General features: G+C 37.7%; 2 protein-coding genes across 3 annotated transcripts; one reads left to right on the top strand and one right to left on the bottom strand.

Annotated features, from left to right (window-relative positions):
• The first annotated feature begins 6,745 nt into the window (after window positions 1-6,745).
• Window positions 6,746-50,749, top strand: DECR1 (2,4-dienoyl-CoA reductase 1). Its single transcript, XM_049854508.1, has 10 exons — window positions 6,746-6,859; window positions 27,838-28,040; window positions 29,647-29,704; window positions 29,825-29,911; window positions 31,067-31,214; window positions 42,393-42,492; window positions 47,139-47,211; window positions 49,830-49,976; window positions 50,407-50,469; window positions 50,576-50,749. Exons 1-10 carry the CDS (start codon window positions 6,791-6,793, stop codon window positions 50,633-50,635), a joined length of 1,008 nt encoding a protein of 335 aa, XP_049710465.1. The 5' UTR covers window positions 6,746-6,790; the 3' UTR covers window positions 50,636-50,749.
• A 6,902-nt stretch (window positions 50,750-57,651) lies between these two features.
• Window positions 57,652-79,545, bottom strand: CALB1 (calbindin 1). 2 transcript variants are annotated; one of them, XM_049854517.1, is made up of 11 exons: window positions 79,467-79,545; window positions 78,862-78,938; window positions 75,014-75,088; window positions 65,355-65,438; window positions 65,184-65,240; window positions 61,882-61,959; window positions 59,467-59,522; window positions 59,339-59,378; window positions 59,166-59,219; window positions 58,356-58,427; window positions 57,652-57,833 (listed from the first exon to the last, which is right to left on the bottom strand). In XM_049854517.1, exons 1-11 carry the CDS (start codon window positions 79,543-79,545, stop codon window positions 57,720-57,722), a joined length of 786 nt encoding a protein of 261 aa, XP_049710474.1. In that variant the 3' UTR covers window positions 57,652-57,719. The 2 variants fall into 2 exon arrangements, with proteins under 2 accessions (XP_049710474.1, XP_049710475.1); XM_049854518.1 differs by lacking the exon at window positions 75,014-75,088.
• Between the last annotated feature and the right edge of the window lie 32,725 nt (window positions 79,546-112,270).

Here is a 112,270-nt window from a genome sequence, read left to right as displayed (position 1 = left end):
GCTGTGTCAGTCCATCTCATTGAGGGTTTTCCTCTTTTTCGCTGACCCTCTACCAAGCATACTTTCCTTCCCCAGGGACTGGTGCCTCCTGATAACATGACCAAAGTACATGAGATGAAGTCTCACCATCCTCCTTCTAAGGAGTATTCTGGCTATACTTCTTTTGAGACAGATTTACTCATTCTTCTGGCAGTCCATGATATATTCAATACTTTTTGCTAACACCATAATTCAAATGCATCAATTCTTCTTCCATCTTCCTTATTTACTGCCCAGCTTCTGCATGCATATGAGGTTATTAGAAATACCATGGCTTGGGTCAGGCACACTTTAGTCTTCAAAGTGACAGCTTTGCTTTTTAACACTTTAATACCTTGCAGTATTATTGTTTGGATTAAATGAGATACTTACATGATACGTAAAACCAAACCAAACGCTTTGCTGTTGAGTCGATTCCAACTCATAGCAGCCCTATAGGACAAAGGAGAACTGCCTCATAGGTTTTCCAACGAGTGCCTGGTGGATTTGAACTGCCAACCTTTTGGTCAGCAGCCAAGCTCTTAACCACTGGGCCACCAGGGCTCTGCAGGATACATGGTAGATGTTAAACCAATACCAGTTTCCTTTCCTTCCTCTCTAGTTCCTTGAGGGCAGGGCCTTTGTGTAAGTCATTTTTGTGTCCCTACTGTCTGAATCACTTTTGTATCTCTGTGGTGCAATGAGTTGCTCTTCTATGGCCTTTCTAGCCTTGGTCTTGTAACTCCTATGAAATGATTGGCCGGGATTATCCAAATAAGATGTGGAAAACTCTTGCAAGATTATGCAAATGAAGTGACTATGGCCTACCAAGGGGATTGGTCAGTTATGCCATCCTGCTAGGCTTTAAAAGGCTAATCCCACAGAGGTTCACTGGGACCTCACTACCATCAAGAAAAAGAATCTGGAGCAGAGCATGTCCTTCGGACCAAGGGTCCGGGGTCCCTGCACTGAGAACCTCCTAGACCCAGAAGAAAAAATGAATACTGAAGATGGTAAGAGACAGCAGCTACGAGCCTGCTCAGCCCAAGAAGCCAGAACTGTGTGCCTTTCGCAGGAAGCTTCCTGCTGGAGCTAAAAGAGTTGTAACACATGCCCGTGCAGGGCAAGAAGCACGAGTGTGCCCAGTGCAGGGGTTTCACGCCTCTCCCCTTGGGCAGCAAGGGCCTGGATATCGTGTCAGCAAGAGAGCCCTGGGTAGCATGGCTGGAGCCTGGAGCAGAGGCTTAGAAGGGCCCAGTGGCAGAGGCTAGAGAGATCCTGTGCAGGGGTCTTCTAGCTGACAGAGAAGCCCATTGAGGCCCAGAGACAGAGCAGAAATCATGGGAGCTGTGGGGGCCCTCTCTGAGCAGTGTGGTAGCAGGTGGAGGCAGCTGTGATGTGACCATAACATCTGACCTGAACCCCGGCACCCCTGCCCAGTGACATAAGAACAAACATAGGCCATCTAAGATAAAACTACTGGTCTCTACTCATATGGAGCAAAAGAGAATGAAAGTAATCAAAGGCTCAAAGAAGAAACTAGTCCGTGGGACTAATAGCCCACATGAATTGGAGACTTAACTGGAGACCAGAAGAACTAGATGGTGCCCAGCTACCACTACCCACTGTTCTGACCATGGACTCCACAGAAGGTCCCAGACAGGATGGGAGAAAAATGTAGAACAAAACCCAAATTCCTGAAAAAGCCCAGACTTAATGTACCAATAGAAACTAGAGGAACCCCTGAGAAATTACCCTAAGATAACTTTTGAACTTAAATTTTAAGCAATTTCTGTAGGTCACCTTTCAGCCAAATAATAGATTGGCTTATAAAATAAACAATATCATCCATGAGTAATGTGTTCCCTTGAACAACTAACTATATGAGACCAGACGGTAAACCCTTACCCAAAAGCAAAGATGAGAAGGGAAGGAAGGGAAAGGAAGCTAAATCAACAGAAACAGAACAAACAGAATGGAAATAATGAGAATGCTGGCACATTAAAAAAATTATAAGCAATGGCACAGAACAATTTGTATAAAAATTGTTAAAGGGGAACCTAATGTGCTGTGTAAACTTTCACCTAAAACACAATAAAATATGATTAAAAATGAAAGAATGGACATGGGTAATTTGGGGCAGGGTAAATGGTTCACCTTTGGGAATATGTTGTTATTGTTTACTGTTCGCTTTCTGTAAATAATAATAAAGGTTTTCACTTTGCCAACACGGTATAAGTGTCTCGGATGTCCAGCTCCATCACAGATGAACACAGCACCCACGGAAGGGTTGATGCCAGTGGGTGTAAGTGCCTCAGTCCTAGCAATGTAATGGCTGCCTGAAAGTTTGAGGCACACAGCCTGTCTGCATGTGCAATGCAGATAGACAGCCATGTACAATCTCCAATATTTACCACAACGATAAACACATGGCAGTCATATAATAAGTGTTTGTTGAACTTAGCTACTCTTTGAACATCTTTGGCACCTCTTTGCAACCTTTGCTTGTATTGGAGTTGTGAAGGTGGTATGAGGTATGGGGGGATGAGAAGCATGGAGGGCTGCTGCATGCTTGTGGCTCTGAAGATTACCTGAGAGCCAAGAATGGTGAGTTCTCTTTTTGTGACCCTACCCTAATTCATTATTTTCCTGGAATAAATTATTGAACTTCTATGTATGTCGTAATTGTTTTATCTTTATATGGGTATAACACTATACATAAGGCCAATAGGGGCATAATTAGTAGAATCTATTGAAGCGTTGGCATAGTGCTTAAGTGCTACGGCTGCTTACCAAGAGGTTGGCAGTTTGAATTCGCCAGGTACTCCTTGGAAACTCCATGGTGCAGTTCCACTCTGTCCCTTAGGGTTGCTATGAGTCAGAATTGACTCAATGGCAGTGGGTTTGGGTTTGGGTATTGAAGCATCAGGTTTAACTTGAATTGAATTGTTTGGCCATAGTTTATTAAAAAAAAAAAAAAATGGAACATAAAAGAATGTAAGACCCCCAAATTCCAAAGTGTAAGACTTGACTTTATGAAATTAGAACAAATTAGACTATGTAATGCGGGCATGAGTTAGTTAGCCTCCCCTCCAGGAGGCATTCAAGAAGCTAATTAATGTTTGCAAAGCACTTTGAAAATCTAAAGTTTAATAATCATCTAAGATGTGTAAATTAGATGAAGTATTCAAACACCAGAAGTATATAAGAGCTAATATTCTAAGGAAAGACATATCTGTCAGTTATGCTATCTTAACAGCATTTCACAATGACCTCCTTAGTACCACACCAGGCGGCCTATAATAACACTGCCAAATCTAGTTTATTTGTAAAAGCACAGATTTTTAGAACTACAAGTGATCTTAGAGATAATTTACACCAACGTGCTAATTTTATGGATGAGGAAAATAAAGCTGATAAAAGGTTTTTTTTTGCCCAGTAGCAGAAATCAACTTTGTAGCACAAAAGTATATAATCAGGCCTTCTCCTTCTCAATGTAGCTGTCTTTGGATCCCTTCAGCCTCAGGGTGGACACAGTTCCTAGAGTACTACTCTTTAGCATAAATCATTTAGCATAAACCCTGTGACTTGCAGCCTGAGAAGTGAACTCCAGATCAAACACCAGACTGTCTCAGACTCAAACCTGAACCTTTAAGGATGTTGCTGACCATCTTTCTAGTAGTAAGCAGGACTCCCTGCTTTAGGTTTGGCCTTATTTCTCTTCTTCAGCAGAGAGATGGAAACCAGTCTGGAAGCTCCACTGAAACCTGTTCAGAGTCATAGCAGGACGCAAGCCTCCACTGACAGAGTGGTGGTTGCCTTTGCTAGGACTCTTAGCTGGGTCTCCTGCATAGAGGGAAGAATTCTACCACTGAACTATTGCTGTCCTAGTAGAGAGTTGAATACTCAAGGGGACTATCCTTGAGAAAATGACATCAAAGGTGATCCCTGATGATAGGGGTAAGAGGCAGCCACATTAGGATGGTGGTGGTGGGGAGGAGGTGTGAGCATCCGTCATTGGTCATTGCAGTGTAGGTGTCTGCCAAATGCTGAGAGAAGAGGTGTTTGGTATTTTGTGGGTGGCAGAGTGACCTTGGTTTTGCCTATGCTTAGGTAAAATTATGAAGTAGCCTTGCTTTGTTTCATTTTATCATGGTCTCAGAGTAAACTGGTCTGGGGTTGGTATTCTATGAGACGGTTTATGTCTAATAAGAGACAAACAAAACAAACAAACAAAAAACCCCAAACTCTTTGCTGTTCAGTCAATTGTGACTCATATCTATCTATAGAACAGAGTAGAACTTCCCCATAGGATGTCCAAGGAGTGGCTGGTGGATTTGAAAGACTGACCTTCTGGTTAGCAGCCATAGCTCTTAGCCGCTGTGCCATCAGGGCTCCAATAGGAGAATAACATTGCCTAACTGTGAGTGCTAAGGAGCCCTGGTGGCCCAGGGGTTAGGTGCTTGGCTGCTGAAAGGTAGGCACCTCAAACCCACCAGCTGCTCTTCAGGAGGAAGATGTGGTGATCTGCTTCTGTAAAGATTACAGCCTTGGAAACTCTGTGGGGCAGTTCTCCTCTGTCCTATAGGGTTGCTATGAGTCAGAATCAACTGGATGGCAACGGATAACTGTGAGTGCCAGGCCAGGTCCTGAATGTCAGGGACTGCTATCCTTTGGAAGTGCCAGGCACATAGTAAACTCTTAATGTCACCTGCTATCAGCACTGAGTTTGGGGCTTCACATGCTTCCTCTTTTCAACTTCACAATAATCCTGAGGTAGGTATGATTATTCACATTCTATAAATGATGAAAGAAATGTGACCTGAGCTGATGAGCATGCCAATAGATGTATAATACTGAGATGGGCAATGCAATATGAAGGGCCTGCATTTGCCCAACCAACCAACCAACCAACCAACCAACCAACCAACCAACCAACCAACCAACCAACCAACCAACCAACCAACCAACCAACCAACCAACCAACCAACCAACCAACCAACCAACCAACCAACCAACCAACCAACCAACCAACCAACCAACCAACCAACCAACCAACCAACCAACCAACCAACCAACCAACCAACCAACCAACCAACCAACCAACCAACCAACCAACCAACCAACCAACCAACCAACCAACCAACCAACCAACCAACCAACCAACCAACCAACCAACCAACCAACCAACCAACCAACCAACCAACCAACCAACCAACCAACCGCTGTGTGTTGACTCCAGCTCATGGAGACTCCATGTACATCAGAGTAGAGCTGTGCTCCATAGGGTTTTCACTGGCTGATTTTTCATCAGAAGATTCCCAGGCCTTTCTTCTGAGGTGCCTGTGCATGGACTCAAACCTCCAACCTTTCAGTTTGCAGCCCAGTCACTTAACCATTTGCACCACCCAACAGCATTGCTGTTAAAGTGTGTATTCATTCCTTTGAAAGAAAAAACCAAACCCATGGCTGTTGTGTCAATTACCACTCACAGCGACCCTATAGGACAGAGCAGAACTGCCCCATAGGCTTTCCAAGCCTATAATCTTTACACGAGGCCGACTTCCACGTCTGTCTTCTGCGGATTGGCTAGCGGAATCTTTTGGCTTTAACCACTGCGAAGCCCAAAGGATGGCTGGAGCCACGATGCATCTGGGAGATAGGGGGCACTGTTTCCTGCGAAAAGACTCAGCCACCCGAAATCTGCAGCTTTTACTCAATTTCAGCTACTTTGCCTCAAGAAAAGTGAGGCTGTGTTTTAAACCTGTTGTGAGGGAAAAAGACCCCAGACTCAAATTTAATCAAAAGAGATTTTTATTAAGCCAGGACAGACAATCATTCGAATGAGGGAGACCGTCAACATGTACAGAGAAAGAGGCAGGCGGTCATGGGGTCATGATGTGTATTACATACTACAGAGGACAAAGAAAATCATCCCAAGATCATGACTGGTAGCAGATCAATTCATCACTGTCGTAGGTGGGACTACAGAAGTAGAGAAGGGACCATGACTTGGATACTTACATAATTACGGGCTAAAAAGGCTACAGGATTGGTTCTGGGGTTTTGATTACCTTGCTGCGTGGTGGCTGGGGTCGACTCATGATCATGGGATTCTGAGTCATAGTCACAAGGTTGTTATAAGACAATACCAGGATTCAAGCCTTTCATTTAAATCAGGTAACATGCGTCATGGACCATTTCCTTCTTTGTTTTACTTAGGTACACTTACTTATCAATCGGAAGAGAAATCTGTTGTGCCAATTTTTCTATCACATAACTAGGGCAAAGGGAAATTGGACCTATCCTAGCTTTCCTTACTATGGCCAAGCCCTAAAAGATTTAGGTCTCCAGTCTCCAAATCAAACCCAATACATTATTATTCTGATAATATGTAGTTCATCGCCACACTAGCCACGAATTTAACACATATTTAAGGAATGAATATAAATAACAGGGCAGTGTGTGTATTTCGCGCGTTCATGTAATCCATAAACCCCTTTATACGGTTCGTTCTGCTACACAAGGACACTGAAACCGCCTTACAAAAAACTCCGGAAAGACAGAGGGGAAAGAGAGCACGAGTAAGCACGGGCGAGGCTGCAGGAGGCAGTGTCCTCAGGCTCGAGCCCAGGGCTCGCGGAGCTCGGGCGTCGCCGCTCCAGGGCCTCCGGCATCGCCCTCCCTCCAGCCCAGACAGCGGCGCTATTTGTTAATGCAGACCCGCCCCCCGCTCCCGGCGAGTTTCCGGCCTAAGTTCGGAAGGCTCAACATGGCGCTGCTGAAGCGGGCTCGTTTTTCTTGGGGTGTCCCGCTGCCTTGCAGTCTCGATCCTCGGCGGGTAAGGCGGCACTGGAGGGGCCAAAGGCGAGGGTGCCGCCGGTGCTGGTCTCTGGATTGGCGGCCGAGGCGCGGGGCCAGGGACCTAGGCCAGGGGTCCCAGGACGTGACAAAAGATGGTTCTGGGCTCCGGGGTGGGAGGACCTGAGGTTCCGGGGAGCAAGGAGCGAGGACAGGGGGTCCTAGGGCTCGGGGGAGCAAGGAGCGGGAGCCCAGAGGTGGCTGAGTCACAGCCTGGGGTTAAACCAGGGGCCATGGAGTCGCAGGCTGGGGAGAGGAGGGGGAAAAGGCACATTGCACTGTGAGAGGAAGCCCTGGGGTGTGTGTAGGAAGTGGAGAGGGCACTTGGTTTTCCAAGTTTTCACGTTCCTGGAAGTTTCAAAGTTGTGTCTAAATAGGGTGAAGAGGTCTGAAGGCAGCAGACAGGCCTATAGAATGAATAACACCAGTGAGGAATGTATACTGCAGAACAATCAACTATAGGAGACCTAACGGCAGCATTTGCCCAAAAGCAAAGTTCAGGAGGAAGGTTTAAAAAAAGAAAAAAACACTACAGCCATCCAAATCATTCCAACTCATAGCGACCCTATAGGACAGAGTAGAAATGCCCTATAGGGTTTCCGAGACTGTGAATCTTTCGGGAAACAGACTGCCACATCTTTCTCCAGAGGAGCAGCTCTTGGGTTCGAACTGCGTACCTGTTGGTTAGCAGCAGGAAGGTAGGGGGAGAAAAGCTGGGCGAATGGACACAGGGAACCGGAGAGGAAAGGGGCAGAGTGCTGGCACATTCAGGGCTTGCCACCAGTGTCACAGAACAGGCTGTATAGATTGTTGATTGGAAAGCCGATTTACTCTGTAAACTTTAACCTAAACCACAATAAAAAGTTCAAAAAAGAAAATAAATAGAGGTATGGTAGAATACGGCACACACCGGGCGGCAGAGTAGGGAGCGGGCCCCAACAGGAACATCGGCTTTATCTGCAGTCCTCATTTTTTTGTGAGTAAAATCGATTCATGAGTTTGTTGTGTAATTAAACACTACAACTAATACAGATAAATTCACATAAAAAGAAAAAAGCAGTCTCTAAATTCCCTTTCAAGAGGCAGTGTTGGGGGAGGTACACCTGAGCACTGGCTGCCACCTCTAGCTCCACTTCCGCATAATTTTGTTGTTTGGTTTTGTTCTGTCAGCAGCTCTCCATTGGACCCATAATCGAAATTAAGTGTGCAAGTTAAGGCAGCTCAGGAGGAGGTCAAGAGAAAGAAGATGGAAAAGAACTGATTATCTAAGACAGCATCCCCCCACCACTAAATTTAAAAGATCTTTTCTTCATAAATATAAATTAAACTAAAGCAAAATTTCTTTAGCCAGTTGAAAAATTAATCTGCCAACTGTAGAAAACTTTTCAGTTTCATAGAATGGGCAGCCATGGGTTTTTTTTGTTGTTGTTGTTGTTGAAAAAGATGAGCAGTAGTTCCAAATGTGAAGTAAGGAACTGGTAAGTCTGAAGTTAAGAGGACTTTTGTGTGTGTGTGTGTGTGTGTGTGATTTGTTCATGGCTAGGGTTTTGTGGATATTATTTTCTTTCTCTAAAGATGAGGTGGTTATCATTGTAAAAGAAGACTGTATTTTCTGATCCCTTCTCAAAGAACCTTCTCATTTGAATCCTGCAACAGCTCTGTGAGGTAGAAAAGTCTTCAGAGTTTTTTTTTTTAACAAATCATTAGCATTATAGTAATAAGATCGCACAGGTCTTATTCCAGCTCTTCTGGCACCATTAGCCAATACATTTGAGAGGGAGAAAATGAACTCATTTAAAAATTAATTGTAACCTGACCATGTTGAAATGCCCCTGCTTAAGAAAAATGAAAGTTCAGAGGGTTAGGGTTTGGGGGGCAAGAGTCACCTGTTAGTATGGTTTGTCCCCTTCCTGGCACGTGGAGGCTGGGATTTGAATTCCTGGGAGAAGAAAAGTCTTCACATTTGTCAAGTGGGAGGTTGTTCCAGGGAACATCATGTTTTTGTGGACAAATACAAGTTGTTACAATTAATATTTGTAATTTGAATATTTTTACTACCAAGAACAAAGAGAAATGTTATAAAACCTATTTATGAAGTACTGTATTAAACTGTGTTAGCTGGTAGACCTCAACAAATATTTGAGTACTGGCTCTGTGCCTGGCTCGGTGCTGTGTATGCCCTTGGGATGCAAAGGTTAAAAAAATACGAACTTTGCTCTCGTAGTAGCCTGAGTCGGTTTCAGTTCTATTGAGAATATCCAGTCATTCTGTTTATCAGATGTCTTAGTCATTTAGTGCTGTTATAACAGAAATACTACAAGTGGATGGCTTAAACGAAGAGAAATTTATTTTCTTACAATTTAGTAGGCTAGAAGTCCAAATTCAGGGCATCAGCTCCAGAGGAAGGCTTTCTCTCTTTGTCAGCTCTGGAGGAATATCCTTGTTATCCACAGAGTGGCTGGTGGATTGGAACCACTGACCTTTTGGTTAGCAGCCCAGTGCTTAACTACTACGCCACCAGGGCTCTTTTAAACGGAGATGAAGGAGACCATGTTAATTCTGTCTGGAGTGTTAGGGGAGGCATCAGATCTCTTGGAGCTTAATGATGAATGTTGTGTTGTGGCAGGGATCAATTCGTGTAAAGACAGGGAGGTAGAAAACAATTTGTGCTTGGGGATCCCTGAGTACTTTTTTTTCCTGAGTGTAAGTTTCAAGGCAGGAAGCCAAGAGAGAGAAGGCTGGAGAGATTGGCAAGAACCAAGCCCTGAAGACTTGGTGTTCTCTGTGAAGCTAATGGATCCAGACTTTGTGTAGACACCAGGAGCCATCAAAGAATCTTAAGGAGAGAAGGTTTTCAGTGCTTAGAAGAGCAGTGTCACAGATGGGCTAGGGTGAGGAGAGACTGGAGGCAGAAGACTAGTTCAGGGATGACACCGAGTAGGCCCTTGGAAGTCAGGCAGTGGATGTAGAGGAAAGATACATGGGATTGAAAATGAGCTGGGCATATCAGGTGAAGAGAAGGAGGAGACAAGGGAGTTGCTGCAGGGGCCACAGGGCCTAGATGGATGGATGGCCTCAGAGATCATGCACACAAATTTCAAAACCAACTCCCTCCTGAAACTATGAAGCTAACTTTGTAATATTAAAAAACAGTCTGAAAAAAAAAAACAGTCTGGACTTCAGCTTATTCCCCCCCCCAAAAAAAAAAAAAAAATTGTCCCCAAAGGTTATGATAAACAAACACATGAAACCAAAAAACCAAACCTGTTGCTGTCGAGTCGATTCTGACTCATAGCGACCTTATAGGACAGAATAGAACTGCCCCGTAGTGTTTCCAAGGAGCAGCTGGTGGATTTGAACTACCGACCTTTTGGTTAGCAGCCATAGCTCTCAACCACTATGCCACCAGGGTTTCCAAACACATGAAAGAGGAGGGTAATTCCAAAGTTAACCAGGATTTTCTATAGACATCTATTGGTTTTAGTAGACATTCTGTTGATATTTGGCAATCTTTAGTTTTTAAAGAAAATTCCAGGTGGAAAATTATCAGCAACCTCAACAGTCCTATGTTCTCTTCCTAAGGTGATGACTCACTTTGAGATCAGAAACGCATGGGTCAATATAAGTAGGTTGAGAATAAAGGGACACCTGCATTTTGATCGCTTCCAGCCTGGGGACACCCCCGCGCTGCACTGAGTCATAAAAAGCAGTGGTAGAACCGTAGGCTTTAGTAATTGTTGAGATTATGAAATTACGTTGCTATCCTTCACCTTTAGCCCCAATTTATCATCTGTGCCTCAAAATTGTATTTCCAACTGCAAATCACTGCCTGAATATTCCACAGACTTCCCAGGCGTGCCATTTCTAATATAGAACTCGTTTTCTTCCATCCTCCAACTTGAGCCTTCTCATGTCACCTCAGCCACCTCAGTTGTGGCATCACTTTGCCTGCAAACATTTAAACTAGAGAACCCTGTCATTGTCAGCTCCTCCTCCTCTCACTCATTACTTCCAGCTGGCTGGCTCTGAGCTCAGGCTAATCTACATGCTAAATGTCTGGAATGGGCTGTCTCTATTTCTGGCTGTCCTCTGTATCTTGCACCTAGCCTAATGCCTCCTGTGTGAGTGGTCTCCATCCTTCCTTCTAACTCACAGGTAAATCTTCATCTTTCCAAAACACAAAGGCAATGCAAAAATAAGAGCAATGTTGAGGTGAAGGTAAGAGAGGCAGAAGAAACTCTCTCAGGTAAATGGCTTTTATCTTTTCAGTAAAGCAGGTCCTTTTTATCTGCCTTTAGTGAAATAGGTCAAAGTGTGATGGAATTGGGCTTGAAGCAGGAATAATTGGACCAGGCAGTATTAGGGACGATGGTAATTTAATACATCCTCATTTTCTGGGACTGTCTCACCTGCAAGTAATTTTATTTGCTAAGTTTCTATCACTTTTGATGATAGCAACTTGGTCTAAGCCAGCATTATCTATCGCCTGACCTTCTACAAAAGCGTCCCAACTAGTCTCGCTGTTTCCAACCTTGCCCTCTACAGTATTCTCAACATAGCAGCCAGAACTGTCGTCTAAAACCTTAAGGCAGATTATGGCAACCCTCTGCTCAAAACCTTGCAGTTGTTTCCCACGCAGCTCAGAGTAAAAGCTTAAGTTCACACAGTGGCTGATTCAGTCCCTGTATCTTATTGACCTCATTCCCTGCCACTCCTTCCTCCTACCACTGCCACACTGGCCTCCTGACTTTTCTCAGACACACAGGCATGCTCCCTCCCCAAGGCCTGTGCTCTTACTCCTCCCTCTGCCTGGAACAACCCTTGACTCCTTCCCTTACCTCTTTTAGTCTTGGCTCAAGTGTTACCTTCCCAGTAAAGCCTTTGCTGATCATGCAATTAAAAATAACAACTTTTTACCCTTCTGAGGGCAGTGGTTGCTCAGTGGCAGAATTCTCGCCTTCCATACAGGAGACCTGGGTTCAATTCCTGGCCGATGCACCTCAAGCACAGCCATCGCCCGTGTGTCACTGGAGGTTTGCATACTGCTGTGATGCTAAACAGGTTTCAGTGGAGCTTTCAGACTAAGGCAGTCTAGGAAGAACAGCCTGGCTATCTACGTCTAAAAATGAGGACCTTGTGGATCACAACAGTTTGATCTTGTTGTTCATGGGGTCATCATGAGTCACGGGCTGGCTCAGTGGCAGCTAACAACAGTCTTTCTTCTATGCAGTGTTTTTCCCGTAGCATATATCAACTTTTAATATACTATATATCCATTGCCGTCAAGTCAATTCCAACTCATAGTGACCCTGTAGGACATAGTAGAACTGCCCCATAGGGTTTCCAAGGCTTTCGTCTTTATGGAAGCAGACTGCCACATCTTTCTCCTTGGAATGGCTGGTGGGTTTGAACCTCTGACCTTTTGGTTAGCAGCAGAGCGCTTAACCACTATGCCAAGGCTCTTACTATACTGTATATTTCACTTATATCTACTCCGAAGGTAGAATACTGTATCTTTTTTGTTCACCGCTATATTCTGAATATCTAAAAAAGTGCCTGGGACTACAGAAGCCCAATAAAAACTCCGGAAAAAATAAACTAATAAATGAACTCTATGCTTAATTATAATATTATGTTTATACCTAACACTGTTACATATGAACAAATCTCCAAGTCAAAATGAAACCTTTGCAAGAGCAGGGGTTCTGATTTTGGGTTCATAAAAGATGGTCATATTTAGTTTTGATTAATGTGACAGAGAATCAATAAGAGATAGCTCCAAGGAGAGACAAGCAGGAGTGAAGGCACCAGTTAGAATTTCAAATTGTATGCTCATTGATTTCTCTGATTGCCCCCTTTTCATTGTATAGCGTTGGTGAAGCATCTGTTTTGTCAGACAGATAAGATAAGACCGTTAATAAAATTGGAAAATACAGCACAGAGCAACTACTTTTTCAAGGACTCATGTTCAGCCCCATAAGATGTATCATTACTCAAAAATGTAATTTCTTTCTTGCTACTGGCAACTGCATGATTTAGCCAGGCCACTGGAGCTTGGAGTCCAGCTAAGCACTGGGTTTTCTGTTTGCTCAAACTTACCTTCAAGTTGCTGTGGCAACAAGATCTGTGCTGTGCAGAAGATTAGAATATCAGCAGCCCCTGCAGTGCTCTGCTTTAAGTTAAGGGATGGGTGGAAGTGCTCAAGGGATCCACACAGGCACAGAGCATGGGCTTGACCCTGCTGTGACAGGCCATGCATGTGGATTGAGCTTAGATACTTCAATTCTTTTAAAATTGACAGGATCGCTATTGGCGTCTGGGGTGGGGCAGTTCTTCACTGTGTAGAACTAACCTTTTCCGGACTGGATCATCCAGCTGAGCAATCTGCCTAGCTACCCTGGGTATCTCCGGATGCCTCCAGTTGAGAACTGCTTATACCATGCTCTAGTGGCAGTGGTCTGGGTGTTGAAAATAATGTATATGTGGACAGACACGTGCCTTCTAGCACCTGGACAAAACAAATTGGGAAGTAGTTCTTGATGGCTATGTGCAGGGGCATTGTGAAGTACTTTGGGAATGCAATGATGTGCAATTTTCCAAAGTTTTCCCTTTGAAAATCTCATTGTTTACTGAGCTGACATTTTATACCACAGTTATGCCCAATTGCAAATCCCTTCTCATGTGAATTTGAGTCAGAATTTGATCTAAAAAAAAAAAAAAGTAATTTTGGCCTAAATCAACAGGCACTTAGAAATCTTAAAAAATAGATATGATAATATTTCATTATCTTTATAAACATAGCTTACACTTAAGTGTTGAATATAGAGTACTTATACTTCAAATTTCCTGGTATCTATGCTTCTAAAATAAGGCATAGATTTTTATCATGAAACTGATTCTGTGCTAGTTGTCTTTTTTTGTTATAACATTGTTTTCCTCTATACTCTTCCTTTATTATATATTTGCATATATGATTCGATTTTGTGTTAACTATTTTTATTTATTTATTTATTGTGCTTTAGGTGAAAGTTTACAAATCAAGTCAGTCTCTCATACACACCCTGCCATGCATTCCCAGCTGCTCTTCCCTTAATGAGACAGCACATTCCTCCTCTCCACCCTGTATTCCCTGTGTCCATTCAGTCAGCTCTTGTCCCCCTCTTCCTTCTCATCTCACCACCAAACAGGAGTCGCCCACATAATCTCGTGTGTCTCCTTGAGCCACGCATTTCATTCCTCACCAGCATCATTGTCTATCTTAGAGTCCAGGCAGTCCCTGTCTGTAGAGTTGGTTTCGGGAATGGTTGCAATCTTGGGCAATCAGAGGGTCGGGGGACCATGATTGTCAGGGTCCTTCAGGTCTCAGTCAGACCATTAAGTCTGGTCTTTTTTACGAGAATTTAAGATCCGCATCCCACTGTTCTGCTGCTCCATCAGGGATTCTCTGTTGTGTTCCCTGTCAAGGCAGTGATTATGTTAACTATTCTTAATGAAATAATAATTCATGGACATGTTGAATATTTAAGAAGTATGAAGGAATATGCAGTGACAACGTGCTAAGTCCCTCTTCTACCGCATCGCCTTCCCCAGAGTTTATTATTATTATTAACATTTCTTGTGGCTCCTTCAAGCAATTTTTGTGCATATGTCAACACTTGTATGAAGATATCGTCATTGGAAGAACAAATGGGAACATAATGTTATTTCTCTACCTTGGATGTTTCACTCAACACATAATGCCTCACGTTGTTGGCATTTAATGAATATTTGTTGAGTAACTGAATTAACAGTATAACTTGGGCAAAGTTTGTATTCAGTGTATAGGTTCTAGCTCATTCTTTTAATAGATAGACAGAACTTTGTTGTATGGATGTGCCCTAATCGATTGGGTATGTCTCATGGAAGATTATATAGACTATTTCTAGTCTTTTCTGTTACAAGCAATGCTATAATGAATATATTTTGCTTTTCTGGGTATCTTGCATTTCCATATGAATTTTAGGATCAGCTTGTCAGTTTCTGCAAAAAAGGCAACTGGGATTTTCATAGGGATCACATTAGATCTGTAGATAAATTTGGGGAGTATTGTCATTTTAACAGTATCCAATCCATGAACACAGGATGTCTTTCCATTTATTTAGGTCTTTAGTTTCTTTTTTTTTTTTAATTGCGCTTTAAGTGAAAGTTTACAATTCAAGTCAGTTTCTCATACAAAAACTTATACACGCATTGTTATGTGACCCTAGTTGCTCTCCCTGTAATGTGATAGCACACTCTCCCTCTCTGCTCTGTATTTCCTGTGTCCATTCAGCCAGCTCCTGTCCCCCTCTGCCTTCTTATCTCACCTCCAGACAGGTGCTGCCCTAGGTCTTTAATTTCTTTCAACAATGTTTAGTGATTTTCAGTATACAAGTCTAGGACTTCTTTCGTTAAATTTATTCCTAAGTATTTATTATTTGATTCTATTATAAATGGAATTTCCTTAATTTCATTTTTGTAATTAGTATCTTTGAACATAGCTTATAAGAGTGACTTTAATAAGCTATTTCCTATGTTATGTATGTCTTAGTCATCTAGTGCTGCTATAACAGAAATACCACAAGTGAATGGGTTTAACAAAGAGAAGTTTTTTCTCTCACAGCCTATGAGGCTAGAAGTCCAAATTCAGGGTGCCAGCTCCAGGGGAAGGATTTCTGTCTCTGTTGTCTCTGGGGGAAGGTCCTTGTCATCAATCTTGCCCAGTCGAGGAGCTTCTCAGTGCAAGTACTCCGTGTCCAAAGGATGTGCTTTGCTCCCAGTGTTGCCTTCTTGGTGGTATGAAGTCCCCATGTCTTTCTTCTTGCTTCTCTCTTTTATATCTCAAAAGAGATTGATTTAACATATAGCCTAATCTTGTGGATTGAGTACTGCCTCATTAACATAACTGCTGATAATCCCACCTTATTAACATCGTAGAGATAGGATTTACAACATACATGAAAATCACGTCAGATGACAAAATGCTGCACAATCACAGAATACTGGGAATCATGGCACAGCCAAGTTGACACATATTTTTGGGGGACATGATTCAATCCATGACAATGTATTAACAAAATTTTTATATTTACCTATCTGGTAATAGAAAAATCACACTCCCCATTGTTTCAATATGCTTTTATTTAATTATAAGTATGGTCGTATATATTTTGTCAATCATATATTCCTTTTACCATGGACCATATGCTTAAGCCCTTTACCCATTTTTTTTTTTTTTTCTGGTGACAAATGACTCATTAATACTTATACCTCAGTAGGGTATTGGTCTCTTTCAGTTTTTTCCCCCTTTGGCTTATAAACTAGCTTGGAAGAGTCTACAATTTAGGGTTGTTAGAAATGACTAACTTTTTCAACAAGTGGCAAAGAGCTGGATTTTTATTGTGTGTCTGTGGAAGGCTCTATATGTCTGCATCCATGTCCTTTCCAGTAGAATTGGGACCTGGCCAACTAGTGTTGTATCTAATACAACAAGCATTTGTTGAATGTCTGATTGGTGCCAGAAACTCTATTATTGTGGTAATAAGATACTGTTCCTGCTTTTCTGGGTGCTCACAGTCTAGTGTGGGAGCCAAGGAGCATGGTGGATGGAGGGATTTATTCTGTCTGTTTTTATCTGTTAAAAAGTGTCAACAGAGCTGTGACTGTTTTGTTGGCTTTGAAGGTTGATTCTGCTAGGTTGGGAAAGAAGAGGGGTCAATTCAGGCTGAAGAGAAAGCATGGGCAAGAATCAGAAGGTCAAAGTGCATGTCAGTTTCGGGAATGTTGAGTTTGAGAGAGTAGTTAGAAGTGGTAGGAAGTGGGGCTAGGAAGGCAGTTTGAGGCCATATTATACAAAAGCTTGAATACCTTGCTAAAGAGTTTCAATTTTTTTTTTTTTTAATTGTGCTTTAGGTGAAAGTTTACTGAGCAAATTAGTTTTTCATTAAACAGTTAATACATTGTTTTGTGACATTGGTTGCCAACTCCGTGATGTGTCAAAACTCTCCACTTCTCTGCCTTGGGTTCCCTTTTTGCATTTGTCCAGTTTTCCTGTCCCTTCCTGCCTTCTTGTCTTTGCTTTTGGGCTGGTGTTCCCAGTGGTCTTCTATACATGAATTGAACTATGAAGCACACTCCTCACATAGGTTATTGTTGGCCTTACAGACCTGACTAATCTGTGACCAAAGGGTAAACCTTAAGAGTAACTTTGTACTGAGTTAAAAGGGTGTCAAAGGGCCATACTTTCAGGGTTTCTCCAGTCTCTGTCAGACCTGCAAACCTGGTCGTTTTTTTTTCTTTTTGTATATTGGAATTCCACTGTACACTTTTCTCCTTCTCTGTCTGGGATCCCTGACAGAGCAGTCAGTGTGGTAACCGAGTACCATTTAGTTGTTCTGGTCTCAGTCTGGTGAGGTTATAGTAGTTGCGGTCAATTAGTCCTTTGGACTACTCTTCCCCTTGTATCTTTGGTGTTTTTCATCCTCCTTTGTTTCAGCCGAGACATGACCGGTATGTATATCTCAGATGGCTGCTCGCAGGATTTTAAGACCCCAGACGCTACTCACCAGAGTCGGATGTAGAACATTTTCTTTGTCGACTATGTTACACCAATGGAGCTAAACGTTCCCCAAGACCATGGTCACCAGTCCTCAGCCTAGTAGCTTGGTCTCTCAGGGTGTTTGGATGTATCTGTGAAGCTTCTGTGACTTTGCTCTGGTCCAGTTGTGCTGACTTCCCCAGTATCGTGCACTGCCTTACCCTTCGTGAAAGTTACCACTTATTTACTATCTAGTTTGTATTTTTCCCTCCCCACCCCTCCCCTTCCTTTTAACCATCAAAGATTGTTTCTTTCTGTGTGAAAACATTTTCATGTGTTTTTATAATAGCGGTCTTATACAGAATTTGTCTTTTCGTGATTGACTTCTTTCGCTCAGCATAATGCCCTCCAGATTCATCCATTTTGTGAAATGTTTCACAGATTTATCATTGTTCTTTATAGTTGCGGAGTATTCCATTGTGTGTATGTACCATAGCTTGTTTATCCATTCTTCTGTTGATAGACACTCATGTTGTTTTCATCTTTTTGCTATTGTGAATAATGCTGCAGTGAACATGGGTATGCATATGTCTACTCATGTGACTGCTTTTATGTCTACACATGTGACTGCTTTTATTTCTCTAGGATATATTCCTAGGACTGGGATTGCTGGATCATATGGTTTTTCTATTTCCAGCTTTTTAAGAAAGCCCCATATTATTTTTCAAAATGGCTGTATCATTTTGCATTCCCACTGGCAGTGCATAGTATTCCAATCTCCCTGCAACCTCTCCAACGTTTGTTATGTTCTGTTTTTTTGATCTGTGCCAGTATAATGTTGGGGTTAGATGGTATCTGTAGTTTTGATTTGCATTTCTCTAATAGCTAGTGATTGAGAGCATTTCCTCATGTGTCTGTTAGCCACCTGAATATCTTCTTTGATGAAGTGTGTTTTCATATCCTTTGCCCATTTTTAATAGGATTATTTGTCTTTTTATTGTAGAGGTGTTGTATTTTCCTATAGGTTTTAGAGATTATACCTTTGTTAAACATGTCATAGCCAAAATTTTTTTTCTAGTCTGTATTTTCTCTTTTTATTCTTTTAGTGGAGTCTTTTGATGAGCATAAGTAGTTTAATTTTTAGAAGATTATCTTCTGGTGTTTGTGTATTGTTAATTATGGTTTGTATCCTCTTTATGCTGTATATTAGAGCCTCTAGTGTTGACTCTATTTTTTCTTCCATGATCTTTATAGTTTTTGGTTTTATATTCAGGTGTTTGATCATTTTTGAATTAATTTTTGTGTATGGTATGAGGTATGGGTCCTGTTTCATTTTTTTTTACAGATGGATATCCAGTTTTGCCAGCACCATTTGTGAAAAGACTGTCTTTTCCCCATTTAATGGACTTTGGGCTGAATTTCGACTTTCTGACTTTGGAAGGCATCAGTGGTTTTGAGGGATAGGATATATATATATTTTTTTATTTTATTGTGAGTTAGGTAAGAGTTTACAGCACAAGTTAACTTCTCATACAAAAATTTATACGCATATTGTTATGTGACCTGTTGCAATCCCTGTAATGTGACAGCACAATCCCCCTTTCCACCCCACATTTATCTTGTCCATTCATCCAACGTCTATCCCTTTCTGCCTTCTCATCCCACCTCAGAACAGGAGCTGCCCATTTAGTCTTATGTATCTACTTGAACTAAGAAGCAAACTCTTCACGGGTATTATTTTATCTTTTATAGTCCAGTCTATGTCTGAAGAGTTGGTTTTGGGAATGTTGGTTTTGGGAATGGTTATAGTTACGGGTTAACAGAGAGCCTGGGGGCCATATCTTCTGGACCTCGAGGGATAGGATTTTAATGTGGAGGCCTAATCAATAGTAATAATGACAGTGTAGTGATAGCTAAGCCAAGCGCTAGTTAGATATCAACTTAGCCTTACAACTTCCATGTGAGGCTCTATTATTATTTGATTTTTACAGATTTGAAACTGAATTTTCTTAACGTGCTTAGCATGTTGTTGTTGTTCTTGTTGTTAGGTGCCGTTGAGTTGGCTGCGACTCAAAGCGACCCCATGTACAATAGAACGAAACACTGCCCAGTCCTGCGCCGTCCTTACAATTGTTGTTATGCTTGAGCTCATTGTTGCAGCCATTGTGTCACTCCACCTTGTTGAGGGTCTTCCTCGTTTCTGCTGACCCTGTACTCTGCCAAACATGATGTCCTTCTCCAGGGACTGATCCCTCCTGACAACATGTCCAAAGTATGTAAGACACAGTCTCGCCATCCTTGCTTCTAAGGAGCATTCTGGCTGTACTTCTAAGACAGATTTGTTCATTCTTTTGGCAGTCCATGGTGTATTCAATATTCTTCACCAACACCACAATTCAAAGGCGTCAATTCTTCTTTGGTCTTCCTTACTCATTGTCCAGCTTTCACACGCATGTGATGCGATTGAAAATACCATGGCTCGGGTCAGGCGCACCTTAGTCTTCAAGGTGACATCTTTGCTTTTCAACACTTTAAAGAGGTCCTTTGCACCAGATTTGCCCAATACAATGTGTCTTTTGATTTCTTGACTGCTGCTTCCATGGCTGTTGATTGTGGATCCAAGTAAAATGAAATCCTTGACCACTTCAATCTTTTCTCCATTTATCATGATGTTGCTCATTGGTCCAGTTGTGAGGATTTTTGTTTGCTTTATGTTGAGGTGTAATCCATACTGAAGGCTGTGGTCTTTGATCTTCATTAGTAAGTGTTTCAAGTCCTCTTCACTTTCAGCAAGCAAGGTTGTGTCATCTGCATAACGCAGGTTGTTAATGAATCTTCCTCCAATCCTGATGCCCCATTCTTTTTCATATAATCCAGCTTCTCGGATTATTTGCTCAGCATACAGATTCAATAGGCATGGTGAAAGAATACAACCCTGACGCACACCTTTCCTGACTTTAAAACAGTCAGTATCCCCTTGTTCTGTCCGAACAACTGCCTCTTGATCTATGTAAAGGTTCCTCGTGAGCACAGTTAAAGTGTTCTGGATTTCCCATTCTTCGCAGTGTTATCCATAGTTTGTTATGATCCACACAGTTGAATGCCTTTGCATAGTCAATAAAACACAGGTAAACATCCTTCTGGTTTTCTCTGCTTTCAGCCAGGATCCAACTAACATCAGCAATGACATCCCTGATTCCATGTCCTCTTCTGAAACTGGCCTGAATTTTTGGCAGTTCCCTGTTGATATACTGCTACAGCCGTTTTTGAATGTTCTTCAGCAAAATTTTGCTTGCACATGATATTAATGATACTGTTTTATAATTTCCACGTTCTGTTGGATCACCTTTCTTGGGAATGGGCATAAATATGGATCTCTTCCAGTCAGTTGGCCAGGAAGCTGTCTTCCATATTTCTTGGCATAGATGAGTGAGCACCTCCAGCGCTGCCTCTGTTTCTTGAAACATCTCAATTGATATTCCCTCAATTCCTGGAGCTTTGTTTTTCGCCAATGCCTTCAGAGCAGCTTGGACTCCTTCCTTCAGTACCATCGGTTCCTGATCATATGCCACCTCTTGAAATGGTTGAACATCGACTAATTCTTTTTGGTGTAATGACTGTGTGTATTCCTTCCATCTTCTTTTAATGCTTCCTGCATCATTTAATATTTTCCCTGTAGAATCCTTCACTATTGCAACTCGAGGCTTGAATTTCTCCTTTAGTTCTTTTAGCCTGAGAAACGCCGAGAGCGTTCTTCCCTTTTGGTTTTCTATCTCCAGCTCTTTGCATGTGTCATTAGCTAGTGAAAACCTTATGAATAGCAGTGGAACATTGTCTGATATAGTGCTGGAAGATGAGCCCCCCAGGTCGGAAGGCACTCAAAAGATGACTGGGGAAGAGAGCTGCCTCCTCAAAGTAGAGTTGACCTTAATGACATGGATGGAGTAAAGCTTTTGGGACCTTCATTTGCTGATGTGGCATGACTCAAAAATGAGAAGAAACAGCTGCAAACATCCATTAATAATCGGAACCTGAAATGTACGAAGTATGAATCTAGGAAAATTGGAAATCATCAAAAATGAAATGGGACACATAAACATTGATATCCTAGGCATTAGTGAGCTGAAATGGACTGGTATTGGCCATTTTGAATTGGACAATCATATAATCAACTATGCTGGGAATGACAACTCCAAGGGGAATAGTGTTGCATTCATCGTCAAAAAGAAAGTTTCAAGATGTGTCCTGAAGTACAACGCTGTCAGTGACAGGATAATATCCATACGCCTACAAGGAAGACCAGTTAATACAACTCTTATTCAAATTTATGCACCAACCACTAGGGCCAAAGATGAAGAAATAGAAGATTTTTATCTGCTATTGCAGTCTGAAATTGATCGAACATGCAATCAAGATGCACTGATAATTACTGGTGATTGGAATGCGAAAGTTGGAAACAAAGAAGGATTCCACCCAGTGCCGTTGAGTTGGAAAATATGGCCTTGGTGATTGAAACAATGCCGGAGATCGAATGATAGGATTTTGCAAGACCAACAACTTCTTCATTGCATATACCTTCTTTCACCAACATAAACGGCAACTATATACATGGACCTCACTGGATAGAACACACAGAAATCAAATTGACTATATCTGTGGAAAGAGACTATGGAAAAGCTCAATATCATCAGTCAGAACAAGGCCAGGGCCCAACTGTGGAACAGACCGTCAATTGCTCATAAGCAAGTTCAAGCTGAAACCGAAGAAAATCAGAGCAAGTCCACGAGAGCCCAAATATGACCTTGAGTATATCCCACTTGAATTAGAGACCATCTGAAGAATAGATTTGATGCATTGATCACTAGTGGCCGAAGACCAGACGAGTTGTGGAATGGCATCAAGGGCATCATAAATGAAGAAAGCAAGAAGTCACTGAAAAGACAGGAAAGAAAGACAAGACCAAGATGGATGTCAGAGGAGACTATGAAACTTGCTCTCGAATGGTGAGCAGCTAAAGGAAAAGGAAGAATTGATGAAGTAAAAGAACTGAACAGATTTCAAAGGGCGTCTCGAGAAGACAAAGTATTATAATGACATGTGTACTTAGCATATGAAGAAGTTATTTTTACAGAAAATTTTTTCCATGAAACTTCAGAAACTCATCTATTATGCAAAAAAAAAAAAAAAAGGCCTTTTTCTTTTTCCTTTTTTAAAATTGGTTTCTTGTGTTTTGTTTATATAGGGGTCACACATTCCAATGCCCTGTGAATGAAATGCCACCTGGTTGAAAGCACTCATTTTGCCTGTGTGGGTGACAGCTGGGCAGAGCTCAGGCTTTGTCTTAGGGACAGTCAAGACTGTTCTCAGCATAGACCATGTCCCATGTAGGAATGCAGACTCTGTGTTGGTAGAGCTTCTGATTTTTATGTGAATTCTCCCAATTTCTAAATGTTGACTTAAGTTTTTTAAAATATTAGTCAGACCTAACATATTTGACCAGGATCATCAACCTACCTCTACTTAGATGTTTTCTCTAGACATTTTAGACTGGCTGAAATACTTAAATAATATAGGTATAAATCCCATCGATACACTGTCACTTTAGGGAAGGGACGAGTCACGTCTCTTTCAGAATTGCCATTTTGAGGATTAGAAGTATAATCACTTCTCATTAGTTTAGATGCTGTAATTCAAGAGTACATGAAAGAGGAAGATATTGTTTATATGATGTGGAAGAATGATAAGTATGAAGAGGGAAAAAGATACCTTTTTGGGGGGGGAGGTATTTAGAGCTTCTGACACACAAAACGGGGCAGTTCTACTCTGTCCTGTAGGGTCGCTATGAGTCGGAATCGACTCGACGGCACTGGGTTTTTGGGTAACACACAAAAAGGAATCTACATTGCCAAAATTGGAAGACTTTAGAATTTTAAGGATTTTAGGTCCCTAAAGATCTCCATTTTAGGTCCCTAAAGATCAAAAGATGCATTGCATTGGGCGAATCTGCTGCAAAGGACCTCTTTAAAGGGTCAAAGAGCAAAGATGTCACCCTGAAGACTAAGGTGCGCCTGACCCAAGCCATTGTATTTTCAATCTCATCATATGCATGTGAAAGCTAGACAATGAATAAGGAAGACCAAAGAAGAAATGACGTCTTTGAATTGTGGTGTTGGCGAAGAATATTGAATATCCCATGGACTGCCAAAAGAATGAACAAATCTGTCTTAGAAGGACAGCCAGAATACTCCTTAGAGGCAAGGATGGCAAGGCTGCATCTTACATACTTTGGACATGTTGTCAGGAGGGATCAGTCCCTGGCAGAGTACAGGGTCAGCGGAAAAGAGGAAGACCCTCAATGAGGTGGGTTGGTACAGTGGCTGCAACAATGAGCTCAAGCATAACAACGATTGACAGGATGGCTCAGGACCGGGCAGTGTTTTGTTCTGTTATGCATAGGGTCGCTATGAATCGGAACCCACTCAATGGTCCCTAACAACAATAACAGCAAAGATCTCCAGAGAAAACAATCCTGATATGAAAGGTATAATTTCCATTTTCAAAAAACAAGCCATTTTTAGAAAAACCACAAAGCAAGGTTTGAAAATCTTTAAAAGCCTGTAGTGTCTGCTTTTTATGATTCAGAAAGAAATGGCCAAATTGCTATTTTAGTTTATTTAGGATGCTTGTTTGTAGAAATAGGGGATAGAATACAGTATAATCCTGTGAGATCTCTTCATCTCTAAAGGTCTAAATGTTGAAACGAACAACTTGGTTTTAGGCAAGCAGATGGCTTGAATTTAATATTCAATAGTGTGCACACTTTGAATAATCAGAGGGTGATATGAATTACAACGGCACATCAATTTCCTCACTTGTGGTCTGGTGGGGAAGGGAAGTTGTAAAATCAGTATTGATCAGATCAAATAAGGTAGAACATATGAGACTGTAATGTAATAAGCTGCTACATTATTTACGTTTATTAAGAATTGTTATTAGCAAGTGTGACATTTTATTTTGTTTCCTCTACACGCTAGGAGGTAGAGAAAATGTTTAACATTAAAAAAAAAAGTTTGTATAGAAATTTCTTGCTTAATTTTCCTATTTTTATAAAGCACCACATCAACTTCTCTATACAAATTAACACTAAATAGGTAAAAATTCATGTTAGAGCTTTTGGCAATTTACTAGAATACAGTTTTTCCGTTATTATGAGGTAATGATGAACTTACCAGCCTACTTGCAAAAACCCCCTGCTTCATCATCTCCACGTTCTGGAGGCGTTGGCAGCCTTAAGTAAAACTGCCATTTATGTAGATAGAGATTATTGTACGTTGCTTCCGTTGTGCTTTGGTGAAAGGATTAAAAAAAACAAAACAAAATAAAACTTTGTCATCATGAAGCTAAAAGAAATATAATGACCAGCATAGAACATTACCAGATTTGCAAATTCATCTCCACCAATATTTTTATATGTGCTCAACATTTTGTTTTTCAGTAACATTTGTTTTCCCGGTTATACAAGCAAATCTTAACTTATTGGACACATTTTGAAAATGCTGAAAAATAAACAAAAAGCAAAGAATTATCCTTAATCCTACCTACTAGAGATAATAAGTAAAGTAGTGGATGGACTCTGAGGTCAGACAGATCTTGAATTTGAGTCAAGTTTTTACTAATTATTTGGCTTTATGTAATGTTTTTGTGCCTCAGTTTTCTCATCTATAAAATGGGGATAATAATAGAATTTACCTTATAGGGTTGTTGTGAGGTAATGCATTGGAAGTGGTTAGTAGTACTTGGCACATGGTAAATATAGAATACACTACTTAATGTTGTTATTTTCTTTCAGCCTTTGTTCTAATCATACATTTTTAATAGTTATGATCATACCGTATATTTCTTGTCTCACTTAACACTACATCATAAGTGTTTCTTGTGCTATGTCCAGGTGATAAGTAGCCTTACCCTAAATCATTGACCACATTTCTAATTATTTCCTTAGGATAAATTTCTAGATATCCCTCTTCGAACGGATGCCAGCCCATTTAGCTTCCAGGCATAATCTGGCAGGAAGAGATAAATTCTAGATTTTTAATCTTGCGACCATGCCCTGACGAGGAATGTCACATACTTCACTGGTATCAGTTAAGTACTCAGCTACTAACTGAAAGGTTAGTGGTTTGAATCCATCCAGAGGTGCCTCGGAAGAAAAGCCTGGCAATCTACATCCAAAATAATCATAGCCATTGAAAACCCTATAGAGCACAGTTCTACTCTGAAACACATGGTGTCACCATGACTCAGAATAGACTCGATGGCAGCTGGTTTGGTTTGGTTTTTTAGGAGTTCAATGAATCCAGAGAGACAGTATGCAAGGTAGTTACGAGGGATGGTATTGTTCAGCCTATGTTTGAATCTTGGTTCTGCAACTTGGGCAATGTATTTAACCTTTCTGGGCCCCTTCTAAGGAGCCCTGGTGGCACAGTGGTTAAGTACTTGGCTGCTAACCAGAAGGCTGGCGATTCAAACCCACCAGCAGCTTCGCTGAAGAAAGATGCACAGTCTGCTTCCATAAACATTACAGCCTTGGAAACCCTATGAGCAGTTCTACTGTGTCCTATAGCATCGCTATGAGTCATAATCGACTTGATGGCGATGGGTTTTTTTCAGGGCCCCTTCTATACAATGGGGTAAAAATAGTACCTATTTCATGGGGTGGTTGCGAAGATTAGATATTTTGATGTTTAATCCTGGCACATGGTAAGCACTTAATGTTAGCTCTTACGGTTTTGTTTTTTATGTTCACGTTTAAAGTTTGTTTTCATAATTAAATATGAGAATTGCAGTGACTTTTCACAAGACATAGAGAAGTGTAAGCTGTAAAACATAATGTAAGATAGGGCAATACAAATAATTTTTAGTTCAGAATAGTTTGATTTTTTTCCTATTTTAAATGTGACAGAAACATTTAATTTGTTATAAATTTATTGGGCAGAAAACAACATGGAAGAGGTATTTGATTTAATAAATCCTTATAAACAACTTTTTATAATTTATTTATCTTCAGTGACTCAAAGGTGGAATGTTATTTTTATCCAGATTACTGGGAAAAGACAGAAATGCTTTATTTATCTTTTTTAAAGTTAACTTAAGGCAAAACACCTGCAAATAATAATGCTAACATTTATAGAGTGCTTACTGTGTGCTACACACTACTCAAGATATTTTTCTTATATTAGTTCATTTAATCCTCACAACATCCAATGAAAAGGTTCTATTGTTCCCATTTTATAGGTGAAGAAATGGAGATACAGAGAGGTTAAATAACTTGCTGAAGGGTATACAACTAGGGAGAAGATTCCATCCTATGTAGTCTGACCTGAAAGCCCATGCTTTTAACCGTTCCACTCTGTTACTTAACATTTAGTTAGAAAGAGAGTAATAACTGATTAAATATAATACCAGTATGTTTACAGTGAGTTTGTAGTAATCTAAAAATTTATTATATTATGGAGCTTTTTTTTTTAAATTGTGCTTTAAGTGAAAGTTTACAATTCAAGTCAGTTTCTCATACAAAAACTTGTACACACATTGTTATGTGACCCTAGTTGCTTTCCCTACCCTGTGACAGGATACTCTTCCTCTCTCCACCCTGTATTTCCTGTGTCCATTCAGCCAGCTCCTGTCCCCTTCTGCCTTCTAATCTCGCCTCCGGACAGGAGCTGCCTATTTAGTCTCATGTATCTACTTGAGCCAAGAAGCACACTCTTTACCAGTATCATTTTATGTCTACTTGAGCCAAGAAGCACACTCTTTACCAGTATCATTATAGTCCAGTCTAATCTTTGTCTAAAGAGTTAGCTTCAGGAGTGGTTTTAGTTCCGGGCTAACAGAGAGTCTGGGGGTCCCTCCAGTCTTAGTCAGACTATTAAGTCTGGTCTTTTTACTAGAATTTGAGTTCTGCACCTGACTTTTCTCACACTCCATCAGAGACCGTTGTGTTCCCTGTCAAGGTGGTCATTGGTGGTAGCTGGGCACCATCTATCTAGTTCTTCTGGTCTCAGGCTGATGGAGTCTCTGGTTTATGTGACCTTTTCTGTCTCTTGGGCTCATATTTTCTTTATGTCTTTGGTGTTCTTCATTTGCCTTTGCTCCAGGTGGGTTGGGACCAATTGATGCATCTTAGATGGCTGTATGGTAGCTTTTAAGACCCCAGATGCCACTCACCAAAGTGGGGTACAGAATATTTTCTTAATACACTTTGTTATACCAATTGACCTAGACATCTCCTGAACCTGTGGTCCCCAGACCCCCGCCCCTGCTACCCAGAGTAAGGTTTTAAAAACTTAATTCTTTTGTGGAAATACATATGTCCAACATTTCATTTTTTTTTTTTCATTTAGTTTTTCAGTTATGGAACAAAAATACTATATCAAAACACTGAAGCTTCAAGGTCTGAATTCTTCCCACCCCTTCAAAAAGCGATGCTGCCACCTAACAGTTTTCAAGGAAAGGTGGCGTTCATCACTGGGGGAGGGACTGGCCTTGGTAAAGGAATGACAACTGTTCTGTCCAGCCTCGGTGCCCAGTGTGTCATCGCTAGCCGGTAAGTCTTCTCAGCAAGTTGCAAGCGAGTCCTTTGAAGAAACAGTTCTGCTGCCACAGTATTGAAAGCAGTTTGCCAAAGTGGTTTGATTTGCATCTTAATCTTATGTACAATATCCTTGTGGATGTTAGTTGCCTCGGAGTTGATTCCTACTCGTGGTGACCTTTTGTGTGCAGACTGGAACTACTACTCCGTAGGGTTTTTAAGGCCGTGACCTTTCAGAAGCAGATTGCCAGGCATGTCCTCTGAGGTGCCTCTGGGTAGCTTCACATCGCCAACCTTACAGATTAGTAATTGAGCACTTAACCGTTTGCGCTACCCAGGGACTTAAAATACCCTTGGATGACTTAAATAAATTTCTTTGGAAAAAGTCGGATATAATTTGAGATGATAGAAATGATGATGATTATGGAACTGATGATATGTGTATTTTCCAAATTCAGGGATAGAATATTTTTTCTGTGCATGAAGATGAAGTTCAAAAGTACTACACTCTGCTTTGTTTTCAGTGGGAGTGACTATGATTACTGTTTGAATAGATAATTAACCTTGAGGAGAATGGATATAATCCTTCCATTTTTCTATAAGATGAACAGATATTTCAGAGCATCTTTGTTTTTTTTTTTTTTTGTTGTTGTTGTGATGAATGTAGGAAGACTAAGACATGTGGGAGAAGTTTCTTCTTATTTTGGCATATTCTGGTACTCTACGCTGATGTAAGGAGCCCTGGGTGGTGGAATGGTTAAGTGCTTGGCTGCTAACTGAAATGTTAGTTGTTTGAGCCCACCCAGTGGCTGTACAGGAGAAAGACCTGGTTATCTGCTTCTGTAAAGATTGCAGCCAGGAAAATCCTATGAGACAGTTCCACTCTGTCACATGGGGTTGCTATAAATCGGAATCAACTAGGCAGTGCCCAGCAACAACAACAACATGCCATTGTAAGCCTGGAACTTTGGAGACTGGTAAAAAAAAATCCAATTTTGAATGGTGTAAAATTTTTAGGTAGGCCAAATAGGACAGTCACTATGTCACTCACAAAGGGCCACAAGAATTTTTTTCAGTTGTTTTTCTTTAATGTAAATTGGCTAGAACATTTTTTTTTAATGTTATAATGTTTTTAAGAATTTTAAAATACTGTTTTCAATGTACTCATGGTTTATTTTTCATGTTTCTCTCAAGGACATGTGACTATGAATGCATACAGGTTGTCCAGACCCACAGATTTGGTCTAAAACTTACTAACATTATGCCATCATGTATTTTCCTTCAAAAGCTGGTTTGAGCCAAGGAACAATTACAAATGATTGCAATTAAGGAAATGATTTAACATCTATGGTAGATAATACTAAGGTAACTGATTTAAAATTGAGGAATTCAATAACAGCATTAGATATATAAAAATTATTTGACTTTAACCTTTGGAAATTGAATTCATTCCTATTAATTTGTCTGTAGATAAAACTTTTGTATGTCCTCAAGAACACTTCTCCGTATTTATGCTGTAGATTTTCAGTGTTCTCTTATTTTTGGAGTTAAAAAGAAAAAAAAATATGGAATCTAAAGTCATTTTCAAAACTCCTGCAAAGTACTGTGTGTCTCTTTCTAGGAATATTGATGTTCTGAAAGCTACCGCAGAAGAAATTTCTTCTCAAACTGGAAATAAGGTACATTAAAACAGATAATTTAAATTTAGGAGTTATAGGATGTTTAAATAATTTACTTGTGTTTTTGGTTTAGGAAATCTGACAAATGTAAGATTCCTTTTTCTCTTTGTTATTTTGCAGGTTCATGCAATTCAGTGTGATGTGAGGGATCCCGGTATGGTTCAGAACACGGTGTCAGAGCTGATCAAAGTCGCAGGACATCCTGATGTAAGTGTGATGGTGATGAGGCCAAAGTATGAGGCATATGATGTTGAGAACACCCACCAGGATGTACTAAGGAAATAAAATACTAATGTGAGAAAGTGCTGTGTTGAGAAGCCCCTATTTTCTGTCGCTAAGAAATTGTACTTTCAGATGCCAACTCTGCTTGAAGCAGGATACAGATTAGGTGGAATGTTATGCCACTTCCTGTCAGGAGTGCTTAAAAAATGCATTTGCAATCATATAGAACAAACTTGATTTCACTTTATTTAACAAGATTATGAAATAACAAGAACAGTTACCGAAGGACACAATATCCAGTGTAGATGATTCATACCCCTTGCTTTTCCAAATAACTTTTGATTATTTCAGTCAGTGGAGAACAACACAAACAAGGAAAACTACAGGAAACTCTGAGTTTCTCCTTGTAAGATGTCAGATATGTGTGGGTATTTTGCTGTTGTTTGGTTCACATATTAGAAAGTGTTTCCTCTAATAGCCTCAAAGAGAACACTTTTCTATGTTGAAGATATTTTCAAACGGACCAATAATATGGAATCTGCTATAGAACTAAGCAGAATCTTTACCGATAATGAAGAAAGAGGTTACCAGCCACCCAGTTTTGTTGGAGCAAGTTAAGCCAAAATGACTGCCGGTGAACCAGTTGCCTTTGAGTCGATTCTGTCTCCTGGTGACCCCCTGTGTGTCAGAGTAGAACTGTCCAATGTTGATTTTTGGGAAGTAGATTGCTAGACCTTTCTTTTGAGACACCTCTTAGTGGATTCGAACCGCCTGCCTTTCCGTGTGAACCATTTGCACTATCCAGGAAGTGCAAACCAAAATAACACCAGAAATTAAAAGGTATTGCTTGAGATTCCTTGAAATAAAGTGTAGTCATGTGGTTGTTGTTTGTTGGTGTTAGTTGCATTGAGTCGTTCCCGACTCAGGGTGACCTGGTGTGTGTAGGGTAGAACTGCTCCACAGAATTTTCCAGGCTGTGACCTTTCAGAAGGAGATCACCAGGCCTGTCTCATGGTGTTGTTTCTTAGTTGACTGTGAACTTCAGCTTTGTTGTATTATTTGGATTAATAAATTTCAGAAATAACAGCCCTTGAGGGAAAATGTTCTTCTTCATCCGGTAATTTCTGTAACTTGCCTTAGGTCGTGATAAACAATGCAGCAGCGAATTTTATTTCTCCCACTGAAAGGCTCTCTCCTAATGCTTGGAAGACCATAACTGACATCGTTCTAAATGGCACTGCCTTTGTGACGCTAGAAATTGGAAAGCAACTAATTAAAGCACAGAAGAGTAAGTTTATTTATCCGTCACACATGTATTAGGCCCCTACTGTGCATGCCTTGTGCTAAGTTCTAGAATATCTACAATAGTCAATGAGACAGCACCTGTACTTAGATAACTCTCAATCTAATGGAGAAAAAAGATACCTAAATAATTGCTGTACATTGTAATACAGTCTATGCAAAATATATGTTTCGAGTGCCATAGAAACCTGAAGAGAGGAATGACTAACTCTGGTTAGGGTTGGTGAGCAGGATGAAGAAGAAGATGCAATTTCAGCTGGATTGTCAAAGATCTGCAGGCGGAGAAGGGAGAGGGGAAGGTAGTGTGAATGTCCATCAATGGGGGCCCGGTGGAAGGGAGAAGGGAAGAGTTTAGGGAATGATGAGAAATTTGATGTGATTAGAGATGAGGAGGGAGAGTGGTGGGAAATAATTTGCGGAAGGTGGGTTGGAGTCTAATTGGAGAAGTTCTCAATGCCAAGAGAAGGAATTTGATGTTAATGTTGAAGGAAATGGGGAGCTATGTTTTTTATGAATTTTCCCTAGAAGGCGTTTCATGAAGAATGTGATTTGATTGGAAAGATTACCGGGAACAGTATGGGGGATGGAGAAGATTAGAGAGACCCATTCAGGAAGGTTTGATTTTTCTTTTGGCACGTAGATAAGACGGTAAGAGGGATAAATTAGGAAATATTTAAAAGATAAGATCATCAGGATCTACTAATTAAATAAGAGAGTTTTTGTTGTTAGCTGCCATAAACCCCATACACAACAGGGTCTGACCATTGTGGTCCATAGGGTTTTCATTGATTCATTTTCAGAAGTATGCCAGGCCTTTCTTCCTAGCCTACATTTTTTTTTTTTCTACATTAGTTTGGAAGCTCCGCTGGAACCCGTTCAGTATCGTAGCAACATGAAAGCCTCCACGGACAGATGGGTGGTGGCTGTGCATGAGATGCACTGGCCAGGAATCGAACCTGGGTCTCCTGCATGGATGGAGAGAATTCTACCACTGAACCACCAACGTTCTCAAGAGAGTTTTTAGCTGGGTGGTTTGGGTGGTGGTTATTACTGAGTTTGAGAACACTGCAGGGAGCACAGATTTAGAGGGAAGTTACTGGGAGAACACTTTAGTACTATGAACAAACTTCTTTATAAACGTTCATGCATATATAAATAGAGAATATATGTGTAATATTTGTATGTGTGTATATAGTGGTTATGTGCTACAGCTGCTAACCAAAGGGTCGGCAGTTTGAATCCACCAGGCGCTCCTTGGAAACTCTATGGGGCAGTTCTACTCTGTCCTATAGGGTCGCTATGAGTCGGAATTGACTCGACAGCACTGGGTGGGTTATATACATACATGCCAAGAACCTTTGTATATTTATTCATTTAATAGACACTTACTGATGACTTTTATGTACTAGCCCTTTGCTGCCTGCCAGGGCACAGAGGTGGCCAGGACTCTGTCCTGGAATAAGTTAGGGTTGGGACTTGAGAGATGAGGGTATTTTCTCAGAGAGAGTGGAGAGTATTCTCAGCAAGGATAAGGAGAAACAGTTCTTGCGCTTCTCAAAGAATGTCCTTTGAGGTTGAGGGGAGGGAAGGAAGGCATGGAGCCACCCAGGTTTCTTCCTTTTGTCGCAAAGCCCCTGCCTCACTAGGTTCAATTTCTTCTTCTGTACAGCGTGGATAGTCCTCAAAGCAGCTTGAGAAAGAATGTGGGTGCAGGCAGAGGGGTGCTAGAGAGGCACTAGCTTTTTTTGCACTAAGAGCTTCTATCCTTTTTCCATGCAAATTGAAATCCCAGCTACAGCTAAGTGGGTGTCATTTAAATTTGGAATTTTTTTTTAAATTTAATTTTTTTCAGAAGGGGTGGATGATTGGAAAGAGAGACAGGAAAGAGTGTGGGTTGACTCCTCTTTCTTCCCCTGCTCTGTCTGGGGAAAACAAGGCCTTGATCTCTCCATCTCTCCTCCCATTCTCTGCTTCAGTTTGACTCTCTCTCCCCATCTTTTAGCCATCTCTCTGTTTCTTTCTCTGTCTCTCTGTCAGCACTTCCCTTTTGGTTCTTTATTTCTCTCTTCTTCTGGGTTTCTTTCATCACTGTGGCTTTCTTTGCCTCCTTGCCTTATTTATTTCTTCCCCTGCCCACCTCTGTGACCCTTGATTTCTACATTTCCCTTCTTTTGTCATAATTGTCTTTCATTCTAACATAGGCTTTGATCTATTTTTATTCATCATACTGGATTAAAATTCTATGGGCTTCGTTAAAAATGTATTAGATAAGTCTTTAAAAGATGGAAGCCAGTTTTTATTCTTCCAAAATTCCTGTCAGTTATTGATGATGTAACCTGACAGAGTTTTAAGGACTTGGACCACTAGGGTAAGAGAGTACTGGTACCAGATCTATTCTGGTATTAGGTCAACAGTCAGGGAATTCAGGAGCTCATGATCTTTAAAGTACGTCAAAGTGTATAAGCCTGGAAGTCAGTTCAGAGGGCAACAATCCTGGTAATCTGTGGTCAGAAGTACGTTCCATTACCAAAAACAAACTGTTGCCATAGAGTTGATTCCGACTTATAGCCAACTGCCCCATAGAGTTTCCAAGGAGCACCTGGTGGATTTGAACTGCCGACCTTTTGGTTAGCAACCATAGCACTTAACCACTACATCCACCAGGGTTTCCAGAAGTATGTTAGGTGGTCTAATATCTTAAAAGTCAATAAAAATAAGATATCTGGGAAGTCAGACTAGAGAAGGTAACAGCACCAGCAACCGAGAGATAGAAGCTCGCTTGTCAGGGGCAGGATTGGTGACAATGTGCCTTTAGGGAGTGGGCAGCAGACGTCGGAAGATCAAGAGAATTGTAGTAGCTTAGCAGAGGCAGAGAGACTAGAATTAGAGGAATGTTGTTAAAATATGTTTTTAACAGCATTAATGCAAAACTAATAATTATGAACAAATTAAAGATTTAGGGAATTTCTAAAGACTTTAGCCCAGTGTTGTCTTTTAGCTACAAAGGTCAATAAATAATGGTTGATCCTTATTGGAAAGGACATTGACAATATCATAGCTAAGTTCATTCTTCACTAGAAAATCACATATAAATGTAAAAATATAAAAATAATATGGAAAAGAGTACCTAATTTTATTAAGAGAGTGAGAGAATTTGCAATGAAGAAATATTAAAAGAGAGGTTAATTTAGGGTTTTATTAAGAATTTAGTCACAAAGGTGTGGATAGGGTAAATACGGATTTTTTCCATCAAATCCTGGATTGTTAGAAATACTAGTTACTTCCGGAAACTAATAAGAGGTAATTTTAGGATATATAATAATAAGTATTTTGTTGAAGTAGCATTGATAATATTTTGTACCTCTGTGCAAAAAAAAATACCTGCTGCTGAGTCGATTCTGACTCATAGCAGCCCCACAGGACACAGTGGAGCTGTACCATAGTTTCCAAGTAGCAGCTGGTGGATTTGAACTGCCGTTTTGGCTAGTTTCCTGATCTCTTAACCACTGCGCCACTATGGCTCTGTACCCCTGCAGGACTCTGGTAGTGTAGTGGTTAAGAGATGGGCTGCTAACCAAAAGGTCAGCAGTTCAAATCCACCAGCCACACCAGTTCTAACCTGTCCTCTAGGTCACTATGAGTTGGAATTGACTCGATGGCAATGGGTTTGTACCCCATTGGACTTGATATTTTACAGAGCACTTTTGCATACCAGTGTGGAATCACTATGAAACTCAAGAAACAGATACAAATAAGCTGAAATACAGACAGATTCAAGAAAAGATTAAATCAGTGAGTAATATAGCTCTAATACGTTATTCTTATTTGTTAAAATTGAACTAAAATTTGTATGCAGTGAAATGCCTAGATCTTATATGTACAAATTGGTAAGTTTTAATAAATGTATATACTTACATAACTATTACCCTAATTAAGACACAGGTCATTTCCATAGCCTCCAAAAGTTCCCTCTTGCCACCTTCAAATCAGTTCTCACCATCTGTTTAAACCCTTAGCCCATTTTTTATTGGTTTATTTGACTTATTACTATTGATATATAGAAATTCCTTATATAATCTGGACTGATTACTTTGTCAGATATATGTATTAATATTTCCTTCCAGTATGTGACTTTTTCATTTTTTTAATAGTGTCTTTTGATGAGCAGAAGAAATTTAAATTTAGATGACTCTGCCAAACTATTTTCCAGACAGGTTCAGCCATATTACTTTGGCAGCAATTTACAAGTTGCAGTTGTTCCAGACCTTTGCCAAAACTTGCCATTGTCAATCTGTTTCAAATTTTAGTCATTTTTTGCATAGTGGTTTTTCATTTGTGGTTTTATTTTACATTTCCCTAAAGACTAATGATGTTGAGCATCTTTTCATGTGCTTATTCATTATTTGTACATATTCTTTGATGAGTGCCTATGCAAATCTTTTGTCCATTTTTAAACTGGATTGTTTGTATTCTTGGTATTAAATTGAAAGAGTTTTAAAAGAAATACATTCTGAATACAAGTCCCTTATCAATTATATGTTTTGAAAATATTTTCTGTCCATCTTTTTTTGTATTAGCAGTGTCTTCTGAAAAGAAAAGGTTTTTAATTTTGATGTGCCCAACTTAAGTAATTCTGCATGCGTTTTGAGTTCTGTGTGAGAAATCTTTGCCTAGCCCAAGGCCACAAATAATTTCTCTCATTTTTTTTTCTTTAAGTTTTATAATTTTAGTCCTACATTTAGGTCAGTGATCCATTTTGAGTTAATGTTTGTATATGATATGAGGTTTTGGGCTACTTTCCACTTCCTACTAATGCCTGACCTGAGCTTTTTTGCATGTGGCTATCCATTCATTCCCCACTAAATTACCTTGGTACTTTTGTCAAAAGTTGAACTAAGTAAAATAGTTCATACTGTTTTTGCTGCTAAGTTAAAATAAATGATCAGAAAACACAAGGTGTTTAACTATCCTGCTGTTCTCCAAGATTACATAGCATGTCAACTGTAAACATAAAAAATATATTTCAAAGTATTCTTATTTCCAGACCCATAGATACTGTATCTGGCCAGTTACCCTTCCCTCATTGTCCATAATCTCACTCTCTCAGCCTGTCCAGGCTCACGTCCTTCCAGAATAGTCCCTTGTTTGGTTGTTCCTGTACATATCTTCTAACTAGAATCATCCTTTCCCTATCCAAGCTGTACAGAATACTCATGCCCAGCTCTAGTCCCGTTCCCCTATGAAGCAGACTGTGATGCACAGTTTAGCATTTCAGTCATGCTCCATGTTGTTATGATTTTAAGCTTGTAAGTCTCCTTTTCCTATCCATCAGGATTGGAAATGCTCTCACCTCTCAGAATACACTCTTTCCTCACCTCTGCACCACCATTCCCTAAGCCAACACTAAGCACAAAGACGGTGCTTTGTTTTCAGAAGGAAGCGTATTTTTAAGTCCCACAAAAAGAAGATGAGTTGAGGAAATCGTTAACGCTCCTTTCGATAATGCCCTTTAGCTTTACCGTTATGGGGAAAGATCGTGATGAGTCATTTGACATGATCAACTGGAATGGAAACACATGCACCGTCTTTCAGAACCAGGAAGAGTAGATGGGAAGAAGAATAAGGCTTTTCATATGTGTCAGTAGCATGAGTTCAAGTTGTATACTGTTTAGATTTTAAAGTCTGTAAGAACCATATCGGTACATTTCTTTGTATATGTCCAATGCTTCCTTTGAACAGTGGGTACATTAAAGAATATCTAAAAACATATTTGTAGTAATCAGACTTTATTAGGGCACTTTAGAACCAAAAATCCCAAACCAGTTGCTGTCAGGTTGACTGTGACTCGTGGTGACCCCATGCATGTCAGACCAGAACTGTGCTCCACAGAGTTTTTAATAGCTGATTTTCTGGAACTAGATCCCAGGCCTTTCTTCTGAGGCACCTCTGGGTGAACTCAAACTTCAAACCTTTCTTCAGTATCCTTTTAAAATCACTTAAAAATTTTTTTTTGCTATAGTGATCTTGCTAGTTTGATGAAACATTTTACTGCATCTATTACTTTTGTGTTTTGTTTAGATAAGGTAAAGGGAAGGTGATTTAGGAATTTTGAAAATAAATTTTTTTTTTTTTTTTTCTTTTTAACTGTGTAATTGGAAATTTCCTGGAGAAGGAGTTTTACATAGTTAAGAGTATATACTCTAAAGCCAAACTGGCCTGCTTCCAATCCTGGTTACACCACTTATTAGTCATGTAAACTTGGGCAAGTTGCCATCTGTGCCTCAGTCACTTCTGTAAAATGGGGATAATAATAATACCTCTATCCTAGGGTTGCTGCGATGATTAAATGAGGCAGTGTCTGTAAAGCGTTAAGAATAGTACCTAGTCCAGACGAGTGTTCAGTCAGTGTCAGCTGTTAAAGAAAATGTTAGGCTTCTCCAAGATAAGTGTATTTTTACTGCTTCTTTTACAAGGAGACCGTCAAGTATCTGAAATTTAGACTATGACTCAAAATAGATTAAAAAAACTAGAGCCCTGACACCACTTATTGTAATTAAACCTGCAAGTTTCAGGTTACATGAGGGATGCATTTATATTAAAGGTTTGAATGAGAAGTGTCTTTACTTAGTAGATAATACTCTTTTAAAAAGATAGTTACTCTGGTTTTTTTTTTACATTAGTCTTCTTTATTTATTTTACTTTACAATTTTTTTTATTGTACTTTAGATGAAGGTTTACTGAACAAACTAGCTTCTCATCAAACAATTAGTACATGTACTGTTTTGTAATATTGGTTGCCAATCCCACAACATGTCCATACACTCCCTTTCTCGTCGTTGGGTTCCCTATTGCCAGCTTTCGTGTCCCCTCCTGCCTTCTAGTCCTTGCCCCTGTGCTGGTATGCCCCTTTAATCTTGTTTCCTATTATGGGCCTGTCTAATCTTTGGCTGAAGGGTGAACCTCAGGAGTGACTTCATTGCTGAGATAAAAGGGTGTCTGGGGGTCATACTCTTGGGGTTTCTCCAGTCTCTGTCAGGCCAGTAATTCTGGCCTTTTTTTTTTTTTGTGAGTTAGAATTTTATTCTACATTTTTCTCCTGTTCTGTCCCGGACCTTCTATTATGATCCCTGTCAGAGCAGTCAGTGGTGTTAGCCAGGTACCATCCAGTTGTGCTGGACTCAGACTGGTGGAGGCTGTGGTAGTTATGGTCCATTAGTGACAGCAGCAGTTTTTTTAATTGAAAAAAGATTTTAAAGCTTCCTAGTCTTTTTTTGAAATTGGAACATAATCTTGTACATAGTTTATCTTTTTTAATAGACAGTGTTTCTTTGTTACTGTTTTTTAAATTTTGAAAGAATGAAGGATGGTTATCACAATATTTATTTCATTTATTGCTCCTTTTGTCCATGGTCTTGACCTTACGAAATGACATAGATTAATTTCTGTTGTCTGCACTGGGCTGTTAGAAACTTGCCATTTCCAATCCTCTTCTATGGATAATTATTCTAGTTGAAATAATTGACCTTCCTTCAAAAAGAAGAATATATCTCTGACTAACCCTTTTTTTTTTTTTTTTTTAACCCTGGGATTCTGGGAATTCTGTACTTTGAGTTTTTAGTACCACTGGGTTTTCATATTTTGAAGTTCAATTGCTAATTGTTTTGCTATGCAGCATGCATCCTATTGGAACAGTTCAATTTAAAATTTTTACCCCCCTTTCACAGGCACTAAAAGCAGCAATATATTATTCTAAGGAGGGGGCTACTCAAATCTGCTAGGCTGAGAAAATAAGACGTATAAGGAGAAAGAGAGGAGGGCAGTAGCTTCCATTTTTAGTATCTAGGCTCTACAATAATGGCTTAACTCCTCCTCTCCTACATTACAAGAAACATTGCCGTTGAATCTTAATCAGAAGATAGTACACTTGGTATTGGGACATTTGCTTAGTGTAAGTAATTGCCACTTTTTAAAGTAGCTTTTGTAATTTTGCTGTAAGAATGATGCAGTTGACATCTGCTGCCAGTGTGCTGTAATGGATACACTGATGTTCCACATCTCTCTTCTTTTACAGAGTAAGATTTTGAAAGCTAAGTGATTTTCAGAAATTTGAAAGGCTCAGTTTGTTATAAAAAAGGGAGTTACATGAATGACTAACATAACCATTCTTATTTCTCATATCCTCAAAATGGTACTCCTGCCCCCTTCTCCCGCCCCCGCCTGGTGCAAGATGTGCTGAGTTTTGTTTCTACTCTGGAAAATGCGGAGGGAAAGAGAAATTAAATATGCAAAGAGAAAAACTTATTTGAATATTCTCCAAATTATTTCCCTTTTAGTTCTTCACGTTTAAATTTCCTGAAGTATGCAGTATTTTGTAAAGTATATAAATATATTTTGATCCATTTGCAAATATCAGATGTAGAATACTGTCTTATCCAGTGTGGATAAATAAAAACTAGAAAGTGACTGATTTCTCAGGAGCCAAAGGTTACACTTTTACACTTTAATTCATTCAGTCAGTTTATTAAGAACCTACTATGTGCCAGGCATTGTAGATCATGGTATGTATAGTGTCACTTTTTAGTTTAGCTTTATAAACTCAATTGTTTTTGAAAGATATTTAAGAAAATAAGAAAACATGTTTTATATTTATCTATGTTTACTGTTTCTGACATCATTCCTTCTGAAAACCTGAGTTTTTATTTAGTATCATTTTTCTTTAGCCTGGAGAACTTCCTTCAACATGTCTTTTTTTTTTTTAATTAACTGTGAAAAATATATATAGCAAAACATTTGCTAATGAAACATTTTTTTACACGTGCAATTTGGCGACATTGATTACGTTCATCATGTCCTTTAACATTTCTTGTAATGCAGGTTTACTGGCAAGAAATTCTCTCAACTTTTGTCAGGAAAATATCACTTTCAGTTTTGAAGGCTCTGTTCACTGAGCATGGAATTCAGGGTTGACAAGTTTTCTCTTTCAGCACTTTAATGATGTCATTCCATTGTCTTCTAGCTTGCAAATTGTTTCTGATGAGAACTTACTGAATTTTTTTATGTTTTGTTCCCCATGTATATTATTTTTCCTTCTGACTGCTATTAAGATTTTCTCTTTATCACTGGTTTTGAGAAATTCAACTATGATATGCCTTGGTGTGGTTTTCTTTGTGTTTATACTCCTTGAAATTTGTTTAACTCCATGGATCTTTAGGTTATTGTTTTAACCAAATTTAGAAAAATTTCAGCCTTTATTTCTCTAAGAAATTTTTCTGTCCTCTTCTTTCTGGGGCTCCAGTTATACATGTTTCAGAACACTTGATACTATTTTGCATTGCTGAGATTTCCATCTTTGTCTTCAGCTTTTTTTCTCTGTCTTTCGTTTTGGATAGTTTTTAATAAAAAACACAGCAATAAAGCTGTGTCTAAGTTCATGAATTTTTTTTCCTACAGATAAGCCCATTCATTTAATATTTTATTTTAGATATTATTTTTTCAGCTTGAGAAGTTTTATTTAGTTCTCATTTTATATTTTCCCTTTCTCTCCTTATTATATTCATGTGTTCCTTGAAATCTTTGAACATATTTATAATAGCATTTTTAAGGTTTCTGTCTGCAGATTCTGTCTTCTCTGTCATTTTGGGGACTGTATTAACTGATTTTTCTGGTTATGTTTCTGTTTCATGTGTGGCAATTTTTTATTGCAAACCTTGAATGTTAGGTTGTTAAATGTCTTTAATTTTTTTTTTTCTTTGAAGTGTGTTGAGTTTTATTTTTTTCAAGCACTTAAGTTACTTGTGCATCAGCTTGATCATTTCAAGGCTCACTTTTAAGTTTTATTTGAGTAAATCTGGAGTAGCTTTTACTTTTGGGCTACTTTAGACCTCCTACTAATGCTTGGCCTTCCTGAACTCTACTGAAAGCACTGGGTGTTCAGCAAAGCTGCCTGGAACTCAGATTTCTTTCAGTTCTGTGTGAGCTCTGGTAGTTGTTCAGCTTACAGATACCCAGCAGTTTTCTTTGTCTGACTTCATGGAATTTGACCCTAACATGCACAGCTTGGTATTTGGTCAAAGACTCAAGTGGACTCTGTGCCAATTTATGGAGTTCACATACTTTCCTTCTTGGAGGACCCACAAATTGCAGTTTCCTCACCCTCCCCAAACTCTGATCTCTGTCTTCTCAACTCAGTGAGAAAACCAAGTGTTCCTTTGGTTCTCTTTTCTTGTGCCACAGTCTATATATAGCACCTCCAGGCAACAATCTGGAGTGATCTTAGGGCTTATTTCGTCATGAAATTCCTTCTTTTAGGGATCACTGTTCTTTGCTCTCTGTTGTATCGAAAAAACCCAAACATATTGTTGTCAAGTAGATTCTGACTCATAGCGACCCTATAGGACAGAGTGGAACTGCTCCGTAGCGTTCCCAAGGAGTGGCTGGCGGATTTGAACTGCTGACCTTTTGGTTAGCAGCCAAACTCTTAACCACTATGCCACCAGGGCTCCCTCTGTTGTACAGCATCTGGAAATAGTTGTGTCTTGTTCTTTACAGCAGGAATGCAAGCACATCATGGCTGGAGGTAGAAGTTCCTATTTATTTAGTTTTGATTCTAATCTATTCTTATTTAAATGAATGGTTAGTTAATGAAAATCCTGCCCAGCTAATTTATACAAGGTGTTATAGTATCATAGGAGCCCTGGTGATGCAGTAGTTAAGCACTCGCCTGCTAACCGAAAGATCAGCAGTTCGACCCCATCAGCCACTTTGTGGGAAAATATGTGACAGTCTACTTCCATAAAGATTACAGTCTTGGAAACCCTGTGGGGCAGTTCTGCTCTGTCCTGTAGAGTCACTAGGAGTCAAAATTGACTCTGTGGTAACAGGTTATAGTGTCATACCCCTGAGATTTGGGCTATGCTATTGACTCACCTGGTATAGACTTCCAACCTGTGGGTTGGGTCATTGTGAATGACAGCAAGATTAGTAGCAAGATATAGCAATTTTATTAGATTAAAATTTCCTCTTAATTTAGGACTAGTCAAGTTTTCAAAAATGCGTGTTTTTGTTATACCTTCGTGAATCAGATCCCATTCTCGTGAGCCATTTTTTCCTGATGAGTATTGATACAGCTGTATTATAAATCAACTCTATCCTTTTAAAATTTCAGGAGCAGCATTTCTTGCTATTACAACCATCTATGCTGAGACCGGAACAGGTTTTGTAGTACCAAGTGCTTCTGCCAAAGCGGGTATAGAAGCCATGTGCAAGTGAGTAGCCCTCCATCAGTCCTGCTGCTGATGATGCAAAATTGGCTGTGATAGCTGATGGAACCACGGTCCTGCTTTCTTGTCTCTGCCGAGAGAAAAGTGAAATAAAGACTAATGCAGATGCACCAGGAAATAGTCTGTCTCCTCGATGAGTTCTATTTGTCTATAGCAGCACTGTCCACAACTTTCTGAAGTGATAGAAATGTCCTATAAATCTGTGCTCTCCAAGAGCCACATGCAGCCATTGGACCCTTGAAACGTGACCACTGTGACTGAGACACTGAGTTTTAAATTTTATTTAATTTTAAATTCGGGTAGTCAATATGTAGTTTTTTTTTTTTTTTTGAAGGTCAGATGATAATACAATGCAGAAGTATAGCTTTTTCTATTTTTTTCTCTACCTTGTATCATTATTTGTGCTACCTCTGACCTCTTGTAAACAGCGCGTTATGCTTTTTTTTGTACGCATTGTACGAGATTAATAGGACTAACACAGATCAGTGACCACTTGCCAGGTCTAGTGGCCTTTTCTTAGCAGTGCATGATTGCCTTTTGAATCTCTTGCCCACTGGCCTTTTCCATTGTCTTTGCCATGATACAGATTTTCATCATTGCTTGCCTGGCTTATTGTGATAAAACTGTGTTCCTCTGCTATCAGTCTCTCCCTTCTTTATTTTTATTCACATTCCCACCAGAATTATCCTTCTAAAAGTATATATCTGATTATGATACTCTCTAGCTAAAAACCTTGGATTATTTTCCGTTATTCTCTGGAATCAAAGCCAAAACATCAATATGATGTTCTAAACAGGCCTGTTGCTGCCTTTCTTTTTAGTCATTTGTTTACATTAATCCATTTAATAGATAAACATTTGTTAAGTGTATTATATGTGCCTAGCACTGTACTAGGTACCAGGGATATAAGAGTGAAGTAAATAGAGCAGTCCTCAGCCTCACCAGGGCTCAAGGTCGTATACCTTTCTGTCCATTAATCCTGTGCCTTAATTCCCATCGAACTACTCCGTGTGTCCTTAACATGCCACATAATTTCATCTCTCTATTCCTGGTTGGTGCCCTGGTGGCACAGTGGTTAAAAGCTACAGTGAGCTGTGGCTGCTACCAAAAGGCCGGTAGTTCGAATCCATCAGCCGCTCCTGTAGGATCACTATGAGTTGGAATCGACTCGACAGCAGTGGGTTATTCCTGGGTTATGCTAGTGTTAGAATTTGCTTGTGATATTTTGCCCACCCTCAAGGCTCTCATCATATCACCTCTTCTTGGATGTTTTTTCTCATTTCATGAGACATAATTAATCATTCCTTACTCTGTGCACCCTTAAAGATTTGCTTAATTCAATCCAGTGAGAATGCAAGCACACTAATAAATGAATGTCATCCAATGTTGAAGATTCTAAATTGAACGCAGCGTGCCATTACAGCAGGGACACAGAGAAGGGCATGATAGAATTCTGTGGAACATATCATTAAAGCAAGCTCATGCACCTGACTTCTCTGTTAGAATGTCTCATTTATCTTTGTGTCCCCATTGCTCAGTGGGATCTGGTACAGAGCTGGTGCTCAATGTGTGTTGAATTGCAGTATTGTTAAATAAAAGATTTTGTCTAGTACTTTTAACATTTAAATGAATAACACACATTTGCTTGAGATAGAAAGAAGTGTTATATTGAAAAGTTGAATCTTAGTCTGAATAGAGATAATTACTTGTTTTGAAGGTGAGATATAAATTGGAGATAAGGGATTAGAACTTGATTATTTGGCCCCATTTGTACAATATCAATCTTTGTTTGGTGGGATGCTTGACTCTTGTTAGAGTTTTAAGTTTCATGTCCTTTAAGGACTATGATCCTGCACAGCTCTTTGTACCTCTGCATTGCACGTTGCACATAGTAGGTGCTCAATAAACGTATGTCTGCCTCTCCAGCCTGAACTCCCATCAGCTCTCTTCTCCTACTTTATGGTGCACAGTCACACTGAATAAGCTCTTGTAGATTCCCAAATACTGCCTGTTGTTTGTGCCTTTGTCCTTTATTCTTTACTCGTACTGGCCCGTATGCCTAGGCTGTTCTCCTGTCTCTATCCCACCCTGTGTAACCCCCCATCCCCCTCTAGCAAACTTCTAATCCTTCTTTAAATGTCAGCTCAAATATCACCTCCTCAAGAAAGCCTTCTCTTATTCCTAGTAGACTTAGCTGCTTCTTCCTTCAAGCAGCTGTGGCACACATCTCACAATTCCCGGTATAGTAACTAGTTTATTAAACAACCAAGTTGACCTCTTTTGAGAGCAGGGACTGACTTTATTTGAGGGTGATCAACACTTACAGAGTGTTGGCATGTATTAAGTACATAAAAAACATGACTGAAAAGAGCAGCAATAATGGCTAACACATATTGAGTATATTGTGGTAGCATTTAAACATGCAGACTGTATGAGATGCATTCTTTATTGTATTATAGTTCTTCAGATTACAAAATGGTTTAAGAAGAGCTAGTAGACCATGCTAGCATTGCAACAAATTCATCCGGTGTACCTCCAGGCAGTTTTTCTTAGTAGGGGGCTCAGTTTTTTCACAGGATAATGTGAACTTCACTTATCTCAGTGATTTGGTTAAGACAAGAGGTTAATACTTCCCTGGCAATTCACAGTAGAAGCACTGTAAGTATATGCTTGGGGTAAGTATGGTGATGAATTCTGTCAAAAACATCACTCAGAGAAGCAATTTTTTATGAAGGCGTTGCCTTAAAGAGTTGCAGCCTACCCATTTCTCTAAAATGCATGCCAGAATTATGTCAGGTTCACAGATAGTACCTGGACTCCAAAAGACCTCTTTAAAGTTCTGAAAAGGAAAGCCGTCACTGTGATGACTAAGATGCACCTGACACAAGCCAGTTTTCAGTTGCCTCACATGCATATGAAAGCTGGACAATGAAGAAAGAAGACAGAAGAAAAATTGTTGCATTTGAATTTTGATGTTGGCAAAGAATATTGAATATATCGTCTGGGTTGCCAGAAGAACAAACAAGTCAGTCTTAGAAGAAATACAACTAGAATGCTTCTTAGAAACCAGGATAGCGACACTTCATCTTGCTTACTTTGGACACGTTATCAGGAAAGACTAGTCGGTAGAGAACGACATCATGTTTCGTAAAGTAGAGGTTCAGTGAAAAAAAGGAAAACCCTCAATGAGATGAATTGACACAATAGCCTCAACAGTGGGCTGAAACATATAAAAGATCATGGTGATGGTGCAAGACCAGGCACTGTTTTGCTGTTTTGTTCTGCTATAACATAAGGTCTCCATCATCTGGAGCTGAGTTGATGACAACTAACAACAACATCATTCTTACCCCCTACTTACCCTTTAGAATTGCTTTTACCGAATTGGCCATGTTAATGGATATCTTACAGTTGTATAAAATGTGTCCCATTTATCTGTTGTAAGAATACAGTATCTTAACCACATTACTGTATTATACGATTTCTCTCTTAAAAGTCTTCTAGAAAGAAATATTTTTCTGACTTTTGTATCAGAAACAGTTGTGCTTTTCCTGAGTAATTAGTTTACTTATTTTTTTATGGACATTGTGAATTGTGTAACTGATTAGTCTTCCCTTTTTTGCATAAGATCGTGGGAAGGATACAAATTTGTGATCCACCTGTTGTAATTATATGGAGCTTCACAGTACATTTAGTATTAGGTTTATTAGTGGCTTTGTTATATTTCCTTAGCCTCGTTTCTTTTTCTCTCTCTTTCAAATTTGCATTATATGCTTTCTTTTAAGCTACTTCAAGTCATTTTTTGGAACTAGATGAAGAATATGTAGATATATATATACATGCCAATATAAATTCCTAAGATAAGTTTAGATAATAAAAATTAAAAATACCAATCAAGGACTCAGACATTCCAATGATCTTGAAGATGGCCCAGGACTTGGCAACATTTTGTTCTGTTATACATAAGGGTGCCCTGAGCCGGAGCCAACGCAATGGAAACTAGCAACAAAAACACCATCAGGCATTTAAGACAGGTTGATTCAAGGCTCCATGTTTATATTTTGCATCCGTGTGTTTAACAAGATTTTATTAGATTCCTCTTTCCTTTCAAGCTCAGCTCAACAATTGCATTAAAGTCTAGTTTAACATGGATGTGGTTAATATTTTAAATCTCTGCAATCTGTCTCTTTAGTTAAAGCGCTTGTGATGTTGCAGACCTTTAATCCAACGAGCAAGGCTATAAGTAAAGTTATATCGGATTTTACAAATGCAGGACTGAAAACATGGGCGGAGGGGCATGAATCTCTCACCTTTTATGTTAATTAATAAATACTCTAAAAATGTATGATATTGGGTTTTGTGGTCCTAAAATGTAAATGGCAGGTCGTATAACATAGTGGTTAAGGGGACAAATGCTGAATCTAGACCCCTTGAGTTTAACTCTGTATCCACGTGACCCTGAACAAATGATTTAACCTCTGTGCACCTCCCTTTCTTTATATGTAAGAGGGAATAATAATAGTACCTACATGTTGGAGTTGTAGTCTCTGGCATGTAGTAAGTACACAGTGACTGTAAGTATTTTTAACGTATGGTATAATATTTTTGAATCTGTTTTCTTTACCTTTTAGATCTCTTGCGTCTGAATGGGGTATATATGGAATGCGATTCAACGTAATTCAACCGGGGACTATAAAAACCAAAGTAAGTTTTACCTAGCTTATTATCACATTGTGAATGATTAAAAAACCAAACCAAACCCACTGCCATCGAGTCGATTCTGACTCATAGTGACTGTATGGGACAGAGTAGAACTGCCCCATAGAGTCTCCAAGGAGCGCATGGAGGATTCAAACTGCTGACCTCTTGGTTAGCAGCCCTAGCACTTTAACCACCACGCCACCAGGGTTTCTGTGAAGATTAAAGAATGCGATATTAATAGATGTATTCTGATTGTTTTATGAGGGACTTTTCTGGAATATCTGGGTTTGGAGCCCTGGTGGTGGGGAAGAGGGTTTTATCATTATTTCATATAAGAAACAAAGTTGTAGGCAGGACTGTGGCAGCCATGCAACTTCTTTTTTTTTTTTTTTTTTATTAAACTTTCGATAAAGGTTTACAGAACAAACTAGTTTCTCATCAAACAGTTAGTACACACATTGTTCCATGACACTGGTTAACAACCCCACAGCATGTCAGCACTCTCCCTTCTCAACCCTGGGTTCCCTATTACCCGCGCAACTTCCTACTAAGGTCAATTTCAGCATCTTAATTTTCTGGGATCCTTAATGCCATCAGTGTTGACATTTTGTCCAATTTGCTTCAATGATCTGTTATTGTCTTGTATTTCTTAATTTTGATCGTACTTTAAAGACTTTGACTGGCAGTCTTTTTTTTAAATCATGGAAATGTAATTCTATTTTTAGCTTAAGAGATATTCTGGAAATTTATACAGGTTTGGTCTTGTTATAGGTGGATTTTCTTTAGCTCACGTCTGTGCCTTTTCACTTTCAAACACGCAATTATGCATGTCATCTAACTCCCACATCTCGCGATTAAAAACCCTTCTGATGGTGGCATGTGTTTCCCTCTAATAGGTAATCTTTATGGATACTCATTGCAACTCATAATTATCACCAACACTCTTGGAGGTATTGCTCAGCATGTCCACAGGTTCTCTGTTCTCTCACATTGCCCCCAAACAACTTTATTCTCATGCTTCTTTTGTTTTCATGTAAAGCAAGAATTTATAATCCAAACTGGGATCAGCTTTGAAGGCCCAGGTCAAGTTAGATAACTAAGGAACATTTGGGTTTTGGGTATTAAATATTACCTGGCGTATTATATATTAACAGGGAAATGGCTGTATTAGTTTATTTAGCAGTTTAGAGGGGTGGAAAATGGAAAGAAAAATTACTCGAATGAGTGAAATTTGCTTGAATATCTTATTTGTCTGATACGTCAATAGTATAACCAATTAGAGTCTAATAAAATTAGTGAAAAATAACTGACAAACATGTATTCATGATTTAGGGTGGCACTGTGCTAAAACTATCTGAAAAGAAGTCCATAGTCATAGACGCTCCTTTCTAGGACCTTAATATCTAGGAGGGAGTCCCTGGGTGGTTCTAATGGTAAACGCACTCAGCTGCTAACCATGGGTTTGGGGGTTTGAGTCTACGCAGAGGTGGTGACTCAGAAGAAAGTCCTGCTGATTTACTTCTAAAAAATCAGCTACTGAAAACCCTGTGGAGCACAGTTCTACTCTGACTCACATGGGGTTTTCATGAGTTGAAATCAACTTGATGGCAGTTGGTTTTCTGGTGACATCTAGGAAGGATCATCACTTAACTAGTGTGCTCAAAGATACTGAGAAAGATACAAAAACATTTGAGACAAAGTGCTTGTCATCAAGGAGCTTATGGCCTAGTAGTAGAGATATGACTTGTACACAAATAACTAATAAGTGGTTTTAGTGAAATTAAAAACAAAAACAAAAACAAAAACAGAAGCACAGAGGCTCTCTAGCAAGTACTGATACAATCAAGATTGGGGGCGGTTGTTACCCTTTGTCTCTGTTGCTTTATACTTGTTCAGGGAGAATGGGAAGTCTCACGAGGGGCCTCCTGAGTGCTTGCTCTATCTCAATTCTGTGTTCCTGAGAAAAATTGTCACCTAGACTTCAAGGCACTACTATAGAAAAGGCCAATCACTTTTATTAATCAGTATACATCCATTCTTCATCTGGGTTTGTTCCTTCACATCATGAAGATGAAAATTGTGTGGTAAATTTTAGGTATGGTTTTTCTGTCTCTAGGAGTTACTTGAATTTGATATTTTACATGTTTTCTTCCTTTCCCATTATTTTTGGAGAAAGGAGAAGGAAAAGAACCCTCTCCTAAATTTTCCTTTTTAGTCATTTTTTTTGGTTTACTAAATGAATTAACAACAGCACCACTACCTCCACCACCTTGAACATGTACGTATTTCAGAGTACTTTCACATGACTTTTTTTGTTTGATGACTACAACAATTTTGTGAGCTCAGACAGATATCTTCATTTTATGGATGAAGAAACTAAGATAAAAATGTAACATTTTTTCCAGCTTTTTTTTTTTAAGTCAAAGTTAGGTAAAATGACTTCTTTTGGGCTAAAGCAAATGGAAGAATTTGGGAAAATTCTGTTACTTACAAGGCCTAAAGTATGAACAGACTACCATGGTATTATTTCAGTTTTCGTAAATTCATTTCTTAAGTAAGAGAGGGGTTGCGTTAAAAAAATACAAACTTACTCTTTTTTTCTCATTTTCTTAATTTCTAAGGGTGCCTTTAGCCGTCTTGACCCAACTGGAGCCTTCGAGAAAAAAGTGATTGACAACATTCCCTGTGGTCGGCTAGGAACTCCGGAGGAAATGGCAAACCTTGCTGCTTTCCTTTGTAGTGATTATGCTTCTTGGATAAATGGAGCAGTAAGCATTGTTGTTTTTCTTGACTTTTTGAGGGGCGCAGGCTGGGGGCCAGGGACATATTGTTGAACTAGTCCTGACAATGCTGAATGAAAGTATAATTTAAAATATTTATTTAACTGTAAATAATATAAAAATATTATATATATTGTTTAGCCTGTGAAATTAATTCATTGACAAATTAATTTTATTGCGTGCAGATTGCCACGGTAGACATGCCTTTAAGTTGGTCTTAAAGATTGGGTGGAATGAGAGTGTGTGGAGATGGTGGAAAGAATTCTAAACAAAAGTAAATCAATTTAGGTTTAATCATCAGTTTTGTCTTTTAAATTTGGGCTTTGATTGAAAGTGCAAGGAGATATCCCATCGTTAGGATGGGAGAATGGCAAATGGTTTATTTCAGAGTCTTTAATATATATATGTATATTTTCAGGTTATTAGATTTGATGGTGGAGAGGCAGCGCTTATTTCTGGGCAACAGAACCATCTGAGGGCGGTAACACCATTTTGTGTATATAACATAATGTTGGCAGCCAGGATACTAAGCTTTAAAAACATGTGAGAACCACATTAAATAGACTTTTTTTGTGTGTGTGTGTTAGGTCACCAAGGAGCAGTGGGACACAATAGAAGGACTGATCAGGAAGACAAAAGGATCGTAGGACCACCCTGGTGTTCATTCTCGGTTTGAAAAGAAGTCGGTGAATAGAAACGATCCAAACGGTCTCTAATCTTTTAAGTTTTTTCAAGTCTAATAAATTGTCAATTAACAAACATATATTGAGTGTGCATTATGTGCCAGGCCCAGTCGTAGACATTGTGTATTCAGAGATAAAGATGGGATATTGCCCCTTTAAGGAATTTGAAAAAGAGAGAGGATGGATGAGGGTTTTGATAGAGGTAAAAATGTTTGGAAGCATAGATAAGGGAAGAGATATTTGGGAAAATCAGGAGAAATTTCATGGAAGAAGTAGCATTTGAGTTACGTATTAAACCATGCTTATGGTTGTGGGACCAAAAAGAAATAAATCAGTGAATCTCCACTAAATTTATGGACTCTCCCTTTCCAGTTTATTTCTTTTTCATTGAGCTTGTGAGTGATCTTTGGCTAGCTCAATATTAATATCAATATTAATTCAAACATAAAATATTTACCAGTACCTATTTTGTAGCTAGGTATTTTATTTGGTACTGAGGATAAAAAATAATAATCTCTTGGCTTTGCCCTCTTAAAACTCATTATCTAGCAGGATAGACAGACCTATAGATAATTATTTATGATACAGTGCGATAAATATTACCTTAGTGGTGTTGAGTGTAGAAGAGGAAGTAATTCATTCTGTCTCTAGAGTTAGGGAAAGTGATTCCTGGGCGATAGCATTTCATCTCCGCATTAAAAACATAGAGAAGAGGAATATAGCTTATAAGATATTTTTATGTATAATTTAATTCCATTTCATATTTGCTCTTACTAATTCATCGTCCTGAGAATCAAATCATAAGAAAACCAAACTCTCAAGTCTACATAACTTTAATTTTGAGCCTATATTAAAAAAAAAAAAAAAACAAAAAGCCTGATTTGCTTTTGTCAAAATCACTCATCACATGCTCACTGGACTATCTCTATTATCCAAATTATCAAGAGAGGTGACTGGCTTCCATCTTACCTCCTCTGAGCTGACCTTCAAGGGAATACAGTTTTCTTATTTGAATTTATGTACTATAAGCCCCATAGGGAAACCCTTATTTATGTTGACAGGCAATTGTGTATATAAATAACATTTATTACATTTAATTGTACACATAAATGGGTAAAGTTAAATTTTTGGAATAAGTAACCTTGTCATTTCCAATTATACTGGCTTTCATTGGACATTTTATGTTATATCCACATTATCTTAGTGCAGGTACCCAGTCTCCGTTTTACCTGTTAACACCAGCCCTCACTTCCTCTCACTCAGCTATGCCTTTTTTTTTTTTAGTTATTAATATCTCATGGCATAAAGAAAAAATGCCTGTAGTTGTATGACCCTGGACAAGTGCCATCCTTTCAGGGTTATAGTATCTGGCTCGCCTGATTTTTATGAGGATTAGGTAGGCCCTGGGTGGCACAAACAGTTAACACACTGGGCTGCTAACTGAAAGATCGGAGGTTTGCTTCCACCCAGAGGTACCTTGAAAGAAAGGCCTGAAAAATCAACCACTGAAAACTCTATGGAGCACAGTTCTACTCTGACACACATGAGGTCACCGTGAGTTGGAGTCATCGGCAGCTATCAATAACAAAATAAGCAAGATGAAACAAGGAAACACTTCATAAAATGGAAAACATACAAATGAAAGATGGAGCCCTCCTGTCTTTTTTCTACTCCTTCATTTTTAAGACATGGCTATCGAGGAAAAACGTGAGAATACAAAAGAACAGGAAAAAAACAATGAACTAACCCCCCAAAGACCACTTCTGTTAACACTTCGATATATTTCAACTTTCGATTTTGTTATTTTTAGTGAGTTGTATGCATAATTTGCATAACAAGTACTACTGCCGTGAAGCTCTGAAGCTCACTTCCCACAGCAACTGTTTTCAACTATTTTTCTTCTGGTATTAATGCTTCTGTTTTTAAAAACAACATACTTATTTTGCTGTTTCTTTGATTATATTCAATTTTAGAAGCTTTGTTGACTTCCTTCCATGAATGATAAAGGTTTAGCTCTTCTGTTCCATTTGTATTCTCACTTTCCACCTCCCACCAAACCTACGTGGACAATATACACTCTTTTTTTTTTTTTTAATTCTACCAGTATAAGTGTATTTCTATTTTTAGTTAAATTAATACACAATATTTACATTTTGATAACTTCATAAATATTATTTTTTCCTGATGTTTTCTCAACCTCTCCACTCCCAGTTTTTTAATCATAAAAAAACAGTCGAGATTATATTAGAAATCAGATCCTGTTTTTTATAAATATGATTTTTAGTATTCCATTATTTATATGCATCCTAACTTATTTAAATCTTTATTCTAGGCATTAAAAAAAAAAAAGGCATTAGACTGTTTTTATTTCTCAGTGTTATAAATAAAACTGATGAACAATGTTCAGAAAACATTTTTAGTATTTGTTATCTTTTCCTCATGATAAATTTATGGACGTTGTATTGTTAATCAAAGGCAATGAGGCTTGGTATACATTTCCAAATTGTTGTTCAAAAGAATTGTATGGGTTTAAACTCCCGTGAGCAGTGTGTGGCAGTGCCAATTTCAACAAGTACCTGCTAACACAGGGTGTTCTCATTTAAAAACTATTTATCAACTGTATAACAAATGATGACTTTTCCAACAATGTTTATTTGATTATTAGTTAGATTGAATTTGCAATTTTCCTGCTTGTCTTTTTACATACTGATGTCTTAATGGGATATTAAAAAAAAAAAAAGGATTGGTAAGTTTAAATATAATTTTTTTTCCTGTTAATCATTGTTTAGAGTTTGTTTCCTTACTGTATGTTTTTATGAATGATGTATGAGGAAGCAAAGCATGCAATCATGGCAAAAAGGATCAAAAAAGAGAAATTATGGGGATAACAACGGATAGAAAAATCATCCGGAGTCTGAGAGATAAACAAGCATTATTGATAGATAATCGCTATACTTTATGACAAACCACCTTTGGGCTGTAACCACATTAATGTTTTACCTTAAGAATTATTATGCTGTTACTCTACTTGTTGTTATTAGGTGCTGTTGAGTTGGTTCCTAATCGTAGCCACCCTGTGTACAACAGAATGAAACACCGCCGGCCCCGTGCCAGCCTCACAATCATTGTTATGTTTGAGCCCATTATTGCAGCCACTGTGTCAGTCCATCTCTGTTTAGTACCTCCTTTAAGTCCTGCATTTCTTGCACTAATGGAAGAGTTAATACTCAGTTAAATTAAGGTAAGGGTTATTGGTAACAGTGTCACTAATATTACAATTAATATGTAAAAATGCAACACCTCCAGGAAATGTCTTAGGTGTGGAGCAGCAGCTGTTTCCTTATTCTTGCGGCAAACGAAAGCAGCAAGAATTTAACTGACTTTAAGTAGCAGAATTTTAGAGCCGGGAAAGCCTTAAGCCAGTAGAACTCTTTTCCAGCAGGCTTTCAATGGCTGATTTTTAGAAGTAAATCACCAGGCCTTCTGCAGTACCTTTGGGTGGACTTGAACGTCCAAACTTTCAGTTACCAGCCAAGCATGTTAACCATTTATACCACCCAGGAAATCTGGAAAAGCCTTAGAAGACACTAATTCTCAACCCCTTTATTTTATAGATGAGGAAATGGAGGGCCAAGGAAGATAAGATGACTTGCCCAAGGTCACACAGCTAGTCAAGCTTAGAACTAGAGTTTACGTGTCTCTGGATTGGATGGATTTCTTGGGATCATAACTTAAACAGAGACAATAGCAGGACCTTTATGAGGTACAGTTATATTTCAAAGGCCTTCAAGGGAAAAAAAAAAAAGTCCATTAATTTTTAAGCTTTAATTAAGTATGACATTAAAAGTGCACACATAATAATCACTAAATGAACTCACCCATGTAACCATCACCCAGGCCAAGAAACAGAATAGCACCAGGAATCTAGAAGCTCCCCCTATACTCCCCATCACAACTCCTTCCCTCCTTCCTAAAACTAACCACTGTCTTCACCTCTGACCCCATAGTTTTTGCTGCTTTTGAAATTTATGTAAATAGTCACACAACGTGTATCCTACTTCTGGCTCCCCCCCCCCCCCCCGGGTAACAACTGTTTATGCATTCTCATTTCTATATTTTATTTGACTGTGTGAATATAATTCTGCTATTGGTGGACATTTAGGTTGTTTCTAGTGACTATGACAGATACAATGCTGATGTGAACATTTTTGTTCTTTTGTTGAAGATATATACACATTTCTCTGTTAGGCTGATAATATTAAGAAGTGAAATTGCTAGGCTATAAGGTGTGCATGTATTCAAATTTATTAGATATTGCCAAATGGCTTTCCCAAGCATTTACAATTTAACCTCCCACCAAGCAGTATGTGTTTCCTTTGTGCCACTTCTTCACTAGTACCCAGCATTCTTTGCTGTGTGCCATCATCGGGCATTCTAAATGTCTTTAATTTTAGCTTTTCTGATGAGCGTATGGTAGTTATCTCTTTTGTTTTTATTTACATTTCTCCTTATTACTAATAAATTGGTTACATTTTATATTTGTCAGACTTTTAGAAATCCTTCGTTTGTGAAATACCTCTTCAACTTTCTTACATTTTTTTTTTACTGGGTTATAGTTTTTAAATGGATTTTAGCAGTAATATTTATGTATTTTGGATGCATGCCTTATCCGTTGCAAGCTAGGCTGGATTTTTCAATTTCTTATGAACAGAAGTTCTTCATTTTAAGAACCAAGTTTTAAAATACTTTTTTCCATTTATCATTGATTGTTAAGAGATCTTTCCGTACATGAGGGTCATGAAGATATGCTCCTGCATTACTGTCTACATACATTCGTATTTAGATCAGTAGAGCCCAGGAATGAACTGTGTGGTATGGTGTGAGGTGGGTGTTGTACTAGTCACCTTACATTTGCCCCTTTCAGACTAATTTTCTACTCTTTGCCCTGTGTCCTGCCCTGGGAGGCAGACCCATCACTTATATGTAAATGTGTCTGATTTAGCTGAGTTATAGGCCTGGCACTAGATTCATGACCATTATTACTGTCAGCCCTGTAGGAAGCCTCTTGAGAAACACTCCCATCACACTTCCTTTTTTGTTTTCCTTTCTTCTTCCATGCTGTCATTGTATGAGTGCCAAACCTGATGTAGAGTTTGTGCATATATTGTAGTGAACAGCTATTTTTCTATAGACAAAAGGTAGGAAAATTCTGTAGGTTCCTCCTATTCCTTTGGAGGTCTTCCTTGAAGAAATATTTGGACAAAAAATTCCAATATCTAGACTTTTGTAAAATTCCTTTGTAAATCTTAATGTCAGAGGCACCCCTTAATCCAATGAGGCATTCAGTAATTCACTGAGTCAGGTTTGCATTTATTTAGGTTTCTTAGACTATAATTTGAGCATCTTACCCGTCCACCTGGATTAATCACAGAATACATGTCAGCTGACATTTTGTAGAAAAAACGAGAATACAAGAGATGAAGGTTATTTTCCTCTTTATTTATTCTTAGTTAAATTCAGCCTAAGGTCAGTGCTTCCATTTACACACTAGAGGCAAAGCCTATCTACCACTAACTTACATTATTTGGTTCATTTTACTTTTTGGCAGGTCTCCTTTCCTGTTCATTCTTGGGGGAAAGAGATAACTCAAAAAAATTTCTTTGAATTGAGAAAATCAATGTTGAATTTATAGAATGGGAGCATTCAAGCTGATTCCAGAATCATCATCAACTCTTTGGCAGTAACTTTGTAGATTTCACTCGGACACATCTCTCATGGCTCCCTACTTCAGAATCTGAGAGCACCACCATTACATGTCAGCTATAACCAGTATAGAATATTCTACCTACAAATACATGAAATTGTGACTTAGTGTGGGTCAGAAGAATGTTTTAGCCTTCCTCGCTAGATAAGATAAATGATTACATTAGCATTTCTCTTCAGATAAAATTTTCAACTCATTTGAAACTCTTTGCAGAGAGAAATAGATTATTTTGAATGCTGATCTCAATATGAAATATAGAATCCACAAAAGTACTGATGATATAACATTCAACAATCAGGATGCTATGAATTGTACATTAAAATTCAATTATGTAGTAAAAAATAGAATTGTTATAGCTAGAAAAAAATATTTTCAGAGGCAGCAGATACCCTGGGTGGAAATGAATAGTACTACATAGAAAGAAAATCCAGGAAGTTTGCAAACTAGACACCAGGAAACTCGGTATTTTAAATTTAATTAGAGAATACACAGAATATGATGTAAAAACTGCAGTTTGCTAGAATAATTTTAATCAGCAACACGTGAAAACAGTTTAGAAAATGGATTAAGGTCATCACTTCTGACAGTTAGCTTATTGGAAATACAGATGTAGAATCAGACAGATTTAAGTATCAAGCCTGATGCTGCCCTTCCTGACCACCACATCAACTTGAACCAATAGCTTGGTATAAATTCAAGCAGGAGACATGTTGTTGATTAATAAACTAAATCTTTTCTAGTGAAACTATTAACTTCATAGAGCCACAATGAACTATTTATTGATATTTCGGTGAATATTTTAGATGTAAAAGCACATTCCTCCTAATAATTGGAAACATCGCTTAAGGATATTTTGTGGGACAGTCCTCAAATTGTCTGAAATAAGAATGCTTGGCCTGCTATGTATAATTCTCCTATTCAATGATAAGTGTGCATTTACACATCAAAGCCTAGAATTTTAGGAATTAATCCTGGTGAGTTTTTTTTAGGAAAGTCTTGTCCAGCTATTTTTCTGAAAGCAAGAATATGTTAGATAATTATGTTTTAATTGGGTATATTGACTGGCTTAAGCACAGGCATTCTCCTTATCAGTCGTATAGTTACAAAAACTGTACATTACAAACAGTATAGAAACAAGCTGAAAAGAATGTGCCACACATCCTGGATAATTATCTATATGCAGTTAAATTTACAGATATAAAAGAAAATACAGCCTACTCCCTTATAATGCACAGTTATTTTTTAGATACAATGTACCGCTAGTAAGTGGTGGTGGTCACCCGACTAGTTGTCACCAGCACAGAGGATAAGAGCAAGGTCTGTTCGGTACAGCTTCCCTCCATCCGACAAAGCCATTATGCTCTTCTTGTATGTTGGGATATTATTAATATCTAGTTCCTGTATAGAGATAGACAGCATTGTAATCCAGTTAAATATGGAATTCAGTTCATCACTGTCAAGCTATAAAATGTGGGATGAAAACTGCTTATCACATCAATCCATTAAGAAAAGCTGGATTAAATTCTTATACAAATGTAGAAAAATCATAAGATTCTTTTTTAATCTATTCGTGACAGTGACACTAGTTTAGGCTGTAGCAAATTGCTTTAAGAATTGAGATCTACTTTTGCTCCTCCGCTAATATGTCAGTAGATTTCCAGAATGGATGTTGCAGTTAACTCTGGACGGATCTGTAAAATTTGCTGAAGCACTGTCACAGTAACCCAAAAAAAAAAAAAAAAAAAAAAAACCCAAACCCGTTGCCGTCAAGTCGATTCCGACTCATAGTGCCCCTGTAAGACAGTAGAACCACCCTATAGGGATTCCAAGCATCTGGTGGGTTTGAACTGCCAAACTTTTGGTCAGCAGCCATAGCTCTTAGCCACTACACCACCAGGGTTTACACAGTAACCAAGTTACCTGTTTATTCTTCTCACACAGATCCTTCAGTAAAGCGTCTAGTTCATTTTCATCTATGTATCCATTTCCATCCTGCGGGCAGAGAAATAAACCATACAATCAACACCATCCATTATTATGGAACATGATGTAAAACGGAAATAATTGAAATCCTCAGAAAGCTTCCCCACTGAATATTTAGCAGATATTTTAACCTCTCGGGCCTTCAAAATAGTTGTTGTTGTTTGCTGTCCAGTTAATCCTGACTCATAGCAACCCCTTGTGTGCTCCATAGGCTTTTCAAGGATTTTCAAGGCTGTGACCTTTTGGAAGCAGATCGCCAGGCCTGGCTTCTGAGGTGCCTCTGGGTGGGTTCAAACCATCAAGTTTTGAACTAGTTGAGCGCTTAGCTGTTTCCACCACCCACGGACTTTAAATTTTTTACTGCTCTGAAATTCCAAAATAGATATGAGTTGTCTCTCCTTCAACACTTGTATTTGTAAGGTACATTTAACTTTTCAGCGTACTTTCACATTTAATACTTTACTCTGTGTTCACAGTATTGCCTCCTGTTGAGGTAAGTAATCATAAATATGTTCATATGACAGTGAGATTATCTGTGAGGTTCAGAGAGCAGATACATTGTGCTGGGGGATTTGAATCAAGTTTGTCTGATTTGGACTATACCATGAAACATTTCTTATGGAAAAGAATGAACTGGTAATATAATTTTAATATCCCGTGTTTCTTTTAACCTTGTGAATATTTCCTTAGTGAACATTTTCCAAATTTTTCTAAAGATTCAAATTGTAGATAAGAACAAAATTTTACCTGATCATATAACTCAAAAGCCTTATTGAATTCTTTCCCACACATTTTGATTCCCTAAAACACAGAAAAGGTTAAAATGCTATTATTATATTTAGTGTGCTTCCCTTAGTAAATCTACCATGTTCTAAGTTTTTAAGAAAAATAGCATTTATGGCAAAGAAACAGTTAAATACCTGAAACTTAAGAAGAAAATTCTCCTGCACTGGTAGTAACCTTTTGAGAGAAAAACATTATAGTTATACATTAGTCTTTTCACAAGGTCAGCTTATTGTAATGACGTTTGCATAGATCCTAAACTCACCTGGCCATCTCAGTTAATTCCAGCTTCCCATCATTATTTGAATCAAATAATTTCAGCTGAAAGACAGAAATTATTATTCTAGCCATTGCAGAATGATTACCAAGTACTTTTATAGATAGCAAACGTCTAGAAACTAGCATTTTTTTGGTTAACTTCCAATCTATAATTTGTGTCAATTGTCAAAGTCTATCACAATCATACAGAATAGTCAAAAATAACAGTGGCCTTAGCTAGGCTTCTAGAAGATCATCATTTATTATTTTTGTAACTCTATATGTGTGTCCAGAGTAAGAGTATATGGTACCCCCAGAAGCTCTCCAAACAATGGTATGAAAAGAAATATTTGATGTCTTTCCCCTCCTTCAGAACATACGAGAGTACAAACAGAAGCAATAGGCACCTGACATGGATAAATCTTTACTGACTAGAACTTTTCAGCAGTTTTGAATTGCTTTCTTTTCCATTGCGTACTAGATTCTTTTTTTTTTTTTACCTTCCTTTACACTTACATATAGATCGTGCACCAAGACACACTCAGACACAACACACTGATACTCACATTTGAGAAGCAGTCACATTTTTAGAAAGTAGTAACTATTGCTATGTTATATATATATAAGTACTACATATAAAATAAATATGAATATTAAATATGTGAAAAAATAGCATGTTTTTGTTTTTAACGAAAGGACTGCGATCAGGGTCATGCTGGAAATAGGTTCACTGAGGCTTCTTTAGCAATAAAAGGATGCATATTCTGTGGTTTGAGATATCTGAAGAATTTTTTTGAAGGAGGCAGATATCTTCAGGGTCCTATACTGACACAACATTTTATAATCCGTTGAACATAAATTCTAATATTGTCACACGATTTTCCAACATACTGTATAACTAGATCACAGAGTTTAGAGCCCATAGGGAAATATTTCCCCAAATATATATATTTAAATTTTAATTAGTTCTTGATTAATTTTCTTCCTGGATTTGAACTGGTTTATGACATTTAATCAGATACGCCAGGCCAATCCAACAGGGGGAAAACTCCCATCTGAGTGGTTTTTAAAAGCCTGCTTCAAATTTCTACCAGAAAAGAAGTCTTTACCTTAAATAGACATCCCTTAAAATTGGAACAAAACAGAAAATTGATAAATGCAGGTTACTGTCCTTTACCTAAAAGTTACTCAGGGTTTAGATCTACCCATTGCAATCTATAGCAAGAAAGTCTCCCACCTTGTATGCTAACGCTATGAACAATAGCAATGTAATGAGGAATTAAAAGTGGCATTTCCTCACAATGAAAAGCTTTTTGATTGTTTTGAGACTAAATATTATTTCCACTTAATAATGAATATCATTGTATACTGAATAATGCAATAGTAAAGTTCTAGTGATTTTTTTGTTTTTCCTAAATAAAAGTAGGCTAAGAGGCCTCACTTACATCAAATATAATCGAACTCTTTTATAAAATTGTTTCTCAAGGTAACTAAAAAGTCTAACTCCTTCATCAGTCTAATATACCACAGCGGCTTTTATGATACCTGGCTATGTTTTATTGGGTTATTTATTTAAATTCATAGGGTAAGAATTCATTGTACCTTCACAGTAGATATGTAGAAATATGCATTTATACATATTTGTATAAATATATGTATCCATTTGGATTATTTAAAACTTTGCCTTAATTTAAAAAAATAGACAATTAAAACGATGCGAAAGTATTGTCCCATAAAATCGATCACTTTTGGCAAGGACTTTTTCTGGTACTCCTAATCCTGTAATCAATCAAAATGAGCAAACTTCACCTAACTGATGTGAGTTAATTTCATGGATACTGAATTATTTCATCTAGAACCTCATTAATTTATTTGCTTATTCTCCACACATTAACTGCCTATATGTAAACTAGTTTTCTTGATTCTATTATCAATATCTACAACTGGTCTTGGTTATACTACTTACCATGTAAACAGGCTGGGTATATTTGGATTTCCTCACTGATAGCACTAACTCAATGAATAAAGTAGCTAGAAAGTCTCTTTTAACTCTGACAAAATCTGTGATTTCCTAAGCCATGATGAATACAGATTCAGAATCTCTATAATAAATGATTTTTAAAGATATAATTACACTGGCTTTTTAAGAAAAACAAGGTATCTTTTGATAGATAAAATTTACATAGCTCCAGGAGAAATACACGCTCTTTTGTCGAGCCTTAGAGCTCATTCCTGCAGCACTCGGTGTCACATTTGGCTGGGATAAGCATCCTTAAGTATTTCATTTTTCAAATGAACTGGTACCTATGTATATGTGATGCCCACACCAGGGGTTATTACATCCTGTGTAGCCACAGGAGTTAACAAGAACAGAGTAGTATTTCATAATCTTTTGGCTAGTCTTTTTCAAGATCAGTCTTACCATGAGGTCTGTATACTCGGCTAATTTTGTATCATCAACAGTCTTGTTTGCTTTTTCTAGCAAGTCCTTTAGAAAGTTCTGTTAAGACAAAGAGCACTCAGATAAGTTTTGTCAATAATGTACAGTCTGCTTCCATTTCAGCATGCCTTGAAATGGAACATCGCAGGAACACAAAGAGAGACTCTTTTTTGAGGTAGAAGGGGTGAGGAGAGGACCTTAAAAGTGGGACTAAGCCATGCAGTCCTCTTGACATTCCAGCCATCAAACTGCCTTAGGCAGGTACAGATATTTACCTTTTATTGAGACCCGATCTGTCAATATCTGTCCTATATTTTATGGTTTCAATTAAAGGAGTATCTGGATTGCACATTGTTTAGGAATCTGAATAAAACCCTTTTGAATCAGTCAGCCCAATGGATGCACTTCTATGTAAAGAAATCTTGGTGGGTGACTCTGCTACATGAAATATGAAGGCCATCCCTTTATATACCTTCATAATGTGTGTAAAAAAATATCGGTAAACCAGACGGAGAGCTACCTCTAATTTCAAATGTATTTTCTGCCCTCACAAGATGTATTTGCACATTGGTTGATAGCCAGTATAAAGCTCATTTCACAAGAGGGCTAGTTAGTTAGTTTTTAGGCTCAACCAGTCTGAAGCACCTTAGTGAGAATGCTTCAGGAGACTTTAAATGAAAACAGGGTGGCCAAGGATGATGCTATCTAATTCTTGAAGGAAATGTGAATCATATTAAAATAGAGATTAATGTGGGAAGAATGAAAAAAGATGATTATTAGTTTGACAGCTGGAGTGAAGGAGTGAGTTTAATTTTTTTTTATCAGAGAAATAAATTGAAAGCTTTAAAAAGGTTTGCCGTATAAAGGACAGTGCAAGTACTTAAGTTTATAATAGTCTTTGGTTTTCTCTAGTGATGCTCGTTTGAAACTCTGTTATTGTTTAGAAAATGAAGTTATGCAGTTATGGAAAACTGAGTAGATACCATACCCAGATACTATTGAAGAATTGGCTTCCTTTGGCTTTGCCTCAAATGTACCAGTTCTGTTGAGTTGAGCTGACTTCACTCTTTTCAATGAAGGAAACCTTTTTCTTAGTTTGATAAGTTTATTTTCACTTCAAACATTCCACTTCAAATCCAAAGTGAAGCATGGAAATTTCAAAGGAATCTTCTGGGAGTGAATTTTATTTTTGAGCCTTATGAGGCTTTTGTCAGAGATTAATTGGGTTAAAAAGCCTCATCGGAGACTAAAATGGTGGTCACAAAAATAGCCTGGGAGAAACCTCAGGACTCTGAGATTCAAAGTCGTGTCTGAGAGCAAGAGATGTTTTACTCTATTATACATCTTAAAATTAACTTTCTTGAAAGATCCATTAAAAAAGAATGCCAACTTATCTTTAAAATTCTCTAGGGAGGAGGACTTCTATTCAGAATCTCTTTCTGAGGATAAAATTTAGAACAAAGAAGGAGACCTTTAGAATATTTTGAGGTCAGTATTGGAAATGAGCTTAGGTTTTTATTATGAACTTGAAAAGACTAAAAAAACAAAAATTGGGTCCAATGGAATAAAAACACAATAGTTTCACTGTCACTCTTTCAGGTTGCGGAAGTGCAAGTTTGTGAAAGACATTATTTTGAGTAATTTCACATTTAGAATGCTTATATTTTAAAAAGGCTGCCGTTGAGTGTATTTTAGCAATTTTTAATGGTATAAATGTCCCAATTCCTTCTCTAAAATTCTGTAGGACTCTAACCATGTTGAACCATGTCTAGGAAACTATGTTTGATATTTATATTTCCCCACATAACAGCAAAAGAGGTGCTCTTGATGAATGAAGCTCGAATGCATTGGTGTTTAGGGGAAAAAAACACAACGTTATTAGCATATCAGGTGACCTAGGTCCAAATCTAGGTTCTTTTCCTAGGCAGCCATGGAATCTTGAAAAATTATCCATCTCGTTGAACTTCAGTTTCTCTGTATAATGGAACTGCTTGGCAAGTTTTTTTTGTGAAGATTCAATGTTAAAATGCATTTCAAGCACTGAGTAATATGGCTGTCACACAGACAGTGCCCAATAAATATTCACTCTGTATTCTGAAGATAGAGAAAATAGGGCCTGAAGAGATGAGAGAACCATGAGTTCATATTTCTGAAAAACTAGTAAATTACTGAGCTCACTAATAATTTATGGTGCCACATGTTTTACAAAACCTTTCACGTACAACATCTTACCTAAACTTCCCAGTAAACCTGAAAGGAAGGTATTGTTACTTCCATTTTAAAGGAAAAAAATTAGGCTAGCTGATACAGGGATTTGCCCAGAGGTAAAACTTGATTTCAGGTCCTTTTACCTTTTCCTTCATCTCCTACTCCTCCCTCAGCACGTCCTCGGTAATCTGTGAGATATGAGTTGGAAATTCATTTCCTAAGTGGCAGTTTCTCAGAAGTTTGAGTATATTAGGATTTTGTCATTATCCTTGCTGTTGCACAGAATGTCTAGGGGCTTTGAAGGCAGACAAGCCTGGGCGTAAAAAATCACAGCCCTGTGTCTTACTTCTGTGTGGCCTTCGGTATATCACTTAACTTTTTTCAACCTTTTTTCCTCATTGAGGTAATACTAATTTCATAGAACTAATATGTAGATCAAAAAGATAATTTGTGTAAAGTACGTGGCTTAAATGGATATTCTTTCACTTTCTTCTTTGTCTTTCTTTTGAAAGGAAAATACTTATGTGTTTACCTCATAGACTATAATTTCAAATTTCAATGAAAAGGGATAACTCATTGGACTGAATATATAATTGTATCTACCAACATCTATCTAGAGCGTTGGTGGTGAGGCTGTTAAGAGCTCGGGCTGCTAACGAAAAGGTCACAGTTCAAATCCACCAGCCACTCCTTGGAAACCCTATGGGACAGTTCTATTCTGTCCTATAGGTCACTATGAGTCGGAATCGACTCGATGGTACACAGCTGTACAGTAACAACACACCTATCTGTCTGTCTGTCCATCTGCCTTTCTATCCATCTTAGAGAACAATTTATGTACATCATGGAAAATGCTAATTTACTGCATTGCTGAACAGAACTTTGAGAAGTACTCGAAGTCTCTTTTTTGATCTGGTACTTCATTAATGATGTGCAAGAGTGGGTGAAATTATGCCATTGCTCAACATTAGTTTCTTTTGTGGGAGGTTTTGAAAAAAGATATGAAGCCTTTAACAGTTCATATTTATATGTGAAAGGAGAAAAAAAAAAAACAGCACAAGTTTTTATTTGCTTACCTTAAGCTCCTCGGTTTCTATGAAGCCACTGTGATCAGTATCATATTTTCTCCATGTCTGTAAGCAATTTTTGATAAGGAAAACCAACGTATTAAAAAAAAAAAAGCCAACAATTTTCGTGTTTTAAGCAGCTTTCTGAGGGCCTCACTCAGTGACAGAGCTTTCTCATACCTTCATGAATTCCTCACAGGACTTCAGCTGCTGGCATCGAAAGAGCAGCAGGAAGTTTTCCTCCGTGGGTAATACATGAGCCAACTGGAAAAGATTTAAAAGGAGAAAGGTTGTTGACAGCAAATCTCTGGTTTCGCCTGCTGCTGAGTTTTTCTTTAACATGTTCTCTAGGAGCAGTTTCATTGCCTAGAGAATTAGGAGAGGAAGAATTTTAGTGTTGACTTTCTTTTTCTAGTACTTTGTTACTAGAAAGTGACATCATGTTTTTGAATGCCTGAGTGCTCGGCTCCCCCGTCAGTGAGATGGCTGTGGCACGTGTGCGCAGAGAGGGCCAGTCTGACACTTCTGGTCTGCTTACACACAGCAGATTTATCCATTTGCTTGACCCCTTCATCTGTTTGTTGTCTCTGATCAGGTCTCCCTGCAAGACAGCATACTTTGGAGCCATGAATTCCATGTGAGGTGGTAAGAAACTGTGAGAAACAGGAACGTAGGGGAAAGGAAGAAAGAAAACGAAGTGCATTCCCAGGTCTTAGGAGATAGAACAGAAGATAAACCAAACACAATTGTAAGGTAGTAGAAAGAAAGGGAGAGAAGACAATTCACGATGAACAGTGGGAAATTTAACAGTAATAGGGAAAACCAGTTCTCGAAGAGTTCGCTTCCCCTAAAAGGACGTCCACAGTTTGAATCCAGGGCTTGGGTTTATTTTTTGATCTCTATTTCCCTGGCTCTCTGACATTTCCTCTTAGATCTCATTTTACACTTTTTTCTTTTTTTTTGAGAAAAAATGTCTCTGGATCCCATTTTAAGACTAATATAATCTATCTATTGCAGTGTGGGGAGGTAGGGAGCTGGATTGATGGCCCCACCTCAGACGTGGGCTCTATTTCTGGCTCAGCTGCTAATTAGCTGTGATCCCCAGCAACTCCCTCAGCCATTTCTGGACTCCAGTACCCTCATCACTAAAATAAGGAGTTGAAATAGACACCAATGTTTCTGAAATGCATTGGGTTCAAAACTCCTTTGAGAATCTGCTGAAATCAATCCATCTTCACCATTAAGGAATGTATGTACACACTGTATTGCATCTGATTTCCAGATACTGATGAATTCTCTGAGGCTCAGGCATGAACCCTTATCCCTGGGTTTTAGGTCAAGAACCTATGATTTTGATCAACCCTAAACCCAGTACAGGTCTAAAAGTTCTACCAAATTGTGGGAAAGAATCTTTCTCTTAATTTTTTGGAGGGTAGGAATTTCATTCTTTGGTGTCCATTAAACACATTTAAGACTTAAGATAAAATGTATCATTCTCCCTTACCTGCAAGCAATCTCGTCTTCCTTATGCCTTTATAATATGTTCTTTAACTTATCTTGCTTTTAGATCTTTGAAACAATGTCTCAAATCAGAACCATTCAGTTTATAGGTGGTCCACGTGGGGGTGAGACTAGGCAAAGGGCCTAACATCTTATTAGGGTGTTTAGTATGATCCACTCAGAAAGCATTTTCTTATTTATCTTGAAATAAATATCACTTTTTTAGTGTGGGGAGACGGTAATATATCCAAGAGGAGAAAATAGGGATTTAGAGTTTGCTAGTAATATTTTTTGTGTAATCAGCCTTTGATCTTTAAACAATTTACATCACTGCATCGTGTGTGTGTATGTGTTATCTGTGTTTCTTATCAAACTCAGGGTACACTTCTGTGACCTTTGAATTATTGAATCATAAAATTCTATAGCTCAGAAATAATTAAATTCAATGTAATTCAGAGCCCAAGTTTTATAGGTGTGCAGGCTGAGATCTGAAGAGTTTGAGTGATTTGACTTCGCTAGTGGCTGACTTCAGTGATTACTATTTGCTGATTCTTAGTGAATTAAATCACCAACATGCTTATTGAAGAGAGTAATTGAATAGATTGTTTACTTCTTCACTCTTGGCCTGCCGATAATACATTTATTGGTAACTTTTACATGCTACAGCAAGATAGTATGGATATGATAGGCTACATTTCCATGCATTGCAAGCAAGAGTTCCATCTTATAAAGACTCCTTTTCTCCTCACACTGTCAATGGGCTGTTTGTGGAAAGAAGCTATAAAAGATTTTCATTATTAAAATAATCAGATAGGTTTCTACTTGTTGCTAAGGAGAGGAAGGGAAGATGGAGGGAGGATGGTGGTGGGTGTGTTGGGCCTGGAGGGGTCTCTGGTAGAGGCAGAAGCAACCATCCTCCTGAAACTTTTTTGTAGACCTCCACTCTGACTATAGTAATACTTTCCGGAAATAGTTCAAGGGAATGTTTCTTTGAGGATTTCAAAGGAGGAAAAGAGGGAAGAATGAGTGACTCAAGAAGGGCGAGGATGTTAAAAAGAAAGAAAAAAAGGGGGGTGGGGAGCAAAGAGGGAAGAAAAAGAAAGCACATATCTCAAAGAGGGAAAAAATATATACAATATGTCAGAGGAAGACATTTCACAGAGTAGATTGAACTGGATGGTAAGGGTACATGTTGGATGGTTCTACGTAACAGAGTGCTGGCCGTGTTCTATCAGGATTGTATAGTAGCATAAGCATTTGTTTAAGGAACGGGAAATAACCAATACCGATGCTTCCTTTATTTATTCGTATGTAACTTGCCAGATACCACCTTAAGTTTTTGGAAGGGCTCTCCCCATAGACCATCCATTGCAGGAGGGCAGAGAACGTTCCTTGTCTGCATCCTCTGAATGTCCGGTGTGCTGCCCAGCATAGTACCTGCCTGACTTGAATACTTGCAGATTGGTTAATAATTTTCCTTCATTAAAAATACCTACTAAGCCTGGTTTTTAATGAATAATTTTTTACTTTCTACATTGTTTGAACTTTTGTAATCGATGTGTGGCTTGTGCAAAAAAAAGGTCATTTTTCTTTAAAAAATCCTACTTATTCAAATTCACTGTTAATGAAAACATAAAAAAAAAATCAGTAAAAAAACGAGCTAGTAAGAAATGGCCAAATGTAATGTTAGGTGAATTTTAATTATCTTTGTCTCACAAATTAAAGTTCATGTCACTCACAAGAAGTTCAGAGGTCCATGAAATGGACAAATATAGGGATGGTACAATTGCTGTTCATGTCTAGTATAAATGTATGTTTCTTTGCCCATAATATTAGGGTGCCACCTGGCATTACTCTTAACAAAAAACACAGATTATATCTGCATGCAACATATTTAATCTGCTTTGATTTCATTAAACTGTTAATGTTAAACTGAGCACAGAACCATTTATTTTAAAGATATTAGAAATCAGTCTTAAACATGCAAAAGATTATTAAAAAACAAACTAAGCATTAAGAAAAGCAATGAACTCATACGGATAGAATGCAGCTATAGCGAATGTAAAGAAATCATCTATTTTAAGATCACATTGTGGTGATCCCGTGTTGTCTGTAGATCCATCCATCGATGCCTAAGGATTAACATTCAAATTTCAGAGCTGAACATAATAACCCTCCAGCTACAAAGCCTAATACTACGTAAACAAAGTGCCAAAGACCTTTCACAGAAAGTGTTAAGTAGAGCTGCTTTATTCTCAGATTTGCTAAGTAGCTGCTGTTCATAGAAGTATCGAGCACAGGCTGTTCCAAGATTATTGATAATTTCTTAATCCTTGGGCTGCCTTCCTGCTCTTTTATAAACCCCCAAAACTTTTTGATAGATTGGAGAAAAGAGAGAATATCAAGGGAATGACTGGAAGGCAGATAGGTGTGGTCACAAGGAGATTTCTTCTCAGTTTCACGTTTGAGAACTGGTTGCTTGTCACTGGGAGTGGGAAAGCAAAACTTTCTACTTGGCTGTCTCCCCTACTAATCTTTTATGCAACTTGAGAAATGGGTCTGTATCTTATTTACTGTTTCTTTGCCCAGCACCTGTAAATATTTTACTGAACCAATGAATGAAGACAATTGTCCAATTTATCCAATGTTCAACATAGGCTGCAAAGAAGTAGAAGTAAATTTCCTTAGGAGATACAGTAAAACCTGCAAAAGCCAGAATCTGTGTAAGGCAGAAACCTATCAGAGAAGGAAAACTCAAATATTTTCCACTAAAACGAGTGACAGAAAAGTGGTAAGACTGCATCCTGTCAAAGGTGGAAAACTTACAAGACTCAGAAAAACAAGACAGTCCCGTTGAGTTCCGGCCCTCACAGGTTTCACTAGAATTAAAAAAAGCTATTACTGAGCTGTGGATAGAAGTTGGGGTGGACACTGTGATGTGCCACCCAGAGCTCCCTTCTGGTGCTGGGCATGTTGCTGTCAGACAACCCTCAGCCGTCAGCCCCCTTTGGGGATTGTATGGGCTGAGGAGAACTGTGTGCCCAAGGAGGCTGCGTCCATGACTGATCCACAGGGGGATATAAAAGCCCAACTCTCTTGCTCAAAACTTGGGGCATCTCTGAAGGGTCATCTCAGCTTCAGGGCTCACTGTAGGGTCAGCTGAGGCTTCTGTTGAGACTGTACCATAGCTCAACTTCTCCCTCTGTCCAGTCCTGCCCTCTTCCTTTACCTTCCACAGGTATTGATCCCAAGAGCACCTCCTGATAAACCTCCTGGTGCTAACCGTTAACTTAGAATTTGCTTCCCAGGAAACTCAATGGGTGACAAGTGGCTTAACATCTTTCTTCTATTACTAGTCATAACATGGAACCCTTGACTTATGTTTTGGAATAGGTTGAAATCCCTTACTATGGCTCACTTGGCTGAGATTCAGAACCTACTAAATATAAGACAGTGTGCTGAATACTGAGGATTCACAGTCACTGCTAGTTAAGAACCTCACTGGGAGGCAGATGAGTAAGCAGACGGTTTCAAAGATAGAATGATTAGGCTAAGTCCTAGGTGCAAGGAGAGTATACATGAAGGTCAACTTTACTAGAGACATGGATGACTGGAATAGCCATCTATGTCTCTAGTAAAAGAGTGGACGTGAGCCATAATTCCTATGATGGTACACATAAACCTCCTTCAACATATTTTAGCAAAGTATTCACTTTTTTAAAATAAAAAATCAGAATTTTTCCCATCCTATTTTTAGGAAAATGTGAGTTCAGGGAATTTGTTGTTGTTGTGTGCTGTGAATTCAGTTCTGACTGACAGTGACCCTATCTAACAGAGTAGAACTGCCCCATAGGGTTTCCTGGGCTGTAATCTATATGAGAGCTGATAGCCAGGTCTTTCCTCCCACAGAGCCACTAGTAGGTTCGAATCATTGACCTTCCAATTATATAGAAGGCAAATAATCTTCTCCTATAAATTTAAGGCTAATTGAGTTTAATAACTTGAATTTGACAAATTATATAAGAAGTGGGAAAAGTCTTGCCATTCAGAAGAATGGTATAAATTTTCCAATGTGTTATTTTTATTTTTAATAATAATAGCAAGTACATTTATTGAGTTTTTACAGTGTGCCTGGGGTTCACCTATTTGCTTGTCAGTGTTATCTCATTTGATCTTGATACTCATAACAACCTTGTGAAGGTAATGTATTGTCATTCCTGTTCACAGCCGATAAAACAGGCTCAGAGATAAATGGCATCTTATCACAGAGCTTGTAGTGTGAGCCAGATTTGAAGTCAAATATCCTGCCTTTCATGTTTTGGGGACTCTCATCCCTTACCTCCATCACCCTTCAATAAAATCTTCCATTGAAAAAGTTTCCCTAATAAATCTTTACAAAATCTCTCTCCAGGGCAAAGTCTTCAATCAGATATCATTGTCAGACATCTTCCCAAATTCTGAGGTGGAAAAGTAGTCCGCAGGGAAAAATGACACACACCATGGCTAAACTCATATTCTCAAACATACTGTGGAAGAAGGAGGGAAAGGCTTGTGAAATGCCTGCTTCCCTGGGAGGGTTGTTACAGTTTTAGGATTAAAATAGATTTTAGATCTATTTTTTTCAGTGGATGCACTGACCTGGACAAATCCAAACAATGATACTGGGTGAGGGGGTGGTAGGTTCCCACACATAGCCTAAAGGATCAGGTGGAGGCTTACAGATTCGACATCCAGCTGAGGGAAATATCTATACTAATGTGAGCATCAGGGAAGAAAATTCTCTTACCTGTTATATCATTCAGTTTTCATCTTTAATTATTTTAATCGGCCTTCTCTGATGTGGAGCATAAGTCTGAATACATTTAGAAGCTTTTTGACTGTCATGGTATTTGTTAAATTATCTCAAAATTTCAGTGCTCCTATTTTGAGTCCATATTAACGATCTCTTTATTACAGAATTGGATTTGTGTGAATTTTTAAGTCCCTTTAAAGACATGAAATTATAAAGTTCCTAAGAAAGCAGATCTGTATATTACCCTTCCCTTTGCATATTTCTAGGTGGCCAGTGTTGGAACATGTCAGTCACCTTCATTAACCACCATATTTTCCAATCTTTCAAACGATGTATTTCAATCACAGCCAGATTGTTTTGGCCTGTTCCATCAGGAAAGCAGACTGCATGACCATCACTGGGTCGACTTTCACTGGGTTTGGTTGAGCCCATGAGCACTTGTCCTAAGTGGGCCTAGCATATAAACCAATCCAATCTCTCTTTTCCCTTCGAAACCAAAGTTATGGTGTGGTTGACATGAGGAGGTAGATCATTACAAATTTTGGAAAACAGAGTTTTCTGTCTCTTCACAGCTGCTTGGGGGCTGTGTGCTTGTGTCTAATGTTATATATAGGGTTTCTTAGAAGTGAGCATATATCAGTTTGGAAAAGCAAAGATAAACTTACTTTATCCCAACCAGTGACACTCAACGTCAAGTGTAAGTTCAGGCATTTTCTCTTCTCCATTTCTTCGTTTTCTACACCTGTTCTGTAACATTCGTCTTCTTTTTTTTTCCTCCACTACTTTTCAGAAATCTTTGCTAGCTCTCTTCACTCCTATTTAACTGCCTTAGTTCTACTCTGTCCTATAGGGTCGCTATGAGTTGGAATCAACTAGATGTCAACTTTTTTTTGGTGAGGGGACGGTGTTTAGACTGAACCAACTTGCGTCTGAACTACTGCAGCGATCTCCTCCTTATTCTTCAGCTCTCCAGTTCTCTCCTCTCCAGCTGATCCCCATGTTTATTCCTCTATGGGCTGATAACAGACGTTAATGAAAAGAGCTCTGTAATCAGACTCAGATCTCGGTTTATATATAGATTTTGCCACTCCCTGTTAGTGGACCTGCGACAAATCGTTCGACCGTTCTGGCTTTCGGTTTCTTCGTCTTTAAAATGAGGTCTTCTGGCTAATTCTTCTTAAGTGTTCTGTCTAGCAGAAACTTCCAGTTCCTGGAACACTAAAACCCTCTCATCGATTCTCATGTGCCTCACACCTCTCCCTCCAAACTCTTTCTATTTCAGCAGATCTGAAAAGTCCTGCCCAAATTGTCTCAAGTGTTTTTGGCCAAATAACTTCTATGGGCTTTGTGCATCCTTATTCAAGCAGACTAAACTAAACCCTTGGCATAAGTAGTCAAACAACTGAAGCTTGAAAATCTTTTCTTTTAATGTGGAACATGCACATCTTATTTCTTATTTACAAAAATAAAGGCAGAGTAGTTTAGAAGAACATGACTGGCTTCCAACTGTCCCAACATTTCTTTATTTATTTTCTCTGACCTTAGGCAAATCGAGGCCTCAGTTTCCTCATCTATAAAATAGATGCTCATTTAGTATTTACATTTATTTTATTGTTCTGAGGATCAAATGAGATAATGTATTTGGAAAACTTTTTAAATTATGTAACACGGTACAAAAGTAAATTATTTTCTTATTGTGATAAAGTCCCTCGATTCTTCAATTCGACTTTCATTAATTTCTTCATCCTCTCCTCTTACCTGTCATTCTCTAGCTTTCTTCACATAGAAAACCTTTCTTTCCTATGACAGATTTTCTTTTCAAACTTCTCGGGAAGTTTCTTTCATCAGGCCTTCAAGAGAAGGCATTTGTTAAGCAAATTCTGGCCTCTCATTCAAATTAGACCTCAAATCATTTTATAAATAAACGTTCATGAAATATTGTACTATATCAAATGTAGTAAAACCTGGATTCAAAACAGGTCTATCCATCTTGTCCTTTAAGAAGGTAAAATCCATGTGAATCAGATCTCTGCTTTTTATATTGTCGCACAACCTACGATTGTTGGAGAAATGAAGTAGGATTAAGTAACCAAGTCCACTGGAATCCTTCAAGTTGAAATACATTAAATGTAGGATGACAGCCATCTTCCTCTATTAGAATTATAAAGTATGCAAAACTCTGAAATAGCCACATCTATAATTTCACTGAGTTTAGATTTTCCAACTCGTTTTGAATAGTTAGACTTACCTTATATCATTTATGTTCATTTTAAAGTTATTTTCTTTAATGATTTCATAGCTTGATTAGTTAGCATCTATGTTAATCTGTAAGTCCCATTGCTATTAATTTATCCATTTATATAGTAATGAACTAGCATAGGCAAAGGGGAAAGTGTATACTCCAGGGAAGAAATTTAATTACAAGGATAATAATAGCACGTCTTTCCGTAGCTCTATTTGTAGTAAAAAAAAAAAAAGTAGCTGCTTAAAAATAAGTGTAGTTCACAGTGGCATCACAGGTGTCCTATAAGACTGATTATTTGAAAATCAGGTTAGTTCTCTGAATTAAAGGTAAATTGTGATGAGATGTTATTGACAGCAAGAATACTTCACAATCTAATACACTGAGAACACTCTATTAAGAACATAATTATGCCTGTGATTTGGCATATTTTAAAATATGACCCTATTAATTTTTCTGCACAAAGCTTTCCCCTCATTTTCTCTCGTAAAGGTGATAGAGATAAAGTAGTTGAAGTACCAGAGTTTGAAAAAGGAGAAGTAAGGGAATCAAGAGTTTGTTCCCAAATCTGAGAATGCAGTAGGAGAAAGGAGGCATAATCAGTGTTGCTTCCATGAATCACAAACAAAAGGAAGTTGTCCTCCCTACGAAAAGTCAATGTCAAAAGATAAGATCTGACACCCACCGTTTTTACTTTGCATGACTCAGAAGAAATCTGTGCCTATAACAGATCGTAAAACATTCCCTCACTTTAGTGAAGTTTTTGTGTTTTCAGTAAGGCCAACTGCCAATCTAAAATAGAATTTTTGAAACCAGAACTCGGTTTTTGCCATGACGTTGTCATAGGAATTGTATATATTTTGTACATATTTTAGTTTCTATTTAACAGAAAGCTGTGTTATTAACTGATAAGAAATACCAATTAACCATGTGCTTGGTTGGGTGTTTTACTTAAATAAGGCTGGGTAATGCAATGGGATGAACGCTAATCCAGAAATTGAGAACTTGGGCTTCTAACTGCACCCGTGACAGCAAACAGCTGCATGACCAGAAGCAAACCATTTCACTTCTCTGGATCTCAGTTTTTTAACGCACTAAATTTAGACTATGGACTAGGCAAACTCTTAGGTCCCTTTTATTTCTAAACATTTTTTATTTTATATTTCTGAGCAGAAGGTAACATGCTATTTAGAGAAAACAAGCCTCTCTGAATGGTTCTTGTCCTATCATGTTTGAGCTGGTACAACTACCGAATGAAGCTCGCTTATCAAAATTATATTTCAGAAAAATGTGTAAGTTTCTTACCTCTACAATTCCTATTTTTCCGTCATCTCTTTGCCCATATTGATCCACAAAAGTCTTCATTTCAGGTGATAACTCCTAAAATGATATAAAAATAGGTAAGAAGCTTATAAAACAAAACAAGAAATACCCAATTATGCTTTTGAAGGTATTAATAAGTTATGGAAAAAAATATCTGGAATTGGAACCATTCAGAATTATACACACTGATGAACTATTCTCATGAAAATTAAGGACATAACTGCTACACAGTATTTATGATTTCAAAGAGTTGTGGTTATCATTTTTAAATCAATCACTATTATTTAAACTTCTATTATTAGTTTTGAAAATTGCTGTCTTTTGAAAATGTAGTCAGAATTATTCTATTCATAACCTTTAGTAAATTTAAATATAATGATCACTGTTAATATACTTTAAACATTGCTTTCTTCAATAAAGATTCTTTTATATTGCTGCACTATCTTTTCCAATGGTGTTTTCCTGATACTACTGTAATATTTCATCCATGGAAGGTAATACTATGTGTTTTCAGTTTGGACCGGTGAAAAGTACACATGTTGAAGAGTGACTCTGTAAGCAAAGAATGTATTTAGCATTGAAGAGGCATTAATTGATTAAGCTAAAAAAATTAAATATCAGAAAGATATGTCAGATAACAACTTGACCCATTTGCATTTTCATCAGAGTCAGACAGTATCAATGACCTTCTTTTATTCCACTGATTATACATGCTTAAGATCTTTGTTACCAAGAGTAATTTAGTGAGCAGTTTTCAAGTTTTGCATTGTTGCCTTTTTTCTGAGATGATGTTCTCCCTCTCATGTATTTTAGTAAAATAAGACGTGTTTAGGAGTGACAAAGTTAATACTTTCTTCTCAGTTGGCTTGTTTTCTCATCTCTTCCATTGCTTATATAATCCCTTCACATACTGACAGATCAGAGAGCTATGAATTGTCAACTAGTGATCTGAACATAGAACTAATATTCAGGAAGTTAAATTTTTACCCTTGGGTCTCCATGTTGCATTATCTGAAACCTATTTAAAATAGGTCAGCCCTTACTAATGTCCTACTCTACGTCCTTGGGAAAGTAAATTAAGGTCTCAGTTTTCATCATTAGTAAGAAGATGATATTATCTACTACATAGACTTACTCTAGGGATAGATAGGTTGATATAATTTAAGGGCTATGTTGAGCCTAAATATCATTACTACTGGTACTATAAAATCCTTTTTGTTGCAATGTAAATGTCTTTAGGAGAATTAAGGTAACAAATAGTAACAAAGCTTTTTAATTATAATGTATATTTAAAAAAAACTCATCTACTATTGATAAATTGTAATTTGCATTTATTAAATTGCATTACAGGAAAATTCTAAGAAAACAAGTTCCCTCCCCAGTGGCACTGTCCATTCCTATTTTTTTTACACATACCTCAAAGTAACAGAAAACCAAGCATTTATTCTTAAATCTGGAGGATTGTGTAATACCACTAGTATAACCAATAGACTTGACATTTAGTTTGTGAAATTCTGTGTGAAAATTATGTGCAAATCTATGTCTCCAACAAAACCATGTAAAAGATATAATAATAAATGAAGCTTTATCAAAAATAAACGCAAATTTAAAGACTAAGTGTCACGCTTAGTGTAAACGGTAGTTTTTGAAAATCTATTGGGTTGTTGAGTTTCATTAATGTTATATTCACTTATATTTGAGTGAAAAATATGAAATTTCACATTATTAATATGAGGAGCCAAATAAATTTTCCATTGATACAGTGAAATTTCTTATCATATAGCAGGAAATGTTAAGAACTCTGTTTTATAGATTCAACCTTTGGGTTAAAAAAAATCGAAGGAATACATAAAAGTAGGTTTAATGCAATGGTTTTGGTAGTATAGTGAAAGACGTCTGCTGGATGAATCTCTCAATCCAGATATTGATTTAGATTTTAACTATTCCACGCCTGTATACATAATCCAGAGAAATAATCAGAAATTAAAGTTTTAACCAACTTGATATAACTCTTTACCTGTGTACAAGTTTAGTATTATTGGGTTATAATCTAAAAATTGGAGTTTCAAATATTCCAAAATTGAGCCTAGACAACAGAAAACAGTAATTAAGCTCTAAACTCTTTAAAACTCCAATCTACAGACATTATTTACAAAAAGGTATGAATGTTAAAATGAGAGAAGAAAAAAATCTGCAAAATTCTGTTTTAAGTATTTAAATTCCTAAGATGGAAAAAATCTCAATATTAAAATTACTTCTAGAAGAATTAAAGTATAATCATTTAGCAGCTGGAAGCATGTTCCCAGGTTTTAATTCTAAATTTTATGGGAAATGAGACTTTTTCAACAAAATTCTTTAAACATATATTTTTTAATGAAGAAGAGAATTGCTTTGTTTTATTGCCCAAAGAGACAATGAATTACAATGATAGTATTGCATGAGTTTATTTACATGGTACTATTTTTATGTGTAGTGGGAGAAGGATGTTGAGAGAGTAAGAAATAGAATATAAACACTTTCTATTTTACTTGATCCTACTGGACTAGATTTTTAGGATTACAGTGTATAATATTAAATCTGAATAAAGCAATCCCTAGAGAACTGTTTGGTTTTATATCAATTCGGTCAATGATTTTAGCAACTGATAGTTTAGTAATGTGTTATAATACATTTAGAGCCCTCTAGGATCCCTTCGAAAATGTTGTACAGAGATGCATATTATACAATTTTCAACTTAGATACAACAAAAAGGTAATTCTATTAGCAAATTATATATATGTAACTCAATGCTAAAATTGATGCCGTATTAAAGAATCTCATGCACACACATTTTCCTTTTAAGAGATATATATTCACTCCTCTTCTGTAATGTAAAATCTCTAACCATAGTCAGAAAGCTGAAAGCCATTAGCACTTAACCAGCCCAAACCCAACTTTGCCTTCTGAAAGACAGCCTTACATAAACCCCCGTAATCAGTAGAATTCTTAACCTATTTTCCTCTACACAACTTTTTCACCTATGTTTAAAGTTGATCATATTTTACTTGTATGCTGACAACATCTTTCCTTAACAGGTAAATTTATTCCCAAAGGAAGCCATTCATAATTAATAAGAATAATCATTTGCTTAATTAACTAATGATGTAAATCACAAATATAGCTTATATTGCTTCCCATCAGAATATCATTTTGCTTTTAAAAAATATATGAAATTTTAAAAATTTTACTTCTTATATCTCTAACTTCTGGGTTTCTCTCCTTCCACAGAATTGAAAACCTTTTCTTGCTAAATTCTTGTTCATTATTATGTTGCAAGTTGTCTAACTAATCTTCAGTGAGAAGGGTTAAGACAGGACATTTGCTCATTTCATCGACATCACAGAAATAATAATTGTCAAGAGAACAGAGCTCCATAACGCGCAGATTTGTTTCCTGACCACCAAGGGGCAGAAATGTGTTTCTACCCCCTCACTTCTCACACAAAAGAGAAGTTAAAAATTATCTAATAAACTCAGTGGCAGAGGTGATGACCTGCTAAAGGATCTCACACACTCACACTTTCCTTTTAAGAGCTATTTAAGAAAGTACAAGTATAGAACACAGATTTTAAAAGCTCTGGTTTCAGAGTGTAAGGTATTTCCCTTTAGGAAATCTCTCTCCCCCTCTTTCCCCGTACCAATTTAGAAGGACGCTCTTTCTCCCCTATCTCAGTCGATAAAAGTTTACATTCCCCGACAGCCACTTGGCTCGCTGGCTTTTTATGAAAACGGAAGAATGCTTATTATTTTATGATCGAAGGTCTTTTTCCTCTTTCCCAAACTTGAACCTACCAATCCAGCCTTCTTCCGCGCCTGCTGCAGCTCCTGGATCAAGTTCTGCAGTTCCTTTCCTTCCAGGTAACCACTTCCTGCAAAGACAAAGAGGCACCCAGGTGTCATACATCTCATTCCGAGTTTCTTCCCTGTTCGCTTTCCAGGACAACTGTTTTCCTGGCGATTCGAGGGGCTCTGTCTTGCCCAGACATTCGTGAAAGTCGGTATTAACCTGCAAAGGTACAGATGCGGCAACGCTCCCCTGTCAAGGTGTAGAACTATAGATCCACTGAGGGCAAAGGAAGACGTTGGGGTTCTGAACGCAGCCAGGGAAACTCTGGGGGGCAGGTGCCCCCATTCCTGGCTTTTGTGCTCCATCTGTCCCCATTTACCTTTACCATTTCTAGAAACAAAAGTTAAAGGTTTTGGGATTACACAGAGGCGATACAAACTTTTAGTTTGATGGTTTGGCGGATAGCCGGGAGATAAAATTGGGAGGAGGGGGTACGAAACGAAGAGGAAAAAAAAAAAAAAAAAAAGGGAGAGGGATCGGATAAAGGGATCAAGAAAGGGGAAAGGGTAGGAAACGGATCTTGAAACAGTTAAAAAGATAAGATAATCACCGTCAGCGTCGAAATGAAGCCAGATCTCGAAAAACTGTGAGGCAGAGATCAGGGGTGATTGCAGGTGGGATTCTGCCATTGTACAGCGGGGTGTGTGTCTGCGTGTGCGAGTGAGTCCGCGCGAGTGTGGAGTGAGCGAGAACCTGAGTGTGTGTGTGAGGCTGGGCTGCCAAGGAAGACTTGGGCGCGAGAGCCGCTGGGCGCTGTCCTTGGTGCTGCTCAGCTCAGGCGTTCCTCCGGAGTTGTCTCTCCACACTCGGCACCCAGTTCTCCGTATTTATCCCGACGGCCCCCAGCCGGGCCACGCCTCCTCCTGCCTCCCATTCCTCACTCCCCGCCTCTTGCTCGCACCAGCCTTCCTCCCCTCCCTTCTGGTTTTCTCCTTTCCTCCCAGGAAAGCTAGCCAGAATAGGAGTTTTGTAGTGCAGGAAGCAGCAGGTGGTGCGAGACCCTTTTCCCAAAGAGTGAATGCTGAAAACAGGGGCTCTTTTCCCCTCAGATACTCCTAGTAAAGAAAGAATCTTATTCCTAAATATTATAGTAAAATAACATATCTGGAAAGATTCTGCATGTCAGATGGAAGAGGAAAGTTAATGATGGGAAGAACCATATATGTGATGATTGTGTGTGTGTGTGTGTGTGTGTGTGTGTTTAGAAAGAGAGAGAGAGATCTCCAGGACTCTGGTATTTGAACAAAGTCAGGTGAAAGCTTGGCAAAGATTCTATTAATTTGGTTAATCTTAGTAATGGGTTTATTGATATTGATAACCATCTTTTTTGTGCTTGTGAATGTCATCATGTTGGTGTTCCTTAAGTGGTTTATATGAACTAGTCTTTACAACATAAGAAGGCAAGATTATTAAAATGGGATGATAGAATTAAATTATAAAACCTTAAAATGTTAAAGAAGGAGGCAGTCTTGAAGACTAATTTCTAAACCTCCTTTGAATTCAGAAAGAGTGAACAAACTAAAGCAAAGAGAAACCAAGGATGTGGTCCAAGTTCACACCTAGGTGAGTTAGTGACCCAGCCATTGCCCCATTCAGTGGTCTCGACACACACACCTCATAACTTCTCCTTCTTTCTATGGCAAGTAATCTCTTTTTGGAAATTTTTCAGAAACTGAATGTCACCTACAGAGTTAGAAAAACTATCTCCTATGGGTCGGAATTGACCCAACGGCAGTGGGTTTGGTTTTGGTTTTAAGCAAATATATACGTTGTGTATTTTTATATAATACACGATATATCTTAGATTATTATTTGCATACATACTATTAAAGTATTTGGTTTTGAATCTTTTGAAACCTTGAGGTCTACTAATATTCGAGGCCCAAATATTACAATGGTACAAAAGCAAAATGTAAGAATAAGAGAAAATCCAAATACAGCCAATATAGATTTAAAGTGAATTCATCAACATCTTTTTTTTTTTTTTTAACATGTGTAATTGAGTTTGAGAGCTCTTAAATGCATGTTTCTGAGACTATGGATCTACACAGCAGTGGAATTATGGATGTCTCTGTGGGTATTCTTTCCAGGGATCCATCATTTCAAAGTTGGACTATTTCAATCATTTTCTCAATGGTGTCCCCACTTCCATAGTACTTTGTAGTATATAAAGTACTTCACTTCACTTATCTCATCTGATTCTCATATATTATCTCTGAGGTTGGTACACAGAGCATTACTATTATTTTTATTTTATGCAAGAGGTAAACTAGGAGTTGAGATGTTGAAGAGCTTTGTAGTCCTTGATTAAATAGGCATTCATTATATGTCCATTCATCCAATATTTATTAGCACCTGATATGTCAAGCACATCAGAAATAAAAGAAATTGTGCCTGCCTTCTTGAAACTTAAACTTATGAGGACACAGTCACCTGAATACATATGACAGTATATACGATTATTGAAATAATGGAAGTATGCACAAGATATTATGTGTGCATAAACCTATTAATTTTTTTGCATTTGTGGGAGTCGAAGCTTGAGTTAGCTAAATTACCTTTCCATAAAGAAAACTTTCTTTTAATAGTGGGTGGACATTTTTGGTTATAAGGAGAAAGAACCATGGTTTATGTTGTGCAAACCCAGTACAACTCTTGGAAAATTAATTCTTAAAAAATGATTCTGTTCACTACTGTATTAGTAGTAGGATCTTTCTATAAAAAACATAGCGTGTGAACTTGGAGGCGAATGGTACGAGATAAACTCTGAAGAGAGAGAGAGAGATCAATGACTATGGAAATTATCGTATTTGAAGAAGCACTTTGACCCTTTCTATTCTGTAAACTTTGAGTAGTCTAAGACAAGAGAAAAATTTCATAATATAATGAATGGGAAATGAAGGAACATGGGCTGAACAAACCAATGAAAAAGAACATTTCTATTCTTTTTAATAATGACAAGTACTTTCCTTCTTCAGAAAAATGGACAAATTCCTAAATAGTTTCATTACAAGTTTTTTTAATTTCAGAAATTCATTGAAATTCCAAAAACATTACATGACAACTTTAAAAAGTTTTAAAAAATGTATTAAAAAAAAAAAACAATCTTCATTTCACTTCCCTAAAGCAATGGTAATGTCAGAATTTCTGTGTAGAAATGTTTAGGGATGCTGACCTTATTGGATGGGTGGTACGGGGTTGGTGGGGAGGCTAGCGGGCTATCTTGGAGCTGTGTGGAAATAGTAATCACACTTTTTTTTTTAACCTCTTTTTATGTTTCTGTGTAACGGCTTTTGAGGGAACGAATGTAGATTATGGAGATCTAAAGCCCCCTATCAAGTCACATCTTTGTGCTGCCAGCACCGTAAAGTTATCAGTGTTAAAAACTCCGTATTTATACAGATACACAAATACACATGTATGGTCTTTTCGTTGTTAGCTGGTTTAAAAAAAGGGATTATATTCTGTACATTGTTCTGTAGTTTTTTTATTGTTAATTTAAGGCTATGTCTCCAATATTAACATCAACATCTAATTCATACTTTTTTACAGTTGAATGATACTATATTTTACCCATTAAACATAATTATAGACATTTTATTTCTAGTTTGTTTACTGTTACAATTTGTAATAAATACTGCCATACAGTTAGATAAAAAAAAAATTAGATACATGTGTTTTTTAAATCACAAGACCGTGTTCCCAAAGTAGTATTGCTAGCTAAAAAAAAAGCATATTTTAAATTTTAATACATATTTCCTGATTATTTTATCAATTTTGTAGCACTTTATACCCAAATGAACTAATGTTCAATGAACTAATACCCAAATGCCTAAGACTGCCTTATCTTCCAGTAGCCTTTTTAACTTCCTGTCATTCTAATGGATTAAAAAATGAGTTATCATTTTTCCTTTCATTTGCATTTGCTATCAACTTTTGAAAAAATTTTACTCTTTGGTTTTTGAAGATAGAAATTTTTATTCCTTAGTTTTTTTAATAATGGAAACATAATTTCATAAAAATAGAAACATAATTTCATAATTTTTTTTTTTAATTTCATAAAAATGTTTTTCTTTAAAATTTTTATTTGTCCATTGTCCCCGATTGCCACCTTAAAGCAATATCTCTTCTCAGATTTATATTTTGGAGATATCTCAATTAATTTCTATTTTATAGTTCCAGCAAAGAAGTAGGTGTTCCAGATCTGTTGATTTTGACGTGACTTGAGAAATACTTTTCCCTCCTGCCCCCAAGTCCTTTAGTTCATTAACTAAGGTAGAAAAGATATTATTTCTCAAGTGCATGGAAATTTTTTCATTTCTAGGATTTTGGGAGAATTGCAATTGCTTTTAACAAAGGGAAAGATTTTTCCATAAGATTGGCGTTTCTAAAAACAGTATTGCAAACAAAGCATTTTTATGACTTGCTTTATAAGCCTCATTACCCAACGTTAAGGTGAGTGGGTTTGTGATCCAACATTGTCATAAAAGTAGAAGTAATTGATGTGCAAAAAAAAAAAAAAATCTCTGGAGTAATTAAACTGCCTTTCCCATTTCATGTTACTGAATTACCACATCTCCATTCAGATTCAGGCTACTGCAGTTCCAATTCACTATGCAAATTGAAGACTCAGAACTTTGCAGGTTTAATGAATCCTTACTTAACTTTCATTAAGAAAACTCTCAGAAATCTTTTGCTGTGGGTCCAATTGCCTGCATGATATAATGAATCAGTCTCTTTGCATTCTAATCCCTCATAAAGGAATCCTGAAAAAAACAAAATCAAACCCTTTGCTGTTGAGAAGATTCTGACTCATGGAGATCCCATATGTTACAGGGTAGAACTGTTCCATGGGATTTTCTTGGCTGAGATCTTTTTTTTTTTTTTTTTAATTGTACTTTAGATGAAGGTTTACAAAACAAACTAGTTTCTCATCAAACAGTTAGTACACACATTGTTCTATGGCATTGGTTAACACCCCCATGACATGTCAACACTCTCCTTTCTCAACCCTGGATTCCCTATTACCAGCTTTCCTGTTTCCTCCTGCCTTCTAGTCCCTGCCCCAGGGCTGCTGTACCCCTTTAGTCTTGTTTTGTTCCATGGGCCTGTTCAATCTTTGGCTGAAGGGTGAACCACAGGAGTGACTTAATTACTGAGCTGAAAGGGTGTCTGGGGGCCATACTCTCAGGATTTCTCTAGTCTCTGTCAGGGCAGCAAGTGTGGTCTTTCTTTTTGAGTTAGACTTTTGTTCTACATTTTTCTCCAGCTCTGTCCAGGACCGTCTATTGTGATCTCTGTCAGAGCAGTCAGTGATGGTAGCTGGGTACCATCTCATTTTTCTGGACTCAGTCTGGTGGAGGCTGTGGTGGATGTGATCTGTTCCTCCTTTGGACTAGTCTTTCCCTTGTATGTTTAGTTTTCTTCATTATTCCTTGCTCCCGAAGGTGTGAGACCAATGGGATATTCTAGATGGCCACTCACAGGCTTTTAAGACCCCCAGACACTATACACCAACATAGAATGTAGGACATATTCTTTATAAACTATTTTATGCCAATTGAGCTAGATGTTCCCTGAGACAATGGTTGTGAGGAGGGGTGTCCAGGGGATTCATGCACAGAGGTGGTTGGTGTTATGGCCAATGTGATCCCTCCCAACTCTTCAGTTCTGTAACTCTGTTGCTCTGATGTTTTTGTGATCAGTAGTATGAAGTCGCAAAATATATTTCTAGCAAGGGAGTACAGATTGTGATTTTCTTGGTGACTGAACGACCTATTTAGGATAATTCTGAAGTCCTTGGCCTCATTAACCTCATTATCCATCCTCCTGGATTACACAAATAAGAAAATACTGTTAATATTTTCATTTACGTTAACCATATTTCACTCTTTCAAAGACATAGAGTCTTTTGATTGATGAAGAAAGGAATGTAAAAATGAGACAAATTTTGTCAAGTTTTTTTTTTTAAAGAGTAGATATCTAAAGTCCACAGACTTCTGCAATCAATACAAATTTTTATCAGTTCTAAACTCTATATTTTCTCACATTTTAATGTCTCTGAAACTATGATGGATTGTTACAATTAAACCTGTTGCCGTCGAGTCAATTCCAACTCATAGCGACCATATAGGACTGAGTAGAACTGCCCCATAGGGTTCTGAAGGAGCACCTGGTGGATTTGAACCGCTGAATTTTTGGTTAGCAGCCATAGCTCTTAACCACCACACCATCAGAGTTTCCAGATTTTTGCAGTTAATGTCCTACAATTGACAAATTGTCCCTTTTTGTTATATAAAATAACCCTGCATCTTAAATCAGTGATATTTTAAATTTGATACAATTTAATTCCCTTAAAAAATCTTCAGTGGGTACCCAATTACATGAAGAATAGAAAATTAAAATTCCTTAGCCTAAAATCCAAGGACCTACACAGTGTATTTTCAGACTTATTTCTAATATAATCCCCATAACATTCAACTCTCAGTCATGAAAAAAAAACCCTGCATATTTTAAGTATGTCTTTACTCATGTTATTGTCTTTTTCAACGAAGTTGCCTTTCCCCATTCATCTGAATGTCCTTGTTGGAGTGCTACCTACCCATCAGCAGCCTCATACAGGTATAGATCTTGCCAGGTTGTCTTCTTTTAGTGACTCACAAAGAGACAGTACTTCTCTGTAGAGCAACTTTTAGTAGCTCACAGTTTTCTATCTTCTCTGCCTGGTCTCTCGGCTGGACAAAGCAGTTATTTATAAAGTGATTTTAAAGGGTCAGATAAAAGGAACTATATTCAGAAACTGTATTTGACTAATAGCATGCAGGAAATTCATCACATCTTGATTTTAATCTGAATTAATACCTGACTAGAAGAAATCCATTATCTGTTAATATCTATGAATTTATAATTATACTTCTTTTTCCGGTTGACTTTTATAATATTTAAAAAAGTATGAAAGAGACTTTTATGTCTGGTACAAAGCTCTCATCAATACATCTAATGAGTTAAAAATCAAGGCTTTTAAAAAATGTAGTAGGAAATTGAAAATGGATTACTAGTTAATCAATAAAATGAATATGTACAGTTTAAGAATTCCAAAGTCTTAACAAATTCTGGTGTCTGACTTCTTTCTAGACTCACCTTGGCCTTTTGTATTCTATGGCCATGTGTACTGAGTGTTTTGTCTCCAGGGCATTTGCACCAGTGCATGCCTATTCTGTCTTTGCTACTTTAGGCTGGGCTAACTCCTGATCACCATTTGGGACTACAATTCAACATCATTTTTTCCAAGAAGGCATTTTCTGATTTTTTTTTTTTTTTGTGTGTGTGTGGGGTTATATAACCCTGTTACATATCCATAGAACACGTTAGGTAATTCCCCTAGCATAACACCATCACTCTTGCTTTTTATCTCTCTTCCCAACTAGACTTTAAATTCTATGAGGAATGAGACAACGTCTACCTTTTCCTTCGTTGTTTCTTAAGTGCCAGGCACGAAGTGCATGATCAATAAATAATTTTTAAAAATGAGTTTAAAATACAGGGAAAAATGTAGTTAGAGCCAAGGATTTTAAAAGGAGAGCTGAACCTTGAATAGGCTGCCTATTGCTTATATTCTACCTATCTGAGAACTAAATTCAAATAGGTAGGGAGGATAGATGAGCATAAGGGTACGCAGGGAGAGAGGATCATGTCAAAAAAAAAAAAAGCGTAATTTATTCAAAGCAAAGGTAAAAATTTATTATAGCAAATAGTTGTATGGCAGTATGGCTGAAAATGCTTGGGGATATTAAATCCACAGAACTCATAACCAAATTTGAACTCACAATATTGCAACCCTCACTCTACCCAATGTATTCCCTTTCTGTATCTCACATTTTGGTAAATGGCTGCTCAGTTTCTCAAGCCATCGACATAGAAGTCTTTCTGGACAATTCAACCACATTCAACTGGTTTACTAAAAAGTAATTCTAAAGTCTTCTCCTTTAACCCTATGGTCTCTGTTTAGCACAGCCCCTTCGCTTCATTCAGTTCCTGTACTATTGCAGTAGCCTCTTAGCTGGTGGTTCCCTGTCTCCACTGAGTTAGGAAATAAAGATTGACATTATAGTCTATGCATATAAGGAATGTGACACAGCTGGAGCAACAAGGACACATCAACTGGGCCCCAAGCTATAAAAACAAAAGCTAAGACAATCTTGGAAAACATCTTTTGGGAGACTTTTCACATGAACAAGATACTTAGATGGCGCATGTATGACCCACCTATTTTCCACTCATTTTTTCCCCTTAACCACAGAAAACCCTTAGCATTTAGTAAATAGTAAGATTTGTTAGACCGATGACCCTCCTGACCGTCTTTACTGAAACTTGTATCAATGATTATTAAGAAAAACAACTTAAAATGTAGAATCACCGTGATTTAGCAGATTTTAGCCAATCTGTGAAAAGGTGAAGGTTTTCATGATTTTCCTATTTGTAAATGTCTGTATATAGTGATGATTCTGTAACTTTCCTCAGACTCAGATAGATATAGCTCTGGCAGCACGCTCGTCCTTTTCCCACTTTTGTCTCTTGGAATATATGCTGAAAAAAATCTTTCTTCTTTACTATAACTTTGTGGTGATTTTACCCTAGAACACCACTCTGGATCCCTTCTCTAATGCTGCTGCTTCTTTTTTTTTTTAACAGCTTTATTGAGGTATAATTGCCATACAACAAAATGCACATATTTAAAGTGTACAATTTGATAAGTTTGACAAATGACTCTTGTGAGACCACTAGCACAGTCAAATAGTGAAAATATCAACCACCCCAAGATTTTCCTCAGATTTCTCCTTACCCCCCCATTCCTCCCCACACCCCCTTCCCTATTTTCAGGCAACTAGTGATCTGTTTGCTATCACTATAAATTAATTTGCATTTTCTAGGGCCTTATGTTACCTGATTAGGGTCCCTGCCCTGGAGCAGTCGAGCCAATGAAACATACTCCAAGTCAGAAAGAGTGAGAAAGTTTATTAAGGAGATGCATACATCACCGGGGACCCAGCAGCAACACAGGCTGTCTCTATGGAGTCCCAAAGAGCAATTTTACATCAGAGCTTATATAGAATCTTACAAGGGTTACAGGTGTCTTCGCGGTCCCCTGCCAGACATTTCTTTATTAGGCTAAAGACATACATAGCTGATACCTGGGCTCCAACTTTCCTGTGGGGGTTGTATACCACAGGTAGGCCACCAGAACAAAAGATTATTTGCATCAGTTTAAAACAAAGAACAAAGTCATTAACCTTTGGTCAAAACAGAATCATTAACAGAGGTATGTGAGGAGGCAGGCAGAGGAAGAACAACTTATAGGTTTATCATGGCCTTAGTTTTTTTTTTTTTTTAGTTATGTTAAGCTCTCAGTTGCCCATTTTGAAAAAGGAGAAAACATGCTGGGTGATATTGGGGTCACGCTTATATAAATGAGATCATACACTATGCACTCTTTCTGAGTTCTTTCATTAAATATAATTATTTTGAGATTTACTCACATTATATATATCAGTAGTTCATTTCTTTTTATTGCTAATATTCCATTACATGGATATACCACAATTTATCTATTCGCCTGGTATGAGACCCTCACAGTTTGTCCCAAATTTCTAAATAGCCAGGAGATGATTAGAAATAGGGGACTAATTGCTAATAGCTATTTCTCTATGGATATCACATCCTTCCAATAAGAATCTGCACACATTACAACATCCTAGAGCATTAGCGGAGCCCTGGTGGGACAGTGGTTAAGAGCTTGCTGTTAACCAAAAGGTTGTCAGTTCAACTCCACCAGCCCCTCCTTGGAGACCTCTGGGGCAAGTTCTACTCTGTCCTATAGGGCTGCTATTAGTTGGAATCACTCAAAGGTAATGTGTTTTTGTTTTTTTCTTGGGGGGGGGGTGGGGAGTTAGAGCATTAGCAACATAGAAAGTAGCTTTTATTACTTACAAGAAGCAGAAAGCACATCAGAACTAAGTGGATCCATTTTTTGAGCATCCCCCCAACTAGAGAAGGCTGTCTGGGTGGAAGTGACGACTCTTCCCGGTGCTCCCCACTCTGTGTGGTATGTGAGGAACTTCAAAAAAGGGAGCCTACCTTCTGCTGGTCCACTCTGAGCCAGGTAGGCATAGCTTGGTGGGCTGGGAAACTTTGTGACACTTGCTGCCTACTAGCCCCATCGCCGGGGGACCCCGCGGTCCCCTTCCCAGCCCAGCCATTTTTATACCCCAAAGTCCTCGTGACACACTATACAAACATCAGGCTTCAGAGGATGGGGTACGTTGATGTCTCCTCGCTTCCCGAGGCCTATTGCCAAGGTGATGAATTGGGTGGCTCTCAACTTATTTGCGTGTATTAAAGCATTGCCTGGCTATTTAGAAAAAAAAAAGGGCGCCTTAATTGCTCAGAAACCATGGACAAAAGTCCAAACTTAGTTCTTTGTCCCGCACCTGGAGATGTTCATTTGATCAGCTTGTAGATTTTGGCCATTAGAAATAGAGCTTCTGTGGACATCCAGGCACAAGTCTTTGTTTAGGCATACGCTTTCATTTTTCTTGGGAAAACATCTAAGAGCGGAATGGCTGAATCATATGGGAGGTGCATGTTTAACTTCTTAAGAAACTGCCGAACTGTTTTCCGAAATGGTTGTACCACTTTACATTCCCACCAGAACTGTATGAGATTTTCATTTCCTTTACATTCTCTCCAAAACTTGGTATAGTCAGTCTTTTTAATTTTAGGTATTATGTGTGTAGTGGTTTCTCATTATGGTTTTGTTTCCCTAATGATGTTGAGCATCTTTACACGTGCTTATTTGCCATCTGTATGTTTTCTTTGGTGAAGTGTCTGTTCAAATCTTTGCTAAATTGGGGTGTTTGTCCTCTTTTTACTGAGTTTTGGTTTTTTTTTTAAAACATACATTCTGGATAAATCCTTTATTAAATATATGGTTTGTAAATATAGTGAAACCTGTGAGAGCCAGAACTTGATGAAACGTCCTTGTTTTTCTGAGTCTCCCAAGTTTTCCACCTTTGACCGGGTGCAATCTTGGCACTTTTCTATCCTTCTCTGACACGTTTCCTCTTTACGCAGTTCTGGCTTTCACAGGTTTTACTGTATTTTCTCTCATTCTGTGGCTTGACTTTTTATTCTCTTAATACTACCTTCTGAAGTTTTAAATTTTGATGAAGTCAACTTTATCAATTTTTTATTTTATGAATCATGCTTTTGGTATTGTATCTAAGAAATCAGTGTCTAACACAGTTATAAAAAAATTTTTCACTTATGCTATCTTGTGGAAGTTCTGTACTTTTAGGTTTTACGTTTAGATCTATGATCCATTTTGAGTTAATTTTTGTATGCAGTATAAGGTGTATGTTAGTCATTTTTTTGCATATGGATATCCAATTATTGAAAAGACTATACTGACTATACTTTCTTCACAGTTTTTATAGTTCTTCTTTTTTTTTTTTTTTTTAACATTTTAAAACTATTGCTCCACTATCTTCTTTCTTACTTTGTTTTTGGTGAGAAAGCTGCTTTATCTTTGTTTCTCTGCACATGAAGTCTCTCTTTTTTTCTGGCTGCTTTAAAAATGTCTCATTGTTGTGGCTTCTGAGCAGTTTGATTATGTTGTACCTTGGTGTGGTTTGATTTCTGTTTCTTATGCTTAGATTTTGTCTATAGTCTTAGATGTGTAGGTTTGTTTTTATCATAAGATTTGGAAAATTTTTGCTCATTTTTAAAAAAAAATTTTATTTTTTTGTCTTTTTGGGAACTCCAGTTACATGCTTAAATCTGTCAACATCAGTTGACTGATGCTGTTTTCAGTTTTTTTTAAAAGTATTTTTTTTCTCTGTATATTTCCTTTTGGATAATTTCTGCAAGTTCACTAATCTTTTCTTCTGCAGTGACTAATCTGATGTTAACCTCATCCACTGTACTTTTGAAATATTGTAGTTTTCATCTCTATGTCAATTTGGGTCATTTTTTTATCTTCAATGTCTCTTCTTATGTTTTTGAGCTTGAGGAATACAGTTACAATACTGTTTAATGTTCTTGTATCCTAATTCTTACATTTGTGTTAGTTCTTGATCAGTTTGAATGATTAATTTACCTCCTCAGTGTGGGTCATATTTGCATGGCTCTTTGAATGCTTCCTGATAATTCATTTATTGGATTCCAGACATTGTATATTTTACCTTGTTGAATGCTCAATATTTTTTATTCCTATATATGCTTGAGCATTGTTGTGGGACACAGTTAATATAGTTGAAAAAATTTGAACCTTCCAGATCTTGCTTTAAAATTTATTAGGTGAGTCCGGAGTACTGTTTAATCTAGGGTTAATTATTCCCCATAAATAAGATGAAACCATCCTGTGTATACAACAATGCCCCATGAATTATGAGGTTTTCCAGTTCTGCCTTGTGGGAACAAGTACCATTCCCAGCCATGCATGAGTACTTCTTTCTTTCATCCTTTCTAGTGGTTTCTTCCCAACCTTGGTCTTGGTTAGTTTTCTTATGCACATGTACTGGTCAGTACTTAGCTGGAGATTCTAGCGGATCCTCTGTAGGTCTCCAGAGTTCTCTCTGTAGCTTTCTCCTGTCTGGTAGGTTGTTTACCCTGTGAACTCGAGCTACCTTGGCTTCCTCAGACTCTTGGCATATTTCTCTTCAATACACAGTTTACCGTAACCCACTTAGTTTCCTCCTCCCTACACCATGGACTGGAAATCTTCTTAAGGCAGTAAGCCGGGGCGATCATTGAATTCACCTCATTTGTTTCCTGTTTCTCAGGGATCCCTGTTGTTTTGTTGTGTGATGTATAATGTCTTGAAAACCATTGTTTCATGTGTTTTGTGCAGTTTTTCTTTTTTTTAACATGTGTGTGTGTGTATTTACGTGTGTGTGAGGGGATAAATCTGGTTTTTGTTACTCCATCTTGGCCAGAAGTAGAAATTCTCTAATTTGTTCTTTAAAATGCTGCTAGACTGCTCTTTCTAAAGGACAAATATGACTGTGTCATTTCTGTTCTGTGATTTCCTGTTGCATGACTTATGAATCCTGTCTAATTTCACTTTGCCCTCATTATACGTTCTCTCAATGTTCCCTTTTTATTTCCTAATTTTTCAACTGCACTGAATTGCTTACTTTTCTCCAAATACTCTATGCTTTGTGTATTTCTGTATGCCATTTCCTTTCCACCTATCTTCCAGGATTAAGAATTATCATCTCTTAAGCTTTTCTTGACCTTTTCTTTTGTTGCTCAGAATTGAATATTTCTTTACTCGTATTTCGCCTGACCTTGTAATTACTTTTATTATAAAATTTATTACACTGTTATAATTATTGGATTGTACATCTCTCTTGTTCATTAGTCTGTGAAGACAGGCAGAAGGTCTTCCTTATTTTTTATCTCCTTGTTGTCAAACACCACGCCTGGGATATAATGGATATTCAATAAATTGTTGAATAAATTAATAGAAAGTTGGAATACGGAGAGTGACATACCACATCATGTATGGAAGAATAAGTCTTTTATTGCAGTGGTTCTCAACCATAGCTACACATTGGAATTATAAGAATGTTTGAAGAAATTCTGATGACTAGGTAACAAGAATATTAAATTAGAATATCAGGGACTGGGTCCCAGGAATGAGTATATTTTAAAGCTACCTAGGTGGTTCATATGCACGTCCAAAATTGAGAAAACCTACTTATTTAGGATATTTTTTCTTATGGATTTATTGAAGCGTAATTTACATACCATGAAATTTACTATTGTAAATGTGTTGTTAGTTGCTGTTGAGTCGATTCTGACATTTTTCCAAGATTTATAGCTGCTTTTTGGGGGGAGAGAATTTATTGATTTCCTTATTCCTTAATACCAGAAGTCAACTCCCTCCATTAGAATTTTGAAAAAGAGGGAAACTTGAGCTTTCCCTTTGTTCTGGTCATTTGTTCAGTAGCTCTCACCAATACTTTGGAGTATCAACAACCTGCCATTGAGTAATCTCCAAATAGTTCACTTACTATTCAAGGGAAGCTTTTAAGCAGTCTTCTTAGTGGCTTCCTCCAATTACGTGGATACACTTTAGCTCCTCCTGTATAAGAATTTGATGCTGTCATTGAATGCTGCTCTGTTTTATGAACATGATTTTGGACTACATGCTTATGGATATTTTGCCCTGGCTTCTTTTTTCCTGAAGAACCCTATGTGGAAGAAGAGCTTATATGTTGACAATAGGAGAGCTAATCTCTTACTGTCACTTGTTATATTGACAGAAAATCCACCTGTGTTCATTGTCCCTTATTTTTCAACTGTGATGACAAAGTCAGTAATGTAGGCATGAAGCAGGCCAATTAAAAACTTTCTGTACATGAGAAAGCAAAGAAATCAGAATTAGGATCCAAAAACTTCTAAAAATATCTTTATAGTTTTAATTTTCATTTGTCCAACATTTTATAATGGGAAAGGAGAAAGAGTAAATTCTGAATGCATTTATTTCTGGTTTGTTTAGTGGATAAGAAGAAGTGGGTTGGAGTTGAATGTGTGGAAAGAGAGGGGAAAACACCTGTGAGTAGAATTCATGACACTGTGAAAAGTAAACAGATTTTTTTGAATGAGGAGTTTCAAAAAGATCAACATCTTTTAATGTTATTCTATCATTTCATCAAATTATAACAGATATCATTGATTAGGCACCACAGGATAATAGAAAAAGAGTAGGCTTTGCATTTGGGAAGATCTGTTTAAAATCCTGATTCTACCGCTTGTTATTTTGTCACCTTGATTAAAAGTAGTTATAAAATCTGTAAAATGGTGATAATCGTATACACCTCATGGTGTTGCTAGGATTATAAAAGGAACAATATATAAAGTGCCCGATTAATGATTAATAAATGCAATCATTATTAGCATCTATTGAACATATTAAACTGCTCGATTTAGACTCAAGATTCTTATCTTAAAATGTATCTAAACCTGAACCATTATAATCGACTGGAGAAACCATTTCCATACCCGTTATGGTAGCAAAATTCCATGGGCATTTTATTGGGCATGATTATTGGGTGATTATTATTACTTTCCATGCATAGGTCATTAATCATTAACTAGAAGTACTGTGTTGAATGACCTTCTGACTTCTACATTGCACAGAATACCAGCATGAAGTGAGAGAAGTGACTTGTGAAGGTAAGAGCTATTGATCATGATGACAGTCCTTTACTTTGATATACTTTGTGATTATTAAGGCTATATGCAGTCTCAGTGACTCTTTGGATATCACCTTCCAATCAGCCATGATACATATCAAGAAATTTCCTGGAAAAAATACTTTCATGGAAGATGAAAAAAGGAATATTTTAAGGCCCCACAACAATGAGGGTAAAAGGTGATAATCACTAACAAGCAAACAAAAACAAAACAAAAGCAAAGAAAGAGACTCTATATTATACAAAATAAGTTTTATCCAAACACCTTTGTGACCATGTCTTGTGGAAACAAAACATGAAGAATGTTCTTAGGCCATCAGGGAAAATTCGAAAGTTGGAACTTTCTCTGTTTTCTTTTTTAGAATTAATGAAACTTTGGTATACTCAAAGCTGGAATCAGACTGAGAGGTTTTGCATTATACTTTTATTCCTCTACAAAAATTCAATTATATAAAAAAATAATTTTTTTTTTCCTTAAAGCATTATGTGTGTGTGTGTGTGTGTGTGTGTGTGTTTAGGGAGAACATTGATGAGCACTAAACAAATGCAAAACAATTAGAATGTGCTTAGAGGTACTGCACCCAGCACTGTGGTGTTTGGTGCCATGAAAATGCAAATTAACAAAAGCATCAGTAATCACAATGTTAATGACAATGATCACTGTTTAAAAATTATTTGAAGATAAGGAGGCAGAGCCTTATCTGGAAAAGTGCACTATATATACATACATACATATATACATAAAATAAAAAAAAATATGTAAATAACTATCTTTCACTTTATGAAATAAACTAGTGCCAAGAAGTTGACTTTAGCATGATTTTTTCATAAAACATATCCTATTTTACAACCCATACCATTTATAAAATTCAAATTTTTTTTGGTAGAAGATAATGAAACTGAGAAGCAAACACTGATCTGGAATTTGTTAATTAAGTTTTTATTCAACAACGATTTTTGAACAATTATATGCATCCTCTGGTGCAGTGGTTAGGTGCTTGGCTGCTAACTGAAAGGTCAGCAGTTTGAATTGACCAGCCATTCTATGGGAGAAAGATTTGGCAGTCTGCTTTCATAAAGATTACAGCCTTGGAAACCCTATGGGGCAACTCTACTCTGTCCTATAGTGTTGCTGTCTGTTGGAATTGACTCGATGGGAACAGGCTTTTTTTGGTTTCCACTGTATAGCAGCTGGGGATACAATATTAAATCAGACACTATTTCCAAGGGGTTATCCTTTACTTAGAGACCCAGAAAAATAAACAAGGAATTTCAACACAATGTGGTATGTGTTATGAGACTGTGCAGAGAGTTAATAGGAGAATGCAGAGGGTACCAAACCTGGTGAGCTGGGGCAGGAAAGGATTCCTGGAGGAGACGGTATCTAAGCCAAGGACTGAAGAACAAGGAAGAGTTATCTAGGCAAAAGATGGAGCTGGAGATTGATGTAGGAGTGCTAGTGATAATAGTTGGCATTGGGAGCTTAGTATAAAGGGCATTCTGCCTAGAATAAGATGGTAGTGGTTGTAATGGTGTTCTAGGCAGAAGAAACAGCATGTACAGAAGCAAAGAGGTATGTGGTGCTTGTGAAGCTGCGTGATTTAAGTATTGCCGAAGTGTCTAATGTGGGCAAATGGAGAGATGTTGGTGGTGAGAGATGAAGCTGGAGAGGTAGGCAGGGACTAGAATATGACTGACACTCTAGCCTACGGGTAAAAGAATAACTGTTTGGTGGTGTACCGGTAAACTGCTATCTGAATAAAAAGCTCTATTTCATAGTGTTTGCCCATTTCTGTGGTGTAAATACTTCCACCATGGCTGATTTCAGTCTACCAACAGTTTAACAGCTGGCTTACAGATTTTCTGAATATTTAACAGTTGAGCCAGTTCAAGCCAGCCCCAGCACAACAATACTAGAGACTAGATCATGATTGGTGATCTACTGTTGGGATGAAGCCTGTAGAGAAGGAGACAGTTGACTGGTTATTGTATTGGTCGGTAGCTTCAATAATGTTTCTTTTATAGGTGGTAAGGAACTCCATCACCCTAACCACAATGAATACTCATATACTTTCAAAATCAGCTGCTCATTTTAATATGTTGCAAAACAAAACTTTCAGTCCTGTGGGGGTACAGGATTTAGAATATTAGAATTGAAAAAGACTTTGGAAATTGTCTAGCTCAACCCTTTTGGAATTTAGGAAATTAAAGCTCAGATTACAGAACTAACAGTTGTAGAGCCAGGTGTATAGCCTATTTGTATTTTCTAGCCTTTCTCAGCTCAGCCATTAGCCATTCTCAGCATTCCCCAAACACTACAATTTTTCTTATTCTTCTTGAACTCTTTATTCCAAACTACCAGTTAATAAAGGAGTCCTGGTGGTGCAATGGTTAAAGCTCTCAGTTGTTAAGCAAAAGGCTGTCAGTTTGAACCCACCCAGTGTCTCCATGGGAGAAAGACTTGGCAGTCTGCTCCCATAAAGATTTCAGCCTAGAAAACCTTGTGGGGCAGTTATACTCATATGGGGTCACTATGAATTGAAACAAAAAATAAAAATCCTCACAACTGGACCAATAAGCTACATAATGATAAACGGAGAAAAGACTGAAGTTGTCAAGGATTTCATTTTACTTGGATCCACAATCAATACCCATGGAAACAGCAGTCAAGAAATCAAAGACACATTGCATTGGGCAAATCTGCTGCAAAGACCTCTTTAAAGTGCCGAAAAGCAAAGATGTCACCTTGAAGACTAAGGCGTGCCTGACTCAAGCCATGGTATTTTCAGTCACATCATACGCAAGCCAAAGTGGGGCAATGAATAAGGAAGACTGAAGAAGAATTGATGCCTTCGAGTTGTGGTCTTGGCAAAGAATATCGAATATACCATTGGAAACCCTGGTGGTATACTGGTTAAGGGCCATGGCTGTTAAGCAAAAAGGTCAGCAGTTTGAAGCCAGGTGCTCCTTGGAAACTGTATGGCACAGTTCTACTCTGTCATATAGGGTCTCTATGAGTCAAAATCGACTCGATGGCAACAGGTTTGGTTTTGTTTTTATGGGCTGCCAAAAGAACGATCAAATCTGCCTTGGGAAAAATACAACCAGAATGTTCCTTAGAAGCAAGAATGGTGAAACTGCATCTTACATACTTTGGACATGTTGTCAGGAGAGATCAGTCCCTGGAGAAGGACATCCTGCTTGGTAAAGTACAGGGTCAGCGGAAAAGAGGAAGACCCTCAATGAGAAGGATTGGCATAGTGGCTGCAACAATGGGCTCAAGCATAATGATGATTGTGAACATGGCACAGGACCAGGCAGTGTTTCTTTCTGGGTACATAGGGTTGCTCTGAATTGGAACTGACTCAAGGGCACCTAACAACAACGAGTGAAAAATAACTTAATGGCATGTAACAACAACATAACAATACCAGTCACTAAATTTTAGTTCTTTACTCCTTTATTGAGTATTTATGGTTCTACTGAATTGCAAATCATGTTTTCTGACCTTAGACTTAGAGTTCAGTTATGTTAACATTTTAGGTTTTTTCAAGTTAATTCATTTTCCAAACTTTGAATTCTTTTTAAAAAATTGAATCTATTTATTTTTACTGCGTTTCAAATCATCTTTAAAGCAAATATAGATAGAAAAATAAATACACACACATGTTCAGTTCAATTAGTAATTTTTTAGCATTGTTAAATTTTCTGCGTCAACTGTTAAACACTCGTGAAAGTGAAAGGAAAGTCTGCTGGTGAAAAATTCTTGAGTTTTCCTGCGTCTGAGAATATCTTGATTTCCCTTCATTCCTGAAGAGTATTTTCACTAGATATGGAATTCAGGATTGATAGTTAATTTCCTTCGGTATCTGAAAGACGTCGTTGTGCCATTTTCTTCTGGTCTCCATAGTTTCTGATGAGAAATCCATTGTCATTCAAATTGTTTTTCACTATAGGTAAGCTGTCATTTCACTCTGACAGCTTTCAATATTTTTTATCCGTCTTTTTTTTTTTTAGTTTACAAAAATTTGAGTATGATGTGTCTTGGTGTGGATAACTTTGAGTTTATCTTGTTTGGGATTCGCTTAGCTTCTTGAATCTGGAAGTTTATGTTTTTTGCCAAATTAGGGAAATTTTCTGTCATTTATTTCAATACAGGCAGTCCTCTGGTTATGAATGTTCAACTTACTGACAACTTGAACTTAATAATGGACTTCCATAAAGCCTATTATGTTAAAAAATTGAGTTACTGTATTTTTATGCAAATACTGCACGTCTTCTACATTTGTTTGCCAACTGCTTCCTCCCCCGTGAGGTATTTTCATAAGTGTTGCTATGCCAATTTTTTTTTTTTTTATGTTACTGTAAACAAATTTAGGATAACACACATACCAAAATACCTTGCAGGGGCAGGGACGGGGGGGAAGGAGGAGGTGGCAAACAAACATAGAAGGCACTTGTTATTTGCGTATGGTAAATACATACAATGGTTTGAAATAACAAACGCATGCACTACTTTGTGATGCTCATGAAAACATTGCACAGTTTGGAAGTGCTTCTTAAGTGTTTTATATGCATAGAAAGGTAAAACATACATTATATACTAAAACAAACATTTGACTAACTGATGCTAAATAAGAACTGTATGTACCTGTTCCAACTTACCTACAAATTTGACTTAAAGACAGACTTAGGAACATGTATCATTTGTAACTCTGGGATTGCCTATACTTTTTCAGCCCTGACTTCTTTTTCCTCTCCTTCTAAGACTCTAGTGGCATGAATATTAGATCTTTCGTTACAGCCTCACTGGTCTCTGAAGCTCCGTTAAACTCTTTTTTTAGTTTTTTTCTCTCTGTTGTTCAGTTTGGTAATATCTATTGTTCTGTCTTCAATTTAACTATTTCTTTCCTCTTCCCTTTCTATTCTGCAGGTGAAACCATCTTTTTTTTTTTTAATTCTAAAATTTCATTCAGTTTTTTTTTTAAATATCTTTTGTTTTTCATTTGTTATAAAGTGTGTCTGTAATTACTCACTCATGTATTTTTATGATGGCTGCTTTAAAATCCTTGTCAGATAATTCTAACATCTGTGTCACCACAGTGTTAATAACTGTTAGTTGTCTTTTCTCATTCAAGTTGAGATTTTTCTGCTTCTTAATATGTTGAATGATTTTTGACTGAGTTCTGGACATTTTGTGTATTATGTAATGTGATTGTAGATTTTCTTTAAATTGGGTGTAGCAGGCCCCCTTTGAGTGAAGGGGGAAGGTGAAACTTCACTGCTGTCACATAGGAGTAGAAGTCTAGGTTCTCCACTAAGCCTCCATTGAGTAGAGGTAGGGTGCCTTGTTATTCTTAGATGTGGCGGGGAATTCAGGCTTTCCACGTAGCTTTCACTGATACCACATGGGGTGGGTTCATGACTGTTAGAAAAAAAAAAATTTTTTTTTTTTTTAGGTGGGGATAAATGTCCTGGTTCCTCCCTTTCTCTGATACCACTGGTGCCAGGAGGGAGTGGTACCTTGTTACAGTTGGGTGAGGGTACTTTTGGCTTCTTATTTGGCCTTTGCTGGCAGAGATGGGATATGGCCATAGTATTTTCTGTGATATATGTGGTTATTATCTAAAAGTTTTCTGCCTCGGCTGCCTCTTTTTTGGTCCTTTGGCTAGAAAGAGTAGGTTTTTGGGGGGGCTTTTTGTTTGTGTTTCTGCTTCTTTTGGTGTTTCTTGGTTGCCAGTTTCTCCAGCTCTCAAAATGTCTTATACCATTTGCAGGTTTTCTTCTTGCCTTTCATTCAAATGCTAACTTAGGAGGTCCAATGGATAGAAAGTTTAGGGATTTTTAACTTCAAATTTTGAGAAAAACACTGATAATCAGAACTTTCCAGAAACGGAATCTTGGAAGGTAGTATATTCTTTATCAATGGCTGTTGAAGATAGAATTCAAGAATCATAAAGGGGGTTGGACCTGCTGACTTTTAAGCTCTCTTCCAACTCTGAAGTTCTAAGATATTCTGAAACCAGCAGCTTCAGAAAGTCTTCCCCAGTGAAGAGGATTGAGGCATTGAGGCACCATAACCCCATAGCATGATCCTTCCAATGTAGTGTTTTCTTTTCTCCTCAGTCCCTCTAAGAATAGAAGTGAGAGGATAGAGGGGGCTGTGAAGAGGAGAGCATTCATCATAGACATAGAAAGTACATATTTAAGTAGCTTACAAGATCTCAAGAGACTGGACTATGCTTTCAGCATGTTTACATATTGTGTTCAGTGTGCTGAGAACTCCATGATTAATTATAAATAAAAATATTTCTAACTTTTAACTTAAATATTTTTAATATATCCTGGATTATACACAGGAAAAAAAAAAAAAGACAGTGGCCTTTTATGTAAAATAAATGGGTATGTTAATTTATGACTAAAGTATTTGGAGTTCTTTAAGCATATTTGGACCTCGACTAATGAAGTATATTTTTCGCTCGTCTGTATAACTACATAATCCCATTATGCGCTTGTTGATATCCCAGAGGTCATAATTATCCCTTGAGAAAATACTCATTTTAGTAACATTTTGGAGCTAGAGGGATCCTTAATAAGCACTGCTAGCCCGGAAGTGAATACTGGAAATTCTGAATTATATAATTCCAAATGCTTTTATTATGGATCCAGGTCAATTGCACGTGATCCAAAAGCATCTGAATAAAGTGCTGTATGAGGGAAAACAAACAAACAAACAAAACAAGAACAAAAATAGTAACTGAAGTACACAGCCTGAAAAGGTTAACTAAGTCATCACTTGACCCTTATAAACTTGAAATATTGCCATAGGGGATGATAAGGAAACTAGTTAGCATAGTTAGAATGTGCTAGTGCAAACTTGTTACTTAACTGTGGAATTTCCCCAAATAAATTTATTTACTGTATCATTGCCTACACATATTTTCAGCTAGCCATTTTGGGGGCCTCCAACAACACTAAAAAAGACATAAAATTTAGCATTTGTTTCCCAAGCGTCATTTCCATGAACATTGGTGGGTGTGAAGTGTAAACAGAAAGGAAAAAATTATTTTCCTTTGCATTTATCACAAATTACAAGATCAGAAAAATCGTAAATGAAATATGTTTTCTGACTTTCAAAGATTTGCTAAGCGTTATCCCTGGAGGGACTTTTGTCTGTTAATGACCAGAAGATTAAAGTTTTCAATATTCGGTTATATTCAACCTCTGAACTTTAATATAATTTTTAGTAGTAATGTGTTACCAAGGCAAAGATTAAGTGACCAGAAGTCATAGCCTGCTTAGGAATTTGTTAGTTAATAAAAGTGTCCTAATAATATAAAACTTAAGATTTAGTGAGAGAAGAGTGATATGTGATGAGAATTAGAATAAACAGGATATATCTATGTAATATGTATATACACACACATTATAAACTATATAAACTATGTGCTCTTTTCTACTAAATAGAGGCATATATCCATACGTATATATAATCTATGTATGTATATATACTTGTACATGTGTATACATATATAATTTTATATATAAAACTTTGACCCAAAGTTCTTTTTTGTTAATTTCTCACTTTTGTAGTGGAAGTACTATTATCTTAACTTCTTCATCTCCTTCTCCTCCTCCTCCTCCTTCTTCTATTTCATTCTTATGTGTTAAAATACTTTTATTTTTCTTCTTCTAAAGTTTGGCCATAAAATGTATTCATGTTTTAGATCTTATCTATATGAAATATTATCCCATTTTTATTCCTGTGGATTTTACTCCCTTAAAATGTTTTTATTAGGTGAATCCTTTGATAGTAGCCTCAATTATCTTTATTCCAAGTAGCAAATGAATTCAAATTTAAATTAGATGACTCTTGATTGCTAATGCTTCCAGGAACCCATTCATCAAAATAGAGACAAAATCAACCCTTTTTTGAGGAGCTTGGCTTAGCTTTAAAAGTTGATTTCAAAACTTAATATTGTACAAATTTGAAACTTGTATTTCTTTCACGTATTTTAAAATCCGGAGCTCAAAGTCGTTCTTCTTCAGTACAAATTCTCAAATCCAAGCAAACTGTTCTCTGGCTGTATAATGAAGCATCTGAAGAATAAAGGCTCTTAGACTGCTAGGAAAGGAGTAACATTTATGTAACTGATCATGGAAAAGAAAAAAAGGGTGAAAACAGAACGTAGCTTCAGTATTTTCTAGAGTGGTACACCATCGTGCTTTGAGTTTTCATCAAGTCTCCAACCAATGTTTCCAAAACCATGTTTTGTTTGATCTTTTTTTTTGGTCAGCAGTAACAGTGAAAAATGTGTTTTCCAAGATAGAAGAATTTAGGTCTGACTCATGAATTCTGATTTTGGTAATTCCCTGAATAAATGGTATGGGCTTGAGTGATCATTTCATCTCTCTGTGTCTCTAGTTTCCTTCGCTGTAAACTGAAAAGGTGGAAGTAGTCTGTCTTTCAATGTGTTAGTATAGACTAAGGCTTTTTAGATTTATAGTAATTGATGGTCCTTGAAAAGTAACTGAATCATTTCAGAAAGTAGAAGTCTATTCTCTACTTAAAGCCCATCTTTGTTCCTTTTTGACCTTTCTCCATCCTTATTCCAGCATTTAATGACCTTTGTTTAAAATGAGTTTTTCTTTGTAAATACAACTTAAGCTTTTCCTCCTGTTCTTACTTTACTTGGGTGGGAGGGCGGGGGAAACACAGATTTGATTTTTTCTTTTTCTTCAGAAAAATCAGCTTCTCATCTCATAGCTTAGAATACATTAAACGGTTGAAAGTGTTACTAATACTCTGTGATATTTTACTCTCATAGTAGAGCAAAGGACGTTTATGTACATAATTCAAGCAAAACAATTGTCAAGATAAAGTCTATTTAGAAGAATACCATTTTGATTTTTAATCATGTTTGTTTATATACACACCAGTCTACCAAATGTGGTAATTTTCAATGAGCCTAATCATTGTTACAGCAAATTAGCAAGGGAGTTTCTCTGGGTTGTGATTTCTTATTTATGGGAAAAAGTACAGATATTTAATCCATTGCCTAGTGGGAACTAGGCAGAGTACCGCACCTAATAGGAAGCTAGAATAATATATGGTACGATGCTTTTATTCAAGGATTTCAAACAAACCAATGCAAGAGAGCAAATACTCCGGGAAATGGAAAAATTGTTCTTGATGAGAAGATGCAGTAATTTCGTTTCACCACTAAGGTATTAGCAGTGCCCTGAAAGAAGCAATTTCTTGGAATAACAGAAAAGTTTTTAAACCCAGGAGAGAATCAGGTAGGTTAAGCTAGTTATTTTACCTTGTCATCTGTCTTCCATCAAATTATGTAGGGCAAGATAACAGCTATTTTTATTTTCCTTGAAAATCCTTGAGAGGGAGAGATTTTTTTTTCAGGATATCATAATTTCTTCCAAATATCTAACTTTGTTCAATTTTCCCTTTGCTATCCCCTTTGCAAAAATGTTGTTTTTGTTAGTGGCTGTCTTAGTTAGCCAGTGCTACCATAACAGAAATAACACAAGGGGATGGCTTTAACAGAGAGAAATTTATTCTCTCACTGTCTAGAAGCTAGAAGCCCAAATTCAGGGCACCAGCTCCAGGGGAAGACTTTCTTTCTCTGTTGGCTCTGGGGAAGGTCTTTGTCATCAATCTTCCCCTGGTCTAGGAGCTTCTCAGAGCAGGGATCCCAGGGCCAAATGATGCACTTCTCTCCTGGTTCTTCATTCTTGGTGGTAGGAGGTCCAGCTCCTCTCTGCTTGACTCTCTTTTATATCTCAAAAGAGATTGACTCAACATACAACTTAATCCTGTAGATAGGAGTCTTGCCTCATTAACATAACTGCCTCTAATCCTGCCTCATTAACATCACAGGGGTAGGATTTACAGCACACAGGAAAACCACATCAGATGACAAAATGGTGGACAATCACCCAGTATTGGGAATCATGGCCTAGCCAAATTGACACATATTTTTGGAGGATACAATTCAATCCGTAACAGTTGCCTTCAAGTCAATTCCAACTCATGGCAACCCTATGTGTGCAGAGTAGAACTGTTCCATAGACTGTTCAAGGCTGTGAAATTTTGGAAGCAGATCGCCAGGCCTGTCTTCCAAAGTGCTGCTGGGTGGGTTCAAACTCTCAGCCTTTATAACTAGTAGTCAGAGGCTTAATAATTTGTGCCACCCAGGGACTCCTTAGGAAAAATAGACATAGGTATAATATGACAAGTATCTAGCATCCTTTTCTGCTGAGGACACTGAGCATAAAATAAGCAAAGTGATATTCCCCCAGCTACTCTGTATGTACGTGAATCAACTACCTGATACCGGAAATGCAAGGTTTCATTCTCTTAAATAGTTAGTGATTTTTATGTCGTTGTTGCTTTATGGAAACCCTGGTGGCCTAGTGGTTAAGTGCTACGACTGCTAACCTAAAGGTCGGCAGTTCAAATCCAGCAGGCACTCCTTGGAAACTCTATGGGGCAGCTCTACTCTGTCCTATAGGGTCGCTGTGAGTCAGAATCGACTCGACGGCAATCGGTTTTGTTTTTAGTTTTTTTGTAGCTTTATAGAATTTTAAAGATTATTAGTCAAGAAGATGAAAGTGGTAGGCTAATGTTTCTGGATCTTAGATTCCAGTCTGAGCTCTGATGTCTGTTAACTAGGGAACCTTGGGTTCCACCTACTTGTACCAGTTCCTTTTAAAAAATGTAAATAGAGTGACTCATATCTAACATTCAAATAGATTTAGAGATGAAATGAATTCATATTGCTGAAAAGGTCCAGAGGGAATAAATAGCTACAAAGAAATATACACTGTGCTGACTGGTAAGAGCTTGTGGAGCAGAGTGAGGAAAAAGGAAAAGCACTGGTTTGGATTTAGAGGCTTGGGTCTAAAACTTGAATTCAACATTTATCACGTTTATGACTTCGGACAAAGTATTCCATTTCTTTGAGCCCTGTTCTCTCATTTGTAATATAGGGCAAGTAGGACTTATCTTTGCCAGAAATTCAAGCTGGATTCAGAAGAAGAGGTGGAATAAGGAATATCATTGCTGATGTCTGATTTTTCCTGGCTGAAAGCAGAGAATACCAGAAAGAAGTTTACCTGTGTTTTACTGATTATGCAAAGGCACTCAACTGTGTGGATCATGACAAATTGTGGATAACATTGCGAATAATCAGAATGCCAGAATACTTAATTATTCTCATGAAGAACTTGTACATAGACCAAGAGGCAGTTGTTCAAACAGAACAAGGAAAGATGTGCATCAGGGATGTATCCTTTCACCATACTTATTCAATCTGTACACTGAGCAGATAATCCAAGAAGCTGGACTATGTGAAGAATAATGTAGCATCAGGATTGGTGGAAGAATCATTAACAACCTGCGATATGCAGATGACACAACCTTGCTTGCTGAAAGCAAAGAGGACTTGAAGCACTTATTGATGAAGATCAAAGACTATGGCCTTCAGAATGGAATATACCTCAACATAAAGAAAACAAAAATCCATACAGTTGGACCAATAAGCGACATCATGATAAACGGAGAAAAGATTGAAGTTGTCAAGGATTTCATTTTATTGGAACTCACAATCAACACCCATGGAGCAGCATTCCAGAAATCGAAGAATGTATTGCATTTGGCAAATCTGCTGCAAAAGACCTCTTTAAAGTGTTAAAAAGCAAAGATGTCACCTTGAGGATTAAGGTGAGCCTGACCTAAACGATAGTAATTTCAATCTCCTCATTATGCATGGGGAAGCTGAACAATGAATAAGGAAGACTGAAGAAGAATTAATGCTTTTGAATTATGGTGAGGGCGAAGAATATTGAATATTCTGTGGACTGCCATAAGAACAAACAAATCTGTCTTGAAAGAAGTACAGCCGGAATACTTCTTAGAAGTGAGGATGGAGAGACTTGTCTCACGTACTTTGGACATGTTGTCAGGAGGAACCAGTCCCTGGAGAAGGGCATCATGCTTGGTAAAGCAGTGGGTCAGCAAAAAAGAGGAAGCCCCTCAACGAGATGGATTGGCACAGTGACGGCAACAATAGCCTCAAATCCAGCAATAATCTTGAGGACCTTGCATGACTGGGCAGTGTTTCATTCTGTTGTAGATGATAGGTTCTCTATGAGTTAGAAACAACTTGACAGCACGTAAGAAAAACAACAACAACATGACTTATCTAATCTGTCAAAAGGTTTTAATGAGAAGGTGCACGTGCCCCCCTTGGGTGACCTCTTGCTTCTCCTCCTACCTTTCTCATCATAAGTGACTAGCCCAACATTTATTGTATGCTTCTGCTCCTCCTTAACACCTCTCAATATACCCAAGGTTTAGGTTTTTTAACAAATAACTTTGTCCTGAAATGCTTAGACTCAGCTAACCAATGCCAAAGAAATTTGACAGTGAAAATTTACTCAAGTACTGGGTTTCTTCGGCTTTCAAAATCAAATAGCTGTTTGACTGACTTTTCATGAAATTGGCTACTTTTCCCGCTATTTAACAAGTAATAGTTATTGAGTAGACATAAACCAAAACAAACCAAGCTCGTTGCCGTCAAATCAATTCTGACTCATAGGGACCATATAGGACAGAGTAGAACTGCCCCATAGAGATTCCAAGGAGATAATTTTTACAGAAGCTATCACATGTTTTTCCCACAGAGTGGCTGGAGGGTTGGAACCACCAACCTTTGGGTTAGCAGCCAAGCAGTTAACAACAGCACCACCAGGGCTCCTGGGTAGACATAGGTATTGGGAATATCGCTTATAAAAATTAAGCTATAACTTAGGGTTTCACCCACGTATTAGTTTACGAAAGTGAGGGAAATCATCAGCCAAGGATTTACTTATGAAACTAAATTGTTTATTGTGCAAAATAAATTCAAACTCAGAGTCTCATATTTTCTAAATAAAATTATTCCACTCAATATTTTACTCTTAGAGAACCTGTTGTAAATAAACTGTTTTAAATAAATACTCTTTGTATTTCATACACAAATCCTTTATATTAACCTGAAACTTGAGATTGATTTAAAGGATAATTATATAACTATGAATCTTCAAAGACTGTACACATTATTTATGCAGCAGAGAGTGCTGTTTTTCTAACCTATCGCATTTGAGGAAATAAATATATGTTTGGAATATAAAAAGCTTTTACACTACCAGACAGGGAATAAGGTATTTAGTGCTTCTGTTCTACCTCCTAGTTCTTTGCATAGTGCCTGAGGTCTTAAAATCGTGCAAGTAGCCCTATTCAAGGCATGGAAATTAGTCCCTAGACTTGACCTTGGTGTCTATTCACCTGGGGCAACAGAAGAAGGAGAGTCAGGAGTAGGAAGAGGATATGGGATGTGTCACTAATTGTCTCCAGGAACAACTGCCTCCTTTGCCACAAGACCAGAAAAACTAGATGGTGCCCAGCTACCATTACTGAACATTTTGATCAAAGACTGTATAGAAGAATCCTGATCAAATGGTGGAAAATGCAGAGCAGAATATAAAATTCTCATGGATTCCAGACATTCTGGATAAGCCCCTGAAACTATTGCCCAGAGATAATCTTTAAACTTTAAAGCAAAAATATCCCCTGAAGTCTTCTTGAAACCAAATAATAGTTTAGCTGAACTAGTAAAAAATGTGCTCCTTGAGCATTACGCTCTTTTAAGAACTATCTATATAGGATCAAAGTGACAAAGCAACTCAAAAGATTAGATAGGAACCTTAGAGGGCAGTGTTATTGGGGGAGGAACAACTTGAAAAATGAAGGTGAGAATGGTTGCGCAACCCGAAGAATGTGGTCAATGTCATTGAATTATATATGTAGAAGTGGTTGAGCTGGTGTATGCTTTGCTATGTATATTCTCAACAACTACAACAAAATAATAATAAGAAAAAATATTTGCTTGTTTGGTTGATTTCATAGAGTTACATTAAAAAGGAGGGCTACAATGATAATTCCAATACCACTGTATCTAGGCTAACATACACTGTACTAGAAGTAATTTCTTTGCATATGAAAAAAATATTCTGCATGCTTTTTTGTGGTGTTAGTAAAATTTCAAAATGTTACAGTATGTTCAGAATGTTAGTTTGAGCAGACTAATGAAGAAAATACATTCATTTGGTATAAGCATGTTCTTTCCATTAAAGCTAATGGATATTTTGAAAGAAGGAGCATATCTGGACTCTTCTGATCAATCTAATGAAAACACTGATTCCTTTAATCTTATAAATGACCTCCTTGTGTAGCTAGGAATTGTAAATAAGCAATTTATATGCTATGCCCAAACAGGTTGAAAAGCCTAACATTAAAATTAGTCATTCTCTTATCTACAAAATATTAAATCACTGATTTTATTTTCTGCTGATCTTTGTTCAGTTTAACCTTGAATAATGAAATTAAAAGTAACTTTATTTTTTTTTCTGTTGTAAGCAGTCTCTTTGTTAAAAATTTCAAACGCCTTGAAGCTATAGATGTCATTTTTTTGTAGGAGAAACTGTTTTCAAATCATTAAAATAGCCTTTTTTTTTTTTTTTGATTCAGTATCAAAATGTGCTTTGTTGTTCTTAGGTGCCCTCAAGTCGCTTCTGATGCGTAGGGATCCTCTCTCCAACAGAATGAAACACAGCCCATTCCTATACGGTCCTCACAATTATTGCTAGGTTTGAGGCCATCTTTGCAGTCACTGTGTCAACCTACCTTGTTGAGGGTCTTCCTCTTTTGCACTGATTCTCTACTTTACCAAGCATGATGTCCTTTTCCAGGGACTGGTTCCTCCTGAGGAAACCCTGGTAGTGTAGTGGATACGTACTATGGCTGCTAACCAAAAGTCAGCAGTTCAAATCTGCCAGGTGCTACTTGGAAACTCTGTGGGGCAGTTCTACTGTGTCCTATAGGGTTGTTATGAGTCAGAATCAACTCAGTGGCAATGGGTTTGGTTTTTGGTTTGAGTTCCTCCTGATAAGATGTCCCAAGTATGTGAGATGAAGTCTCACCATCCTCTCTTCTAAGGAGCATTCTGGCTGCACTTCTTCCAAGACAGATTTGTTGGTTCTTCACCAACACTATAATTCAAAGGTATCAATTCTTCTTTGATCTTCCTTATTCATTGCCTAGCTTTCCCATGCATATGAGGCTATTGAAAACACTACAGCTTGGGTCAGGCTCACCTTAGTCCTTAAAGCGACATCTTTGCTTTTTAACACTTTAAAGAAGTCTTTTGCAGCAGATTTGCCAAATGCAATTCATCCTGTGATTTCTTGACTGCTTCTTCCGTGGGTGTTGATTGTGGATTGAAGTGAAATGAAATCCTTGACAACTTCAACCTTTTCTCTGTTTATAATGATGTTGCTTATTGGTCCAGTTGTGAGTATTTTTGTTTTCTTTATATTGAGGTTTATCAATACCAAAGGCTATAGTCTTTGATCTTTATCAGTAAGTGCTTCAAGTTCTCTTCACTTTCAGCAAGCAAGGTTGTGTCATCTGTACATCACAAGTTGTCAATAAGTCTTCCTCCAATCCTGGTGCTGTGTTCTTCTTCATATAGTCCAGCTTCTTAGATTATCTGCTCAGCATATAGACTAAATAAGTATGGTGAAATGGTACAACCCTGACACACACCTTTCCTGATTTTAAACTATGCACTATCCCCTTGTTCTGTTTGAACGACTGCCTCTTGGTTTATGTACAGGTTCCACATGAGTACAAGTAAGCGTTCTGGAATTCCGGTTCTTGCAATGTTATCCATAGTTTGTTACAATCCACACAACTGAAGGCCCTTGGATAGACAATAAAACACAGGTAAACATCATTCTGGTATTTTCTGCTGTCAGCCTAGATCCGTCTGACATTAGCAATGGTATCTCTCATTCCACATGATCTTCTGAATCTAACTTGAATTTCTGGCAGTTCCCTGTCCATGTGCTGCTGCAACCATTTTTGAACTATCTCATCAAAATTTTACTTGTGTGTGACATTAATGATATTGTTCGATAATTTCTGCATTCTGTTGGGTCACTTTTCTTTGGAATGGGCAGAACTGTGGATCTCTTCCAGTCAGTTGTCCAGAAAACTGTCTTCCAAATTTCTTGGCATAGGCAAGTCAGTTCCAGTGTTTGTTGAAAGATCAGTGCTTCATCAATTTGTTGAAACATCTCAATTGATATCCCATAAATTCCTGGAGTCTCGTTTTTTACCAATGCCCTTAAGTGCAGCTTGAACTTCTTCCTTTGATACCATCTGTTCTTGATATTAAGCTACCTCTTGAAATGTTTGAACGTTAACTAATTATTTTTGGTGTAGTGACTTTATATATTCCTTCTGTCTTCTTTTGATGCCTCCTTTGTGTTTCAGCATTTTACCCATGGAATCTTTCAATATTGCACCTCAAGGCTTGAGTTTTTTCTTCAGCTCTTTCAGTTTGAGAAATGCCAAGAATGTTCTTCCCTTTTGATTTTCTAATTGCAGGTCTCTGCACATTTCATTGTAATACTTTACTTTGTCTTCTCCAACCACCCTTCGAAATCTTTTGTTTAGCTCTTTTACTTCGTCATTTCTTCCATTTGCTTTATCTACTCTACGTTCAAGAGCAAGTTTCTGAGTCTCTTCTGACATCCATTTCGGTCTTTTCTGTCTTAACTACCTTTTGCTTTCTTCATGTATGATGTCCTTGATGTCATCCCACAACTCATCTCGTCTTTGGTTGTTAGAGTCAATGTATCAAATCTATTCTTGAGAGAGAGTCTGTAAGTTCAGGTGGGATATACTCAAGGACATACTTTGGCTTTCAAGGACTTGTCTTAATTTTCTTCAGCTTCAACTTGAACTCACATATGAACAATTGATGGTCTGTTCCACAGTGGGTCCCTGGCCTTGTTCTAACTGATGATATTGAACTTCTCCATTGTCTCTTTCTACAGATATAGTCAATTTGATTTCTCTGTGTTCCCTCTGGTTAGGTCCACATGCATAGTCACTATTTATGTTGTTGAAAAAATGTATTTTCAATGAACAGCTTGTTGGTCTTGCAAAATTCTATCATGCAATCTCTGACATTTCTATTACCAAGGCCATAGTTTCCAACTACTGATCCTTCTTTGTTTCCAACTTTGGAATTTCAATCACAAATAACAATGCACCTTGATTATATGTTTGATCAATTTCAGACTCAGAAGTTGGTAAAAACCTTTAATTTATTCATCTTTGCCATGACTGATTAGTGCATAAATTTGAATAATAGCCATATTAGCTGATCTTCCTTGTAGGCATATGGATATTATCCTATCACTGACAGCGTAGTACTTCAAGATAGATCTTGAAATGTTCTTTTTGACAATGAATGCTGTGCTATTCTTCTTTAATTTGTCATTCCCAGCATAGTAGATCATATGATTATCTGATTCAAAATGGCTACTACCAGTCCATTTTAGCTCACTAATGCATAGAATGGAAACCTTGGTGGCGTAGTGCTTAAGTGCTACAGCTGCTAACCAAAAGGTTGGCAGTTTGAATCCACCAGATGCTCCTTGGAAACTCTATGGGACAGCTCTACAGTGTACTATAGGGTTGCTCTGAGTTGGAATCAACTTGACAGCAGTGGGTTAATGCCTAGGGATATTGATCTTTAAGCATTTCATTTCTGACAACTCCCAATTTTTCTAGATTCATACATCTTATAGTCCACCTTCTGATTATTAATAGGTGTTTGCAGCTCTTTCTTCTTATTTTGAGTCATGCCACATCAGCCAACGAAGGTCCTGAAAACTTTACTCCAACCAGGTCATATAAATCAAGTCTACTTGAAGAGGCAGCTCTTCCCCAGTTGTATTTTAGTGCTTTCCAACTTGAGGGACTCATCTTCTGACACTATATCAGACAATATTCTGCTGCTATTCATAAGGTTTTCAGTGGTTAATTTCTTTTAGTAGATCTCCAAGTCCTTCTTTGTAATCTGTCTTAATCTGGAAACTCCACACTAAAACCTGTCCACCATGGGTGACCCTAATGGTATTTGAAATATTGGTGGCATAGCTTATAGCACCACAGCAAGAT

This window comes from Elephas maximus, chromosome 15 (assembly GCF_024166365.1).
Source record: "Elephas maximus indicus isolate mEleMax1 chromosome 15, mEleMax1 primary haplotype, whole genome shotgun sequence".
Taxonomy (NCBI): Eukaryota; Metazoa; Chordata; class Mammalia; order Proboscidea; family Elephantidae; genus Elephas; species Elephas maximus.
This window is presented reverse-complemented; position numbering and strand designations above follow the sequence as displayed.

Excerpts from the sequence above, each read along its gene's own strand:
- DECR1 (XM_049854508.1), top strand. The coding sequence starts at position 6,791 with ATGGCGCTGCTGAAGCGGGCTCGTTTTTCTTGGGGTGTCCCGCTGCCT. Across the intron at positions 29,912-31,066 it reads AAGTCGCAGGACATCCTGAT|GTCGTGATAAACAATGCAGC; the intron begins GTAAGTGTGATG and ends AACTTGCCTTAG. Across the intron at positions 47,212-49,829 it reads CGGGGACTATAAAAACCAAA|GGTGCCTTTAGCCGTCTTGA; the intron begins GTAAGTTTTACC and ends TTAATTTCTAAG.
- CALB1 (XM_049854517.1), bottom strand. The coding sequence starts at position 79,545 with ATGGCAGAATCCCACCTGCAATCACCCCTGATCTCTGCCTCACAGTTT. Across the intron at positions 65,439-75,013 it reads GAAAAATAGGAATTGTAGAG|TTGGCTCATGTATTACCCAC; the intron begins GTAAGAAACTTA and ends AATCTTTTCCAG. Across the intron at positions 59,379-59,466 it reads GAATTAACTGAGATGGCCAG|GTTACTACCAGTGCAGGAGA; the intron begins GTGAGTTTAGGA and ends TTCTCTCAAAAG.